The sequence below is a fragment of the Anabrus simplex genome, chromosome 5 (assembly GCF_040414725.1).
Source record: "Anabrus simplex isolate iqAnaSimp1 chromosome 5, ASM4041472v1, whole genome shotgun sequence".
NCBI classification, from domain to species: Eukaryota; Metazoa; Arthropoda; class Insecta; order Orthoptera; family Tettigoniidae; genus Anabrus; species Anabrus simplex.
The window spans coordinates 149093521-149237699 of record NC_090269.1 but is presented as its reverse complement, the minus strand read 5'-3'; positions in this window follow the sequence as shown (position 1 = coordinate 149237699).

The following is a 144179-nucleotide window of genomic DNA, read 5'->3' as shown; positions in this document are numbered from 1 at the left end:
GGCCGTGGCCTTAACTAAGGTACAGCCCCGGCATTTGCCTGGTGTGAAAATGGGAAACCACGGAAAACCATCTTCAGGGCTGCCGACAGTGGGGCTCGAACCCACTATCTCCCGATTATTGGATACTGGCCGCACTTAAGCGACTGCAGCTATCGAGCTCGGTAAAAGTTGGTTTAATAGTAGGTCTAAGGAAATATGACCAGCATAGTGAACGAATTATATTGTTGTCTAGATAGACACCAAGCCAATGCCCACCACAATAGAGCAGATCTATATGCCTACTGGCGGCCCCCGTTGAGTAGGGGTAGCGTGCCTGCCTCTCACCCGTAGGCCCCGGGTTCGATTCTCGCCAGGTCAGGAGTTTTTCTCTCGACCTGAGGGCTAGTTCGAGGTCCACTCAGCCTACGTGATTAGAATTGAGGAGCTATCTGACAGTGAGATGGCGGCCACGGTCTCGAAAGCCCAGAATAACGGCCGAGAGGATGCGTCGTGCTGACCATACGGCCCCTCGTAATCTGCAGCCCTTCGGGCTGAGCAGCGGTCGCTGGGCAGACCAGAGCCCTTTCAAGGGCGTAAAGCGCCGTGGGGTTTGGTTTTATATGTCTACTAGTTCAGCAGATGAGGAAGAAATCGATAACATAAATGAAGAAATAGAGATTTAATACGATATGTAAAAGGAGACGAGAATCGAATTGTGAATGCAGTGGTAGGCCACGGAAGAGAAGGTGATGCAGTAGAAGAAATCTGACTAGGATAAAGGATTGAAAGAGGAAGTCCGCTGGTTGAATTCTCCATCGATCATAATTTAGGTCAAATACTTGGTTCAAACACCGCTATATTCGTGGACAAGATCTGGAGACACAGGAAGATATCAAATAGACTTCTTTTTTATTAGGTAGAGATTCAGAAACCTGGTGTTGGATTGCAAGACCTTCTCAGGAGCAGAAATGGACTCTAACTACAACTTGCTGGTCATGAAATGCCATCTGAAGTGAAGAAATTGAAGAAAGGAAGAAATGCAAGGAGAGTTGAAGCTGAGCTGGGAGAAGATTAGTTTGGCTTCCGAAGAAATGTAGGAACACGTGAAGGGAACCTGATTTCACGTCTGATCTTGGATCGAATTAACAAAAACAAGCACACGTACATGGCATTCGTAGATCTAGGAAAGGCATTTGATAAAGCTGATTGGACCACGCTGTTTGAGATTCTGAAGTGTTACGTATTTTCTGTCTTGATTTATTGTGCCGAGACTTGGACCCTAACAGAGAACAGCAGCAAAAAAGTTCGATCTTCTGAGATGTTTTGCTACCCGACGCCTGCGCAGAATATCATGGAACCGGGCGAGTTGGCCGTGCGGTTAAAAGGTGCGCAGCTGTGAGCTTGCATCCGGGAGATAGTGGGTTCGAGCCAACTGTCGGCAGCCCTGAAGATGATTTTCTGTGGTTACTCATTTTCACACCAGACAAATGCTGGGGTTGTACCTTAATTAAGGCAAATACTTTAATACACCAATACCGGACAGCTTGCTGTTTTCAGCGAGAAAGTCGATAGTGCTGCTACCTACATGGCTTGGTGTGATCAACTTTTCAATAACATATTGCCATCTGTATGATTCTTGGCGCACTGGCGTGTTGTTTATGATGTAAGATTATTCAGTGACAAACATTTATACATTGCAGTTATATTCCAAGGAGAGTGTTATGTTCTGAACAAATTACCCAGCAACATAATGGCATGAGAACTGATAAGGACCGCAAGTTTTAAAAAAAGTAACGACGTCGCATCTGTGTTGAGGTTACATTCTATGCCCCTTATATTAAGAAATCAATCAAATACTCTACTGAAATGTTAGTGGGACGTAAAACCAATAACATTAACAAATATGGAACTCTAGTACACTCTAACTTGAGTGTCCACATTGTTAAATAGTACCATAAAATTCCCCAATGAAAACTTGTGGGCCTGTAGCGTAATGGTTATCGCGCTAGTCTTGAAATTGAAAATTGAAAGCCATGAGTTTCGAATCCGGTCAGCTTTTGTTTACTGTAAGAAAATAATAATAATAAAAATAATAATTTTCTTTACGTCCTACTAACTACTTTCACGGTTTTCGGAGACACCGAGTTGCCGGAATTTTGTCCCGCAGGAATTCTTTTACATGCCAATAGATCTACTTACACGAGGCTGACGTATTTGAGCGCCTTCAAATACCACCGGACTGAGCCAGGATCGAACCTGCCAAATTCGAATCGGAAGGCCGGCGCCTCAACCATCTGAGCCACTCAGCCCGGCGTAAGAAAATTATTTCAGTGTATTATTGGCATAGGCTTGAGCACCAGTCCAACTAATTTAATACGTACCGGTATGCATGGTAATTCTTCATGCATAAATTTGTGAAAGAGACTTTAGGAAATTCTGAACGCTTCTTCCTTGTCAAGAACATCGTAGTTCACTCACGTAACCACAATCTGTATTATATATAATATGAGGTATTTCTGTCTTCAGAGGTAAAAAAGAAAATTCAAAGTTCAGCAAAAGCGAGATAGCAGCGTGAGGTGAGTTCCTCTGTATAGTTCGGGAAGATCGGCTGTACCGAAGAAGTCAAAATAATGGACCAAAACTCCTGTTCCTTAATTACAGCTTCTCTTTCCCGAAATCTTAATAAATCATGAATATTAAATTATCTCTCTCCTCTGCCACTTTGGCTGAATGATTAGCGCTTCGTGGCCCTTCTCTTTCTTTTGATGAAATCTTCATTCTTCGGAGTGTTGGACCTTTCGCATTTTCCTTCTGATTAGTGTTAAATGAGGATGGTTGGCCAGTTGCATTTCCTCTTAAAAACACCATCACGGAATGGCCAGCGTACGGCCCTCGGTTCAGAGGGCCCTGGTACGATTGTCGACGAAGTAGAACATTTTAATCGCGTCTGTTAATTCCAACGGGTTTGTGTCTGTATTCATACGCATCTTCAAATATGTACAACACATCACACGAGACATACGCAATAGTGAGTATATCCCTACACATATGACTGGTGTTAGGAAAGGAATGCGGCCGCAAAACGAGGCTAAGTCCATACAAAGTGTTGCGCCAGGTGATTGGGAAAAGGCTAGAAAGAAGCCGAGAGAGTAGTTTTTAAATATTCCTCTCAGAGGCTGTGTGGATCCTCAAACAAATTCTGCTTTTAATTTTTAAATCATAGCGAAAAGCACGGCTAACATAATGCTCGTTTGGAGTTTTATGAAGGAGGCATTTCATATTTTAAAATTTCATCCTTAATTATTATGACTGTTCAATTATTTTAACAACAATATTTCCAATGAGTGTAGATGCATTCCTCTCAACTGTAGCATAGACAAATATGCAGTTCACACCAACACGCTAGATGTCACCATCGTCCCTGTTCGCACTCTACTCAATGATGTTGAGATAGAGCTGTCCGGTATTGGTGTATTAAAGTATTTGATTAAGGCCATGGCCTATTCTTTCCCACTCTTGACCTTTACTATCCCATCGTCGCCCTAAGACCTTTCTGTGTCGGTGCGACGTAGAGCAAATTGAAAAAAACCCATTTGCCCCATACTGATAAACTAGCAGAATAGCCGAAACTAATCTGGAATGCTTTCTAATGGTGAAAGACAGAGAGAAAAAGTCATGGTCATCAGCAAACAGAACAGTCGCGTAATTGCAATGTTGACACAATTAACACTCTCGCTACCAAGCCCGTAGATTTTGTGGGCCGCCGTTCTTTCGAAAATCGTCAAGCCCTTAGTTTCTACGTGGTCGCTCATTTAAACGAATGCTATTTTCAGTGGTGTATATTGAGGGCTACCAAGGCTATCGGCGAAGCCCAAACCTCAAATGTGAACGATGGAAGTCTAAAGCACATTACATAATGTAAGCATCTGACACATTGTTCCATTTACGAAGCTTGAAAGCAATGAGGAAAAACGTCGCTCGTATTTCTGAGTGCAAGGCTTCGGAGACTGATCTTGCAGCCCAGGCGGTATGTCCCTCGCCCCTCGACTCACCTCGCGCTTTTTTTTTTTTTTTTACGGGGGGGCCCCCGTATCCCTCTCCCCCGCCATGACCATTGACTCAATCTACATGGCTTCCGACATGCTATTAATTTCTAAGAAGAAAAGAGATAGCTGGGTAGAGTGGGAAGTGATACAAGGAGTATCTGCCTGTTTCCATGTCAGACACGTTACCAGGCGAGATTGTGTTAGGTATATGGTGTTGAAGTATGGTATTGAACGGTCAGGGAAAAACCACATAGGCAGAAAGAAGAAAGAGCCTACATGTAAAACCTGACATCTTGTGATAGCACATGCAAGGATGTGGGCTGGAAAAAGACCTGAGGTTGTGTTAGTTAGGAACAGGTAACATGCACAAAACATAAACCCATTCTTCGCCATTCCATCGCCTGGGGATCAGTCCGTCTGGGCACTGCTGTGACTAGCGCGGTCCTTGCTGGCTGCGGAGCCATGCGTCCAGTACCCCTAGGGCCTGCCGCACGGCTCCACCTCTGTGGGGTACCTCGAACCCAGTCTCCGATCCCGGAGAATGAGGCCAAGCCCGCCGAGGCGGGGGCCTCCTGGAAGGGGGTGGGTCATGGCGCCGGGCCTCCTTCCTCTCTGCCCGTGCCGTGGCCTGGTAGACAGGGCAACTGCGATGGGAGGCCGGGTGGTCCCCCGAGCAGTTGGCGCACACCGGCGCCTCCCTAAGTGCTGCGCAGGCCGTGTAGTGGTGATCACCACCACAGCGGTTGCACCTCACCTCGAGCCCACAGCTGACCTGACGGTGGCCCCACCTCAGACAGCGGAAACACTGCAAGAGCTGCTGAGGGGGACGTTTTACTCTCACCTGACTGCCGCTACCCGCTGAGGTCCTCTCCTGGTAGGTTCATCGGTCGGCTGCTGTCCTGGGAGCAGTCCTGGGTTGCGGCTGGGCGGTCCTCTCCTGATGAGTCAGCGTCGCCTTCTGCTTCCTGGTGCGGCGTCGTCTTCTTCTTCTTCCCTGGGGCAGCTTCTCGGCTGGGGAAGAGGCCTCGTTCTGGTGGCCCTCCTCCTGTCCTAGTGACCCCGGGGTGGCTGGTGGTTCCGCTGCGTTGCCATCTGCTTCTTCCTCCTGGCTGGTGGCGGCGGCGTCGGTCAGTGCTAACACTCGACTACGTTCCCTGTCCTGTGGGGCGCACATCGAGGTCTGCATCTCGAACGACATGTTGGCTGGCAGGGACTGGACGGCGGCCTCAGCACGCCAAGGGGCGTCCTTGTCCACTGCCGTGCTGCCATCCACCATCACGGGCGCTCTCCTGGTTTGCGCCCGGGTTACAGGCCCCTCCTGGTAGGCCTGCGTCTGCGACCACTTCGCCTTGGTAGGTGGGCGACGATCCTGGTTGGCGGCCTTGTTGGTCTGCGTGTACTTCGTTAAGTACAGCTTTCCAACTGGGGTCGCGCCGCCGTCGTCCTCCTCGGTCCCCGGCTCCGTCTGCGTGGCTGCCTCCTGGTAGTCCGAGACGTCCAGGTGCTCCCTGAATCCTGGTAGCCGGGCAACCTGGAACTGCTGGGACGCGCGCTCCTCGTAGACCGTGAAGCTAGCTGCGTCATTAGGCCGAACGATGATCGCCCCGCCAGGGACCATATGGCCAATGATCTGCATGAGTGGCTCCCCAATGGACTCCGCCGTCGCATTGAGGTGGTCGAATACTCGAAGCGTCCCCTCGTGGTCGCGCTCACCCCACCGGTTGAACACCACCAGCCCAGGGCGTTCATAGCGGGGGCTTCCATCGTGTAGAGCGCGTCTTATATCTTGTCGAAGGCTCCTTCATAGTCTTGGTCGACCAGTCTCACTGGTAGGGTCGGCTTCTCCATCCTGGTTCTCCTGAAAACAAACTCCTGAAAGAGAGCAAGCGAGCACTTAGAAGTGCTCAGCTAGGACAAAAGCTCTTTCGAAGATATACTAATAAGTACAAGTGCCTGGCTGTTACTTAAAAAGTACAGAGCGCCTGGCAAGGAGAGAGAAAGCGCAGCGAGAGGCACGTACGTCCTTTCACCTCGCGCGGCGTGCTGCTGGATGTCCTTCGCTCCGTCAGTTCGCCATGGTAACCAGGGAGAGAGAGCAACTATGTGTTCCTTATCACATATACTTCCTCACCTCATACTTCTAACTTAATTATATAAAAAACGGACTGCTTGTATTTCACTCCCGTCTACTTCTACATCCTTGTAGGAAGACACTGTAATGCATGCTGTTATAGGAGTAATACAATTTTCTTTTTATACGTAGATCTGCTAAAATGAAATGCAATCTTTCAGGTTTAGTATTACCTTTTGTTGTTTGGAATCGAACCCGTGACCATGGGTTCACCGAACACCATCACTGATGGCGAGGACGTCATTAACACCTAGTTCTAAGCGAGGGGGATAAAGAGTACGAGGGGGTTGATTACGAGAATTGAATCAGGACCATCGGACCAAAGGCAAACATTCTACCCATTTAGCCATAAAGCCGGACTTTAATTTGATAAATCCAAGGCTACCACTTCCAGTGATCAGGTGTTGAGTATTGGCAGTAGGTTGTGAAACAGCATCGACAATACAGCAGGCTACTCCGGTGGCTCAAAACCCTTAAGGCTTGACGTTCACTAAACCAACTATCGAAAGGAGTAACCTAAGTCTAGTGGTAGCCCATGTCTTGATCGCAGCATACGCCACTGGCTGATTTGCTAAGCGGTGTTTCTACGAATCTCTACATCGGGGGTTATGCCTCGTACTGTTATACCTCTAATATCTAAAGTTGTATTCTGACAGTTCTTAGAGGGAGGTCCGATTACTGCCTGCCGGGGCTGGATAAAGGAAGTGGGGGTATGGTTACCATGGAAACGAAGGTGGGGCGACTGCGGTTGCCATGGAGATAAATCTTCTGGCCAGCTCGTCTTGCTTGACGTTGCCAAACCGCCCACTTTTGAGTTAGATCTTGTCGCAAGCAGTTCAGTGTGAGTGACATTCTATTTCTGTTTTGTGGCCGTTAGTAAGTATGTAACGGTATTTTAAATACTAATTACATACAATCATTGTATTACAATATATATTTCGAATACGATGAATACTCCTCGAGGGAGAGGGAGGCCCAGGACACGTCCACCTCGTGAAAAAAACACCGCGGGGCATGGTGTGACAATTTATCACTAAGGAAGAGAAATTGTTTTACGTCCTGTATTTATGCCAATAAGGTGTACAGAGACAAAGGGCATGTTGAGGGCTATAGGTACCAGCCCTGTTAAAGAATGATGTTATCGATTTTACTCCCTGTAGCACTTTCGAATACCACCGGACGGTCCAAATGAACGAGGGAACAAGTGAGCCGGGAGCGAGGGGTGAGAGAAGGGAATGCTGGAATGTGGCAACATCGTGCATAGCTCCTCCCTCCAGCCCTACCTGTCAGATCTCATCTTTAGATATTAGAGCAGTAGTAACGATACTGAGCAAGTTCACATATTTTCGAGGCTACGCCTTTCTCATGACAGTGTTACCGCGCCACTTCTCAGCCCTTCGTGGCCATTGCATTTCTTTGTCCGTTACTTCATTTTTCGAAGTGACGTGTCCCTTCTTTTTTTTCTTTTTTTCTCGTCTCTACCCCCTGTTGGTGGGGTGCAGATGAAGAATATACCCACGGTATCCGCTGTCTGTCGTAAGAGGCGACTAAAAGGGGCGACTAGGGGATGATTGAATTAGACCTATGAAACTACATGTTATTAGTACTGTACCGGGAGGTACACCTCCACTCCGCTCATTCAAAATCAGCGCCTTAATAAACTCCTCTATCGGTCAAAAGGTGAAACTGATACTATATGAAGTTTGTGATAGTACAAACATCACACCCTCGCACTATATGTAGAAGTGAGAGATGTTATTGTCAGTATTCGATTAATATTATTATTATTATTATTATTATTATTATTATTATTATTATTATTATTACTGTCAGTATTTTATTTTTATATTTTGTCATTTATATCTGTAAGCTGGGAGATCTCCATATATGTAGTATGAGTAATTTGTTTTGAACAACGAGTGGGAAAACATTGCTATATTGGACGCTGGTAATTTGTGTGACTCATGCGGGCATCCCAGTGTCTTATGAGATGTACTTGTTGTTGTCGGTAAGTTCTATGAATCATGTGAATAGCCCAGAATCACATGAGCTTGTTGATGTTGTACTAGAAAAGTTCTATGACTCATGTGAAACACCCCCAGAGAGTTTGCTTATGTCTTGGGACCAAGAAGTAGTTCAGGTCTTGACAAGAGGATCACTCATGATTGGCTGGTAAGGATCAATCTCGGCGAATCATGTGAGAGATGCGGTCTTTATATACTTCGACATCACAGCGGAAAGGGACCACAACTGACACACTGTACCTGAAGGAAGTTGTGCTGATAAACGGTACTGGAGTGAGACTGCTGAACTATACTAGACTGGACTTCAAACGTTCGTGGAACGTAGTCTTGTTATGTTCGTGGAAAATGGCTGTTCGACAAATTGTGGAGTGCTTACGCATTAGGTATTGTAGCACTTGTGGCGGCCTGGTATTATATGTTTGGTGAAAGCTGTCTCAGATTTCCTATAATTTATGTTCAGATTCGACAAGCGTGTCTTGCTCAAATGTATATAGGTATCTTTACAACAAGTGTTAAAATCAGTGAACACAGTATTCTGAGGTACAGTATCTGTGTGATATTATAAGTGCCGATATGAGAATTGGCAAGTCGTGTTGATACAGAGACAGTGAAGGGTTCTTTTATACATATACGTACATTGTTCAACGAACTAACTACAAATGATGGCATAGTTCTCGCTTTCGTTTTCCCGCCGTTTTAATTGTTGTTGTTGTAAATATGGAGTCTTCCAGCAATCTTTTGTTTGTGCATTATAAGTGTACTTTGGTGTGTTGATGAGGTGCTCATGCACGGATTTTATTAAGAATATAGTTATATATTTTAGAATCAGTGGAGTTATTGATGCACCTAGGTGCAGTTCCTACCTATTTAGTCGTTTTCGGAAGGTTAGGTAAGGCCTGAAGCAGATGTATCAGTACGCAGCATTATCTACACGCCATGGGATATAAAGAATTATCATGCTCTATCTAAATTTAGAGGGATCCATACTACGGACATTTCGATTAACTGTTTTTATTTTTATTAATGTATATAATTTTCTGTATGGTATTATTTATTGGTAGTCACAAAATATTACAAGTTAGAACTTTAATCAGAAGATGTCACCACTGAAATATTAAGTAATTGTGTTATTGTGAAGTTTTCTAAACTGATTGAATTTCTCCTTGTTTTCTTTTGCTATACATCAAGAAGTTTGGACATTTTTCCACAGATGACACTACCAGAAAACTATGACCATGTACTCTGGTGCAAAGTAAAGGAAGTTGTTATTGAAATAAATTTTGTGTTTATAGGTATTCTCAACTTTCATTTTTTTTGTAACTCTAGCTTTGCAACACTTCTGTCTCATTCCGCCAGTTTTGAATCTGGCCAATGAAAAATTACAGTAATTAATTTTCAACCTATCACAGGCTTCTTGTTCGAGTTTGCGTGTAACTTTTGAGTTTAACCAATAAAAGTGAGAGGGTGTGTACGGCCCAGAATCCTCTCGAAACTTCCCTGAGGCTTTTCATGTTTCCTTGTCAATTGATGGCCGTCTTTCTAAGTGTGTGTGTTAAGGCAGGAGGCGGGGCGCCTCTTTCTTCGGCCAGCAGAACATCTACAAGGTAATAGCCACATAAATTCTCTTTTCTGTAGCTACCTCCGCAGCTTTATCCGAGGGGGAGGTCCGAATCTTTAATTATGTAACAAACTTTTCTAAAATGTCAATCTTCTTTCGGCTAACGTAAAAATTTCATATAATCTTTAACTGTATATCGGGGATAGAGAGTGAGTTACCCTCTCGAGCTCCCCTTCATCTTGGTTTGAGGCGACTCCGTTCTCGCAACCTTTCTTTCCTGTAATGAATTAAAGTTATTTCTATCCGAGCCACCTCAGTAGTTTGGGACTAGCCCCAGTTTCATCGACCAAGAGCCCTGTAGGATTTTATATTTCAGTATCTGGAGCGCAGTGTTCGCCTCCATTCAGTTTGTGTTCGGGCCGTTTATTTTTCCTGTTCTTTTTTCGCAAAGGCCCTGTAGGTTGGGTACTAGATACCTCTGTGTAATACTATTTCTATTTGTAATTCGTGTCTTGAGAGGGCAGAGAGTGTAACATTTTGATGTAATATTGCCTTGAGCGGGCTGTAAGAAACTGAGAGCCTGTTAGCTCTTTTTCAAAGTTTTGTAATAGTAAAGAATGCCTCTGGAAGGCTAGATATTGTAATTTAGGGAGCAAGCGCTCTTAAATTAGGGGATTTCTGCACTTGACTAAATTATTCCTCATTTTGAATTGTAAATTTGAGCTGGGAGCTCAGGAATTGTAAAACTAGGGGCTTGAAGCCCAAAATTATTAAAGTTCTGAATCTTGAATTTGTCCAAGTCTTGTTTCAAGATTGCTAATTGTACCTGCCATTGTTGTTATTTGCTAATTTTTGAAATTCTAAAGAAAAATAACCTTTGTTAAAATGTTGATTCAATTCTTGATGTTGTAGTTAGACCCATTCATGCCCGCACCTTCTTTTACCTCTCTCTGCGTTCCACTAATACCCCGGAACAAGTACCATCACGCGGGGAAAACCATGGGTCGCCTATACCTCCGAGTAGTACCACTATGTTACGTACATAATAGGTTTGTGATTACTAGCAATAGTGGGTGGGCACTACGGGTTTACAGTACCTATAATTAGTATCACTATATGCGGAACACCTAGGGCTTACGTTGCCTGTGATTAGTAGCACTATATGAGCGACACTGTGGGTCTGCGTTGCCTGTAATTACAGTAGAACCCCGCTTAACCGAAACCCGGTTTAACCGAAATGCCCTGGCACAATTGTATTTTAAAATTTTGTTTTTACTCTCTCGTTCTTAGCCGTCGATATTAGTAATTCTCTTGCTGTATACCTGAGAGCTACTAGGCTAACCCTATTTTATATCACGACTTATACCAGAATGCACGTGTAACATAAAACAAAACAGTTTCTTACCCTCTAGTTCGTTCCATGTTACATTTTTTCTTAGACAAGCATGAATAATTACTACTACTACTACATTCTTCTTCTTCTTCTTCTTCTTCTTCTGCTTGCCCCCCCCCCAGGGTTGGTTTTTCCCTCGTTCTCAGTGAGGGATCCCACCTCAATAGCCTCAAGGGCGGTGTCCTGGAGCGTGAGACATTGGGTCGGGGATACAACTGAGGAGTATGACCAGTACCTCGTCCAGGCGGCCTCATCTGCTATGCGGAAGAGGTGCCTTGGTGGGGGATGGGAAGATTGGAAAGTATAGACAGGGAAGAGGGAGCGAAGAGGCCGTGGCCTTAAGTTAGGTACCATCCCAGCATTTGCCTGGAGGTGAAGTGGGGAAACCACTTCCAGGATGTCTGAGGTGGAAATCGAACCCACCTGTACTAATTTGACCTCCCGAGGCTGTGTGGACCCCGTTCCAGCCCTCGTACCACTTTTCAAATTTCGTGGCAGAGACGGAAATAGGGAAGTCCAGCAACCCTTCTCCATTCATATTTTTCTTTCACCAAATGTCGTTCCACTGGCTTTGCGGTTTTATACTGCAGTTCCAATGCTTTTCTTACCCCATAGCAAAATAAATTCTTTCATTATTTTAGATTGTTTTGCGCTTTATTGAACAAAGCAATGAATCTGCACTATAGGTGGGCCGGCGTACAATGTTGGTCACACTGCAATGGCACACGAAGCGAGGTTGCCGCCGCAACAACAACTGATTGCACGACACGTGAGTTTTTAAAAATATGGGGAAAATGCTTTTGAATGCTTTTGACGTCATCGCAATGATACGCAATACAAATGAAATCGGCTGACAAAAATCGAACTTTCAACACACCGATTAAGTTCACAATAAAATATTTCACCACACAAAATGATACGAGATAAATATACTACGAGGTTCTTATTATCGCGATATTAGAAAATACGGAAGACATCGGCCGACAAGAATCTCACTTAATATACACCAATAAATGTTAGAATACTGGCGCTAACACAAAATGTTTCTAGTAAAATCTATAAAATTTACGAACATTCAGAGAATTTATTTTCATACCTGATTCACACAGGCAGAGGCTCGATACCCTCCAGATCACTGTCATCACTACCGTCGCCTTCGTTGTCATTGTTATCGTCGTCTAGGCAGACCATCGTTGCCATTGCCGAGTTAATGAATGTTATGACATGGCTAACTTTCTTCCTTCACAAAGCCGCATCCATTCGAGCAATTCTCTCCCGGAACAGTCCTTCCACTTCAGTAATTGTGAAGGACTTGTGGGTACGTAATGTTTTACTTCACCATATACCGTACCATCTCCATGAGGTTGAAGTGACAGTGGTACGGCGACTGCCTAGTAACCTCGTGCCCTTGTTCCTTCGCTACCTCGTCGACTAATTTAGTCATACACATATGCGCTGGGATATTTCTTTACTGCAGCTATTCCACTAGCAGTTCTTTACGGGCGCTCGAAGTAGGGGTCTTGTCCATTATTACGGAGTGGTAAGGTGCATTGTCCATAACAATGACAGAAGGGACTTTGAGCTGTAATAATTGTACACGTGTTTTCATATTGCATCAGCCTGGAAAGAATTCCTGTTACAGGAGATAGCTTAATTCGTTTCTTTCCCGGAGTGCTGTGAAACAAGTCCCTACTATCAGCCCTGTTTCCGCTCCTGCTATGTTCCCCGGTCTCTTTTCCCTTCTGTTCCTGGAGGCGAACACCTCTCTGAATAACAGAACGCTTTGAAAGCCCTAATGTTTGACATGTGCGTTCCACAAACTGATCTGAAAGAACAGAGAGAAGTCTATACAAGCGTCTGAATTTTCTTTCCCTCTCACGAGTTCTCCGCACTAATTCTAATGCGTGACTATTAAGGGCCACTCCAAAGCTGATAAAACCAGATGAGCTCTATAGGGAAACTGAAGTAATAGATGGTATTAGTGATCATGAAACTGTTTTTGTGGTAGTTAAAAATAAATGTGATAGAAAGGAAGGTCTTAAAAGTAGGACTGTTAGGCAGTACCATATGGCTGATAAAGCAGGCATGAGGCAGTTTCTAAAAAGTAACTATGATCGGTGGAAAACGGTAAATAAAAATGTAAACAGACTCTGGGATGGGTTTAAAGAAATTGTTGAGGAATGCGAAAACAGGTTTGTACCTTTAAGGGTGGTAAGGAATGGTAAAGACCCACCTTATTATAACAGAGAAATAAAGAGACTAAGAAGGAGGTGCAGACTGGAAAGAAATAGAGTTAGAAATGGCTGTGGAAGTAAGGAGAAATTGAAGGAACTTATTAGAAAATTGAATCTAGCAAAGAAGGCAGCTAAGGATAACATGATGGCAAGCATAATTGGCAGATATACAAATTTTAGTGAAAAATGGAAGGGTATGTATAGGTATTTTAAGGCAGAAACAGGTTCCAAGAAGGACATTCCAAGAATAATTAATGAACAAGGGGAGTGTGTATGTGAAGATCTTCAAAAGGCAGAAGTATTCAGTCAGCAGTATGTAAAGAATGTTGGTTACAAGGATAATGTCGAGATAGAGGAGGAGACTAAGGCCAAAGAAGTAATAAAATTTACATATGATAACAATGACATTTACAATAAGATACAAAAGTTGAAAACTAGAAAAGCGGCTGGAATTGATCAGATTTCTGGGGATATACTAAAGATAATGGGTTGGGATATAGTACCATATCTGAAGTACTTATTTGATTATTGTTTGGTCGGAGGAGTATACCAGATGAATGGAGAGTTGCTATAGTAGCCCCTGTGTATAAAGGAAAGGGTGATAGACATAAAGCTGAAAATTACAGGCCAGTAAGTTTGACATGCATTGTATGTAAGCTTTGGGAAAGCATTCTTTCTGATTATATTAGACATGTTTGTGAAATTAATAACTGGTTCGACAGAAGGCAATTCGGTTTTAGGAAAGATTATTCCACTGAAGCTCAACTTGTAGGATTCCAGCAAGATATAGCAGATATCTTGGATTCTGGAGGTCAAATGGACTGTATCGCGATTGACATGTCTAAAGCATTTGATAGGGTGGATCATGGGAGACTACTGGCAAAAATGAGTGCAATTGGACTAGACAAAAGAGTGACTGAATGGGTAGCTATATTTCTAGAAAATAGATCTCAGAGAGTTAGAGTAGGTGAAGTTTTGTCTGACCCTGTAATAGTTGAGAGGGGAGTTCCTCAGGGCAGTGTTATCGGACCTTTATGTTTTCTTATATATATAAAGGAGTGGAATCGGAGGTAAGGCTTTTTGCGGATGATGTTATTCTCTATAGAGTGATAAATAAGTTACAAGATTGTGAGCAACTGCAACGTGACCTCGAAAATGTTGCGAGATGGACAGCAGGCAATGGTATGTTGATAAACGGGGTTAAAAGTCAGGTTGTGAGTTTCACAAATAGGAAAAGTCCTCTCAGTTTTAATTACTGCGTTGATGGGGTGAAAGTTCCTTTTGTGGGTCATTGTAAGTATCTAGGTGTTAATATAAGGAAAGATCTTCATTGGGGTAATCACATAAATGGGATTGTAAATAAAGGGTACCGATCTCTGCACATGGTTATGAGGGTGTTTAGGGGTTGTAGTAAGGATGTAAAGGAGAGGGCATATAAGTCTCTGGTAAGACCCCAACTAGAGTATGGTTCCAGTGTATGGGACCCTCACCAGGATTACCTGATTCAAGAACTGGAAAAAATCCAAAGAAAAGCAGCTCGATTTGTTCTGAGTGATTTCCGACAAAAGAGTAGCGTTACAAAAATGTTGCAATGTTTGGGTTGGGAAGAATTGAGAGAAAGAAGAAGAGCTGCTCGACTAAGTGGTATGTTCCGAGCTGTCAGCGGAGAGATGGCATGGGATGACATTAGTAGACGAATAAGTTTGAATGGCGTTTATAAAAGTAGGCAAGATCACAATATGAAGATAAAGTTGGAATTCAAGAGGACAAACTGGGGCAAATATTCATTTATAGGAAGGGGAGTTAGGGATTGGAATAACTTACCAAGGGAGATGTTCAATAAATTTCCAATTTCTTTGAAATCATTTCGGAAAAGGCTAGGAAAGCAACAGATAGGGAATCTGCCACCTGGGCGACTGCCCTAAATGCAGATCAGTATTGATTGTTTGAGAGTTAAAAGATGGGAGTCTAAATTTATTCAGTGGTTCTATTATGTTAATAGAAATTCCCATAAAATACAGGGACTTTATATTATAACTGTCAGTCAGTCACGAGTGATTTATTTTAGGGTTGTCACTCAGATTACCTATCAGTAGTTTATCTGACTGTTTTATAAATGACTTAAAAGAAGTTGGAAATATATTTTGTTGTTTCCATGTTTGTCCTCATCTCCTATTTCTGCCGCTCCCTCTTCCCACTGACCTGCCATCGTGTTCATCCTGTTTTGTGTGTTCATTTCTTATTTCTGTGTTTATTTGACTAGTCAACTACATGTGTAACTTCCCTGTCCCTGTAAGTAATTTTCTCTGCTACATGGGAAAACATAAAATACTGGATATGTTTTTGGGGATTAAAAGATGAGAAAGCGAGTGCAGATTCTTTGGTTATTCCCCTCTTAGTAGCCTTTACGTTATGCAGGGGGTACAGATAATGCATCCTTTCACTTCTTCAACAGGGGAGACAAAGACTTCGGATAAATCAGAAGGAATAAATAATTTTGACAGACAGACCAACGCTGCTAATACATTAAGATAGACATAGTTACAGCGAATGATATAACCACATTGTTTTCCTCGGTGTTCTACATCTTCTAGAGGGCAGTGGCGTCTCGTGATGATAAAAATGGGTAGGGCACATTCAACATACTATACTCCGCACGGCCTTACTTCTAAATTGAAGTTTTGCAAAACAAATGAGCATCGCCAATCCTCTGTTGCCAGCGCGCTACACCCGCGAGAACAGCTGATGCAATACGACCGCGGTAAACAGCCATATATAGTAAAATGTAATACCGTACTCAGAAAAACGAATACATATGGAATGAAAACAAATTCATAAAATCTACACTTACTAACAACATCTGACACTAATAAGAGAATATATTATTCAGAATAAAAGAGAATTAGGAAATAACACATCACTCACCGCCAATGGCTGACACAGGAAGGAGGTTATGGCCTACAAAGGGAACACTCCACTGATCTCAGAGTCATTGGAACCCTCTAACGATGAATCATTGTCACTATCACCAGGTCCCAAAGATATTATTAAACTTTCGACGGAGTTCTCCAGTACATCTTCATTTTCCCACGCCTCACGTATTAATCTTTGTGTACTGCGCACAACTTTCCTCCAGTCATCGGCACTGACGTTCACAACAGCTTCGGTTAACAGGTTTTCCACCTCGGGTACAGTAAAACGCTTATTTTTTGTTGCAACATAACCCTTAACCTGAGCCCAAATCTTCTCTATTGCATTGAAGTGGCAATGATAAGGTGGAAGTCGAATAACTTTATGTCCATGACGTCTTGCAATTTCGTCCACGACATACACAGGAAATTGTGGCTTGTTTTCTTTCACAAGCTGCAACAGTTCACCTTTCTTCATGTCGTCCCGCACAGGAATGTTGTGCCTCCTTAACCACTCAGCAAGAATCGACTTCTTTGCTGCCATTGTCGGAGCTTTGTCTTGAATTACGGAATGGTAGGGGGCATTGTCCATTATTATTGTACAATTTTCAGACAGGTTATTCATCAATGTGTATTCAAACCAGTTCTGAAAATTGACACTATTCATCTCCTCGTGGTAATCGCCAGTCTTCTTAGACCTCAGAACATATAAACAGTTAGGTACAAATCCGTTTGCGGTACCGGCATGTAGCACAATAATTCTTCCCCCCTTTCCAATGGGCACTGCCATTGTACCTTCCACAGAATCATCTGTCCAGCCTTTTCCTACGGTATGGTTTGCATTAATCCATGTTTCATCTAACCACACAATTGAATCAAAATTTTCCTTCATAACGTCCCTTAAAAACCGGCAGCGCCACATCACAATATCACTTCTCTCCATTAACACTCGGCGACCGTTTAATTTCTTGTAACGGAATCCCAGTTCCTTTACCACAACATTCAGTGAAGTCTTGCTGCCTTTAAATAGTTCGCTTTCCTTCAGAGACTCACGTAGCTTCGCAAGAGTAGGGTGTTCTTTTCTGCGGTAGTAGTCATAAATATGACGACGAATGGCATCTTTCTCGAAACTGTCCAAGTTCGTCACTGGTTTGGCCCGATTCCTTTTCTTACCCGGTGTTTCAAACTTAGAGGATCCAGGAGATTGTTCCTCAGCGTGGTATTTCTCCTTTCCAATTGCCACTACTGTGTATTTACTCACTTTGTTAGCGTCGGCAGTTCTCTGTACAGCTTGTGCTAAAGGAAGCAATGTAGCACCGTTCTCCTTTTCTTTCTCAAAGTACTCGCGCACATTGGACACAATTTCACGAGCCTGGCTTCTCAAGGGCGTGCCTTGTCCCACACGTCTCGATTTCTTGCCACTTGTCTTTCCCGAACTACACTGAGACATGGTAAACACGACGAACTAAGTACACTGATACACGGACGTAAATAAAACTACAGCTATTTAATAATTAAACCTATACTGTACTTATGCTATGCTAAACTGTAAACTACGCTATACTGTACTATACTAGAGAGATAAAACTTATATGATAAAACACTAATTACTGGAGGAAAATGCAAAAGATCGCGAACCGTACCGAATACCATACACGTTGAACGAGATAGGTTAACCACGTGGTGAATGTATATATCAGACTTGGCAACTAGGTTTCGAGATCGTGCTCTGCCGATATAAATCGATATAAATGGCAGGTTGGGATTGGTTGGATGTCTATGCTTCGGTGCACAACCACCAGACAGAGCCAAAATCGGCCTAAACGTCAATTCAGAAGTAGAGCCGTTCGGAGTATAGGGACACTAGGAATCAATTAAATCAATTAAATTAATCTTCCCTTTTTATTGTATATAAAACTGCGATTGTAGGTTCTATTTTTATCTTTGAACGATTTATGCTAAGCTCTGGTCTTGGTCGGCCCATCTCTTTAGCTAATAATCTGTTTTCGTAATTAAGAGATTTTGTTTGTAAGTAGCTCACTTGATTCATTTTAAAAACACTTATGCTTGCACAGGAATACACTCCGATACATCACACTAATCTTCACACACTTTTCAGACTTACAATGAACATCGACACCGATGGACACGATTAATCTAACAGACGTACAAGGTAAGCACAGGATTTTTACAAACACTACTTTCGCGCGCGTTAATAATACATATGCCGACAAGAAAGTGTAGCTGGGTGCTATCTAATAGGCTGTAGGAGAAGTAAGTTCAAAATACGAACTAGCGCTGAAGTGTCACGTCGTAGAAATACTGTGACCGGGTCAATGGAATTTGCCATAACCCCCTTGACCCCTCACAGCTCACAGAATGAGGGAATGATGTTCAGGTATAAGAACGAGTCGGTACCATCCAGGATTAGACCTTTACTATGTTGCCTAGTTTAGTCCAGGGCTGCTAGAACAAGAACAACCATAGAGAATCATAGCCTCTTGAACTCACTGAAGGTGGTCGTGACAGTAATCGTGCATAATGTTGTTCTGATTGTTATAATAGTTTTAATCGGTGGAGGGGCACGTGACCATGTGACCTAAAGGCAGAACCGCGCCTGCTAGAGGGACTACACTTTCATGAGACAGTCAAGCATACCTGTCAAATACTCTGATATACTCGTCTCAAAAGCAGCTTCAACCAGCACATCGTCTTTTTGCATTGGTTATGTTGCGTTAATTTTTGGATCAATCAACTTAATAAGATAATTTAAAACATTTGCCTTTTCACCTGGCCAATATTTTTTAGCTCTGTTCACAAAAAAATAAACAAAATTCAACCTCAAAATTTCAACCATTCTAGTCTATCGAAGATTTGTGTTGACAACTGTCCCAAGCAAGTATATGCTCGAATTTTCTTACGAAGAGAATCCACTTCAGTGTCAGACATGTGCTGTTTTTAGAATTTAATATGACACAAATTTTCTTTTGGACAAAGATTTTAAATTTGTTTACAATGATTTTAACATGTGTTGTATATGTTATGTCTCAACATTATATATTATAACTCCTATTCTTTATAATTTATAAATGTCAGTGTCCTCTAAACAATGCTTGTTTTAAGATTAAATAAGGCTGATGATGCCCAATAAAAGAAGGGCGAAACATGTCCCCTTAAAATTTAGAATTTCTATGTATATTTAACCACATAACGTGGTATTAATTGTATTGAATAGGTAGGGTAATAAATATACTCCTTTTGAAAACCAAGTAAGTGGTCTGTTCCAAACCGTCAGTAGAGAGATGGCATGAAATGACATTAGTAGATGAATAAGTTTGAATGGTGTTTTTAAAAGTAGGAAAGATTACGTTATGAAGACAAAGTTGGAATTCAAGAGGACAAATTGGGGCAAATATTCATTTATAGGAAGGGGAGTTAGGGATTGGAATAACCTACCAAGGGAGATGTTCAATAAATTTCCAATTTCTTTGAAATAATTTAAGAAAAGGCTAGGAAAACAACAGATAGGGAATCTGCCACCTGGGCGACTGCCCTAAATGCAGATCGGTATTGATTAATGATTAATGATTGACAGCGCAAAGGATTATCACTCTGCGATTCATGACTATGTTGTCGTTTCCATAACATCGCACTGCATTCGGTAAAATAAAATTTCACTATTATCTCACAAAGAAACCCAAAATTTCATAAATGTGTGAATCATATCTGACCACGTGCTAGCGGCGCAGACAAAACGGCAACACTTCAATACGGTAGTCAAGCTAGTTATAGATGGCACCACTATACTACCCGTATTGTCAACAACAATCAACTGAAAATAGATCGTATTTATTTTGTGGTTCGCTAAAACCTTATCGTTGCCTACGAGATATACAAGGCCGGGAAGTGTGCGCTAGTTCTGAGCATAAAAAGCGTCCTCAACCAGGTTCGTAGTACCGCCGCCAGATGTCTCGACATCGTGCTATAATTTTCATGTGCTGTGGTGTATTAACATATGGAGAAAAGTGTTTTTAATACGTTTACTTATAGATTTCACTTACTGTTAGTGTTCAAATGAACTCCAAGTAAATTTCATATACTCTATAAAATATGGTATATCGTACTGTAAGTCCAATTCGTAAAAATAAAGGAGAATAATTGGAGTTTTCAATCATTTCCAGCCGATCCAGTTTTAAAGGAGAAGTGGATAATTGCTACATCTGGACGGGGGTAAGGGGGCAAATTAGGTTCGCTTTGGTAGCCTGGGACGTCATCCAGAGTCTGTAATTTACATTTTAAATATTGAGACTTCAGATTAAGGGTTACATATTCATTAGATCACTTCACTGCCTCCGACTTCCGCATCAAAAGACACGAATTAGGCCTATGTTGGCTTTACGAATCGAAAAAAAACTGGAATAACACTCCTCATCAAAGATCCCCCTGTGGCTGGTGGCAGTAGAATAACACCCACGCTATCCCCAGCCTATCGTAAGTGGCGACTAAAAGGGGCCCCAGGGGCTCTGAACTTTGGAGCGTGGGTTAGCGACCACGGAACCTTAGCTGAATCCTGGCATTGCTTCCACTTACTTGTGCTAGGCTCCTCACTTTCATCTATCCTATCCGACTCCTCTTGGTCAACTCTTGTTTTTTCAACCCCCACGGTATTAGGTTCCCCAGGCCTAGGGATCCTTTCATTTTCACGTGGTCCTTGTCTTCCTTTGGTCAATATCTTCACTTTTTGAAGTGTCGGATTCGTTCATTTTTTCCCTCAGATTAATGTTATATAGGACGGTTGCCCAGTTGTACTTCCCCTTAAAACAATAATCACCACCACCACCACCACCTCATTGAAGGAAACCTCCATTACGAAGCCATGAATTTGACATGCGTGGAGGAACCGTTAGGATCCCTTATCACAGATGAAATGGCTATCAAGCCCAGAGTACACTATGATCGTAATCCTGATCAGCAATAGTTCTGGAAATAGGCCTACTTGATGAGACGCTCGAAGGTAAGCTAACTAATCAATTCGCGTTTATTCTATTTTCTTTCAGATGTACTATTTTTAATAGGCCTAAAATATCTGGAAGTTTTTTGCTATTGGTTTTACGTCGCACCGACACAGATAAGTCTTATGGCGACGATGGGATAGGAAAGGGCTAGGAGTGTGAAGGAATCGGCCGTGGCCTTAATTAAGGTACAGCCACAGCATTTGCCTGGTGTGAAAATGGAAAACCACGGAAAACCATCTTCAGGGCTGCCGACAGTAGGATTCGAATCCACTATCTCCCCAATGCAAGCTCACAGCTGCGCGCTCCTAACCGCACGGCCAACTCGCCCGGTAGTTTTATATTATCTTAGATGCTATTGATATTAAGAATGACACCATACCTTTTCAGAAAAACCTGTCACTCTGGAGTTGTCTTCCTTGGCCATGATATGTGGTTATCTCGTTAGAGTTGCGGAAGAAAATTCCATCTGTCAATCATGGTTGGGACAGATATCCTCGGCCACTACTGACAGTCCATTGATGTCCCTCATTAGGATGAAAGATCATGGAGCATTACGCTACCACTCAAAAGAATTTGTTTACTTCCTGAAAAATATGTTGAATTTTACGCGTCACTCATTACGTTATCTGGGGAATACGAATTTAATTTAAAAACTTCACGTTTTTTGTTGTTACAAAGCTCATTGAGGCATTCATATGTGACGAGTGTGATCAGAGAGTACTGACTGCAACTCTCATTACAAAACTTTTAAAACCAATACTCGACAATGAAGCTCATACAATTACAGATGCTCATGACTTGGAAAAGAACTTCAGGACAAAGCCTTTAAGTTAGAAGATCTTAAAAATGTGAGTGATACGAGCAGTGATCATGGTAAGTCATTTTTAATGTATTACTTTTATTAATTATCATTCTTGACTTCGCCTAAAATATTTCCAAATGCCACTTAAATGTGCCTTACTTTACATCCAACCACTCGAAATCACATTTAGGTGGTCCTAACTTCATTATTTGTAGATTTTTACGTCTTTAGAAACCAACATGTACTATTAATTGAATATATTTCGCACGAGCAGCATAGCAAGATGTCGAGACTTCCAGCGGACGTTCGTAAAACTACTTGCTACCCGCATTTCTATCGGTCCACTTCCCGGCCTTGTATATCTCGTAGGCAACGACCTTATATTTTTTTAATGCTCAGATTTGTGTAAGCAAATAAAAGATTATAAGCGCTATACCGAACTAAATACGAATTAACATGAATAAAATGCGTAACTGTATCTAACATAAAAAGTAGTAGGTTGGTGATTCTAATTGACGGGTGAAGTTCTTCATTTCATTTTTGAAGTGATGCCAATATGAATTACAGCTGTCAAGTGCAACCTTGTGCCGGCCCACCTATAGCTGATGTATTGTTGATTAAACGGTGGCGCGACATAGCGCTGAACGAAGAAAATTCAGACGAAAATCACTGATTTTATACAATGAGTGGCATGTAAACATTTTGATGTTACTATACAGTATGCACCTTTGCTTAACAGAATTTATGCATTTTTATTTCGACATTTAACGTCCGAAAATATTTACCATGTGTCGTCCGAAAAAAAACCAAAAAAACAAACAAACAAAAAACGCGTCAACCGAAGTGGTTCCGCCTCCTTTATTTGGGAGGAACGGTGGAACACCGCGAAATAGTACGAGTCCCTCACCTATGTGAGGAACACCATGGGTTTGCGTTGCCTATGAGTGGCGCCATTTAGGTGCGACGTACAACACTTGTGAGTATTACCATAACGTTTGGAACACTGTGAGTCTACGCTACTCGTGATTAGTACTGCAACTTGAGAAATACCATGGTTCTACCACTGCCTTCGTAATGCAACAGGCCATACTGTAGGAAGCGCGCGAAGGCAATCAGCTGATCGATTAGGGCGAATGTTACGAGTTGCATCTCCGAGTGTAATACAAAGTGTTTGAAAGCTTTCTGTGAATAATAGGGCTTATTTAAAGTCAATTATTGATTTTTAAGTACGTTAAATGCCTTTTCTTCTAAATTATCGTAATTCATCAAAGCGAGATCCACATAAGTAGCTGTAATTGAAATAGTGAGACAAGGTTGTTTAGGTTAGGTATGCTATCTCCTCGTGGGGAGCTGAGTTAATTCAGAGGATTTATTGCTCCTTGTTAAATACATTAATTGAATATTTTCTGTTCTGTGTTAATACAATGTGTTGTGAGTTGAAGTGTGTGTGAAAAGCGATTGCCACTATGCCAAAAAGTTGTTGTGTGCCAGGATGCAAATCCAACTACTCAGGTGAATATACACTAGTATTTTCATTTCCTTCGGATGAGGAAAGAATTCATTTATGGAAGAGAAAAATACCGAGGGAAAATTTAACAATTACAAAGAATACGGGAGTACCTATGCATAATTCATTTTCCTGAAGACCAGATTGTGAAAGAAATCAGAGCAACCCGTGCTGATGGTGAGTCCTGCTTTTGTCTTTCTTCTTGTGGTACAGATTTATAGTAGTGAGTTTTGCAGAATAAGCCTACAAGTAATTAAATGGGCAATAACTGAGCCTGAATTTGTGATGTTTCTTGGGTAGGGAATATTCAGAATTAGCTGCCTTTTTTCCTCTGATGCTAAGTAAGATTAAAACACAGTTTAAAATGTAGAAATGAATGCAGTTTATAAATCCTAATCTTTGTTAAATGATTTTAGCATTATTATAACACTGAAAAATTAAACTATTGCTAGTATGAATGATGTTTATCTTGTAGACAACAACAAATGGGCCAATTTTTTTGCTTAGGTACTGAATTGGTGGTACCACGCAAGAAATTGGAACTGACAAGTGATGCCGTACCATCAATATTTCAAAATTTACCAAAGTATCTTACTTCAGACAATCGCGTTTATCGTAAAGATCCAGAGGAAAGAAGAAAAACTTATATCGAGAATGAAAACAGGAAATATACTCAGTGGTTGTCAGAAGATGAAATTTCAAATTTAGATCAGGTTTTAAATAATGAATCAAAATATAATCATTTAGATTGGATAGTCAAAGGTAAAAATGAGAAATTGTATTTTATGAATGTAGATTTCAGTGATTGTGCATCCCTTAAAAGAACTGTGACCATTGATAAAGAGTTAAAAGTAAACATTTTTGTTGATAGTATAAATATTGAGGTAGGGCAGTTTTCATATATTTTAGGCCCAGAGCTATTATGCAACTCTTATTCTAAACTGGTTAATTTGTTAACGGCAGTAAACAACCTTGAAAGTAAAGATGTTACAATTAAGGATAAAATTAGACATATACAGGTTGTTCTTAAAGAGTGTAATGATGTTTGTGAGGAAAGCAGAATAAAAGCTGCTCTGGATTTCATTAGTCAACAGCTTGCACTTTTATTGTCCAGTCAGATGAGGTATTCTGTTGATACTTTAGTATTTGCCTGTAGCTTTTTTTATTCATTTCCTGCTGCTTACAGATTTCTTAGGAATTTGGAAATTCTTGTGTTGCCACATCCCTCTTATCTCAAAACATTCACTTTATCTAGCATTAGTTCTGATGTTAATGATTCACTTAAGAAGTATCTGAAAGTAAAATGTGATGCCCTGGAAGCGCATGAAAAACTGGTATGTCTGTTGTTAGATGAGATATATGTTAAACCAAAAATTACATACAAAGGCAACAAAATTGTTGGCATGGCAAGGAATTCATTGGATCTTACATCAGCAACTACTGTTCAGACTTTTATGATTAAATCTATTTTGTCAAAACAGAAAGATGTAGTAGCTTTACTGCCAGTAAAAAATATGGATGCTGATTTTCTCTATCAGTGAGTAATGAATGTCTTTCGCACACTTCATGAAGCAGGCTATGAGGTTGTTGCTGTTATTGCAGACAATGCTAAGGTTAATGTTAAATGTTACAAACTGTTAAGTAATGATAGTGTGATCCACCCATTTATCTTTAACCCCCTGTGACAGTCAGAAGAAGTGCTTTTTACTATTTGATACAGTTCATCTGTTGAAGAATTTAAGAAACAATTGGTTAAACGAGAGGGACAGTACTTTCATCTACCCATCAATGAACGATGTTAACACCATTCAGTTGTGTAAATTTCAGGATGTCAGAAGAATTTATCAGGACCAGAAACTTCATCTTGTAAAGCATGCCCCAGGTCTTTCCTATCGAGTGTGCTATCCAAACAGTTTTGAACGACAAAATGTTAATTATGCCGTAGCGCTTTTTGATGATAAAACAATTGCTGCAATGTCTACTATCCAGGATACAGAGGGTACAAAAGAGTGGTTGCAAATTATCAGGAAGTGGTGGATGATTGTTAATGTGAAGCATCCCGAGAAGGGGATTCGTTTGAGAGAGAAGTATGCTGAGCCTATTAGAAACATGGGTCAGGAAAGTGTTCAGTATTTGTATTCCTTTTGCTCCTGGCTCAAAAGCTGGAATGATATTCTTATCATTGACTCTCCCAAAAGTTGTGGAAAGCTCAGTAAGGAGGCATTTTCAGCTTTGTTACATTCCACTGAGACCTTGCTCGAACTATGTGCACTGACTGACAGAGCAAATGCAACACCAAGAAGGAGTGGTTCGAAAGGGATGAAAGTTGGGGTAAAAACAGAGACGGCACGGACGAATAATTGATGTTTATTTCAAACCGATATGCAGGTTACACAATGCGCACGGCATCGACTCAGTAGGATGTAGGACCACCGCGAGCGGCGATGCACGCAGAAACACGTCGAGGTACAGAGTCAATAAAAGTGCGGATGGTGTCCTGAGGGATGGTTCTCCATTCTCTGTCAACCATTTGCCACAGTTGGTCGTCCGTACGAGGCTGGGGCAGAGTTTGCAAACGGCGTCCAATGAGATCCCACACGTGTTCGATTGGTGAGAGATCCGGAGAGTACGCTGGCCACGGAAGCATCTGTACACCTCGTAGAGCCTGTTGGGAGATGCGAGCAGTGTGTGGGCGGGCATTATCCTGCTGAAACAGAGCATTGGGCAGTCCCTGAAGGTACGGGAGCGCCACCGGCCGCAGCACATGCTGCACGTAGCGGTGGGCATTTAACGTGCCTTGAATACGCACTAGAGGTGACGTGGAATCATACGCAATAGCGCCCCAAACCATGATGCCGCGTTGTCTAGCGGTAGGGCGCTCCACAGTTACTGCCGGATTTGACCTTTCTCCGACGCCATACTCGTCTGCGGTGACTATCACTGACAGAACAGAAGCGTGACTCATCGGAGAACACGACGTTCCGCCATTCCCTCATCCAAGTCGCTCTAGCCCGGCACCATGCCAGGCGTGCACGTCTATGCTGTGGAGTCAATGGTAGTCTTCTGAGCGGACGCCGGGAGTGCAGGCCTCCTTCAACCAATCGACGGGAAATTGTTCTGGTCGATATTGGAACAGCCAGGGTGTCTTGCACATGCTGAAGAATGGCGGTTGACGTGGCGTGCGGGGCTGCCACCGCTTGGCGGCGTATGCGCCGATCCTCGCGTGCTGACGTCACTCGGGCTGGACCCCTCGCACGTGCCACATGTCCCTGCGCCAACCATCTTCGCCACAGGCGCTGCACCGTGGACACATCCCTATGGGTATCGGCTGCGATTTGACGAAGCGACCAACCTGCCCTTCTCAGGCCGATCACCATACCCCTCGTAAAGTCATCTGTCTGCTGGAAATGCCTCCGTTGACGGCGGCCTGGCATTCTTAGCTATACACGTGTCCTGTGGCACACGACAACACGTTCTACAATGACTGTCGGCTGAGAAATCACGGTACGAAGTGGGCCATTCGCCAACGCCGTGTCCCATTTATCCTTTGCTACGTGCGCAGCACAGCGGCGAATTTCACATCATGAGCATACCTCAGTGACGTCAGTCTACCCTGCAATTGGCATAAAGTTCTGACCACTCCTTCTTGGTGTTGCATTTGCTCTGTCAGTCAGTATAAATACCTTCTGAATGATCTGAAGTTGCATTATGTAATGTTAGGCATTTTTCAAATTGATGACGTGGAGCAAAGATTTGGAAAGTATAGGCAGATGAGTGGGTGCAACTACAATGTTTCAGTTCAGCAGATAATAGAATCTGAGAGAAAAATAAAAGTTACAAATTTACTGAAGTTAAAGTCTAGGCAAGCAATTTTCAATGTTTCTGAGATGATCAAAGATATTAATGCAGCTTCAGACCAGGACATATCCAATGAATTCCTTTTGCCTGCTGAATATGACCATGTCATAAATGAAAGTGAGGAAATTGAGATGGAATCCTCTACTTTAGAAATAATAATATTTCTTGCTGGCTATGTTATCTTTAAAGTCTCTCTCAGATGTGAATGCTTGTTGTGTAAGACAACTCTAATTACAGCTTCAGACTTAATTTGTGATTTACCTCCTGAAGTGAGTTATTTAAACCATTTAAATCGTGGAGGGTTAAAGTATCCATCTAGTTTCTCACTTGAAATTGGAATTCCGATGTATACAATTTTTGAAGTTCTTGTTTCTGATAGTTACAAAATGTTATTTTTGTATTCTGAGGACCCAAAATCTGTGCTTAATCATCTGGTACTAGAAGCAATGCAACTTAGTTCCTCTACAATTGTATGTGAATGTGGGAAAACATTAGTTTATCTTGCTGGCCGGTGTGTTACCATTTGGGCGAATGTATTGCTAAATAACTACAGTAAAATTCAAACAAATGTTTGTGTGGAAGAAAGTGCCTCCAAACGATCTTGGAAGGATAGTGCCGGAAGTTCCAAGAAGAAAACCAGGAAAGCTGCAGTATTTATGGACATCTAAAGTTATGGAGGTAATGCCTTTTATTATTACACATTTTATTTTTGTACGTTCGTTGTCTCCATGCTTTTATCAATGAAAAATATGATTTGTTGAGTGCGTTGACAAGTAAGACAATCGTTAGGTCTATGCTTTGACTGTTTTTATCACGTTCTAAACCAAATTTTCCTAAAATTCTGTCGGCCTTATTTACTGTATTTCGAAAGATCACAGTGTTATTGTTTTCATCTGTTATATTAATGCAACCAATCGTTAATATTTCGTAACTAAAAGACAAATTATATCGCATTACAACGATATGTGCATGCATTGCGCGGGTCGGACGGACCTAGCCGACCGCCTCTTTGCGTGACGTCACAGAAGTTACACTACGGCCTGATCATTACGAAGGCAGTGGTTCTACTTTACTGGCGATAAGTACCGTTATGAGCGGCCGTTGACCTTTGGACAACAAGAATCATCGATTCAGAATTGTGCTTTGTATGCAGTCTCTTGGCCAGTAATACTATAGTTTCAGGGAAGGTGAGGGGCATTGCTGGTCGGGTCGGATCCACTGATTGTTTTAAGTTCATAATCATTGTTCATCGTCATCTTTTTTTAATTCTGGCCAGTGGATCAATTTTGGAATTATTTTTAACTTCCAGTATTGTGTGTTTATCCGCGGCAAGCAGGTGAATCATAGCTGTGTCCATGACCTTGGCAAAAATATATTCCCCTGCTACCCTTCCTCACAGCACATGCAAAGTTTCTGCTACGTGTTGTGGTGCTATACAAATCGGTTAGGCGCCACGAAAGAGATTTTGTGCGTATTTGGCATAATCACACAAGTCACTTTTCACCTCAAGTATAATTATTTATAAATATTCTGACATTCATCAGACTCCATTTCGTTATCTCTTATCTGTTATGACCTGAGTCAGCCTTCCTTTCACAGAGGAAGTAAATAAAGTAAATATCTACGTCAAATGTACTCAACTCTGTATTGAATAATGTGTTTATATTTGTACTGGTAGCAGCCGACAGGCACTATCTGATGTTAGCATATCGACCCTAGTGGTTAGTTCACTTATCATAGTGACCATTGTGGTCCTTCCTTTCTAAAAGGAACTTTACAAAATACTGTAAAGGTATCTAAAATAAACAGATCATTAGGGTAGGCCAGAGGCCAGTAATTCTCCTTTGAAAGAGTATTTAAGCTTAAGAAAATGTATATGATTTGTCAGTGCACCATCATAAGATCTGCTATGTACTTGTAGCTGTGCACTGGAGGACTTCACATCTATATATATAAAATAGCTTGTCCTGACTGACTGACTGACTGACTGATTCATCATCGCCGAGCCAAAACTACTGGACATAATGAAATGAAATTTTGGGGATACATTCATATTAAGATGTAGGTGCTCGCTAAGAGAGGATTTTTGGATATTCCGTCGCTAAGGGGGTGATTAGGGGGGTGAAAATTTAAAATGAGTGAATCTATATCTCAAAACTTTAAAGGTTTACAAATGTAAAAATTGGTATTTAGAATCTTCTTTATAAATAAGGAAATACGTATTTTTTTGTTTTCAGAAAATCCCAATAGGAGGGGTGAAAAAGGGTAAAAAAGGGGTTGAATGCCTTTAATCAGGATACCGATACTTATATCTCAGAAACTGAAGGTATTACAGACCTGAAAATTGGTGCTTTTGATCTCTTTTAAAAATAAAGAAACACGAATTTTTTTGTTTTTGGAAAATCCAATTAATGGGAGTGTGAAAAGGGGGGGTGAAATTTTAAAGTCAGTGTATCTATATCTTAAAACTTTGAAAGTTTACAGATGTAAAAATTGGTATTTGGAATCTTCATTAAAAATTAAGAAACACGTATTTTTTTGTTTTCGGAAAATCCCAATAGGAAAGGTGGAAAGGGGTGAAAAATGGGTTGAATGCATTTAATGAGGATACTTATATCTCAGAAACTGAATATATTACAGACCTGAAAATTGGTATTTGGCATCTACTTTAAAAATAAAGAAACAGGTATTTTTTCGTTTTTGGAAAATCCAAATATGGAGGGTGAAAAGGGGGGTGAATTTTTAAAATGAGTGTATCTACATCTTAAAACTTGAAAAGTTTACAGATGTAAAAAATGGTATTCAATATCTCCTTTAAAAATAAAGAAACATGTATTTTTTGTTTTCGGAAAATCCCAATAGGAGGGGTGTAAAAGGGTGAATAAGGGTTGAATGCCATTATTTTAATTAAGCTACTGATATCTCAAAAATGAAGATGTTACAAACGTGAAATTTGATATTTGGATTCTGCTTTAAAGTAAAGAAACACGTATTCTCGAAAAATCCAATGAAGAGGGGGGGGGGTGAATGAATTGAAAAATTAATTGACTTAATTGTATGAGAATACTTACGTCTAATAAAAACTAAAGTTGTTACAGACGTGAAAATTGGTATTTGGATCTCCTTTAAAAACAAAGAAAACGCGTTTTCTTTAGGGGGGGGGGTGTAGGAGTGTGAAAGGAAGTGAAAAAAGTGAATTATTTTTATGGGGAAACTTATATCTCAAAACTGAAGGTAACAGACGTGAACATTGGTATTTGGAATCCCCTTTAAACATAAAGAAACATGCCTTTCTGTTATTTTTGTGGGGGGGGGGGGGGAGTAAATATACTTAACGGCGGTGGGGTGTAAAAGGAGGTGAGAATAGTTGATTTTACTGTTCATAATGTACTTATAAGGAGCCCCCGTTGCTCAGGTGGCAGCGCGCCTGCCTCTCACAGCTGGGTTATGTGGTTCAAATCCCGGTCACTCCATGAGACATTCGTGTTGGACAAAACGGAGGCGGGACAGGGTTTTCTCCGGATACTCCGGTTTTCCCTGTCATCATTCATTCCAGCAACACTGTCCAATATCATTTCATTTCATTTATCATTCATTATCCATTGCCCCAGAGGAGTGCGACAGGGTTCGGCAACCGGCACAGTTCCTATTGCCGCTGCCAGATGGGGGCTTTATTCATTCCATTCCTGACCCTGTCGAATGACTGGAAACAGGCTGTAGATTTCTGATGTACTTATACTGATCATAAACCGATCATTTTTTATCTTTCCTGGGTTCGTTTTCAAGAGCCATCTTATTCTACGGAGAACGTTCTTAGATTACAGTACATTCTCATGGCATATAAATAAAAATTTAAACACCTTTGAAACAAACGACAGGAATGAGATTGACCGTCCAATTGTTCACCTTTATAATAAGGTCTTAATGCACGGAATATGTCATTCGTATCACCAGAAATCCCGCACACTTGGCTACGCGTGACAATGGTGCTGGTCACAACAATGACAGTGGCAGCAGATGTAATTTACCGCCAAGTAGCGGTCTTGCATCTTGCTGTGGGGTCCAGAACATCTCTAATAATAATAATAATAATAATAATAATAATAATAATAATAATAATAATAATAATAATAATGTTCTGGACCGTCGTCAAATGTGCAGACCGCGCTGGAAACGGGTCCTGGACGGATAATGACTAAGAATGCAGTCCAGCCGCGGGTTCAGTACCGCCAAGGCACCCAAGAGGACACCACGCCGGATCTCCTCAAGGATTTGATCCATATTAAAAATTCTTATAGGAAAAGATGGCAAAGATTTAGGGACCCAACTGACCGGGTGGAATACCTGGACCTAGCCCGGGAAATACGAAATCGATTGCTGGAAAGAAAGATTGTAAAATGGGAGGGAACTTGCCGTAATCTATTAGAAAACGAGTCAGATCGCGAATTTTGACGGATTCTCTCAGATAACCAGTCAGATCGCGAATTTCGGCGGATTATATATGAAACAATAAGCATTCAATTATAAATTTCAGTATAATACCGTAGCGAAGCACGGGTATCTTGCTAGTCTTTAATAAATCTATCTACTTTGAAACTTCAACTCTTCGACTTATTTAAAGCTTCTCCATGTCTCTGAAGAACTGCGACTACGTTAGGTAGCCTACACTTGGCAGCCTTAAATAATCTATCTTCCGTAAGACTTCGAATTTAACATCTTCTTTGGACTCGAGTTAAGGCTCAGGTCCGAAACCAAGTAACCATTTCCGGAAACGGTATTAAAATTGATTAACATGTCACGGCTTGCTACGCGACACGCATTTCCGCGAATGACTTGTTAATAATTAAAGGAAATGATTAACTGATAAGACAACAGGGCTTGAACAAATTCCTTTCTTAAAGAATTCATATAATGCTTAGATTCAGTCACTGAAATGGAATAAAAATGTAACCCCCCCCCCCCAATCACCGCTACTGGTTTGTAGCATAATTGCAACACAAAAAATATTTATATATCGTAGTATATGCTTGGTTTCCAGGGACATGTACATAAACATGATCTGCTAGTGTGAATGTTAATTAGCACAAGACTAGGATCCGGTCGTAGAAATAAAAACGGGAATCGACTCGTAAACTTCGTCTTCATAAGTATAGTGGATGAGTCGAGATCGTTATCCAGTCTGATGGTCGATGGCACGAATAGTTTTTGTTCTTGTAATAGAAGATCCGTAAGTATCATCTCCAGGTGGAATTGTCCTGGGAACATGCACAAGGCTAGGATGATTGTCCACAGTCACGATAAGGTTGGTTGTTTTTATGAGAGGCTTCAAGTCCACATGGTTCCTGTTGATTGCTACCAGAAAACCGCTCATAACAGGGTTCGTATTAGCTCCTACCTGCTCTGTCAGCATCTTTAAAGAACCTATGTGATAATAATGTATTTTTTAAAATTTTTAGGTCTTTCGGTTATATTTCTAAGTAGGAAACAATATCCTAACTATTTAATGAATGCATTAATAACAGAGTAGAACAAAATGGTTGTATTTTACTGGACCATCCTTTCTTTTTACAATTTGCTTCACGTGACAGCGCCACAGACAGTAAGTAATGTTTTATTTTACCTGGAAAGACTAAGGCCTTCAGGCCTTCTCTTCCATCTAATCAGGCATTAAGAAGGGAATTCCTCAAGGCAGTATTATTAGACCTTTATGTTTTCTTATACCGGTATATATATAATCCAATGGCGTATACTGAGGGTTACCAAGGCTATCGGTGAAGCTCAAACCTCAAATGAGAACGACGGAAATTTAAAGCACATTATAATGTAAGCATCTGACACGTTGTTCTATTTACAAAACTTCAAAGCGATTAGAAAAAAAAAAAAAAAAAAACAAAATCGTCGCACATATTTCTGAGAGCAAGGCATCGGAGACATACCTTGGAGCCCAGGCTGTACGTCTTTTTCCCCTCGACCCACCCCTCGCGTAGCTAGCTCATGTATGCCCGATAGGTGAAGGGACCGGGGGAATATATGTGTGTAGGCTTCGGTCGATCAGATCGCCACTGCTTACTAACATCATATATCCTTCTTCACCTCATAGATAACAGAGTGCTGATATTTCACTCCCGTTGCTTCTACATCTTTGTAGGAAGACACTGCAGGGCTGCTGTTATAGGAGTAATACCAATAGTTTTCTTTTTATAGGTAGATCTGCTAAAATGAAATGCAATCTTTCAGGTTTAGTGTTCTCTTTTGTGAGATGGAATCGAACCCGTGATCATGGGTCGGACACCACCACCGATCTCCCAAGGAAGGTAATAAACCAGTGAACGATGCGTACGACCTCTGGTAATGCTGTAAAATTCAGCATTTGTATTTAATAATAATAATAATAATAATAATAATAATAATAATAATAATAATAATAATAATAATAATAATAATAATAATAATAATAATAATAATAATAATAATTGTTACCGTGTTTTTGCGGTAGTTATGCGTGAAAGAAGGTGCGGGCGTGAACGGGTCTCAAACTACGGAATCAAAGTTAATGTAAAATTTAACAAGGTTATATTTTCTTTTTAAAATGACGAAATAACAAGCATTGCAGGTACAGAGTAGCAAGTCAACAAAATGTATGTACAATATTTACTAGATTTGGGCTCAGCGCCCTTGCTTCACAATTCGTGGGCAATCAGCCCAACCTTACTTCAAAATAAGTTTTACCAGAGGGGCAGAAAACCCCATTCATGTTCAGGAACATTTGCTCCAAATTACACTGAAAAGCCTCCACGAGGCATACAACACTCAATTTTCGAAAAAAGAGCCACTCGCTCTCAACTCTAAGCCTCTCAAAGGCCACGCCAAACTCCACCTTCAAGTTGTCCTCACTGGACATAGACACAGGGGTAAAATACCCAACCTACTGAGGTCTATTAAATGAAAAGGGGTAATTACATGACCTCCAAAATAACAATTTGAGAGGAGGCGATCTGCACTCCTAATACACTTTGTTTCAAAACCTAATTTGGCTCTAGGCCACTGATGCAAGGGCTAATCCCATACTACGGAGGTGACTTTAGAAAAGAACAATTTATTTTATGTTAACTAAGAATAGGTTGAGAAAAATAAGTTCACCTCAAAACAATGTGATTGGGAACTCGAGAGGGTTAAGCACTCTCTATCCCGATATGCAGTTTAAAAGATGGAATAGATACAAGTTTCTTTACATTTTTAAGGAAGGTTACATAATGGAAAAACTTCGGACCCGCCCCGAGAGTTAGACTGCTGAGCAAGTAAGAAAAGAAGTAATTAATCGGCCATTACCTGGTTGTTGACTGTCGCCGAAGAAAGAGGCGCTTCCCGCCCCCCTGCTATGTACTTTACACACTGAAAGATGGAACAGAAGTGGCCGGGAGACCCTAAAATCAGCAGTTTATATCCTCTCGCGGAAGGTTCGAGGCGTTAGGGGAATGAAAACACCCTCCCACAAACTCTTTATTGGGTAGGATACAGCAACATATTCAAGTTGGGGGAAGATACCTCGGATTGGTCAGAAATTAATAAAAGAAATTCGGGATTGGTTAAGTACAAAACAAGGGGAAGGAGAGGGGTATACAGCCAACTTAAACAGTAACAGAAAGAAATTTAACAAGAAACAAACTTTTGAAATAAAAATTTCTCCAAAAAAAAAAAAAAAAAAACAGTTCTTTCACTCCGCACTAGGGTGCACTATAGTTGATCTTCAGTAGTGTCCTCTAGAAGAGAAAGTTCACACTTCTTACTACAAGCAAAACAAAATACGTCGAAAATGACACAGTTCAAAAACTCTAAAATTTCCAGGTAGTGACATCTTCTGAGAAACTTGAAAATTAATACCGTCAATAAAGTTCAGACTTCCTCCAGCAGAGGAGTTTCAACTGGCGCAACTTTTAAATTAGCGGCGTGGAGGTGTACCGCCCGGTACAGACCTCCCCCCCCAAAAGTTCCTCCAGGGGTGACACATGAAATTTGTTTGAAAACAAGGTCCAAGTTTTGATGTAGATATGGAGATTAATTGCCGAAAAATTTATAAGATTCTCTTAATGTGGTTTGATTCAGTTTCAAAATTTTGTTGTTGCAGGTGAAGTAAAGTCTTTATGGTTGAAGAAGTTGAATTCAGAAGATAAACTTTTAATACTTGAAAGTGAAGAATAATTTTGCAAGGTCCACCAAATATTGCTGTTGAATTCCCAAGTGTAGTCATCGCTTATAGTAACTGTTCATGTAGTTGATGTTGATTAAGTTGGATGGTCAGACCGGCCGTTGCAGCTTGCGTCCAAAGGAGGCCGCTCGGACCCCTCAAGTACCCTGAGATACCGCTCGCCCGCACTATGAGGGGAGCAGTGGTGTTGAAGCACGCCGCGCCCGCGGTGAACATATACAGGCTGCGGGCAAGTAGCAGGTCGTGCGCCGCACATCAGCCTTGGCCGGGAGGAGAGCTCCGGCTCGCCGTGCACATGTCTTCCTCGCTGGGGTCGAGGGGGCCCTTCCTCTAGCCCAGTCGCGGCACGGCGCCACGCGGCTGCGGGGGCACTGAAACATTAAAACTAGGCGGCAGAATTGTTGGACCATAATCATTTTTTTTGAGGGCACAGGCTTGGTGGAGAGGTTGAGGGGCCAGCGGCGTGCAGATATCCATGGCATTTAATATAAGCAAGCCACAGTGTGTATAGCAGGAGACGGGAGCGTGGTAATGGCCGTGGTAAGGACAGAATGGCAGTTTAACGGTGCGGGGAGGGTTTACAAAAATACATACATATGAAACTAAATATTATAGAAGGGGCAGAAAGCCTTAAAAGTGAAACTCAAAAAAAAATATAACCTTCATATTCCTTTCAAATTATATGAAGCAAATTGACACAAAATTTACACTGGTTTCACCTGTGACAGGTGAACCCTAAATATCCTCTCGGTGGCTGGATTACTTAATAACAACGTAACCGGCGTAAGAAAATCGAGAATGATACAAGGCCCATGAAATCTGGGGGCAAGCTTGCCCGCGGGAACAAAGTTCTTGACCATAACTTGGTCACCTACCTTCAAAGGGGTGGGTCTCCGTCCACGATCATACCTTTCCCTAACCTTTTCATGAGACACTTTAAGATTGGCTTTAGCCTTCTTCCAAAGATCTTTAATGTTGTCCGGATCTATTGTCTCGGGTAGAATGTCACTCAGAGACCAGAGGTTAGAGAGCGGCGTGTTGGGAACAAACTTGAACATCAAAGAGGCTGGAGTAAATTTATGTGATTCATGAACCGCCGAATTCAAAGCAAAAGCTAACCAATGCAGGGACGTATCCCACCTGGAATGATCTTCATGATGATAGGCAATAAGCGCGGATCTGAGATTACGGTTAACCCGTTCAGCCAGAGATGGTTGAGGGTAATAAGCAGAAGTAGTTACATGAGAGATGGACAAGTCGAAACAGAATTTACGAAAAAGATTAGATGTGAACGCCTTAGCATTATCAGACACAATATATTGGCACGGACCAAAAGAGGCAAAAATAGAATTTAAGCAAGTAATGGTAGACTGAGCGGTAGCCAGCTTAGTCGGAAATAACCAGGAAAATCTAGTAAAGCCATCTACGCATACAAAGATAAACTTGTTAGCATTTCCCTTAGACTGGGGGAAGGGTCCTACATAATCAATATACAGGCGTTCCATGGGGCGCGACGCTTGATGAGAAGACAAAAGGCCTACCTTGGTGGACATGGTTGGTTTACTAAGCAAACAGGGTTTGCAAGCCTTCACTAGTTCACGGATTTCACCGTCCATACCTTTCCAGATGAACATTTCACGAATCTTCTCACGAGTTTTAAAGATTCCAAGATGCCCTCCTAATGGGGTCTCATGATAATACTTGAAGATCATAGGTACAAGAACAGCTGGAACGACAACTTTCATCATCTTATCATGCCTCGAGGGGCAACATAGAACACCATTCCTCAGAACATAAGGGACGACATGTTCCCCAGAAGAAAGGGTTTCCATTATCGGAGCCAGCGTCGGATCTTCACGTTGGTATTTCTCGATATCCCTAAAGAGCATGGGAGCATCTGTTAAGATGGCATTGACATCAGATAGCATGGACTCGGGAGGAGATGAACTATCGACCGGTTCATGGTTCTCAACGTCGTTGGAAAACATACGGCTGAGTCCATCAGCAACAATATTTTCGGTACCTCTGATATGCCGGACATCGAATTGGAAGGCAGAAATACGGATGGCCCAACGGGCAATACGACCAGTACGACGCGGCCTACCTAAGACCCAGCTTAAGGCTTGATTATCTGTCTCCAGGTCAAATTTGACGTGTTCCAGATAGAGACGGAACTTCTCTAAGGCGAATAAGACTGCCAAACCTTCGAGCTCATAGATGGAATACTTGGCTTCTTGAGCCGATAGAGTCCTGGATGCATAGGCGATGGGTCGCCTCCCTAGTTCAGTCTCTTGAAGAAGGACTGCCGCTACTGCTGACGACGACGCGTCGGTTTGGACGATGAATTTCTTCGAGAAATCAGGCATAGCAAGTACGCATTACAGAGAGCTAATTTAAGATCTTCAAAAGCGGCTTGTTGAGAAGGTCCCCACCCGAATTTGATGCCTTTCCTACGAAGAAGGTTTAAGGGCGCCGCTCTATTAGCGAAGTTAGGAATAAACTTCCTGAAGAAATTCACCATACCAATGAACCTGGCGATACCTTTAATGTCCTTGGGAGGTTTAAAATCACGGATGGCCTGTGTTCTAGAATGATCGACTGCTACACCATCAGGTGACACAATATGCCCTAGGAATGACATAGAGGGCTTAGCAAAGACAACCTTGGACAACTTGACAGTTAACCCAGCCTTACGAAGGCGATCGAGGACTTCTCGCAGATGATCTAGATGTTCTTCAAAAGTCTCTGAAAATACGACGACATCATCCAAGTAGTGATATAAGTACTCAAATTTGATGTCGGAGAAGACTCTATCTAGCAGCCTAGTGAGTACAGCTGCTCCCGTGGGGAGCCCGAAAGGCACGCGGTTGTATTCGTATAAGTTCCAGTCCGTGGCAAACGCTGTGAGGTGTTTAGACTCTTCGGCAAGGGGAATTTGATTATAGGCCTGATTCAGGTCCAAGATAGTAAAGAACTTGGCCTTACGGAACCATGAAAAACAAGAATGAAGGTCGGGAAGGGGCACAGATTGTAACACCACCTTCCGATTGAGAGCCCTGTAATCAATGACAGGCCTGAAGCCTCCTTGGGGTTTCGGGACTAGAAAAATAGGCGAAGAATACGCCGACTTAGAGGGCCTAATAATACCATCCTTCAACATTTGATCGATGATTTCTTTCAATGCCTTCATTTTAGGTGGAGATAGCCTATATGGTGGAAAACGGACAGGAATCGAATCCGTGACCTCAATTTTGTATTCAATAAGGTCAGTAACACCAAGAGTATCAGAGAACACCTCTGGAAATGACTGACATAATTTACGAATACTATCAGCCTGCTCCTCAGGTAGATGTCTAAGGTCTAACAACATCTCATCCTGGGTAGGCGAAATAGATGAACATGATTCAGAATTACACTTTAACATGGGAATTTTACAATTGGACGCAAACTTGAATGTGCACGACCTACTCTGGAGATCGAGCACAAGACCAGTGTGAGAAATGAAGTCCGCTCCCAGTATGATGGGGCAAGACAACAGTTTGATTTTCCATGTAAATTTAAAAATACGAATTTTGGCATTTACAGAACCTAGAATTTCTAATGGGGATGAATTAGCCGAAACATATTGAACAGGAGAGCTTGTTTGAAAGTGCGAGTTGCACTTAACCCTCTGATACTTTTAGGAAGGAGCCTCCACTCACGGTAGACAAGTACTGTGAATGGCAGTTCTATGGGTAAGTAAAGCAAGATCTAGTGTTAAGACTGTCTTACGGTGACGATGGAATAGGAAAGGGTGGGAAGGAAGCGGTGGTGGCTTTAATTGAGGCACAGCCGCGGCATTTGCCTGGTTTGGAAATGGGAAACCACGGAAAACGGCGGAGCCACTTGCTGGGTTTTGGGGTTTTGGTTGTTCTGTACGGGGTCAGTACGGGAGAAGCTGTTTTCGAACATTGCTGAAAAGCGAAGTTATCATGCTAAAAGATAGTTAAAAATAAAATTATGAAGATTAGGATGAAGAATGTGAAAATATAAACTCGCTAATAATATTAATAAATAATAGTAAAAATAATAATACTCCCTCTCTTACTATATATAGTACTAGCAGAAGTACCCGTTCTTCGTACGGGTTATCAGAAAACTCATAATATCGGCGTGACTGACTTCATTAGATATTTATATCACTGGTGTATTTACTTAAGTATGTAGAAATTATTTGTCATGTTTGGAATTATAGTGTATCTTCTTCTTCTTTTCTTCATGGGGGCTTCTAAATATTAGTTCCTAATTATCGTCGACCTCTAAGATCTTTTGCTACCATGTTTTCCCTCATTCCCACCTAGATATACCTGCTCCCTTCACAAAGGTGCAGGTTTAGTGTAAGTATACTTCCGCTAGATAGTACCACAAACATAAATATTATTGAATGTATTTGTTTGATCTGACATTTCGTAACTATTACAAATGATCAAGGAAATATGCGATGCATAAAAGAAACTACTATAATTATCGAGAATTATAAATCTCAGGGCTTGTCACTAATGTCGCACATCATATAATGAATCTGAGTATGAATGTTGAGAAACTTTTTCAAGTCATGGGCAATTGTGTACAGTATATAGGTTGTTTTCATGATTACAATGACCGTAAAAGTGGACTAAAATATCGGCACTAATAACATCAGTGATCCTACTACTCCATGATTTGATAGAAAATAGTTTAAACTATAGGTGACAGACTCCGCAAAATGCTAAAACCTAAGCCAGTACGTAAAAACGGAGGCCCGTCGGCAACCGCTGGTCGCTGTACTACGGAGATCTTCGGGGCTATTATTTTTATACTTCACTCCCTTTCCATCCCCGCCGAAAGGAGTGCTATGAGCGTCTTACACAACAGTTTATTTTTTCCAGATAGTTAGTCATATGTGTATCAATTTTGTTTGACAGCTATGCCCAAACGTACATGCATAATCTAGCTGCTGTAGAATCCTGGAGCTGACGTTGCCATGGTTACTGCCGTTCGTTTCTTTACCCGATTCCTAGAGCAGGGGTAGTGTGCTTGCAATATCTCCATAACGGTTGGTTGTAGGGCCTTAAAACATGGTTTTCGGGCTCGAAGGGTTTACCGAGTTTTGTTCTTTGCGGCAAAGTGGTTAAAATGAGCTTTGTCTCGTCCTTGTACGAAAAATTAGATTTCGCCTATATTAGCCTATTATTTCAATGTTTTTATATAACCCCCGTCGCCCTCCCGCCCTCATCGAATTGTTTTCAAAATAAAATACAGCCCATGTTACTCACTGGCAATGTAGCTTTCTATAGGTGAAGTCATTTTTAAAATCGGTTCAGAGTTTTTGAGTCTATCCGTTACAAACAAATATACACATTTTTCCACTTTATAATATTAGTATAGATTACATCCCTACACATACGGTTGCCGTGAGGAAGGGTATCCAGCCGTAAAACACGGTCAAATCCACATGTGCGACACAGTTCGCACCCGCTACCCCACAAGTGTGGGTAAAGCGATAGAAGAAGAAGATACTCATTTTAAAAATTCACCCGCTTTTTTATTATTTTCACCCCCCTTAACAGGATTTTCCAAAAAGAGTGTGTTCATTTTTAAAGGAGATTCCAAGTACCAATTTTAAAGTCTGTAACATCTTCATTTTTTGAGTTATATGTATTCTCGTGTAAATAATTCAACTCCTTCCTCACTTCTTTTCACAACCCCCTCCCTTAAGTGGATTTTCTGAAAACGAATTTGTGTGTTCTTTTATTTTTAAAGTGGATTCCAAATATCAATTTTCATGTCTGTAACATGTTAGGTTTTTGTGAATTATTGTAGATAATTTCGCAGCTCTAGAATCCTGGAGCTGACGTTGCCATGGTTACGGCAGTTCATTACTTTATCCGATTCCTGGAGCAGGGGTAGTGTGGTGCCAATATCTCTGTAACTGTTGGTTTTAGGGCCTTAAAACATGGTTTTCGGGCCCGTAGGGCTTACCGAGTTTTGTTCTTTGCGTCAAGAGGATTAAATTGAGCTTTATCTCGTCCTTATACGACAGATTCGATATTTTGCCTATATCAGCCTATTATTTTTATATATCCCCCGTGCCCCCCACCTCGAATTGTTTTGAAAATAAAATATAGCCCATGTTACTCACTGGCAATGTAGCTTTCTATAGGTGAAGTAATATTTAAAATCGTTTCAGTAGTTTTTGAGCCTATTCGTTACAAACAAACAAATTTTTCCTCTTTATAATATTAGTATACGTATATATAAGAATTTTGTCTGTACAGTGCTCAGAATTTAAAAGAGATTGGTATTTATGTATCGGTCGAGCCTACAGTAACAAGGAAATGCACCTTTTAATTTTTCGTCATGTCTGTCTGTATGTATGTACAGGGATCACGAGAAGGTGGCTGAAAGGAATTTAATGAAAATCGGTATGTAAATTCGGGGTAGAAGTTGCTACAATCTAGGCTGTAAATAATTGTGTTCATGCTGAGTGAAATGGTAGTATAGGGGAAGGCTTATAATTTAATTCTGAAATATTTATGTTATTAGTGGTTCCATTGATAAATACTACATAACTAAATTTATATAGGAGTTCCGATCATTTATGTCTTGTACATTTTTACCGCATCGATTATGATAATAGATTTTATAAATTTAGACTTTTGTTGCTTAGTCCATACCAACACCGAGCGTTGTTAACATGGACGTAGTGTTTAATCGTGTTAACTGGCGATGGTTTTTGTTATGATTGTGTGAAGTTGAAAACCGCGTGGTCTATATCGACAAGGAAATGTGTGAAGATGGTTATAGAAATGAGAACAACTCGTGAAGGAACGATCGCGTGAAGAATATATATATATTTTTTTTTTTGCTAGGGGCTTTACGTCGCACCGACACAGATAGGTCTTATGGCGACGATGGGATAGGAAAGGCCTAGGAGTTGGAAGGAAGCGGCCGTGGCCTTAATTAAGGTACAGCCCCAGCATTTGCCTGGTGTGAAAGTGGAAACCACGGAAAACCATCTTCAGGGCTGCCGATAGTGGGATTCGAACCTACTATCTCCCGGATGCAAGCTCACAGCCGCGCGCCTCTACGCGCACGGCCAACTCGCCCGGTGCTTGAAGAATAAGGCAGTCATAAAAGAAGAAAGGACTCACTTTACATCAGATCCCCTAATATCACAGAGTCGGAAGAAAATTAAATGTATATGTTGGGTATTCAGCGCAAAGGCTGGTCTAATTCTCCACAGTTCCGCCAACAGCTGTCATCGATAATCTAGGCGTCACTGAAAAAGCATACCAGGGAAAAGAGGAGTGAGGTAGTTTCCCGTTGCTTTCCTACAATATCGAAAGCTCATAAAAGTGATCAACAATAACATTACATTGACCACTGGTGTGATATGCTTTGTCTCGTCTGCTGCCACTCGTCGCCGATAGGTGGGATTACTGCTGCGTCCCGAGTGGTGAAGGGAATATCGAATGTTTTCAACTATCGGTAGACCAACATTCGATAGTTTTCATTCGGTTTGAAATCGGTTATAAAGTAGTAATATACGTTTTTTTTTTTTACCGCGGTAGTACTAGTAATACAGTATTGTCATTTGCTAGTAACTACTGAAATCTGGATTGTTGTAATATACTACCGATTTTTATAGGCGTTTCTTTTGTTGATATTGATATAAGTGGAAATACTGAGACTATAACAAACGTTACACAATGTTCGAGTGAACTGATTGTAAACTGAAATACGTTGGTCTATAAAATAAGATAAAATGTCCCGATTAAAGTAATTGTGGTCATTATGTTTCATTTTAAATAAAATTGATTTTTGTGTCCCTAATCACAAGTCAATCAATGTCAGATCGTCTGTTCATAGAATAACAAATGTTAGGTCATTTCAGACGAAGGTTAGGTTTACACCTTTTTGTAATCACACCACATATTAAAGTTCTGTAACGTGAACACTGCAAACTAAAATAAAAAAAACAACATATTTTCCTAGGGCCAAGTAATAGTGCGTATATTAATTTAAAATAACTCTTAACCCTTCGAGTCATGAATTTTATTGCTTTGAGGAAAAAAAATATTTTTTGATTCCTTATCAATACTGGATCCATAAATAGCCTCCAGACCAAATTTCATGGTCACAGACCTTCAGGTATGCCAGATCCTCAATGTCCATTTTTATGGACAAAATTAATCAATGGTTGTTTTAGCAGGTTAGGGATATATGATAGTGTTACAATTATTGTTCCACTTGAGACTTATATTTCCATGGAAATGAACAAATTTTACATGGTAATACCTCATAAATGTTACTTTCATACAACTGTTTATTTACTGTGGTACTTCTTGAAGCAATTTCTTTCTTTGGTTAGACAGAGGACATGTGTCTTCCCTTTACATCGTTTAAACTTGCATCTTGATGCCTCCTTTAGTCCATCCATGTCTGGCAGATGATTGATCCCATCACATCGGGCATCTGGGAGGGAGTTCCTGAATCACGTCTGGGCTGTTTAGGACTTGTGACTTCGTCTGTTGCTGCTGTGCAACCTCTCTTTCTTTGGGTTTGTCTCTGTGACTTTATGAGAGAATCTGCTACAGCTTGCCGGAAATGGAGCAAGTCAAGTGTTTTTATGTGTTGTAAACCTAGATCATTAGCATCACACTTGTACTCCAGCCAAGAATAACTGCATGTGTTATAAGGCGAAGTGTCCATTTGCGTGACCTTATGAATATCCTGTACAGTGTAATCAGGAAGTCCAATTTGTCCACCCCTTCCATGCACATATTATACTTTGAGACAATCTCTGGCCTACGCACTTCTATGTATTCCTTTTTCTTTCTCCCCTATCGTTTGGATTCATCTTGTGTCCCCTTCCCCAAAAATTTTTGACGCCATCAGCACTGGCTTGTTATACAACCATTTGGTGAGTATCACATCACCATCTCCACTACACAACTCCTCTGAATGTCCTCTGTCTTTCTTCCTCATTTCAGTATCAGATACCAAAGGAGGATTTGAGAATCGCTTTACTCTTGCAGTGCCGGCAGCAAGGATGTTTTTTCTTTTGCACAACTGAAGAAGATGGTACGAATTGAAGAAGTTGTCAAAATACAGCTCGTGATTATTACCTGTGATCCTCTTAGCTAACTGAAGCTCCATGACCCAACTATTGTTGCATCTATCTCCGTAGTCGTGACTTGATAGAGAAGGAAGTCGTAAGTTATTGCACTTCTCCCGCACAAATGAAACACTTTCACTCCCCAGCTTTCCTTTGAAAGGAATAATTTGTTCGTCAACACATAACTGATGTTCCAGAGTAAGTTTTAAACAACGCGCCCTGACAGTGTCGTAAATTGGACGGACCTTGTAAAACCTATCAGTGTTACTCGTATCATGGTCAAGTATATTCACCAAGTGAAGATTATTTCGTAAACGGAAAAACCTATTTACATCCATATTTTCTCGGAAAATTGGTAGACCTGTTGAAATATCCCAATACATTTTTACTCTGGGATAGTTTAGGTTGCCCATTATTATGTGCAGTCCCAGCAATATTTAAATTTCACTTGACGTTGTGGGTGCAAAATGTGAGACACCCTTCTGTGCAGCATACATATTGGTCATCACTACAAATGTTTCTAATGTACCCAGACAGCAGTTGATGAAGTTCTTCCCATTCTTGCTCGGGAGGAGAAAACAGCGCTGATCGCCGCCACTCAACCTTCTTTTTCTCAGTGAGCTCATAAAATAGCAATAGGTCCCTTTCTTGTGTTTGATCTTCATCTTTGAGGTCTGCAGTTTCATCACAAGAAGCATCTGAAACAAGAATAGGAAATGAAAGACCATATTTCACATAGACATATCGGAATAAAAACATGGAAACTTACAAGGTTAGAAAAACCCATCTTGATCAGATTTGTCTAAATAGCGTAAGCAGTCCTCATGCATTGATTCATCATCACTGTGTAATATTAGAGTGATGTATATATGTCAGGAGCCTGTAGGTAGCACCACTTCCCTTTGGTGTGATGCACTTCTCTCTGGCGCTACCAGATGGCCTTCGGATGTCCCCTGGCAGCTCGGTGTGTGAGAGAGAGGGAGAGTGAGTGGAGGTTGCCCTGGACATAATGGACGGAGATATTATGTTTACTTGAGTGTTAGTGGCAGCGTAGCCCTGCATTGTGCAGCTTAGTCCTGCACCAGTGTATTAACTACCTATAGGCCTACAGCATGTATTGATTGTTCACATTACAATGTTTAATATAGTTACTGAAGTTTACCGTTATTTATATTATCCCTTCTTGCATCCTGTGAGAGAACCAGCCTCATGGCAATACAGTCCACTTCACAATACTAAAATAATTATTTCAAGTTTATTCATGGCCATCACGGGCCGGATGCATAGAAGGTGTACTTTAAAATTAACGGATTGTGCATACTGTGAACTAAATGTAGTTTCGAGAGTGTTGTGACTGTGATATACGCTTGTGCATATCGGCCAGTCGTTCGAACGTGTGTTCGAAGCAGCCATCTTGCGGCGTGACGTCACATTCATTGCGCTAACACTGGATCCAGCACCATTGCGAGTTCGTCAGCAGAATCAACAATTGGTAAGCTCAGTTCATATACTTCCTTTCATTTGTCAAATCGTTTCATACAATGGATCCCGATATTAGAAAGTCATTAATAAAGAAGCGTGGAATCGCGAAATCGAAGGTAACCAACATAAAGAAATATACCGATTCTTTAACTGGTCATATTGATAAATTCAGTGTTAAGGTTAGACTTGATGCTTTACAACAAGCGTGGCAGGACTATACTGTCGTGCAAGATCAACTAGAAATAGAAGATGACGACTCCCAACATCATGAGAGGGATAGGGAACAATTCTCAGAGGTGTATTATGATCTGCAGGCTCATATGACGAGATTAATCGAAGATCAAGAGGGCAGTAATTTTCCACCAAGTTTACATTCTGTGGGCTCAGGCAGGGCTAATGTAAAACTGCCGCCTATAAAGGTGCCTGTGTTTAATAACAATATTATTGACTTCAGACATTTTTATGACACATTCAATTCCTTGGTGATCAATAATGACACTATAGATAAGATTCAGAAATATTATTATTTATTGTCAGCAGTATCAGGTGAAGCACATAAATTAATTGAGAACTTGCCGGTCACTGCTGACAATTTCGATATTGCCTGGAATCTGATCTGTGAGAGATATGACAATCCACGCTTAGTAGCCAGTACACATATAAAGGCATTGTTATCTCCGCCAGCAACAAATAAGGATTGCCCACATTCCCTACGCATTGAAGCACTAAAATTGTCAACTCCACTACATGAACTAATCATTTCACAGCTGTATTTAGATAAGGTTGATGCCAATACTAGGAAGGACTGCGAACTCATGTTATCAGCAAAACAATGTCCATCACTCGACGAATTTCTACAATTCTTAGAGAAAAGGTGTCATGCCTTAGAATTAATTAAATCTAACATGCCTAGCATTATCCAACAAGAGAAAACAAAACCTAAATTAAACAGAGATACTAAACACAGCTACGTTTCAACTAACAATGCACGTGTAGCCTGTAAGCTCTCTCATCCTATCTATAAATGTGGAAGATTTAGGGACATTAGTGTTCAAGAAAGGTTAGACATTGTTAAGGAACATCAACCGTGTTTCAATTGCTTGGCTAGTGGGCACAATGCTGTTAATTGTCCATCAGGTAATGTGTGCCGTCAGTGTGGCAAGGCACATCATACACTTGTCCATCAGCACCATACACAGTCTGCCATGCCAGTAAGTGCCGAGAATAGTACGGAGTCGGATTCGTCACAAGACTCACACGAAGGATTCGGTTCCTAATGTTCCTTTAAACCTAAGGCTTCTGCTCATGTATTGCTTGCTACAGCCGTTGTCATGGTCCGTAATCAGTTGGGACAACTTCAAAAATGCAGAGCTCTTCTAGACTCTGCATCACAAACTAATTTCATCACAGAATCCTTAGTTCAAAAGCTCCGGTTGAAGAAGTCTCGCATATCTTTTCCAATCCAAGGGATTAATGAGGTAATGTCCGAGTCGAAACACTCAGTATCTCTGCATTTACAGTCTACTGCAAGCAATTACAAGGCAACAGTCACTTGCGCTGTACTACCACGTATTACGGGAGACATGCCATCTGTGAAGTTTTGCTATGATGATTGGAATCTCCCAGATGACATCCAACTCGCGGATCCTAACTTCCATCAGCCAGGAGGAATAGATTTACTTCTAGGTGCTGAAATCTTTTTCGAAATTTTGCGTCGTGGGAAGATGACCAAACCAGGGAACTATCCAGTGTTGCAAGAAACAGAGCTTGGATGGATACTGTCCGGAACAATAAATGCATCGAGCACACCGTCTTCAACTGTACAGCCGCAAAGCTCATTCTTCATCCGTGGAGAAACCTCATTGGATGACCAGCTTCAACGGTTCTGGGAACTAGAAGACCTCCCAAACAAACCTCGAACGATTGAAGAGATGAGATGTGAAGAACACTTCACTCACAACACAACGAGAGATTCTACAGGTCGCTACATTGTCCGCCTTCCTCGTCGCTCAGAAGTGGGTCCGGTGGGAGACTCATACTCACACGCAAAACAGAGGTTGCTACAGTTAGAACGTCGTTTGCATAGACAACCAGATGTTCGGCGTGCCTACAATGAATTCATGTCGGAATATGAGCAACTAGGTCACATGACAGAAGTTCCAGACAATGACAGTTCCGAAAGAGAAGTGTTCTACTTGCCGCACCACCCCGTCTTCAAGGATACAAGTAGCACCACGAAAACCCGAGTAGTGTTCGATGGTTCTGCGCGATCTAGCAATGGACTTTCACTGAACGACACATTAATGGTGGGCCCCAACATACAACAGGATCTTTACTCCATTATTTTGCGTTTCAGGATGCAGCCTGTAGCATTTTCTGCTGACATTTGCAAAATGTACAGACAGGTTTACGTGCACCAGCTAGACTCTCCACTCCAGCGCATCCTCTGGAGATCACGCCCAGATCAGAATATTAAAATCTATGAATTGACAACGGTAACGTACGGTACAAGTTGTGCACCATTTCTTGCAACACGTGTTCTACAACAACTAGCCGATGACGAATGAAACAATTTCCATTAGCATCTCAACTCCTGAAGGGGGACTTCTATGTCGATGACTTAATCACCGCGACTGGAACGGTTGAAGAAACTGTACAACTACAAGATGATTTAATCGCCTTGCTCGAAAGGGGAGGGTTTGAGCTTCGAAAGTTTTCAGCCAACCGTAGCGAGCTTCTGGAAAGAATTCCACCCACCTGTAAGGAAGCTCAAGATTTGATTTCACTCGATACACATGATAGTGTCAACACCCTCGGCTAACTTTGGAACCCGTCAAGAGACCATTTCCTGATAAGAAGCATTTCAAGAACGATGGATAACAAGATCCCTTCAAGACACTTTATTACTAAGCGTGAGGTCGCGTCCATAGTTGCTTCTACATTTGATCCGTTGGGACTTATAAGCCCAGTTGTTATTACATATAAGGTGTTCTTGCAAGACTTATGGAGCTCTGGTTTGGGCTGGGATGATCCTTTCTCAGACGAATTGCAGGATAAGTGGCTCAGCCTAGTCAACCTTCTACAACACTTGAACTACATTAGAATTGAGCGGCTTGTGGTTCCTCACCTCGCTTCCAATATACAACTTCATGGATTTTGTGACGCTACTGAAAGAGCATATGGAGCTTGCCTCTACATTCGTGCCATAGATGTTCACGGCACAATCACAAGCAAACTATTATGCGCCAAATCAAGAGTGGCTCCAGTGAAACGGATCACTCTGCCCAGACTGGAACTCTGTGGAGCAGCATTACTCGCAAGATTAATTGACAGGGTGGTTCCTGTTGTTGGACTCGACATCCATAGCATTCATTTATACACTGATTCTATGATTGTGCTCGCCTGGATAATGGGCACACCCACCCGCTGGAAGACCTTTTTAGCTAACAGAGTGTCTCAGATTCAGCAGCAGACCAACATGGAATCCTGGAGACATGTATCCACGCACGAAAATCCAGCAGATCTAATCTCTAGGGGCACAGATCCCGCAGCACTTCAGTCAACGCCATTGTGGTGGAAGGGCCCGAAGTGGGTCGAAGAACAGAATGAATTCTGGTTAAATTCAACTCCCAGAGACCTTCCTCAAGACTTGCCCGAAGTACGACCAGTCACCTCACTGCTAACTACTGCAGGAGCCTCCGAAGATGTAATCGAAAGATATTCCTCTTACAGTAAACTAGTCCGAATAGTTGCTTATTGCAAACGCTTCGTCCTAAACTGCCGCAACCCTCAACACAAACACATCACACCACTCTCTTCAACGGAGCTTGAGGAGGCAAGCCTGACCTGTATTAGACTGATTCAGCAGGTCAACTACCCACGTGAGATCGCAGCCTTAAGCAAGGGGCAGCCTATTTCCCATAAGAGCAAGATTTTATGTCTAAGTCCTTTTCTGGATGAAATACAAATTCTGAGAGTTGGAGGAAGACTTGTCAACTCAGACCTAGACTACGATAGGAAGCATCAAATAATCCTCCCTCCTAATCACCATTTCACTCGTCTACTCATTCAATATGAGCACCACAGACTTCTCTACGCTGAGATTCAGCTACTGCTCACATCCTTACGATCTAGGTACTGGATTCCTAGAGCAAGACAAACCATTCGATCAGTCATCCACAAATGTATGCAGTGCTTTAGGCTTAAGGCAAAGAATACAAGCCAACTCATGGGCCAACTGCCAAAGGCTCGCATCCAGATGTCTCGTCCATTCCTGTCCTCAGGTGTTGACTTTGCAGGGCCAGTTGATGTTAAAATAGGATCCAGGAAGGGTAAATCGATCTACAAATGCTATGTTGCGATATTCGTTTGCTTCAGCACGAGAACTGTACATATCGAACCTGTCACAGGTTTGACATCTCAGGCATTCATCGCAGCCATCAGAAGATTCGTTTCCCGTCGTGGACATATTCAAGATCTCTACAGTGATAATTCTACAACATTCGTTGGGGCTAATAAGGAACTGCAGCAAATGCTGAAGGACAAACAATTCAACAAGGAAATGAGCAATCATGCTGCAGCATCAAAATTCAAATGGCACTTCATTCCGGCACGTTCACCACACTTTGGCGGAATATGGGAGTCCGCAGTGAAAGCGATGAAGTTCCACATCCGTCGGGTTGTGGGTCACACAGTTTTAACCTACGAAGAGTTGGTTACCTTACTCACGCAAATTGAAGCGTGCCTCAATTCTAGACCATTGTGTGCATTATCCGATGACCCTAGCGATCCTTCTATTCTCACACCTGGTCACTTTCTCATTGGAGCTCCACTCATGTCCAGTCCTGACCCTGATATGACTGAGTCTCATCCAAACAGACTGTCACGCTGGCAACACCTTCAGCAGATGCAGCAGCACTGGTGGCGTCGATGGTCCAAGGATTATCTTCACACTCTGCAACAGAGGAAGAAATAGTCCACGTCGCATCCGAATCTTCAAGCAGGCACTTTTGTTCTGCTGAAGGAAGATCATCTGCCACCTTTGCAGTGGAAGCTGGGCATTATTGAGCAGGTGTTTCCAGGAAGGGACAATTTAATAAGAGTTGCCGACGTCAGATGCAATTCCAATATCTTAAGGCGTGCTATCACGAAGCTGGTGCCTCTGCCTCCTCCTTAACTCTCTGTGCATATTGTCATATAATTATGTTTTGAACAGGTTCAACGGGGCGGAGGATGTGTAATATTAGAGTAATGTATATATGTCAGGAGCCTGTAGGTAGCACCACTTCCCTTTGGTGTGATGCACTTCTCTCTGGCGCTACCAGATGGCCTTCGGATGTCCCCTGGCAGCTCGGTGTGTGAGGGAGAGGGAGAGTGAGTGGAGGTTGCCCTGGACATAATGGACGGAGATATTATGTTTACTTGAGTGTTAGTGGCAGCGTAGCCCTGCATTGTGCAGCTTAGCCCTGCACCAGTGTATTAACTACCTATAGGCCTACAGCATGTATTGATTGTTCACATGACAATGTTTAATATAGTTACTGAAGTTTACCGTTGTTTATATTATCCCTTCTTGCATCCTGTGAGAGAACCAGCCTCATGGCAATACAGTCCACTTCAAAATACTAAAATAATTATTTCAAGTTTATTCAATCACTATCATTTAAACTATCAATTTTGGACGCATTTCCATCCATTATTTGATCTAGAATCTTTTCAGCGTTCAACTTTCTGCTCTTACTGTTTCCTGAAAGACAGATTCAATTAGGTTATGTATGGCTATAAATGCCACCCCTGAGTAATAATGTCCAGAAAGTGGACATATTTCAGAAGGATTATTTTATGGATAATACATTTAGTATTAAAAAATTAAAATAAGTATGTCATTTTTAAGGCCGTAGTATTTTTATTTTTACCACCAAAATACCACAAACCATAGTGTTAATACCGAATGAAATAAAGTAACACTTACCAGCCACATATGTACAAGAAGCCTCCATCTTGTCTTCTACAACGTAAAGTTCAGAGTTTCCCAATAAAGAGCAAGATCACCTATGTGTTTTTGCTTAGAAGGTATCATGGCAGCCAACAAAAGCTATAAAGTAGAAATTTAACTTCCTGGGTGTGCAATATACAAACAGAAAATCCATGTCCATAAAAATAGACACTATGACTCAAAAGGTTAAGGTTAATGTTCAGTCATTAGAGGTGCAAGATTAGTATATGGAAAGTATTTACAAAACTATAACATGACATAACATGAAAACCTACAACCTGTTTTCCAGTTATTGACCGTGTCAGGGATGGAATGAATGAACCCCCATCTAGCAGCGAGGATGGGAATTGTGCCGGCTGCCGAAGCCTATCGCACTCTGGGGCAATAATGAATTACTGACAGATGAAACGAAATTATATTGGAGAGTGTTGCTGGAATGAAAGATGACAGGGAAAACCGGAGTACCCGGAGGAAAAGCTGTCACGCCTCCGCTTTGTCCAGCACAAATCTTACATTGAGTGACCGGGATTTGAAGAATGGAAGCCAGCGATGTGAGGCCGACGCCCTGCCGCCTCAGCCACGGAGGCTACTAGAATAGAATAGAATATATTTATTTATCATCAACAGGTTATTTCCCCAATTAAAGATGATTCAATAAAAGATAATATACAGCAAATCCACCTTAAGTAAATAACACTAATTTCCTAAAATAAAAACCAAATTCAAACTAAATCTAGAGACTACAACATAATTATGAGTTACGTTCAAAGGGAGGCTGATCAAGGCAGGCACGATACTCAGCAAAGTAAAGAAATGAAAAGGGTGTATCAGCAAGTCTTGTATAGTGAGGTAGGTCGCGAGCAGCCTTGTCGAGAGGACTCAGGTTAAGAGCAGCTGTGCTCGTAAACGTGGAGCGGAATGTACGGTAAATAGATCAAGACTTGCTAAGTCTTCCTGGATAGGAGAGGTAGATTTTAAAAAAATCTTTTTTCATTCTTTGTTTTGCCGTGTTGCCAGTATTGTGTATAGGTTTTCTTTTATTCTTTGTTCATTCTTTTTATTGGCGTGTTGCCAATATGATGTATTGTACATCCTCTCTTCGTATAGGAGAATGGTCTTTGTATTTGGTCTGATTGTGTTTATTGTTTTAGTTTTTATGTAGCTTGAAATATTCCCTAGTTTTGCTTGGGTTTGGAGATGTTATTTTTCTCCGTTGTGATCGAATAGGTTTGAATACTGTAAGATCTGGAGAAAACTAAATATATGAATACTATTATATCATGCTTATCTATTGAAAGATGCACAATAAGAAAAATGCATTTATCACAAATGATTGACTTCGCTCCATAACGAAAGAGGAGGCCGATTTTAGCGCTGACTAGTGGAAACAATTGGAATTTGTGATCCGAATGAAAAACCGAATGCAAACGGAAACATTCGATTGTAACGGTAGTTCACGACTATCGAAACTCCATGGCTAAATGGTTAGCGTGCTGGCCTTTGGTCACAGGGGTCCTAAGTTCAATTCCCGGCAGGGTCGCGAATTTTAATCGTAATTGGTTAATTTTGCTGGCACGGGAACTAGATCTATGTATCGACTTCATCATCATTTTATCCTCATCACGACGCGCAGGTCGCCTACGGGTGTAAAATCAAAAGACCTGCGTCTGGCAAGCCGAACTTCTCCTCGGACACCCCCGCCACTAAAAGCCATACGCCATTTTATTTCATCAGGATGGACATACAGAGTATGGGGGATAAGGGGTAGGAGGAGAGGAAAGACTGGAACTAAGTGGGTTGTCTGGACTGGGATGGAATCAGGGTGTGTGGGACAGAGAACTGGAGAAGTAAATATACACCAACCAATATGCCAGACTTCAATGACAGAGAAGCACCAGTGGGGGGAGACAAGAGAAGAGGGTACTGAAAATATCAGCAGAAGACCGGGAGAGAAGAAGGGAGAACCACGACAAAGCTGCCCGCGATCGTAGTACAGAGGCCGTAACGAAAGAATAATAATAATAATAATAATAATAATAATAATAATAATAATAATAATAATAATAATAATAATAATAATAAGAAGAAGAAGAAGAAGAAGACGTGGACAATTTTAAAAAAATTCTAATTCTTGTTTCTTTTAAATGTTGGACGATAAGTAACACAGGTATGTATTGTACTCATTAAACTCATTCACGGTCAAGACAAGAAATTCGAATAAACGTTGATTTTCCACGCCTTGGTTTATAGCTGTATTAAAAAACAAGCGCCTCAAAGCGTGCTCACAAACTGCACCATACTGCCACGGCCTTCTAGATTGTCACTGATCGTGACTCTTGTGAGAGTTAACACCGTGTTAGCTAACAGTTCACAGGAAATGTTTGGAGAAACGCAAGAACCTTAACATACTGCTAACTTCATGTAATTCGAGGCGGCCTCAGCCGCAATTAGGTTGAATTACCGGGGCTCTACTGATGAAAGAGTTTTATGCAATTGATCCAAAAAATTAGTACAAAGTTCATTGGGGATGATTGTAACGAGTGTACCGGGCGAGTTGGCCGTGCGCGTAGAGGCGCGCGGCTGTGTGCTTGCATCCGGGAGATAGTAGGTTCGAATCCCACTATCGGCAGCCCTGAAGATGGTTTTCCGTGGTTTCCCATTTTCACACCAGGCAAATGATGGGGCTGTACCTTAATTAAGGCCACGGCCGCTTCCTTCCAACTCCTAGGCCTTTCCCATCCCATCGTCGCCATAAGACCTATCTGTGTCGGTGCGACGTAAAGCCCCTAGCAAAAAAAAAAAAAAAAAAAAAAAAAATTGTAACGAGTGTTGGGGAGTAATTGAGTAAACGTAATGAATTACTCGTAACCATTACATTCTTAGTAATTGTTACTTCTAATCGTTACTTTCTAGTAATCATTACTTCTCATTGTTACTTTCTAGTAACTGTCACTTCTAATCGTTACTTTCTAGTAACTGTTACTTCTAATCGTTACCTTTTAGTAATTGTTACTTCTGATCGTTACTTTCTAGTAATTGATAAACACCGCATGGAGTCAAAAGTGTGAACATATAAATGTTGACGAAGAGAACTTTTTCAGTTCTACTACAATTGAACCAGTAGCTCTACTAATTCTGGATAACGTACTTCTTACATCTCCAGTACTTTCAAAGACATTCCAAATAACAGGAGGTATTCCTTCAAATCCTCCAGTAGGGCGTCTTTTCGGTTAAAATGTAAATATGTACGTACCCCCTTAAGACATCTAGGATTAGTGATGCGAATTTTAAGAACGAATTAATATATTTACAAAGTAAGTGAAAAATAATTTCAAACGTTGTCCGCCTCTGTGGTGTAGTCGTTAGTGTGATTAGCTCCCACCCCCGGAGGTCCGGGTTGGATTCCCGGCTCTGCCATGAAATTTCATACGTGGTACGAGGTCTGGAACGGGGTCCACTCAGCCTCGGGAGGTCAGCTGAGTAGAGGGGGTTCGATTCCCACCTCAGCCACCCTCGAAATGGTTTTCCGTGCACTTCATCTCTAGGCAAATGCAGGGATGGTATCTAATGTAAGGGTGGAGCCGCTTCCTTCCCTCTTCCTTGTCTATCCATTCCAGACTTACCACCCCCCTACATGGCCTCTGTGAGGTCACCTGGGCGAGGTACTGGTACCCTTCCCAGTTGTATCCCCGACCCAAAGTATCACGCTCCAGGACACTGCTCTTGAGGCGGTACAGGTGGGATCCCTCACTGAGTCTGAGGGAAAACCAACCCTGGAAGGTAAACGGATTGAGAAAGAAAGAAATAAATAAAGAAAGAAAGAAGGTTTCAAACGGCGAAATTCATTACCCAAGATAAAAAATATGGAAAAATATAATTTCAAAAATTCCAGGCTACTATGTTTAGTCTCACCTAGAAGTAATAGATACTTGATGTCCCTATGCTAAAACAAACACACACACGAAATGAAGTAATACATTCCTTTTCCTTGGAAGTTCTTGTATTATTTGTAATATTATTATATTAATAATAAGAATTAATAACCATTGCAATACGATTAAAATAATCAAAGATGAATAAAACAAAATACTTAATCGCCTCACGCTTGGGTGTCAGTTGTAATCTAATTCAAAATATATGAATAAATAACTGAATAAATTACTATCATAAATTAAATTAATAACAATAATTAATCGAAACGTCCGTAGTATGAGCGCAAGAGTTCACCACAAAGGATCCCTCGAATTTTGATAAAGCATGATAATTCTCTGTCCCAGGGCGTGTACATAATGCTGCGTACTGGCACATCTGCTTCACGCCTTACCTAACCTTCTGAAAACGACTACATAGGCAGGAACTGCACCTAGGTTCATCGATAACTCCACTAATTCTAAGATAACCAACTATATTCTGAATAATATCCGTGCATGAGCACCTCATCAACACACCAACATATACATAAAATACACTGCCAAAATACTGCTGGAAAACTCCATATTTACAACGACAACAACAACAACAACAACGACAAAAAACAAAAACAGTGGGAAACCAAAAGCGAGGACATAGCTTTCACCAATATATAAGACACCAAACCGCTACAAGTGATTCAATATCAAGCGCCTAAGCACTCCACAGTTTATAGATTAGCCACGTTCCACAAACGTAATAAGACGACTTTCCACAAAAGTTACATCTCCTCTCTTCCGCTGTTTTAAGTCAAGTCTCTCCGCCCTTTTCTCACATGCCTTAGTAGACCTCAGCTTCCCACTACTTTTACATGATACGTCGGGATTGATCCTGGCCATTCAGTCACGAGTAAAAGTTCCTACTGCCGTACCAATACCACGCCTTCAACCTCTTCCGTGTCCCATGACAATAACATCAACGGACTCTGGGCAGTTCCATGACTCACGCAAAGTTCCCGAGTTGTAAATAGCACTGTTTCCCATTCCTTTTTACAAACACAAATGGAGAACTTCCAGCTTAAAATATTAATAAATATACAAATGAAATAATAATGATGATAATAATACGAATAATGGCAGTAATATCTCTTACTTCTGAATACAGTGCGAGGGTGTGTTCCTCAAGCGAAGAACAGCAGTAACTTTCTTAAGACTAACATTATGTACAGTAAATGTAAATTTATTGATTACTTGTTAAAAAAGTAATTTGTAATTGTATTTAAGCAAAATATTTCTCAAGTACCTGTAATTATTTTTTATTGCACTCTTCACGTCACTGATTGTAACATATGAGGGTGTTTAACATTAGTAACTGTCTGTTGTAGCCGATGCCTGCTCGGCGCACCAGCTACGACATGTGGCAAGACCAGTGGGCGGGGAGGTGAGTTCAGGAAGTGGCATTCATCTTGTTCACGTACTTGGAATAGGTATGATCCCTTAATAATCTTGTTATTTCCGAAATTACGTCTTCAGTAAGCCCAGGATATCGATGGCTGTCCAGGAAACGAATAAAACCACAGAGAAAAACCCATGCACTCGGATATGAGACTACATGATGGATTACTGTAACCGCAGCACGATTCACGGCCTGGTCTACATCGGCGAATCGCGGCGACCAGCGGCCGAAAGGTAGGTTGTGACTGCATACTTTACAATCTATGGTAATTATAATGCGATAATTTATGTTGCAGGATAGCAAAAGCTGATCTGCGGGCTGTTGTTTTCATGCACTGGCCACAATTCCAACATATTTTCTTCTTTCTTCCTCTTTCTCCAATTCTCTTGTGGTAGGGTCTCCTTGTACTGCAGCGGCACGCTCCTCCGAGCGAGCTGACCGCGCGGTTGGGGCCCTGAAGCTGTGAGCATACGTTCGGGAGATGGTGGATTCCACTCCCACCGGCGGCAGCTTACTTTCACACCAGGCTGTACCTTAATTAAGGTCACGGCCGCTTCCTTCCCACTCCCACGAACCTAGTACGCTGGCGTAGCGGGGGGAGAGGTGATACTCCCACATGGCGCGTCCCAGGTGACGGATAGGTAGTCCTAACCAGCTTGCTGGCCGACTTGAGGGAAATAAAATACCTCTCGCGGACCAAACACACAACCCCCTGTGGGTGGGGGACGCAGATGAAGAATACACCTACGGTATTCCCTGCCTGTCGTAAGAGGCGACTAAAAGGGGTGACCAAGGGATGATCAAATTAGAACCATGAGACTACTTGTTATTAGTACCACCACGCGGGGAACACATGGACCGCATTTACTTGCACGTAGTACCACTATGTTAGCTACAAAATAGGTTTGTGATTAGTAGCGACAGTGTATGGCTCAGGATGCATTTTCCAGTACCTGTGATTCGTACCACTATATGAGCAACACCATGGGATGAGCGACACCATGGTTCTGCCTTACCTATGCTTAGTATTCACTAGGTGAGGAACCCCACGAGATAGTGCGGGTCTCTGTGGTTAGTCCACTTATGTGAGGAACGGCATAGGTTTGCGTTGCCTGTAAGTAGCGCCGCAGTGTGCGAAACACCAAAGGTCTGTGTTTCATGTGTGAATTTCATTACCTGTGAGTAGTGCCATAATGTGCGGAATACCGCGAGTCTACGCTACTTTTGATTAGTACCGCCATGGTTCTATCTCTCTAGCGATAAGTAACATTATGAGGGGCCGATGACCTGGATTTTGGATCCGTTTCGACCACAAGCATCATCGATTCAGTATTGTGCTTTAGCAGCAGTCCCTTGGTCAGTAATACTATTGTTTAACACTAGTTTCTGAGAATGTGGTGCATTGCGAGTAGGATCCACTGATTGTTTTAACTTCATATCCATCCATTCATTCTTCGTCGTCACGTTTTCGAATTCTGGTCAGTGGAGGATAATGGATTTTTAAATTGTCATAACATTTCGTCCAATTTCGTACCATTAGGGGCCGGTGGCCTAGATGTTAGGCCCCTTTATACAACAACAATCATCATCATCATCATCATCATCATCCGTAATTTATATTTCGCTCCCTCGATCTTTCAGTATTTATGAGCGGTTAGCTAATAATAATAAAGTTCATATATCCCAGTAATTGCAGTTCAAGTCCCTGGAGTAGTAGTAGTAGTAGTTTTGACAGAAATATTTGAGAAATTATTGTAGACAACCTCGTATTTTTCAGTAGGCCTAATTAAGGACACTTTTTTTCTCCGTCCCGTGGAGTAGGGAAAATAATAGTAATCCACCAGCTGTAATAATCACATAACCACATTTCAGTAGAATTGTAGTGAAGATAAGGTATAATATATTAGATAGTATCTTGCCAGTTATATTCGTGTTTTTCTTTGATACTTAAGCATTTAACCAAACGCAGTATAGTGTAGTGTAGATACATTGTAGTATAGATACAGTACATTTAGATAGTGCCGTATCTTGCCTGCTATATTCGTGTGTTATCTTTCGTGTGCATCTATTAGACCCTAATACTAATAATAATTTGTCTAAGGATTTAGCTTCGTTGGTAATCTTTGAGTACAGTAGTTCTTGCAAATTTCATTTCTGTTGTGCTTAGTAGTGACGTACGGTACGGTACCGGTATCGTAATTAGGATACGTCTGAAAGTAGTTTAAAAATTGCTGTAGTGCACTGTACAGTAGTATACGAGTAATATCCTATTAGAATTTAGTGTGCTTATTTTATTATTGTAAAATATTTGTGTAGTACTGGTGTAGTAGAGGTATCCGTAGAAACTCTTACTAAAATATTGTTGAAATTAGGATAGGCTTAATTGCAGTTTGGAATTGTGTAGTTCTTGTGTATTACTTTCGATATTCAGTAATTAACAGCAGTTTTTATCCTGTTAGGGGTTGTAGGATAAAAAAATAGAGCACGACTTAAGTAGTATTGTAGTGTAGTCGTATATTAATTACCTTATTGTTGTGTACTATCCCAGACAATATATCCTTCCGTTCATTAATTTTTTTGCAAATAAGTTACTTTATTTTTTAATTTAAAATCCCCCCCCCCCTTAAAGAATGGCTAAGGAGCGCGAGTGTACTTATTGTGGGTGTGGTGAGGCATTGAGGGATATGAGGGAGGAGTTGGAAAGTTTGAGGGAGATAATTAGGATTATCACAGAAGACAGGAAGGAAGATAGGACACCCTCAAACAATGTACAGGTTACAGTAGGTGTACAAGAGGGAGGGGAAGGAAAGGGAGGAGTTGTAGAAGACAGGTGGTCTAATGTTCTAAGGGGAAGGAGATTGCAGGCCAAGGGCTCTATTCAGGATCAGAATTCAGGACAGGTGTCTGTGCGAAATCGGTACGAGTCACTCCAGGTAGAACAACAGAGGGAAGATGAGGGACAGGGAACTGTTGCTGAGATGCATGGAAGTAGGAGGAAGGGAAAAGGTAGGAAAGGGAAATGTAGAGTAGAGGATAGGAAAAGACAGGTGGAACAGGGTCATGGGAAGGAGAAAAGGGAGGAGGAAGTAGCTTCTGCAGCTATCAGGAAAGATAGGGCTGACCAGGAGGGGAGGGGATCAAATGAGGTGGGTAGGGTTGAGGCTCTGGTCATGGGAGATTCCATCGTTAGACACGTGGGGAAAGTGTGTGGAGGAAAGGGAACCAGGGTAGAATGTTATCCAGGAATTAGGTTGAGGCAGATGTTGAGGAAAGTAGAAGAGAGGGAGGAGGGGAAGGAGAAGGTGGTAGTGTTTCACGTTGGTACCAACAACGTAAGGCAAGCTGATATAAGTACCAACATAGTTGGGGATGTGTGGGATCTGGTAAATGCAGCACGGGTGAAGTTTAAGAAAGCGGAGATTGTTATTAGTGGAATACCGTGTAGGAGGGATACTGACTGGAGGGTGATTGGGGATTTAAATGAGACTATGGAGTGGGTATGTGGGAAACTGGGAGTGAAATTTCTAGATCCTAATGGGTGGGTAGGAGATAGGGATCTGCGCTCGGATGGCCTTCATTTAAACAGCAGTGGTACGTATAAGTTAGGAAATTTGTTTGGAAGGGTAATAGGGAGGTACATTCAGGGAAACGGGATGGCCTAGGGAGCGGTGATAAGGGAACAGGGAACTGGAAATCAAGTAGGGATGACATAAAATTGTTAGTGTTGAACTGTAGAAGTATTGTAAAGAAAGGAATAGAATTAAGTAATTTAATAGATATATATTTACCAGATATTGTAATAGGAGTTGAATCATGGCTGAGAAATGATATAATGGATGCAGAAATTTTCTCACGGCACTGGAGTGTGTATCGTAGAGATAGGATAGGAAAGGTGGGAGGGGGAGTTTTCATTCTGGTGAAAGAAGAATTTGTAAGCTACGAAAAAGTTAAAGATGAGACACATGAAATTCTAGGTGTAAGGCTCATTTCTAAAGATAATAGGCAACTTGATATTTGGAGTGTACAGATCGGGAAAGGGTAGCACTGATGCGGATTCGGAATTATTTGATAGGATAGTCAGCTATGTGAGAAACGACATGGAAAGAAATGTGATTGTAGCGGGAGATCTGAATTTGCCAGATGTAAATTGGGAAGGAAATGCGAACGACAGGAAGCATGACCAACAAATGGCAAATAAGTTAATATGGGAAGGACAGCTGATTCAGAAAGTGATGGAACCAACCAGAGGGAAAATATCCTGGATGTGGTGCTAATAATAATAATAATAATAATAATTGTATGGCCTCAGCTACCGTTTGCAGACATTTCGATTTGACGCCATCTGGCTGTCTGCTCGTCAATTTCGACGTTCCGGTTTACTCTGTCTGCCATCTAGCGGACCTAGAGTAAACCGGATCTCTCTTGGGCGTCTATGGCTGAGATTTAATTAATTTTGTCGGGTAAATACCAAATGTATCACCAGAGATCTTTTACATGCCGACATCGTACGACATGGAGTGTCGATTGGACTTTTTTCCGCCCTTCAAAAATCCGACTACCTCTGCCGGGTTTGAACCCGCTATCGAAGACACCGCGAGCAAACAGGAAAAGGAAGAAGAAGGAAAAAACCCTCAAGATTGATGAAATTTTTTTAAATAACCAAAGACAAAAGATACATCTCATAATACAAACATAAATTAGTAAAATTATCAATAGACTCAGGTCTAGAGCATACCACCAAACTAAATTACACAAGAACACAAATTAGGTAAACTAGACTGGCCTCTTAACCTATCTAAAATTGATATCTCCAAGATTGGTGAGTTTTTGCATTTAATTAATTATTCTTTAAATGAAATTTCCATAATTCTTAAAGAATTTACTGAAACGCCACCTACGAAGTCTCAAGTTAGTAGACTCAAGGCTAGAGTGTACTACCTCTCGGGGCGTATCCAAGATCTCCTTACTTTGAAACCTGAGGGGGAATTCATTAGCGAATGCACCCGACTTTTGACTTTAGCGTCCAGTATTTCTACTGAACTTGATTTAATAATTGCAAGTAGAGAAATGGAGAACTTGTCGGTTACGGATAGGACTAATCCTCTTAGTAATAATGAAAGTGTAAGTCAAAATTTATCTCCTCCTATTCAAGGTGCATGCTGCGTAACTTCTCCTGTCCTTGAGTCTATTTTATCACGATTAAGTGGTACATCGCATAATTCCTTGAAAGAGCTGTTTCACGGTGTAAAGAATTTCTCCGTAAACTCAATCGAGGAGTGCCTTAGAATTTTAAGGTTCCTTGTAGAATTGCAGGAATCCGCTAGTGTATACTCTGTTGATGAACTAGGTGTGTATAGGGCTTTACTTTCCCATTGCGAGGGTATTCTAAAAAAGGAAATTTCCGAGGCTATCTCTCAGAAGTGTAAAATTGATGAATTTCATGAACTAATTCTTAACAAATTTATCCCCTCCTTAGCCCATCTGAGTCTCATCCCTCAGTATTGCTTCCGAACTCAGTACCCTCACGAAAATTTGCTAACATACATTGTTGATGTAAAGTTCTATTGTAAAGTGTTTCGAATTTTGGTTCCTGAGGAAGAAATGGTAACTCGTATATTAAAAGGTATATCTCCTGCTTATCGATCTTACCTTTCTCTTGTGAAGTGTGCTACTAATTTCATTGAACTCGAGACTGCGTGTACCTTCGCGGAGGATGTAAAGCACGGAGACGCGTCCAGACCTGTACACCTTCCCCTCCTATTACCAATTCTAAGTGTACTGGTTATGCTAATGTACCCTGTAACACGAAAACAAAAAAATGTTTTGTGTGTGGTTCTACGGAACATCTAAGGAATTCGTGCCCGTCTAAGAGTAATGGACGTGATGTTTGTTGTTATCTTTGTGGCTCTAAGCAGAACACTAAATTTTTTTGCCCAAATTCATTTCGAAGACGCCATAAATGACTAAAACCTAAAAACCGGTCTCGTAAGTTTCAACCTTTTAAGAATGTAGGGGACTCTGATGAGGTTATTTGTCCTCGTAACTGTAACAAAATTTGTGGAAATGTTGTCTCTGAAGGAACTTTCACCAGTGTTGAAGTGAATAATGAACCATTGATGGCTTTGATTGACTCTGGAAGCGTTGTAAATTTAGTCAATTCTGATTGGTATTCCAAAATGAAATATGCTTGTAAGTTACCGACCTTACAACCTTCTGATGTAAAGTGTGTTACTGCTAATGGTAATGATGTAGACATTCTAGGGACTGCTAGGGTGAAATTGAGAATTGGAAATTTCACCTGGAAAGTGTCCTGCCTGGTGGTTCCTAACCTTTCGTGTAATTTGATTCTAGGGACTGGGTTTTTGTCCAAAACTGGACTTGTGCTCGACCTTCAAGACAGGAAATTTTTCTTTAAGTTTTCCCCTGCTTATAAATTTAATTTGACTGATGGTCCTAAGGGTAATTTAAATGCGAATTTTGTTTCTGAGTCAGTCCCTGATGAAATTAGCAATGTTAAGGAATTAAAACTTAATCATTTGAGTAAGGAACAAGCTGATGAAATTCGTGCTCTTTGCAGCGAATTCCCTGAAGTATTCACTAGCAAACTACGGGTAACTGATGTTATGGAATATGATATCGAACTAACTGATACCAAACCTGTGAGGTCCCCTCCATATAGACTCTCTCCTCCACGTATGCTGGAATTGAAGAAGATTATTGAAAAACTTCTAGCGGAAGGGGTTATACAACCTTCTAGCTCCCCATATGCCTCTCCTGTTTTCCTTGTACCCAAGTCCACTGGGGGCTTTCGGGCTGTTCTGGACTATAGAAAATTAAACCAGAAGGTGGTCCTTCAGTCAATCCCGTTACCTGATCTGCACACATGCTTTGGGTGGTTTTCTGGGGCAAAGTTTTTACAGTACTGGACCTTAACCAGGCCTATTATCAAATTCCTTTATCCAAGAGGTCCATTCCACTAACTACCTTTATCACTGACTGGAATTTGTATGAATTTGTCAGGTTACCTTTCGGTTTGAACTTTGGTGCTGGAATTTTGACACGTTTGGTGGATACTATCTTCTCTGACATTAAATTTAAATGTGTTTTTCACTATCTCGATGATTGCGTTGTGTATTCTAAAACCTTTGAAGAACATGTGATTCATGTACGGGAAGTCCTTGAACGTTTGAGGAAAGCTGGCTTGACTGTTAAGCTTTCTAAGGTAGCCTTCGCCCAGCCAAGTATGTCTTTTCTTGGACACATTGTGTCTTCGAGTGGAATCTCGATTGATCAATCTAGGACCCAGGCCATTCGTGATTTTCAACCTCCTAAAGATGTCAAAGGCATTGCCCGTTTTGTGGGAATGGTTAACTTTTTCAGAAAATTTATTCCTAACTTCGCTGAGGTTGCTGGTCCTCTCAACCATTTAAGGCGAAAAGATGTTAAGTTTGTCTGGGGTCCTCTCCAACAAGAAGCTTTCGAGAAATTGAAGTTCGCTCTGTCGAACGCCCCTGTTTTGGCAATACCTGACTTTTCTAAACGCTTCATTGTTCAGACCGACGCATCTGGAAGAGCTATTGCCGGAGTACTCCTGCAAGAGTACGAGGATGATCGAAGACCTGTTGCGTATGCCTCCCGAACCCTCAATGATCTTGAGAGCAAATACTCGATTTACGAGTTGGAATGCCTTGCTGTCCTATTCGCCCTCGAAAAGTTTCGGCCCTTTGTTGAGCATGTAAATTTTGACCTGGAGACGGATAATCAGGCGTTGTCGTGGGTTTTGAACCGACCCAAAACAACTGGGAGAATCACCCGTTGGGCACTTAGGATTTCCGCCTTCAATTTTCAAGTCAAACATATTAGGGGTACAGATAATGTCATCGCTGATAGTCTCAGCAGAATGTTTGATGGGGAACCTTGTCCTGAGGTAAAATCTATTGTTGAAAATTTTTATGATGGTAATGTGGTTAAAGTCAATGCCATTCTTTCTGATCTACCTTTGCTTTACCATGAAATCGAAGATCTCCAGAAATCTGACCCTGAAGTGAATGAAATCATAAACAAAATTTGTAATGGGACTCTTGTAAAACCTTATTCTCTTGTCAAAGGTGTTCTATGTTGTAAGGGACGAGGAGACCATTGTTTCAAAATTGTTGTTCCCAAGGTACTGGTACCTGTCATCTTCAAGTATTACCACCACTCCCCATTGGAGGTCATTTAGGAATGTTCAAACCTAGGCAGACAATTAGGGAATTTTTCATCTGGAAAAGAATGGACAGTGACATCAGAAGCATGATTAAGTCTTGCAAGGTTTGTGCCATATGTAAACCCAGTCTAAACAATCGTGTGGGTTTGTTGTCGTCCTCACAAGCTTCACGCCCCATGGAACGTCTGTTCATCGACTACGTGGGACCTATGGTTCGATCTTCTTTGGGGAACACGCACATTTTCGTGTGTGTCGATGCGTTCTCACGGTTCACTTGGCTTATTCCAACTAGGTCTACCACTTCTCGGTCCACTATTAACTGTCTAAATTATATCTTTGCTTCTTTTGGTCCTCCCAAGTTCCTTGTCTCTGATAACGCTAGTGGGTTTACTAGTCATCTGTTCAAAAAATACCTTTTCGAGTTGTGCATCTCTCATGTCACTACTACCCCATATTATCCTAATCCATCCTATGCTGAGAGGGTAAATAGAAATTTGAAGTCTGCATTGATAGCCTACCATCACCATAACCAGCCTAAGTGGGACTCCTGTTTACACTGGCTAGCTCATGCATTTAACTCTGCGATCCATGAGTCTCATGGGAAAACGCCCATGTCCCTTATGTTTTCATACACTCCATACTCCCCAATGTCAAATGTACTAGGCATCGATGACCTTTTGCCTGATCTATCTAAACCTCATGATGTCCGGAAGATTTGGGACGAAGCAAAGAAAAATCTGTCTGTTTCATATGAGAAGACCAAGAAAAGGTACAATTTGGGTAGGAAAACAACTAAGGTAAAGGTTGGTGATACCGTCTTCATAAAATGTTACCCAGTCAGTAAAGCTGTTAATAAGTTTTCCGCCAAATTGGCACCCAGGTATCAAGGTCCTTGCACCGTATTGCAATTTCTGTCCCCGGTATCAATGTTAGTGAGTGATCCGGTTGCTAAAAGGATTAGGAGAGTCCATCTGTCACAAGTTAAACCTGGTTAATGTACAGTACTGGTTCCTATTTCCCTTCCTTTGGGTTACTGCTTTGTGAAGTTCTGGTGTACTGAAAGAGACATACAGCTGAGAACTACATTTCGGTGAGCTAATTAAAAGTAAAATATCATCTTACTGTTTAAGTGTAATTTAATTATACCTGGAATTTTCATTGTGGTACATGTTTCTGTGATTTTAAAAGCTAGGTTTGATATGTTTCTATTTGTCTTAGTACTGGTATTGTTTCTGGTGTGAACATTGTGGTTTGGTGGTGTGTGGAATTTGTCACATTACTGTTTCTTGGGGGCCTGTTACCAATTATATTTCTGACCTCTACCCCTTATATCTTACCTTCTCTGGGTTTTAAATTTTTAAATATCATACCAATTCTGCTTTGGGTGTGGGTAGGATTGGATAACAGATACTTCGAGACTTCCTTCGGTCTTCTTGCTGCTCACACTTTGGGATAGCAAAAATTTTATGATCGTGTCCTGTTGATATGTATTTATCCTCTTGTCCAGAGTGTCCATTTGGTAGCCTTCTGGACTATTGGTTGCTCGTTTTAATCTCGTCACCTGGGTGATTGTTATAAAATATAGTTTAAAAATATATTGGTTGAGTTTTAACTATCTGGTGGTTGATTTAATCATGGAATAGTTTCTGTTCATATCTTTGTCTTGTTTCTGGTTTTGGTGATCTTATCCTTATTTATATCTTGGAAATTAGTATTACTCTGTTTCTTCATCCACCCCTTGTAGCTAGGTTTATTTGGAAATTAGCTTTAAAATCTTATTCTGAATTTTATTTATGGCCTATTATCGATTTTCAATAATAACTATCCCTGATTACCCTTTCATTAAGCTTCGAAAATTAACCCTTCTACTTGCTGCTGATCAGTTGCTGCAATAAGTTAGTTCTGGTTAGGGGGTTGTTAGTCGTGGGGCGATCTGTTAACCTGTGTCGGGGTTGGTAGACCGTTTGCTTCGTGCATGGATCTTGGATCTTTATGGTTTCTCCATCTCTAGCAATTGGTTTCTGGGCCTCTTCATGTCTAATACTGCGTTGCCCTCTGGTAATTATTCTAAGAACTGACAGTAGTACCTCTATTCTAAGTAATCTCAATTTATTCCTTACTTAGCTTATGGTTTTCCTTATGTTGAAAATATTATCCCATTGTTTTTTGAAATTTTGTTCTGTTTTAAAACTTCCTTGTTACTATTGGTGGTATAAGGTTGTCCTCTATGATATTCACGGGTCTTGTGGCATTTTATTCCGCGCATTGCTATCATCACTATGGTACTGAAGTATTTTCTTGAATCTAGTATCTTCTTGTTGATCTTATCGTTCTGGGCGAGTTGTAGAGTGTATGTTGGGCTGTTGACAGTAACCATCTTCCATCTATTGATATTATGTTGAGTAGTGAAGTCAAGGCATGGACTTGAAACCTGAGAAGTTATCTTCTTTTTCCTGGGTGCTAGGTTTGCTAGTTCTGAATTTGGCGGTGGGGTGGTATTGCACCATGTTTGGTTAAGATGCTGTGTGGCATGTTGTTGTAGAGGGACCCTGTTGTATTGACTCTTGGTGCTGGTTACCATTGCTTCTGTGGGATTTCTGTGAGGCAATATTTGTTGTATTATTACGCTTTGGTGGGTGTTTAGACACCTCTGATTGTACCATCGTGTTCTGGGGAAGATGGAAATTAATTATGTAGTTCTTTCCTGCAACTTGTGTAGTATGTTCTGGTCTTGGTCAGTGAAAATTGAGATTGCCCGCATAACCTATTGCTCTGATGTCATCCTTGTTTCCAGCTATGATATTTGTGAAGGTCTATTTTCTTAAACCTACCTTCTATGGTTATTTTCCCTTCAGTTAATTTGCTAACATTAGTAGATATTGTTGATTTACCTGCTTTCCGTTCTGCGTTCAGGATAGCTGAGCGTGTTATAGCCTACCTGTGAGCTATCGCTTGTGGAGTCATCTTGCCTATTTATTTTCTGGCCCCTTTTGAGACTATTTGGTGTGTAAGAGGTTGGTTTATTACTTCGTCATATCTCCCGTAGTCATCTAATTGAGGTATTTTAATACCTTTTCTGTTTGATTGGGTGTACTATTGTGGAAGGAGTTTTAGTTTTTCCTCTTGCTATGTGGGTTGGTTATGTGACCCCAAGTTATGTCCTCCTGAAACCTTATACATCAATCCTTGAACAGTGATTCCCTTTGTATTAGTTTGTTCCTTGTTTAGTATGCCTCTGTGGAATGATTGTCGATGACAAACTGTAGCGCTCCCTACACCTAATAGTACTAGAGGTCTCCAACTCATTCTACCTATGGTTTCCCTTGCTTGGAAAGACAGTTACCATTAACTCATTTGTGGCTTCACAATGCTCGTGCTCTGGCCGGTAGTTGCTCTGATTGGTGTGTCCCTTTCTTTTGAAAAGTCTCTTCTTGCGGGGTTATGCGAGGCCAATTAACTGTGATTTAAAATCTGCATTCCTTAATGGTCTAATTAGTTATTTGGGTTGAATTATGGTGGGTTCTTAAAAATTAATGAACCATTGGCTCACTGATCTGTAGATCTCAGTCTGTTGGTTTTTAAAATTGTTCTTTCTTACCTTGCCCGTCTCGTGTATGTTTATTTAAATATGTTTTTTGGGGGATTGAATCTTGGTGTATTGTTTGTTTTGAGGATTTACCTTATTGTTGGTAACGGTTCTCCGGTGGAGCACGTGAATTGATTATCCTTCTGGTGGGTCCCTGTTTAGGTGGGAACCTTGGTGACGTTACGTCTTTTCTTCTTATCCATTTTCAACGTTTTAGTTTAGCGTTTTGAACCATTAGTATATTGAGGTAAGTACTGTATTCTTGACATTTGAGATCCACCTTTGGAGTGTGGTGGGTTAAGCTTACCTTTGCCTGTGTCTATCTAATATGTATGGTGATCTGGTGATTTTTGGTGCTGATAGTTTATTTGGTTCGAGGCCACTCTAGTTTGCCTAATTTGTGTTCTTGTGTAATTTAGTTTGGTGGTATGCTCTAGACCTGAGTCTATTGATAATTTTACTAATTTATGTTTGTATTATGAGATTTATCTTTTGTCTTTGGTTATTTAAAAAAATCACCAATCTTGAGGGTTTTTCCCTCTTCTTCCTTTTCCTGTTTGCTCGCGGTGTCTTCGAATTGTCGGGCATTTTAATCTAGTTTTCGAAAGGATGCAAGATGCTGCATTTCTTAAAACCTGGAACCCGAAAACTAGTACTCACTTTGATATGGTAATTTCAAGGTTTAATGTAAAATGTACAGCCGAGAGAGATTTCTAAATTAAGTTAATTGTTGGAAGGAAACCCTATGTATGCCTTGTGTATAACCTTTCATGAACTCTAAGGGTGAACTTTTCTTCGTGGTGTAATCATCACCGTGTAAGCAGTTGTAATCAAAACCTAAAACTATTGGGAGTCTACTAAGTTGAAGATGTAATTCGAATCAGACTGTGTTCTACCAACTTCTTCAAACTAATTGTGGTTGTGATGGACCGTTTCCTAAGAGAAACTGTGGCGTGTAAACTATTGAAACCTTGTGCATGGAAAGCTGAAAATATTGTGAAAAAGGTTGAACTCAGTGTTGATTGTAACTAATGCTGTTGAACGTGATTCTAAAGCGCTACCGCCTTACTGGATATTTATTATGTTGAACGTGGTACTTGTGGTCGCTTTAATTTTGGACTATAATGAAAATTTAGTTTACTTCTGACCTCAGTGCCGAAGATATGTACTGGATAAGCAAAGCTTCGGAGGGGGTGGCTGACACCGAGGTGTCACATTTAATCGTCTTCTCCCTCCCCCTAATGTTTTTGGACCTGGGCTAATCCCTGTGGAAATTAGTATCTTACTACCTCAATTTTCTGTGTATTATGTTCGCTGACTTTCTTATCTACTTCTAGTTTTATGATTCACTACCACTTTATGGTAGCGCTCTGGTCTGAGTGACGATCTGATCTAAAGGCTCCTTGTACGTACTGACATCTGTGCAGAGAGCTGGTACTACGATGCTCAGCTCCTTGACCAATGGGAGCTCGTCTCGGACAGAACGTTGGCTTGTTGAAGCTCGCTCGAAGCGAGAGACTCATTCTTGTGCTGGCGTCTGGTTGATGATGGACGCGTGTAGTATGTGCCTCGTGAAGGTGAAGATTTTACTCGGAACAATGGAGAACGGCTGAATACTACGTGAGTGAGGGCTCTCCTCCTAGCCCTCAACATCGGGTGATACCTTATTCATCGTGAAAACGTCCACAGACTGTATGTATTTGTCTATCTATCTGCGTTTGGGAACCAGAGTATTAAATGGCGACGCGCCGTGGCTTCAAGCTTCTGTTCTATTTTCGATATTGGTGAACAAAAAAAAACTGTACGGATGTGTGTGATGCGTCTAACACCCTAATGCTTTAAATTTGTTCACTCTCGGCTAAATTTTAATGATATGTTTAAAAAAAACTTGGGTAGTATGTCATTAAAGGGCATATTCATTTAATCACGTGCTATAATGGTCATGTAAACTTGTAACGTTGTTCTGGACGTATGGTATATTACATTCTAAATTGTTCAAGAAGAAAAAGGAATACGATAGAATATTAATTCTTACGCTGCTGTTAAGCTCATCACAATTTGGTCTAGCTTGAACTACTTAGCCCTAACCAACAGCCGGTTTGTTTATTTAATTTTTGCGGTCTGGTTTTATATTTTCTTCAGTCTTGGTCCGTACTACCTAAATATGTTGCCTTTTTTCCTTGTTTCTGGTTTCCTTTCGGTGTGTATCTTTGATTTTGCGCTGTTTTTGAGCGTGGGCCTGTTTCCATGACAACGTATGTTGTGCTGTGATTGTGAAAGAAAACATTTCCGTTGACGAATGATTTTGGTTCCTAGTTTCCCTTTCTGGGCTTGATGACCTGTGTTACCTTTCTATTTTATTGAATGTTTTGTGCTTTCCCTTTTCTTGTACCTTTGTTTTGAATTTTCCTAATTCAATTTATATTTTTAACTTCTCCTTGCGCGTAGTGTTTATGGTGAATTTACTTTCTGAGCTCCCGGTATAACCTGTCCTTGAGTAGGACTAGGTGGTTCATGTGGTTATTGGTAGTTTAAAGGCTGATTGTTTATTTTAAATAGATACTATTTTCGTTATCACATTACTTCTAGTATAGTGGGGCCCCTAATATCTTTAGATTATGATTTGTTTATTTTCTTGGTAACAATTCAATTTCATGTTAATTACTAGTCTTTCTATTTTACTACGTGGGCGTTTTCTTATTACTAATTGGAAGTTTTAACTTTTCTCTAATAAATTCTACTTACCTTTGCATGAAAACACTGGTGTTGTTCTTTTAAATGAATTACTTATCTGATACTGGGTTTTAATTTTACATGGTTTGATGTGTCACCCACTTCTTCTTGTGGTAAGTAATTTACTGATTTAATGGTTACGTTTTGTGGGTGCCTAGTTACGTTTCCTGACTTACCTCTGTCTATTCTGACCCTCGGTGTGTTCTGTTTTATTTCTTGTTGATTTATACCTTGCTGGCCTTACCGTAGTGTGGTGCTGATAAAATAAGATGAGCTCTATAGGGAAACTGAAGAAATAGATGGTATTAGTGATCATGAAGCTGTTTTTGTGGTAGTCAAAAATAAATGCGATAGAAAGGAAGGTCTTTAAAGTAGGACTGTTAGGCAGTACCATATGGCTGATAAAGCAGGTATGAGGCAGTTTCTAAAAAGTAACTATGATCGGTGGAAAACGGTAAATAAAAATGTAAACAGACTCTGGGATTGGTTTAAAGAAATTGTTGAGGAATGCGAAAACAGATTTGTACCTTTAAGGGTGGTAAGGATTGGTAAAGACCCACCTTATTATAATAGAGAAATAAAGAGACTAAGAAGGAGGTGCAGACTGGAAAGAAATAGAGTTAGAAATGGCTGTGGAAGTAAGGAGAAATTGAAGGAACTTACTAGAAAATTGAATCTAGCAAAGAAGGCAGCTAAGGATAACATGATGGCAAGCATAATTGGCAGTCGTAAAAATTTTAGTGAAAAATGGAAGGGTATGTATAGGTATTTTAAGGCAGAAACAGGTTCAAAGAAGGACATTCCAGGAATAATTAATGAACAAGGGGAGTGTGTATGTGAGGATCTTCAAAAGGCAGAAGTATTCAGTCAGCAGTATGTAAAGATTGTTGGTTACAAGGATAATGTCGAGATAGAGGAAGAGACTAAGGCCAAAGAAGTAATAAAATTTACATATGATAACAATGACATTTACAATAAGATACAAAAGTTGAAAACTAGAAAAGCGGCTGGAATTGATCAGATTTCTGGGGATATACTAAAGACAATGGGTTGGAATATAGTACCATATCTGAAGTACTTATTTGATTATTGTTTGGTCGAAGGAGCTGTACCAGATGAATGGAGAGTTGCTATAGTAGCCCCTGAGTATAAAGGAAAGGGTGATAGACATAAAGCTGAAAATTACAGGCCAGTAAGTTTGACATGCATTGTATGTAAGCTTTGGGAAGGCATTCTTTCTGATTATATTAGACATGTTTGTGAAATTAATAACTGGTTCGATAGAAGGCAATTCGGTTTTAGGAAAGGTTATTCCACTGAAGCTCAACTTGTAGGATTCCAGCAAGATATAGCAGATATCTTGGATTCTGGAGGTCAAATGGACTGTATCGCGATTGACATGTCTAAAGCATTTGATAGGGTGGATCATGGGAGACTACTGGCAAAAATGAGTGCAATTGGACTAGACAAAAGAGTGACTGAATGGGTTGCTATATTTCTAGAAAATAGCTCTCAGAGAGTTAGAGTAGGTGAAGCTTTGTCTGACCCTGTAATAGTTGAGAGGGGAGTTCCTCAGGGCAGTGTTATCGGACCTTTATGTTTACTTATATATATAAAGGAGTGGAATCGGAGGTAAGGCTTTATGCGGATGTTGTTATTCTCTATAGAGTGATAAATAAGTTACAAGATTGTGAGCAACTGCAACGTGACCTCGAAAATGTTGTGAGATGGACAGCAGGCAATGGTGTGTTGATAAACGGGTCTAAAAGTCAGGTTGTGAGTTTCACAAATAGGAAAAGTCCTCTCAGTTTTAATTACTGCGTTGATGGGGTGAAAGTTCCTTTTGGGGATCATTGTAAGTATCTAGGTGTTAATATAAGGAAAGATTTTCACTGGGGTAATCACATAAATGGGATTGTAAATAAAGGGTACAGATCTCTGCACATGGTTATGAGGGTGTTTAGGGGTTGTAGTAAGGATGTAAAGGAGAGTGCATATAAGTCTTTGGTAAGACCCCAACTAGAGTATGGTTCCAGTGTATAGACCTCACCAGGATTACCTGATTCAAGAACTGGAAAAAATCCAAAGAAAAGCAGCTCGATTTGTTCTGGGTGATTTCCGACAAAAGAGTAGCGTTACAAACATGTTGCAATGTTTGGGTTGGGAAGAATTGAGAGAAAGAAGAAGAGCTGCTCGACTAAGTGGTATGTTCCGAGCTGTCAGCGGAGAGATGGCGTGGAATGACATTAGTAGACGAATAAGTTTGAATGGCGTTTATAAAAGTAGGAAAGATCACAATATGAAGATAAAGTTGGAATTCAAGAGGATAAACTGGGGCAAATATTCATTTATAGGAAGGGGAGTTAGGGATTGGAATAACTTACCAAGGGTGATGTTTAATAAATTTCCAATTTCTTTGAAATCATTTCGGAAAAGGCTAGGAAAGCAACAGATAGGGAATCTGCCACCTGGACGACTGCCCTAAATGCAGATCAGTATTGATTGATTGATTGATTGATTGATCATCATCATCATCATCATCATCATCATCATCATCACCTTCCCACTCCTAGCCCTTTCCCATCCTTGAGTTGCCGGAAAACTTCGGTGTGTTAGTGCAACGTTAAGCCATTAGAAATAAATAAACAAATAAATAAATAAATAAATAAATAAATAAATAAATAAATAAATAAATAAATAAATAAATAAATAAATACATAAATAAAAAAATAAAATAAATAAATAAATAAATAAATAAATAAATAAATAAATAAATAAATAAATAAATAAATAACCAAGACTTACTGTGGTATTCTGACAATGCCAGAACGCACTGTGGTCACTTCTTTAAACAGTCACGACAAGAAATTCTCATCATGAAATTTTTGAACACACCACACGCAGTTGGCTTCCTCAGTTCAAGCTTCACGTAATATTCTTTTTACAGGTTAGGTTACACCAGAGGTCCGTCCCGCGGGTGGCCAGCACTGAGAATCAGTTGGCCGCAGAGCAGGACAGCGCGAAGTGCACGTGAGCGCACATTGCCACGCAGGATCTCGTCGGTTTTCAGAAAGAACATGTTTTCTTTAGACTCTGTGAAATTGGGGCATCCGGTATAAAGAGACCTTTTTTTCTTTTTCTTCAAGCATTCGCGATTTTTCTCATGTTGATAGTCACCAGTAGTAGGGCAAAGCAGTTCTAAATACGCAGAGTCAGCACTTTTTCTGCTGAGTCAGCACTCGAGGTCTAGTAGTGTAGCTATGCCGGTTCCATTGCAAGGTCATTGACCCCTAGTATAGTAGGTGGGCAATGACGATTTGCGAATTTTGCATAAGAGAGCAAGCCTAACCTCACAGTCGCTATCTTGGGGCCCAAGTACACTTTAACGGCTAGTTTCCCTTCCCGACGCCTAAGAGGGCAAGCCTAACCTAATGGAGGGGCCTAACCTTAGTTTTACGGCTAGATGTCCTTCTTGACGTGGACAGTCGTTATCTTGGAGGGCTTAACCGTACATGACGTAGTTTTACGGCGAGATGCCATTCCCGGCGCTATGTGGAGTAGTAGGATAATGATGATTCTTCGGAAGTTGTTTTAAGTAGTAGGGCAGTGGGGATTGACATAAGTAAGCACATGTAACCACATGGGGGAGTCTAACTGCACAGGGCCGTAGTTTTATGTCGAGATGTCCTTCTCGACGCTAAATTGCACAAGACGGCGGCTATACACAGCTCCTTATGAGTCGGCTTAGGGGCGCTTGCGCAAGATGGCGGCTACTCTTATGAGACGGCCTAGAGGCGCTTGCGCAAGATTGCGGCTATACAAGGACAGCATAGGGGCGCTTGCGCAAGTTGGAGGCTATACATAGGCTCTTATGAGACGGCCTAGGTGCGCATGCGCAAGAAGGTGGCTGCTTTTATGAGGCAGCCAAGGGGCGCTTGCGCAAGATGACGGCTATACATAGGCTCGTATGAGACGGCTTAGGGGCGCTTGCGCACGATGGCGGCTATACATAGGCTCGTATGAGACGGCCTAGGTGCGCATGCGCAAGAAGGCGGCTGCTTTTATGAGGCAGCCAAGGGGCGCTTGCGCAAGATGGCGGCCATACATAGGCTCGTATGAGACGGCTTAGGGGCGCTTGCGCACGATGGCGGCTATACATAGGCTCTTATGAGACGGCATAGGGGCGCTTGCGCAAGTGTAATAAAAATAACGACAACAATAAAAATGTGGAGATAATATTTCAAAATATAGATGATATTTCGTCTGCGGCCTTTATAAAAAAGTGATCTATTACAGGTGGCGATAAATCAACACAAGCACTGTCCACCATCTTGACTAATGTTCCTTCCTTACACCACGAAGCACAAAGTTCTGCTGGCTGTAAATCAGCTTGAAGTTCAAATGTAAGAGATAAGATGACACCACAGCAGGTATGATGATACACCCTATTTCCACTAAAATCTCACTTTTCAAACATTTGTCGGTTTCATCCTAATTTAGGGGCGATCTCCAATAAATTGTTGTCCCGTTGATCCCACAACGGTTTGTTAATTTTGACCAGTTAAATTCACTTTTCTCCATTACGAAAGCAATTAAAATATTAGACATTATAAACATTAGTGGATATTATCCGGTGTTGACATCCCTGGCCAGACACTGAGGAGCAGGGCTGATGTCACTGAACGATCGCGACGGTGTGTTCGTGTAACCCAGAGGTGCTCAGCTGGGTGCACGTTGAGATTAGCCCAGTGTGGCCGGGACTTAAATGCGGGCAGCCTACGCAGCAAGAATACGCAGCAAGAAGCGACAGATCGAACACACTTGGTAGGGAAGATAACTGTTCACGGCCTTATTTCTCTTGAAATCTCCTCGTACGCTGCCGTTTTATTCATTTTATTGTTGTACTCTACAGAGTCCGCCGAATATAGTGTGCCCTTTTGAAGGCAGAAGTTGCGGTATTCTTCTTGCTTGATTGATGCGCCGGGTGCTCCTGTAAATAAAGAAATCAAATAATACCTACCGCTCGCATAGACTCTTATCTTCTTGGGTGTGGTTACGTCCTTCATCTTCCCTCGGAGTTTTCGGGCCACACATGATTGGGGGTTGAGGGAGTGAAAGACGGAGGGTCAACTAACTGCCAAAATAACGGTACCCACAAGACTGAATTAAACTGAAATAAGCAAAATAATTTATTAACAAAATCGGCAAAAATAAGTAAATAAAATGAAATTTAAATGAAATGAAGTTAAAATAAAATGAAATAAAATTATTGGAAATAAAACAATTCGAGTTTTCTTAACACAATCAAACATCTGCCTTAGTGAACCTGACTTAAGGTCGACACAATTTAATAAATGATCATCATTATCGAACCAGTGTCTTCAACGTCAATGACACCACAACCACAGACCAGAGATCAACTAAGATTCAGTCTTCATGAATAACACCTCTTGAATTACATTCAAACCGACATTTAAATTAAGCTGGACTTGCATAAATTATTAATTAATTGATTAATTACACTGATTTCATTTATGGGTATCCCAAGATTTTTGATTCCAAGTACTTGTTAATTTGACAACTACCCGCATGTAAAACCATAACTATGTAAAATAAACATGGATAACAATAAAGAAATTCCATGAACACGGTATCTCATTTATTATTTGTATAACTTTGCCATCACATAACTAACTGGTGGTTGAGCAAAGAAAATTTACCAAACCAAACCTTGATTATGAACACTCAGTTATTTTGACAATTTATTCATTATTAGCTGTGATGGTCTGGACACTTAAAGCTTGCTTGCCGCCATCTGCATTTGAACTGAGAATAACCAAAATTGCATGATATCATTGTTGATGGAGGCAGATTCCATCTTATTTACTCAGTTTGCGGCATTTATCACATAACTTCTTATTAAAGGTCGGTTCATTTCCCTAATTAAATTGTAGTGGGGTCCAACAGCTTAGTGATTACGATGCCTTTGAGCATAAATATTTAATTTGATTCTGACTAATGAATAATCCATGGTCTTACTAACCTAACACTTGAAATTAGTATATACAAAATATACACGCCACTGGAGAAGCAACTGTGCTCCCAAAGAAATAAATCAAACATGACCCAACTACACCTATATTATTAAAATCATGTAACCACAAACAAAATTCACGTACCTTCAGTCACACTATTTTAACACACGGTGACAAAAATATCCCCCCAAAAAAGAACAGTGAAGAAAATCTCAAAATAAAAGTGATCACTGCCTATCATCAATTACATAAAACACGCGAAATCAAAAATGCAAAACATCGCTATTGAACTGAGATTCAAGTAACAACTGAGGTGGATTTGGCGGCAATCTCCTGACAACAGACGTAAATGTCTGGACATGATATTTCCCAACTTTAAGGAATAATGACTAAGAAAATTACACATCATCATGATCACAAATGACTTTCAAAATTACACATTGCTAGCTCGCCCTGTTCCATGTCTCAACTCGGCCTCTGATTTACATATTTCCGAGTATTACGTCGTCCCTGGAAAATATTTGAATATATAAGCCTTCCGCCTACAATTATCACATATGTCGTCGTAGATTTAACTCTATTAGTTAAACAGTTTACCTTTCAATTCTCGTATTCATCTCGTTACTCTTAACGTAGCCTCGCTCATTTTCACACGGACCAATAACTTTATTAATTCGTTGTGTCGTTCACATATTCATAGATACGACACTATTATACAACATTGTCCTCTAGCCTCTATTCTCCATTTCATTTATTATTATCATCAGGGACATTACTACCTCTTTGTTCACAAACTTTGATCTTTCATCTCACATTCACATGCTGCCATGAATTATCAGAGCTGACCGGCAACGTTTTCCTCTTTAGTTATGACGGTAACAACAAGATTGCCTGTCAAATACACGACTACTGAAAACACGATTTCGCGTACTCCCAAAGAAAATGAAATCGCGTATTAAACGCTACACCACCAAAAATAAGGATATGAAATCCCAAAGAAAACGGTCGTCTAAATGTGATCACACAAATGAATAAATAAAAATTGGATGTGCCATAATCGTGTCTAGTTAAAAATAACCCGCCAACATCCATGAGAGTCAAAATATCACTGTACCGGGCGGTACACCTCCACGCCGCTAATTTAAAAGTTGCACCTGTTGAAACTCCTCTGCTGGAGGAAGTCTGAACTTTATTGACGGTATTAATTTTCAAGTTTCTCAGAAGATGTCACTACCTGGAAATTTTGGAGTTTTTGAACTGTGTCATTTTCGACGTATTTTTGTTTTGCTTGTAGTAAGAAGTGTGAACTTTCTCTTCTAGAGGACACTACTGAAGATCAACAATAGTGCACCCTAGTGCGGAGTGAAAGAACTGTTTTTTGGAGAAATTTTTATTTCAAAAGTTTGTTTCTTGTTAAATTTCTTTCTGTTATTGTTTAAGTTGGCTGTATACCCCTCTCTTTCCCCTTGTTTTGTATTTACCCAATCCCGAATTTCTTTTATTAATTGCTGACCAATCCGAGGTATCTTCCCCCAACTTGAATATGTTGCTGTATCCTACCCAATAAAGACTTTGTGGGAGGGTGTTTTCATTCCCCTAACGCCTCGAACCTTCCGCGAGAGGATATAAACTGCTGATTTTAGGGTCCCCGGGCCACTTCTGTTCCATCTTTCAGTGTGTATAGTACATAGCAGGGGGCGGGAAGCGCCTCTTTCTCCGGCTGCGGTCAACAACCAGGTAATGGCCAATTAATAACTTCTTTCTTTGCTAGCTCAGCAGTTTAACTCTCGGGGCGGGTCCGAAGTTTTTCCGTTATGTAACCTTCCTTAAAAATGTAAAGAATCTGGTATCTATTTTATCTTTTAAACTACGTATTGGGATAGAGAGTGCTTAACCCTCTCGATCTCCCACTCATATTGTTTTGAGGTGAACTTTTTTTTTCTCAACCTATTCTTCCTTAACATTATGTAAATTTGTTTCTTTTCTAAAGTCACCTCCGTAGTATGGGATTAGCCCTTGCATCAGTGGCCTAAGAGCCAAATTAGGTTTTAAAAACAAAGTGTATTAGGAGTGCAGATCGCCTCCTCTCAAATTGTTATTTTGGAGGTCATGTAATCAACCTTCTTTTCATTTAATAGACCTCAGTAGGTTGGGTATTTTACCCCTGTGTCTATGTCCAGTGAGGACAACTCGAAGGTGGAGTTTGGTGTGGCCTTTGAGAGGCTTAAAGTTGAGAGCGAGTGGCTCTTTTTGAAAATTGAGTGTTGTATGCCTCGTGGAGGCTTTTCAGTGTAATTTGGAGCAAGGGCTCCTAGGCATGAATGGGGTTTTCTGCCCCTCTGTTGAAACTTGTGTTTGAGGTAAAACTGAGCTGATTGCCCAAGCATTGTGAAGTCAGGGCGCGAAGCCAAAATCCTGTAAATATTGTAACTACCCTTTTGACTTGCTACTTTGTACCTGCCATGCTTGTTATTTCCTTATTTTGAAAAGAAAATATAACCTTGTTAAATTTTAAATTAATTTTACTTTCGTAGCTTGAGACCCGTTCACACCCGCACCTTCTTTCACCTCTACCTACCGCTAAAACACGGTAACAAGTGGTAGCAGAGCGTGGTTGAATGGGTCTCAATTTAGCCCCTTTTGACGGCTAAACATTGTTTTGTTCCGAACTCTAACAATTTTCTCAGTTGCTGGAATTTTTTTGATTTTTTTTATTGTTCTGTCATCATGCCCGGCCCTCGCGATGTTCTCCATCTTAACTATTTGCGCAAGGAGGAGTTAATCTACGAATTGACTATTAGAAATGTGCAATCTGGAGGCACGGTTGCGATAGACACAAACAAGCTTAGAGAGTCCCTTGAGTTGCCTATTTCCATCCCCACCTTGGGAGAGAAAGAAATTGACGACTCTCTTTCCACGATCGTCGAGAATATTACTGGGCTAGCTTCTGTAGTTAGTTTTTTTGATGAAAATGATCCTTCTCCTAATCAAATTAAGCGTGTGCAAGCCAGGCTATATCATTTCTCAAATAGAGTTAACGATCTGTTGTCTCTAAAGCTGAATGACGTTCAGAAGAAGGAAGCTAGTACGCTGCTTGAAAATACTTCGGAATTGTCTAGCAAGGTCACTCAATTGTTAACGGGGGAGGTTCCTCCCAAAAGCGATCTACCCACCACAGTGAATGTAGGTAGTGAGGAAGAGCCTCCTAAGGGAGAAGCAAATAGGAAAACCATTGCTGCACAAACAACCTCTGCCCCATTGGACGAGTCTGAACGCCGTAACTCATTAAATAATGTACGTTCTGAATTAACTTCCTTGCCATTGAAACCTTTACCTACTATGTCACCAGGGTTTAGCAGCTTGCCTCATCCATTGGCAATGTTGCTCAGAGGTATCTCTAAGTTTTCCGTTAATACCACCAGTGACGTAATTTCATTTTTAAGATTTCTAGTTGAATTTCAGGATCATGCCCTTGTGTTTTCTCTTTCTCCATGTCAAATTTTGCAAATTATCTATCCTTATGCAATTGGTATTCTCTCTGACAAAATAGTAAGAGCCATAGCTGAACAGTCATCTATTGAAGATTTTCATGCACACTTGCTTGCAAATTTTATTCCCGCCCGCGCGAGGTCATCTCTGATTCAGAAGTACTATTATCGTGTACAGCGCTTGGATGAAAACTTGGCTGATTTCATACAGGACATTAAGTTTTATACTAGGGTGTTTGCCCTTCATTTTCCTGAAGATCAGATTGTACAGGCTATTGTAGAGGGAATTTCACCTCCCTATAGGTCATATTTGTGTTTCGCGGCGTGCCCGCAAACTTTCTCTGAACTTGAAGCATTGGCCGTCTCAGCAGAAGGAGTTAGATACGCCGATTCTTTGCGTGTAGCGAAAGAACCCCCGCCTTCCTTTAGTAATACTCGGCCTCCACCTCGCCGATCAGTCACCCCTCGTAAATGTTATGCTTGTGGGTCGCCTGACCACCTGCGCAATAAGTGTCCACTGATCAAGTCGAGTGGGACAAGGAATGGGGCTGGTTCATCACAAGGCTGTTTTAAATGTGGGGCTTTCTCACATATCGCCAACAATTGCCCAAACTCAAATAGCACCCCCTCCTGCTCAACTTCTGGTGCAAATTCCACCTATGCCAATAATAAAAAGTGACTAGTGGCTTCGGCTGAGTCGACTAATCCATCTTCCCGAGACTCAGCCCCTGGTAAACAGGTTGTAAATTCAGGGAACGAGCAGTCTTCAAATTTATCTTTTGAATGCCCTAAAGAATGTCTTAGGATTGCGGCGGATACCCCCGCACCTATTCCTTTTCTTAAGATTGAGTTAAATAACGAGCCCATAACCGCTCTATTAGATTCAGGTAGTGTTTGTTCAATTATTTCGGACCAATGGTATTCAAAATTTAAGTCTGTTTGTAAACTACCTGACTATGTCTCCTCTCCTGTTCAATATGTTTCGGCTAATTCATCCCCATTAGAAATTCTAGGTTCCTTACCGGTCAAAATTCGTATTTTTAAATTTACATGGAAAACCAAACTGTTTGTGGCTAAGCACTTGTCTTGCCCCATCATACTTGGGAGCGGACTTCATTTCTCACACTGGTCTTGTGCTCGATCTTCAGAGTAAGTCGTGCACATTCAAATTTGCGTCCAAATGTAAAATTCCCTTGTTAAAGTGTAATTCTGTGTCATGTTCACCTATTTCGCCTACCCAGGATGAGATGTTGTTAGACCTTAGACATCTACCTGAGGAGCAGGCTGATAGTATTCGTAAATTATGTCAGTCATTTCCAGAGGTGTTCTCTGATACTCTTGGTGTTACTGACCTTATTGAATACAAAATTGAGGTCACGGATTCGATTCCTGTCCGTTTTCCACCATATAGGCTATCTCCACCTAAAATGAAGGCATTGAAAGAAATCATCGATCAAATGTTGAAGGATGGTATTATTAGGCCCTCTAAGTCGGCGTATTCTTCGCCTATTTTTCTAGTCCCGAAACCCCAAGGAGGCTTCAGGCCTGTCATTGATTATAGGGCTCTCAATCGGAAGGTGGTGTTACAACCTGTGCCCCTTCCCGACCTTCATTCTCGTTTTTCATGGTTCCGTAAGGCCAAGTTCTTTACTATCTTGGACCTGAATCAGGCCTATAATCAAATTCCCCTTGCCGAAGAGTCTAAACACCTCACAGCGTTTGCCACGGACTGGAACTTATACGAATACAACCGCGTGCCTTTCGGGCTCCACACGGGAGCAGCTGTACTCACTAGGCTACTAGATAGGGTCTTCTCCGACATCAAATTTGAGTACTTATATCACTACTTGGATGATGTCGTCGTATTTTCAGAGACTTTTGAAGAACATCTAGATCATCTGCGAGAAGTTCTCAATCGCCTTCGTAAGGCTGGGTTAACTGTTAAGTTGTCCAAGGTTGCCTTTGCTAAGCCCTCTATGTCATTCCTAGGGCATATTGTATCACCTGATGGTGTAGCAGTCGATCATTCTAGAACACAGGCCATCCGTGATTTTAAACCTCCCAAGGACATTAAAGGTATCGCCAGGTTCATTGGTATGGTGAATTTCTTCAGGAAGTTTATTCCTAACTTCGCTAATAGAGCGGCGCCCTTAAACCTTCTTCGTAGGAAAGGCATCAAATTCGAGTGGGGACCTTCTCAACAAGCCGCTTTTGAAGATCTTAAATTAGCTCTCTGTAATGCCCCTGTACTTGCTATGCCTGATTTCTCGGAGAAATTCATCGTCCAAACCGACGCGTCGTCGTCAGCAGTAGCTGCAGTCCTTCTTCAAGAGACTGAACTAGGGAGGCGACCAATCGCCTATGCATCTAGGACTCTATCGGCTCAAGAAGCCAAGTATTCCATCTATGAGCTCGAAGGTTTGGCAGTCTTATTCGCCTTAGAGAAGTTCCGTCTCTATCTGGAACACGTCAAATTTGACCTGGAGACAGATAATCAAGCCTTAAGCTGGGTCTTAGGTAGGCCGCGTCGTACTGGTCGTATAGCCCGTTGGGCCATCCGTATTTCTGCCTTCCAATTCGATGTCCGGCATATCAGAGGTACCGAAAATATTGTTGCTGATGGACTCAGCCGTATGTTTTCCAACGACGTCGAGACCCATGAACCGGTCGATAGTTCATCACCTTCCGAGTCCATACTATCTGATGTTAATGCCATCTTAACAGATGTTCCCATGCTCTTTAGGGATATCGAGAAATACCAACGTGAAGATCCGACGCTGGCTCCGATAATGGAAACCCTTTCTTCTGGGGAACATGTCGTCTCTTATGTTCTGAGGAATGGTGTTCTATGTTGCCCCTCGAGGCATGATAAGATGATGAAAGTTGTCGTTCCAGCTGTTCTTGTACCTATGATCTTCAAGTATTATCATGAGACCCCATTAGGAGGGCATCTTGGAATCTTTAAAACTCGTGAGAAGATTCGTGAAATGTTCATCTGGAAAGGTATGGACGGTGAAATCCGTGAACTAGTAAAAGCTTGTAAATCTTGTTTGCTCAGTAAACCCACCATGTCCACCAAGGTAGGCCTTTTGTCTTCGCATCAAGCGTCGCGTCCCATGGAACGCTTGTATATTGATTATGTAGGACCCTTCCCCCAGTCTAAGGGAAATGCTAACAAGTTTATCTTTGTATGCGTAGACGGCTTTACTAGATTTTCCTGGTTATTTCCGACTAAGCTGGCTACCGCTCAGTCTACCATTACTTGCTTAAATTCTATTTTTGCCTCTTTTGGTCCGTGCCAATATATTGTGTCTGATAATGCTAAGGCGTTCACATCAAATCTTTTTCGTAAATTCTGTTTCGACTTGTCCATCTCTCATGTAACTACTTCTGCTTATTACCCTCAACCATCTCTGGCTGAACGGGTTAACCGTAATCTCAGGTCCGCGCTTATTGCCTATCATCATGAAGATCATTCCAGGTGGGATACGTCCCTGCATTGGTTAGCTTTTGCTTTGAATTCGGCGGTTCATGAATCACATAAATTTACTCCAGCCTCTTTGATATTCAAGTTTGTTCCCAACACGCCGCTCTCTAACCTCTGGTCTCTGAGTGACATTCTGCCCGAGACAATAGATCCGGACAACATTAAAGATCTTTGGAAGAAGGCTAAAGCCAGTCTTAAAGTGTCTCATGATAAGGTTAGGGAAAGGTATGATCGTGGACGGAGACCCACCCCTTTGAAGGTAGGTGACCAAGTTATGGTCAAGAACTTTGTTCCCGCGGGCAAGCTTTCCCCCAGATTTCATGGGCCTTGTATCATTCTCGATTTTCTTACGCCGGTTACGTTGTTATTAAGTAATCCAACCACCGAGAGGATATTTAGGGTTCACCTGTCACAGGTGAAACCAGTGTAAATTTTGTGTCAACTTGCTTCATATAATCGTGAAAGGAATATGAAGGTTATATTTTTTTGAGTTTCACCTTTAAGGCTTTCTGCCCCTTCTATAAAATTTAGTTTCATATGTAAGTATTTTTGTAAACCCTCCCCGCACCGTTAAACTGCCATTCTGTCCTTACCACGGCCATTACCACGCTCCCGTCTCCTGCTATACACACTGTGGCTTGCTTATATTAAATGCCATGGATATCTGCACGCCGCTGGCCCCTCAACCTCTCCACCAAGCCTGTGCCCTCAAAAAATGATGATGGTCCAACAATTCTGCCGCCTAGTTTTAATGTTTCAGTGCCCCCGCAGCCGCGTAGCGCCGTGCCGCGACTGGGCTTGAGGAAGGGCCCCCTCGACCCCAGCGAGGACGACATGTGCACGGCGAGCCGGAGCTCTCCTCCCGGCCAAGGCTGATGTGCGGCGCACGACCTGCTACTTGCCCGCAGCCTGTATATGTTCACCGCGGGCGCGGCGTGTTTCAACACCACTGCTCCCCTCATAGTGCGGGCGAGCGGTATCTCAGGGTACTTGAGGGGTCCGAGCGGCCTCCTCTGGACGCAAGCTGCAACGGCCGGTCTGACCATCCAACTTAATCAACATCAACTACATGGGCAGTTACTATAAGAGATGACTACACTTGGGAATTCAACAACAAAATCTGGTGGACTTAGAAAATTTTTCCTCGATGTTAAAACTAAAGTTTTCCTTCTCAATTCAACTTCTACAACCATAAAAACTTTACTTCTCCAGTTACAACAAAATTTTGAAACTGAATCAAACCACATTAAGAAAATCTTATAAATTTTTCGGCAATTAATCTCCATATCTACATCAAAACTTGGACCTTGTTTTCAAACAAATTTCATGTGTCACCCCTGGAGGAACGTTTGGGGGGGGGGGGGGGAGGTCTGTACCGGGCGGTACACCTCCACGCCGCTAATTTAAAAGTTGCACCTGTTGAAACTCCTCTGCTGGAGGAAGTCTGAACTTTATTGACGGTATTAATTTTCAAGTTTCTCAGAAGATGTCACTACCTGGAAATTTTGGAGTTTTTGAACTGTGTCATTTTCGACGTATTTTTGTTTTGCTTGTAGTAAGAAGTGTGAACTTTCTCTTCTAGAGGACACTACTGAAGATCAACAATAGTGCACCCTAGTGCGGAGTGAAAGAACTGTTTTTTGGAGAAATTTTTATTTCAAAAGTTTGTTTCTTGTTAAATTTCTTTCTGTTATTGTTTAAGTTGGCTGTATACCCCTCTCTTTCCCCTTGTTTTGTATTTACCCAATCCCGAATTTCTTTTATTAATTGCTGACCAATCCGAGGTATCTTCCCCAACTTGAATATGTTGCTGTATCCTACCCAATAAAGACTTTGTGGGAGGGTGTTTTCATTCCCCTAACGCCTCGAACCTTCCGCGAGAGGATATAAACTGCTGATTTTAGGGTCCCCGGGCCACTTCTGTTCCATCTTTCAGTGTGTATAGTACATAGCAGGGGGCGGGAAGCGCCTCTTTCTCCGGCTGCGGTCAACAACCAGGTAATGGCCAATTAATAACTTCTTTCTTTGCTAGCTCAGCAGTTTAACTCTCGGGGCGGGTCCGAAGTTTTTCCGTTATGTAACCTTCCTTAAAAATGTAAAGAATCTGGTATCTATTTTATCTTTTAAACTACGTATTGGGATAGAGAGTGCTTAACCCTCTCGATCTCCCACTCATATTGTTTTGAGGTGAACTTTTTTTCTCAACCTATTCTTCCTTAACATTATGTAAATTTGTTTCTTTTCTAAAGTCACCTCCGTAGTATGGGATTAGCCCTTGCATCAGTGGCCTAAGAGCCAAATTAGGTTTTAAAAACAAAGTGTATTAGGAGTGCAGATCGCCTCCTCTCAAATTGTTATTTTGGAGGTCATGTAATCAACCTTCTTTTCATTTAATAGACCTCAGTAGGTTGGGTATTTTACCCCTGTGTCTATGTCCAGTGAGGACAACTCGAAGGTGGAGTTTGGTGTGGCCTTTGAGAGGCTTAAAGTTGAGAGCGAGTGGCTCTTTTTGAACATTGAGTGTTGTATGCCTCGTGGAGGCTTTTCAATGTAATTTGGAGCAAGGGCTCCTAGGCATGAATGGGGTTTTCTGCCCCTCTGTTGAAACTTGTGTTTGAGGTAAAACTGAGCTGATTGCCCAAGCATTGTGAAGTCAGGGCGCGAAGCCCAAATCCTGTAAATATTGTAACTACCCTTTTGACTTGCTACTTTGTACCTGCCATGCTTGTTATTTCCTTATTTTGAAAAGAAAATATAACCTTGTTAAATTTTAAATTAATTTTACTTTCGTAGCTTGAGACCCGTTCACACCCGCACCTTCTTTCACCTCTACCTACCGCTAAAACACGGTAACAAGTGGTAGCAGAGCGTGGTTGAATGGGTCTCAATTTAGCCCCTTTTGACGGCTAAACATTGTTTTGTTCCGAACTCTAACAATTTTCTCAGTTGCTGGAATTTTTTTGATTTTTTTTATTGTTCTGTCATCATGCCCGGCCCTCGCGATGTTCTCCATCTTAACTATTTGCGCAAGGAGGAGTTAATCTACGAATTGACTATTAGAAATGTGCAATCTGGAGGCACGGTTGCGATAGACACAAACAAGCTTAGAGAGTCCCTTGAGTTGCCTATTTCCATCCCCACCTTGGGAGAGAAAGAAATTGACGACTCTCTTTCCACGATCGTCGAGAATATTACTGGGCTAGCTTCTGTAGTTAGTTTTTTTGATGAAAATGATCCTTCTCCTAATCAAATTAAGCGTGTGCAAGCCAGGCTATATCATTTCTCAAATAGAGTTAACGATCTGTTGTCTCTAAAGCTGAATGACGTTCAGAAGAAGGAAGCTAGTACGCTGCTTGAAAATACTTCGGAATTGTCTAGCAAGGTCACTCAATTGTTAACGGGGGAGGTTCCTCCCAAAAGCGATCTACCCACCACAGTGAATGTAGGTAGTGAGGAAGAGCCTCCTAAGGGAGAAGCAAATAGGAAAACCATTGCTGCACAAACAACCTCTGCCCCATTGGACGAGTCTGAACGCCGTAACTCATTAAATAATGTACGTTCTGAATTAACTTCCTTGCCATTGAAACCTTTACCTACTATGTCACCAGGGTTTAGCAGCTTGCCTCATCCATTGGCAATGTTGCTCAGAGGTATCTCTAAGTTTTCCGTTAATACCACCAGTGACGTAATTTCATTTTTAAGATTTCTAGTTGAATTTCAGGATCATGCCCTTGTGTTTTCTCTTTCTCCATGTCAAATTTTGCAAATTATCTATCCTTATGCAATTGGTATTCTCTCTGACAAAATAGTAAGAGCCATAGCTGAACAGTCATCTATTGAAGATTTTCATGCACACTTGCTTGCAAATTTTATTCCCGCCCGCGCGAGGTCATCTCTGATTCAGAAGTACTATTATCGTGTACAGCGCTTGGATGAAAACTTGGCTGATTTCATACAGGACATTAAGTTTTATACTAGGGTGTTTGCCCTTCATTTTCCTGAAGATCAGATTGTACAGGCTATTGTAGAGGGAATTTCACCTCCCTATAGGTCATATTTGTGTTTCGCGGCGTGCCCGCAAACTTTCTCTGAACTTGAAGCATTGGCCGTCTCAGCAGAAGGAGTTAGATACGCCGATTCTTTGCGTGTAGCGAAAGAACCCCCGCCTTCCTTTAGTAATACTCGGCCTCCACCTCGCCGATCAGTCACCCCTCGTAAATGTTATGCTTGTGGGTCGCCTGACCACCTGCGCAATAAGTGTCCACTGATCAAGTCGAGTGGGACAAGGAATGGGGATGGTTCATCACAAGGCTGTTTTAAATGTGGGGCTTTCTCACATATCGCCAACAATTGCCCAAACTCAAATAGCACCCCCTCCTGCTCAACTTCTGGTGCAAATTCCACCTATGCCAATAATAAAAAGTGACTAGTGGCTTCGGCTGAGTCGACTAATCCATCTTCCCGAGACTCAGCCCCTGGTAAACAGGTTGTAAATTCAGGGAACGAGCAGTCTTCAAATTTATCTTTTGAATGCCCTAAAGAATGTCTTAGGATTGCGGCGGATACCCCCGCACCTATTCCTTTTCTTAAGATTGAGTTAAATAACGAGCCCATAACCGCTCTATTAGATTCAGGTAGTGTTTGTTCAATTATTTCGGACCAATGGTATTCAAAATTTAAGTCTGTTTGTAAACTACCTGACTATGTCTCCTCTCCTGTTCAATATGTTTCGGCTAATTCATCCCCATTAGAAATTCTAGGTTCCTTACTGGTCAAAATTCGTATTTTTAAATTTACATGGAAAACCAAACTGTTTGTGGCTAAGCACTTGTCTTGCCCCATCATACTTGGGAGCGGACTTCATTTCTCACACTGGTCTTGTGCTCGATCTTCAGAGTAAGTCGTGCACATTCAAATTTGCGTCCAAATGTAAAATTCCCTTGTTAAAGTGTAATTCTGTGTCATGTTCACCTATTTCGCCTACCCAGGATGAGATGTTGTTAGACCTTAGACATCTACCTGAGGAGCAGGCTGATAGTATTCGTAAATTATGTCAGTCATTTCCAGAGGTGTTCTCTGATACTCTTGGTGTTACTGACCTTATTGAATACAAAATTGAGGTCACGGATTCGATTCCTGTCCGTTTTCCACCATATAGGCTATCTCCACCTAAAATGAAGGCATTGAAAGAAATCATCGATCAAATGTTGAAGGATGGTATTATTAGGCCCTCTAAGTCGGCGTATTCTTCGCCTATTTTTCTAGTCCCGAAACCCCAAGGAGGCTTCAGGCCTGTCATTGATTATAGGGCTCTCAATCGGAAGGTGGTGTTACAACCTGTGCCCCTTCCCGACCTTCATTCTTGTTTTTCATGGTTCCGTAAGGCCAAGTTCTTTACTATCTTGGACCTGAATCAGGCCTATAATCAAATTCCCCTTGCCGAAGAGTCTAAACACCTCACAGCGTTTGCCACGGACTGGAACTTATACGAATACAACCGCGTGCCTTTCGGGCTCCACACGGGAGCAGCTGTACTCACTAGGCTACTAGATAGGGTCTTCTCCGACATCAAATTTGAGTACTTATATCACTACTTGGATGATGTCGTCGTATTTTCAGAGACTTTTGAAGAACATCTAGATCATCTGCGAGAAGTTCTCAATCGCCTTCGTAAGGCTGGGTTAACTGTTAAGTTGTCCAAGGTTGCCTTTGCTAAGCCCTCTATGTCATTCCTAGGGCATATTGTATCACCTGATGGTGTAGCAGTCGATCATTCTAGAACACAGGCCATCCGTGATTTTAAACCTCCCAAGGACATTAAAGGTATCGCCAGGTTCATTGGTATGGTGAATTTCTTCAGGAAGTTTATTCCTAACTTCGCTAATAGAGCGGCGCCCTTAAACCTTCTTCGTAGGAAAGGCATCAAATTCGAGTGGGGACCTTCTCAACAAGCCGCTTTTGAAGATCTTAAATTAGCTCTCTGTAATGCCCCTGTACTTGCTATGCCTGATTTCTCGGAGAAATTCATCGTCCAAACCGACGCGTCGTCGTCAGCAGTAGCTGCAGTCCTTCTTCAAGAGACTGAACTAGGGAGGCGACCAATCGCCTATGCATCTAGGACTCTATCGGCTCAAGAAGCCAAGTATTCCATCTATGAGCTCGAAGGTTTGGCAGTCTTATTCGCCTTAGAGAAGTTCCGTCTCTATCTGGAACACGTCAAATTTGACCTGGAGACAGATAATCAAGCCTTAAGCTGGGTCTTAGGTAGGCCGCGTCGTACTGGTCGTATAGCCCGTTGGGCCATCCGTATTTCTGCCTTCCAATTCGATGTCCGGCATATCAGAGGTACCGAAAATATTGTTGCTGATGGACTCAGCCGTATGTTTTCCAACGACGTCGAGACCCATGAACCGGTCGATAGTTCATCACCTTCCGAGTCCATACTATCTGATGTTAATGCCATCTTAACAGATGTTCCCATGCTCTTTAGGGATATCGAGAAATACCAACGTGAAGATCCGACGCTGGCTCCGATAATGGAAACCCTTTCTTCTGGGGAACATGTCGTCTCTTATGTTCTGAGGAATGGTGTTCTATGTTGCCCCTCGAGGCATGATAAGATGATGAAAGTTGTCGTTCCAGCTGTTCTTGTACCTATGATCTTCAAGTATTATCATGAGACCCCATTAGGAGGGCATCTTGGAATCTTTAAAACTCGTGAGAAGATTCGTGAAATGTTCATCTGGAAAGGTATGGACGGTGAAATCCGTGAACTAGTAAAAGCTTGTAAATCTTGTTTGCTCAGTAAACCCACCATGTCCACCAAGGTAGGCCTTTTGTCTTCGCATCAAGCGTCGCGTCCCATGGAACGCTTGTATATTGATTATGTAGGACCCTTCCCCCAGTCTAAGGGAAATGCTAACAAGTTTATCTTTGTATGCGTAGACGGCTTTACTAGATTTTCCTGGTTATTTCCGACTAAGCTGGCTACCGCTCAGTCTACCATTACTTGCTTAAATTCTATTTTTGCCTCTTTTGGTCCGTGCCAATATATTGTGTCTGATAATGCTAAGGCGTTCACATCAAATCTTTTTCGTAAATTCTGTTTCGACTTGTCCATCTCTCATGTAACTACTTCTGCTTATTACCCTCAACCATCTCTGGCTGAACGGGTTAACCGTAATCTCAGGTCCGCGCTTATTGCCTATCATCATGAAGATCATTCCAGGTGGGATACGTCCCTTCATTGGTTAGCTTTTGCTTTGAATTCGGCGGTTCATGAATCACATAAATTTACTCCAGCCTCTTTGATATTCAAGTTTGTTCCCAACACGCCGCTCTCTAACCTCTGGTCTCTGAGTGACATTCTGCCCGAGACAGTAGATCCGGACAACATTAAAGATCTTTGGAAGAAGGCTAAAGCCAGTCTTAAAGTGTCTCATGATAAGGTTAGGGAAAGGTATGATCGTGGACGGAGACCCACCCCTTTGAAGGTAGGTGACCAAGTTATGGTCAAGAACTTTGTTCCCGCGGGCAAGCTTTCCCCCAGATTTCATGGGCCTTGTATCATTCTCGATTTTCTTACGCCGGTTACGTTGTTATTAAGTAATCCAACCACCGAGAGGATATTTAGGGTTCACCTGTCACAGGTGAAACCAGTGTAAATTTTGTGTCAACTTGCTTCATATAATCGTGAAAGGAATATGAAGGTTATATTTTTTTGAGTTTCACCTTTAAGGCTTTCTGCCCCTTCTATAAAATTTAGTTTCATATGTAAGTATTTTTGTAAACCCTCCCCGCACCGTTAAACTGCCATTCTGTCCTTACCACGGCCATTACCACGCTCCCGTCTCCTGCTATACACACTGTGGCTTGCTTATATTAAATGCCATGGATATCTGCACGCCGCTGGCCCCTCAACCTCTCCACCAAGCCTGTGCCCTCAAAAAATGATGATGGTCCAACAATTCTGCCGCCTAGTTTTAATGTTTCAGTGCCCCCGCAGCCGCGTAGCGCCGTGCCGCGACTGGGCTTGAGGAAGGGCCCCCTCGACCCCAGCGAGGACGACATGTGCACGGCGAGCCGGAGCTCTCCTCCCGGCCAAGGCTGATGTGCGGCGCACGACCTGCTACTTGCCCGCAGCCTGTATATGTTCACCGCGGGCGCGGCGTGTTTCAACACCACTGCTCCCCTCATAGTGCGGGCGAGCGGTATCTCAGGGTACTTGAGGGGTCCGAGCGGCCTCCTCTGGACGCAAGCTGCAACGGCCGGTCTGACCATCCAACTTAATCAACATCAACTACATGGGCAGTTACTATAAGAGATGACTACACTTGGGAATTCAACAACAAAATCTGGTGGACTTAGAAAATTTTTCCTCGATGTTAAAACTAAAGTTTTCCTTCTCAATTCAACTTCTACAACCATAAAAACTTTACTTCTCCAGTTACAACAAAATTTTGAAACTGAATCAAACCACATTAAGAAAATCTTATAAATTTTTCGGCAATTAATCTCCATATCTACATCAAAACTTGGACCTTGTTTTCAAACAAATTTCATGTGTCACCCCTGGAGGAACGTTTGGGGGGGGGGGGGAGGTCTGTACCGGGCGGTACACCTCCACGCCGCTAATTTAAAAGTTGCACCTGTTGAAACTCCTCTGCTGGAGGAAGTCTGAACTTTATTGACGGTATTAATTTTCAAGTTTCTCAGAAGATGTCACTACCTGGAAATTTTGGAGTTTTTGAACTGTGTCATTTTCGACGTATTTTTGTTTTGCTTGTAGTAAGAAGTGTGAACTTTCTCTTCTAGAGGACACTACTGAAGATCAACAATAGTGCACCCTAGTGCGGAGTGAAAGAACTGTTTTTTGGAGAAATTTTTATTTCAAAAGTTTGTTTCTTGTTAAATTTCTTTCTGTTATTGTTTAAGTTGGCTGTATACCCCTCTCTTTCCCCTTGTTTTGTATTTACCCAATCCCGAATTTCTTTTATTAATTGCTGACCAATCCGAGGTATCTTCCCCAACTTGAATATGTTGCTGTATCCTACCCAATAAAGACTTTGTGGGAGGGTGTTTTCATTCCCCTAACGCCTCGAACCTTCCGCGAGAGGATATAAACTGCTGATTTTAGGGTCCCCGGGCCACTTCTGTTTCATCTTTCAGTGTGTATAGTACATAGCAGGGGGCGGGAAGCGCCTCTTTCTCCGGCTGCGGTCAACAACCAGGTAATGGCCAATTAATAACTTCTTTCTTTGCTAGCTCAGCAGTTTAACTCTCGGGGCGGGTCCGAAGTTTTTCCGTTATGTAACCTTCCTTAAAAATGTAAAGAATCTGGTATCTATTTTATCTTTTAAACTACGTATTGGGATAGAGAGTGCTTAACCCTCTCGATCTCCCACTCATATTGTTTTGAGGTGAACTTTTTTTCTCAACCTATTCTTCCTTAACATTATGTAAATTTGTTTCTTTTCTAAAGTCACCTCCGTAGTATGGGATTAGCCCTTGCATCAGTGGCCTAAGAGCCAAATTAGGTTTTAAAAACAAAGTGTATTAGGAGTGCAGATCGCCTCCTCTCAAATTGTTATTTTGGAGGTCATGTAATCAACCTTCTTTTCATTTAATAGACCTCAGTAGGTTGGGTATTTTACCCCTGTGTCTATGTCCAGTGAGGACAACTCGAAGGTGGAGTTTGGTGTGGCCTTTGAGAGGCTTAAAGTTGAGAGCGAGTGGCTCTTTTTGAACATTGAGTGTTGTATGCCTCGTGGAGGCTTTTCAATGTAATTTGGAGCAAGGGCTCCTAGGCATGAATGGGGTTTTCTGCCCCTCTGTTGAAACTTGTGTTTGAGGTAAAACTGAGCTGATTGCCCAAGCATTGTGAAGTCAGGGCGCGAAGCCCAAATCCTGTAAATATTGTAACTACCCTTTTGACTTGCTACTTTGTACCTGCCATGCTTGTTATTTCCTTATTTTGAAAAGAAAATATAACCTTGTTAAATTTTAAATTAATTTTACTTTCGTAGCTTGAGACCCGTTCACACCCGCACCTTCTTTCACCTCTACCTACCGCTAAAACACGGTAACAATCACCATAACACTTATTATTATTTTTTTATACATCGAGTTGAGCCTCTATGGACTGCGTGGTAACAACCAACTTCATTTCAGTGTCTAGGTCTTGTTCTTGTTCCGTATTTGACTTCCTGCCAGTATCTTCTGAGCCCAGCGACGAGTGCCTGTTTATGCTCATCCGACAAAGGTCCTTTCCGTCTTCTGGAAGTTGATGCCATTTGGAAACCTTGATAGTTGTTCACCAATCTTCTGAATGTGCTCCTGTCATGAATTTCTTGGTCTGAAAAACCAATCTGCATCAGATCTTTTTCGCATTCCTGGAACCATCTCGGCCTTGTTGCCTTAGATTGAATAAAATTCCATATTCTTTTTGTTAGCCGACCATCAGTCATCCTCAAGAGATGACCGTAAAATAATAGCCGTCTCTTCTTAATTGACGCTGTGAGAGGTTCTGTCTTGCTGTACAAATCCTCATTTGGTCTCATTCGCCACTGTCCATCAACCCACCTATTACCTAGGATTTTTCTTAGTATCCTGCGCTCTCTTTTTTCCAGCCGATCAGCTTGACCTTTACAACTTAAGGTCAAAGTTTCAGATGCATATAATCCCTCAGGTTTTACAACTGTGTTATAGTGTCGGAACTTGGCCCCTATACTCATAGACTTGTTATTATAGATATTCTTTGTCATTTGGTATGCCTGGTCTAACTTCCTCATCCTGACATTGATTGCTTCCTCTTCTAATCCATTCTGCTGGATGACTTCACCAAGATATCTGAAATTCTTGACTCGACCGATTTTTCCAAGATTAGTGATCATCCGTTCTGGTCCATCACAGATGTTTGTCATATATTTTGTCTTTGGAATAGAAATCTGGAGTCCTACCTTTTCAGCAACTTCTGACAGCCTATTGATCTTGTTGACTGCTGAATCTATGTTGTTAGCAAAAATGGCCAGATCATCCGCAAAGGCCAGGCAGTCAACGTACACCCCTTTGTGCTTAGGACCAAGTCTGAACTGATCTTCCTTTGTTTCTTCTTGGTCTAACAACTTCCTCCACTCTCGAATGACTTTTTCCAAAACACAGTTGAAGAGGAGTGGGGATAGTCCATATCCCTGTCTGACACCCGTTCTGATTGTAAACGGTTCTGAGATCTCACCCATAAATTTTACTTTCGGCACTGTGTTGGTTAGAGTTTGTTTGATCAAATTTCTTGACGTATCGTCCACTCCAAACTCTTCCAAAATATTCATTAATGACTCGCGGTCAATGGAGTCATATGCTTTCTGAAAGTCACCAAACACAACCACGTAACTGTGTCCTCCTGTCTTCTTGTACCTTATGATGCTCTTCAGGTTAAATATCTGTTCTGGGCACGAACGGCTTTTTCTGAAGCCAGCCTGATATTCCCCAATCTGTTGGTCAAGGTGAGCTTCAATTCGGTTCTGAACTGCTTTGGAGAAAATCTTATAGGGAACAGATACTAATGAGATGCCCCTGTAGTTGTTGACATTCTTTTTATCACCTTTCTTGTGCAAAGGGTGGATTAGTGCTGACAGCCATTCAGTTGGTATCACCCCAGTTCTCCAGATATCTTCAAAAAGCTTGACTAGTACATCTAGAGTTTCATCATTTGCCAGCTTCAGTAGTTCTGCCACTATCGAATCTTCACCAGCTGCCTTATTATTCTTTAAGCTGTTTATAATCTGTTTGATCTCCTCTTTACAAGGAGGGGTTGAGTTGGGTAATTTGTGGATCGGGTCGCACACAGGGAATCTTTCTTTTGGTTCATCACAGTTAAGAAGGTTTTCAAAGTACCAAGATATGATCGTACAGTTTTCTTTGTTGGTCAAGCCTAGCTTTCCATTTTCATCTCTTAAACAAAGGCTGGGGGCTTGGTACCCTCTCAAATTAGTCTTGAATGTTTGATAGAAGTCTCTGGAATTGTTTTTCCGGAAATCCTTATCGATCTGTTCTAACTGCTGTTTCTCATATAGTCGCTTGACCCTTCAGAAGGTCTGGCTGCTGCTTTTCGAGCTTCACGGAACACATCGAAATCTTCAGATCTTCGGGTCGAGTTCCACTTTTTCCAGGCATTTGTTCTTTGGGTCAGCACTTCATCACACACCTCATTCCACCACCTATGCTTTCTCTTCTTAGCTGTCAGGATTGCAGTATTAGCTGCTTGTTGGATCTTGGAGGCGATGTTCGTCCATTCATGAGATTCAAATGTCAGTTGCTGGTGGTATTGTTCTAAGACATTTTGATTGATTTTTAACTTTCCAATGTCGTATTTATAAATTCTGTTTCTTGGTTTCAGGGCCTTATTGAGAGGATTGAAGTTAATTTTGATCTTGGAGAGGTAATGATCTGAATCAAACTGGGCACCTCTCTGCACTTTAAGGTTCATTATTTCCTTAATCGCTCTCCTGGATATTGTTACATGATCAATCTGTTTCTCTCCAAACACATTTCCTGGTGATCGCCAAGTTTTTTGTTTGCTTGGCTTGTGTTTGTAGAATGTTGACATTATCTGAAGATTGAAGGCACGACATAGATTGACAAGTCTTATACCATTTCTACTAGTCATTTTGTGAGCAGGATATTTTCCAATTGTTGACCTGAATTGTGGTTCTATTCCCAGCTGAGCATTAAAGTCGCCTAATAAGATCTTGACGTTCTTAGATGGTATTTTCTCCAACTGTTCTTCAAGAAGGTCCCAAAACTGTTCGACTTTCTCAGGATTACGTCTGTTGTCCTCATTGATCGGTGCATGCACATTGATCAGTGTGTATCCTTTGTTACCGCAGCTGAGAGTTAGAATGGAAAGTCTCTCAGAGGGGCTGAAGAAGTCCACGATTGAACTAACAACCTTCTTATGAACAACAAAAGCTGTGCCAAGTAAAGGCATGTTCTTTCCTATTTTCATAACCCTTTTGCCTTTATTAATCCTTGTCCATCATCATCGTCAATTCTTTGTGTTTTCCCACTTTCAGTAGTGAATTGACATTCAGCGTCCCAAAGTAGTATTTCTGTTTCGTCTTGAATTTTGTACGTGTAGTAATGTCCTCAAAGCATCTTGGTTCAGGCTCCCCAGAATCCACAGGCCTGATTGCGCTCTTAGGAGCGGTAGATTCCCTCAACGAGGTACTACCTGGGGTAGTGTCCTTTTTGTGACGACATTCCATGATGCTTGGTTGTTCAAACCAGTATGGGTCGGAAAACTCCTTCCCGGTAGTAGAACCAAGGTTGTAAGCCCTGGGGCTCAACAATAGGCCGCTCCTCTGGTGTCAGACGCCTTTTGCAGCCGCTTCACTGAAGAACAGACGCTGCTGAATGAGGATAGTTCATCCGCTTTATCCGCCGTTGGGACTTGATTGTCGTCTTCCGCCGTCTAAACCGTTGACTATCTTCACCGTAACTCTGGAAGGGACCCTCACAAGGTACTACCAGCCGGGCCAGCTGGACCAAGCAAACACTTATTATTATTATTATTATTATTACATTAAAATCAGAAATTACACTGGGCATGAAATATCTACTGAAAAATAGGATTCAATATTACGTCAAAAACAAATGAACTCATGTCAAAATGATTCAGATAAATATGCGAGAAAAACTGAGGAGAAAACACGAATATTATCTGATTATTATTATTATTTTTATTATTATTATTATTATTATTATTATTACACCATGACATTTACATCCCGAGTCGTCAGATGTAATTGTCCTGCTCTCTCTCCTAACTCTTACTGCAAATGACGGCTAAAAGAAAATAACTACACCATCCAGTACGTGAAATTTTTATATACAAGAATACATGAATTTACTGACCTAAAATTGACCACGAATTGTTCATGTCGTCCTCAATTACATATTACAAAATTATAACATGCTCATTACCTTAGTGCTGGACGGCAGGCTGGGTCCTCCTTAGCCCCCGTTTACATGGATCTATTCCATCTTCCACATCTTGTTGAGAATATTTAACGCTTCGTGCACACGATTAGGATCCATTTTAACATCTGCGTAGCACACGTAAGATTTATCGCAACACACGCACCCTTAGCAATTATAGTAAAAAAATATAAATTACACAGCACATGAATTAGCACCCATTGAGTTGTTGTTCATTGTCAGGAAAAAGCTACCTGGCCTGGTGTCCTTCACGAGGTGTCTCCCAAGCTCGCCCCTTACAGTTTGTTTATACAAGGGATTTACCAGTCATTCACCTCACTCGGACGTAGAAAGTGGACGTGCGGACCTTGTCCGTTATATCACAATAGTAAACAAGTCTCTCCCTGTAATTAGTACAACTAATGCTCGATCCCAATGTCTCCAGTGAAACAGTAATTTTCATAGACTGCGGAAATTGATTGCAATGCTTCTATGTAGTCACAGAGAAATTTTATGAAAATATAGTCCTCCAGGAAATAATAATTTCTTCACCCAAATTCTAGTGCGTAAGCTACGTGTGAGCTAAGGAAATGTTGTACAACTATATGTTCTGAAGGGTCCCATTGTTCATCTGCGTTCTCCGCCGTGCTCACCACGTTAAGTGTTCATTTAGGAAGTATTTTATAAAAATAAACATCATCGTCATTTCTACTGTAATAAGTGTTTGAATGTTTCCTATGACCGGATGTTATTATAAAAGTTCTCCCCAACTGTTCATTGTCTGATCAAAGACTTTACTCACTCAAAGCTACGGCCGTCACTTAGCGCTGCACCTTCTGAAGAGTCGCCTGTATACACTAAAATTTCAACCAAGACTGGGGTATCGGCACACTGTCGTTGCCGGTTTTGTAAATTCACACACCCCCGCCTCAAAGTAGTCCCACTGGAGGGGATGTGGCGTAGTGATATTGCACCTTGGATCACTTTTCCACTTGTCCGTTCAGAAAATGCACTCCAGATATTCCAAAATTTGGTTTGATTCATATGTTGCATGGCACTATCAGAAATGATCGTAGATTATTTTACGAATTGAAATGCGTCATAGGACCTATTTACACTCGAAGCACGGCACTTTCCTGCCATGACAGTTAACTTCCCGGGCGAAACCACTCTTCCACACAACGCTGAAAACTTATTATTTATGGAATTGCTAATCACGTATTCGCGTAAATAATTCCTCAAATATTATTTGCAGATCAGGACACAGTATTTCTCTACTTCTTCCGACACCAAATCACGAACTACTGGATAAATATTCCCACTGTTGTAGGGCAGTTTAATTTCGGAATTTCTGATTGGCTAGAATTTTGCCGCCGAACATTGGCGTGGGCAAGACCATTTTTGCCAAGGGGTTGCAGGCATTATTTCTGTTTCTGTCACTCGAACTGGGAGTGGTGCATTCCAATATGTCTTCTCTCGTGAGAATATTTTTGTAGAAAGTTTCGCATAAGGCGGTGTCATAAACTATATTAGATTAAGCTCTTAGCCAAACCTATTTCCTGTACGTGACTTTAAGTGGTTTCAAGGGATGTATTTCAGCCAGTGTGTGGTCCCTGGGTAGTGCTTTGTGAAACTGCCAGCTCTTCCCTGCTTTCTGCAGTATTCACGTATATGAATTTCAATAATTTAATTAATGCGTCCATTATGTCAATGAGCTTATGGGTGCAATAGGCAGGGATTGCCTCATACACACACAACATCCCTCCGTTATGAAGACGAAGCCATTTTTGTTGTTTTGATTCCCAGCAATGTCTAGTGGCTTAGCGCTGATTCCATTGGTCAATTCTGTCAAAGACTTGGCAATTCTTTGATCGATTAGAACATGTTCTAATTCACTTTCAAGACTTTTGAAGACTTCTGAAGACTTGTTAAGCAATGCAAGCGATTCGACAAGTAGACTTGTGAAGTCTTGAATTTGACAAAAATTGATCGTGTCCAACAGGCTTAAGAGTCGCCAGCCGCATTTTCTCTGGTGTCATCAGGTACGTCACGCGGAGGCCAGTGTTAGCAGAAAAAGTCGTTTTGTTTCTCACTGAAAATAGATTTTTTTAAAGTATAATTTTATGTGCCCAATCGATAGAGCGGTCTTATATTAGTCTAGTGCGATATTCCATTCAAGAATATTTATTGACGGTGATAGAACAACAAGAGAAATAGTTAGTACTTCCAGTAGCGGTAGCGGCTGATCCTTTACAAACATTATTTCCTTAACGAATGAATGAACAGTAATTAACTGCATTAACAGAAATGTACTTAATATACACATAATCAATAATCATACTTTTATTTATTTATGTATTTGTTTATTTGTTTATTGGGAATGGAATATCATATCGCCGAATTACAAAGATCTTCAAGACAATAACACTGTCTGGCATAAGGTCATTGTTCATGGCGTGACAGTGAAAATCTAGCACAACATATACGTAACAAAATGCAGGAGAACAATGTGCGCTCTTTATAAACGAGAAGTTGATACAAATGTTTCCAGCACACTTCTTATCATTTAAATTGAAACAAATGCAAATGATGTGCTCTGGGTTATTTCCAACAAAGGAGTAGTGTTACGAAAATTTTGCAAACTTTGGGCTGAGAAGATTTGGGAGTAAAGAGATGAGCTGCTACACTACGCGGTATGTTTTGAGCTGTCAGCGGAGAGATGAAATGACATTAGTAGACGAAAACACGTGAGAGGAATTTAAAAAGCAGGAGAGATCATAATATGAAGATAAATTTGGATTTCAAGAACCAGGTATAATTGGACAGTTCTGGTACCACCTCCACCTCCGGCTCCTTGAAAAATAGGGCGGTTCGCTATGAGGGCGCTCTTAACCTCACATGACCTTACGCTGGCTACGTGTCCAGCCCTACCCTCACAGATCCCGGGTTCGACCCCAGGCCTAAGGGCGTTAACCATACCGACCTAAGTTCGAATCCGAGGCTAATCGCATAACAGTGCAGGCTTAACCTTACATGATGTTAATGGCTAAGAGTGTACGCTTAACCTCTGCTGAACAGGCGTTAACCTAACCGGGTTCCCTTCCCTACTTTAGCTTAGCGGCTACACGTTGTACTAATAGGACTAGGGAGATGGTGCAAGACTTAATACATATACTTTATTGATAGGGACGTAACATTGGAAGGCAACCTCAGGGCCTTGGAGCTGAACTTTGAAAAAGATGGCGGCTACACATATTGTATTAATGGGACTAGCGAGCTGGTGTTAGGCGCAATACACATGCTTTATTCATAGGGGTGTAACATTGGGAAGCATCTTTGGAGGTCAAAGCTGAGTGACTGCAGAGTCGTTCCTCCTCCTCATCCTCCTCCTCTTCGTAGACTTAGACTTCCCCCTTTTCATCCTTCTCCTCCTCCTCATAGATTTAGTAGCGTATAACTATCTCCTCCTCCTGAGTGCAAGCTTAACCTAACAGGGACGGATTCGATTCCAAGCTTAACCTAACAGGCACGGATTTGACCTCAGGCTTAACCTTGCAAGGGCGTTACAGACTCAAGTTTGAGATTCAATCCCAGGCTTAACCTAACTAGACAAGATAAGACATTGACCAGGGTAACTTTAGGGGGATTTGAAGCTGAACTTGAAACAAGAGAAGGGCAAAAGGACAAATGGACAAAAGGACTAAAGAGCAGAAGGGCTAAAGGGATTATGCTATAGTCTAGGGATCACAACTGAACTTGGAAGGGCCGAAGTGCTAAAGGATAAAAGGGCAAAGGGGCTAAAGGGAATGAGCAAGTGCCATTACTTAACTCGGATTAGATAATAACAATTAAATCCATATCTCAAAAAGTTTTATGCACGCCGTGTGCGCTGCGGAGCGTTGACCTTGAAGTGCCCAAGCAGCGGCCTGTCCCTGTTGGTGCAATGCAGGTCGATTACTGCTTGGATTTAGGCCTAAGTCATGCCACAAATGGGGTACTATTTTACAAGTTGCTTTACCAACATAGACAAGTCTTACGGCGACGATGAGATAGGATAGGGCTAGGAGTGGGAAGAAAGCGGCTGTGGGCTTAATGAAGCTTGATGTGAAAAGGAGTACTTATTGCACTGCACCAAATACATTGTAGAGAATACGCGTCACTTTGCGAGATATCGCAAGACCTTTATTGCCAGCGCACCTAGCGGGGCAGCCTTGAAACTGGGTATAGTAGTCTACTACACACTGTTAATTATGCCGAAAGTGTCAGATTCTAAGTCGTCTTTAATTAAAAAGTGGTTACAGGAGTTTTCTCATTTCACATTGGATGGTAAAATTCTATTCTGTGACCTTCGCCGCAAAGAAGTGAGTTAAACTTGTTTTATATTTCCACCTAACAAGTTATTATCAGTTTAGCAAAAGAAATATGGTTTTTAATTGATGCCTATTAAGATACGTAAAAGTGAAGCTGCCTAAAAATGTTTTAGAACCTATTGTATTTGAGGGTCTATTTTAGGGAGCTAAAATAACAACTAACCACCTAAAAGTACGAGGGATGTAATCACTATTGCATGTTGTCTCAACAAACACAAACACCCTCAACGCTGACCATTCAGCCAAGGATTCGGACGAAAGAAAATCATTATTTAGTTTCATTATTTGTATCAGTTTTAACCCGCAAGCTTTGTAGTTTCAATCTTGGTGCCTGTTGTTTAAGGTCGGACCGCCAGGTGCGCCACTGTCAACATGTCTGTCACAGTTTACTACGGGAGAATACGGAAGTGTCCAGTGTTGTCTATAGTATAGTGTATTTGACTGCACTAAATTTAAAAAGAAAATGCAACTTAAAACCTTTCAAACGATATATAACACATTAATTCAATTCTTTAACTGATTAAAATATTTAACTTCACAAAACTTCACAGCTCTTTTGTGGTTACCGTGTATCAGTGGCGGTTTGTGAACTTTCATATCTGAGGGTCGCGTTGTGGCTTAAAAGACACGACACGGTTAATAAAAGTGTAAACTGCTCACATATATTTACACATGCAAGTATTAACATTAAAACACAATACAGTGTGTCAAAATACACATAAGCTTACCTTATCACTAACACTTATCATACCGGGCGAGTTGGCCGTGCGCTTAGGGGCGCGCAGCTGTGAGCTTGCATCCGCGAGATAGTAGGTTCGAATTCCACTGTCGGCAGCACTGAATATGGTTTTCCGTAATTTCCCATTTCCACACCTTAATTAAGGCCACGGCCGCTTCGTTCCAACTCCTAGCCCTTCCCTATCCCATCGTCGCCATAAGACCAGTCTGTGTCGGTGCGACGTAAAGCAAATAGTAAAAAGAAAACACTTGTCACAGATCCACTCTTCTTTCTTTCTTTCTTTCTTTCTTTCCTTCTTTCTTTACCTGTAGGCTACCTTTCAGTTGCAGCTGAACTTCTCAGGAATGTCTTTATTCTATTTGACGTAGAGAAACACATTTCTCTTTCCACAGTAGTCATTGGTTTGGTAAAAGTAAAAACTAAACTCATGTTCTCATCCCGAAGTGGTGCAGCTTTTTTCAGGCACACCCCCATTGTAGGTGAGCTGCACGTACCATTTCAACCACACAATAGCCCAACTGCTATTCTTAAATCTACGGCAGTACCGGAATCGAACCCAGGCCTCCAAGGACGCCAGCTAACCGTTACGCTACGGAGGCGGACATTGGTTTGGACGAAAATGAAAATCCACAACCTGTTTCCAGTCGTCCGACCGGGTCAGGAATGGAATGAATGTAACCCCATCTAGTGGCGAGGATAGGAACTGTGCCGGCTGCCGAAGCCTGTCGCACTTTTCTGAGGCAATGATAAATGTCTGACAGTAAAATGAAATGTTAATGGAGAGTATTGCTGGAATGTTATATGACAGGGAAAACCGGAGTACCCGGAGAAAACCTGTCCCACCTCCACTTTGTCCAGCACAAATCTCACATGGAATGACCGGGATTTGAACCACGGTATCCAGCAGTGAGAGGCCGGGGCACTGCCTGTTGAGCCACGGAGGCTTCATTGGTTTGGATATGGTATCATTTTCAACAATAGTACATTCGGAAATACAAGTCAATGAACTGTGTAGCTCCTTTTTATTTACAGAGAACGACCTGCAACTAATGAAGGAATAATCGAATACTTTTAATGATCGAATAACCTCCATCCGATTATTTAAATAATCGAATAAATATTCGAATAAAATAATCGAATTCGGTTCAAATATTATTCAGTTCAATAATCGAATACTTTTATGACTATAATAACTTCCATCTGATTAATTAAATATTCGAATAAATAATCGAATGGAAAATTTACTATTCGATTGCTTCATTGATTCGAATGCAGTTCCGGAGGAACAATCGAAAAATAAGCGAATAGAAAAAATAATTTTTTCTTTACTTCATTCATTCGAATGAATTATCGAAAAAAAATCGAATGATACAAATATTCTCTATTCGATTGCCTAATTTATTTCAATGAATAATCGTAAAGTAATCGAATGGAAAAATACTCGAATAATCGAATAAATGATTATGTTGTATTCGATTATTCCACCACTACCTTCTACCCTTCTCGATCACTGTTTACTTGTGACCGAGGCTCTCTCGTTACAACAGGCCTCTTAGCCAGCGGAAACGTTTGTACACTATGTACTTTAAACCTGCCAGGTTCTGCCGTCTGTCTTTGTCGTCGTCACCATCCACGACACTGAGTCGTTCATTCTCCATGGTTTCCTCAGGGGAGGGAGATGTGGTGACTAGGCACTCCGTGGACGGTGGTCTCACTGACCGGGAACAGTGGGCCTTCTTCCTGGGAGAACTAGTTTCCCCAGAATGTGATCGAACAAGAAGGCGTCGGGTCCTCACGCTCTTGCATACCGTTTCTGTCTTTCTTTGGAGGAGAGCCGGCAGATGGCTTGCCGGTCTTCTTTTGGGATATCCTGCAAGCCCCGATTGAGTTGGAGAAGGCCTCTTCTCCAATTTCTTGGGGGAGCTCCGGGGCTTTCCCTTCTCATCCTTTCTGGTCTGGGCATTGGAAGGAGGGCTGGACTTCCCAGCCGTATTTGGAGAAGTCTTTCCCCCCACCCTGTTCGGGGAAGACTTCCCAGCAAAACGTTCGTGGAAAGGGCAACAACGTACGTTTTTACTCTCATGAGGTTCCAAAACCTTCCCAGAATCTCCAGTTTCCTTCAGTACTTGTTGTTGGTGGTGGTAGTGATTATTGTTTTAAGAGGAAGTACAGCTAGGCAACCATCCTCTATATAACACTAATCAGAGGGAAAAAATGGAAGGGATCCGACACATCGAAAAAAGAAGATATCGACCGAAGTAAGACAAGGGCCACGAAGGGCGTGAAAATGAAAGCCCTCGCAAACCTAATAGCGTCGGGGTCGGAAAAGAACAAGAGTTGACCAAGAGAGGTCGGATAGGATAGATTAAAGTGAGGAGCCTGGCACAAATAAGTGGAAGCAATGCCAAGACTCAGCTAAGGGCCCCATGGTCGCCAACCCACGCTCCAAAGTTCAGAGCCCCTGAGGCCCCTTTTAGTCGCCTCTTACGATAGGCAGGTGATACCGTGGGTGTTATTCTACCACCCCCACCCACGGGGGGTCAGCACTTGTTGCTCTTGACTATTCGATGCCAGCTCTCTAGAGATAAATGGTATAAAACTCTGTGGGGTGATACGCACGTTCAAGACCTTTTCAGCAAAGGAGAAGGAGAACTCCGGAGCAGCCATTGATTTGAATTTTCTCGGGGCGTCTGGATAAGGAAGCTTATCCAGAGATTTTATCTCCTGAATCTTCTTCTCCTACTAAGATGTGAGACACTCCTTGGAGCTAGGAGCATGCACACCTGGACAGTTGACGCACATAGGTGGTGATGTGCAGTCAACCCCATCATGTTCGCATTTCCCACACATTTTGCAGGTCATTGAACCTTGACATCTCAATGAGGTGTGGCCACAATTTTGGCAGTTATAGCACCTCATTGGTGCTGGAATATACGGACGAACACTCAGTCGGAACAGAGCTACTTTTATTATTTCAGGTACGGTATCGGAGTCTAAGGTATGGGTGAAAGCGCCCGTATCGAGCAGCTACTCATCCACACGCCTCTTCAAACTTTTCACGCCAGTTACACCCCAGCCTGATAGGTATCTGATCATGGTATGATCGGAAGTCTTAACCAAATTCCTGTGGAATGTAACTCCCGTGCAGGAGTTCAGGGTTTGGTGCTTCTCGATTCTGATCTCTGCCTTTCCGTACAATTTGTCTTTCTGTAACTGTATGGACTGTTCAGCCGATGATATCTTGTTAAGTACGGATCCATCGCGAAGCTTACGCATCTCGTCGACTTTAACACCAACAATTATTTCGATTGAATTACTCATCATTAAAGGGCAATCGTCTAAAAATCTTTTACTATCGACCCTGGAAGCAACAATTACTGGAGTATATCGGTTTCTTTTCGTTCTTTTAAAGAAGGGTACTACCCTTTGAAGATCGAGAAGTAGAAGAAGGAGATTCCTTTTCTGGCCCTACGAGTACTCGAGAAATACGAGGTCGACCTTCGGCAGAGCCCAGGAGTAATGCCAAAGACAAGGCTAATACTCCAGAGGGCGCCCGGTATCTGGAAGGGGTCGCTAAGAACTACTCTCCCAGTATCCATGCATCACCTCGCCACGGCCAGGAACTTGTGACTGGGGGAGGATAAAGCCTCCGTGCCAACCTGTTCTACCCGAGACAGGAAGAGGAATGACATTTGAGAAGATGAGAATAGAGGGGTAGAAATAAAAATGAAGGCAACTCAGGGGACATCTTGTTAGTTAGTCTGGCCCTACACCAAGGCCAATCCATCATGGGTAACCCTGAGCTGGCACAGTCCTCGGGATCAAGAAGCATACAAGCCCCCACACCGACGTCAAGGTCATAGTGTCCCTAGACGGGCTTACCAATTACATCTTAGGAATCTAAAACGTGTTCCACCATGCGCTCTGCACAGCTGAATACGCCACCATGTTTTGTTGCTCATATTAAGCAACATCCTTGGTGTCACTGTATAGAAAGCCTCGCGCACAGCATTTTTTCAGATCATCAAGTCCAGCATGCCTCTGTTTCTTCACCTGTTCCTTGATGCAACCCCAGAGCGTGGTATAAGGCGTTGTTAGATCAGGACTCCTCGGTGGACCTGGAAGAGGAGGTGGATCATTGTCCGATCCTCGACCGATCCAGCGATTGTCGAGCAGCCACTGGCAAACGAGATGGCGCCCCATCGTGTTGAAACCAAACAACGTCTAAGATTGATGATGATGATAATGGTTGTTGTTTAAAGGGGCCTAACATCTAGGTCATCGGCCCCTAATGGCATGAAATGAGACGAAATGTAAGGAGAATTAAAAATCCATAATCCTCCACTGACCAGAATTCAAAACGGGAGGACGAAGAATGAATGGATGGATATGAAGTTAAACAATCAGTGGATCCGACCCGCAATGCCCCACATTCCCAGAAACTAGCGTTAAACAATAGTAGTACTGACCAAGGGACTACTTCTAAAGCACAATACTGAATCGATGATTCTTGTAGTCGAAACGGGTCCAAAATCCAGGTCATTGGCCCCTCATATAATGGTACTTATCGCTAGGGAAGTAGGACCATGGTATTTGTCAGGTTGCGGTACTAATCAAACGTAGCGTAGACTCGCGGCATTCCACACCTTATGGTGCCATTCACAGATAATGTTATGCGCACATGTAACACAGACCTATGGTGTTTCGAATAATTTGTCGCTATTTACAGGCAACGCAAACCTATGGTGTTCTTCACATAAGTGGACTAACCACAGGGACTCGCACTATCCGATGGTGTTGCGCACACAGTGGGTACTAAGCATAGACAAGGCAGAACCATGGTGTTACCCATATAGCGGTACAGATCACAGGTACTTTAAAATGCATCCCGAACACACATTGTCGCTACTAATGACAAAACCTACTGTGTGCCTAACATAGTGGTACTACGCGCAAGTAAAAACGACCCATAGTGTTCCCTGCGTGGTGGTACTATCAGTAGTACTATCAGTGGTAGTATCATGGTTCTAATTTGATCATCCCTTGGTCGTCCCGTTTAGTCGCCTCTTACGACAGGCAGGGGATACCATGGGTGTATTATTCATCTGCGTCCCCAACCCACAGGGGGTACGTGTAAGGTTCCCGCATTTTTTAGTTGCGGGATGAACCAGTCATTAATCACCTGGAGGTAACCGTTCTGATTAACAGAACGATCAAACAAATATGGGCCAAACAGATACTTCTGTGTCATTCTGGCCCAGATCATGATGTGAGGTGGGTTTCGCTCGATTTCTTGAAAAAATGTAGATTTTTCCCTCAAAAGTAAACGTTGCGACTACGGGAGTTGCGATAGATCGCACATGAATTCTGCCTCCTGAGCTATTGTTTGGAATTGTTGCTGCGTTCGACCACAAGCATCAAAACCTCTCTGCAAACCATCATCTGATAATTCCTTGACACTCAATGTACGTCAACACTTCTTTTTCAGATCTACTTTGATACGTTTCCTCATGGTTGATTCCGGTATCCCCAACTCTGACGCACGTTTCCGTATGGATTTGATCGGAGATTGTTCGATAGATTTTTCCACGTCAGCACAAAGTTTAAGTCTGGTGGATGGTCTTCCACTTCTCGGCGCGTCGCGAACACTGTCCGTTAAAATGGCTTTCTTTTCCTACGCTAACGACGTCTTCTCTCTGCTGCTTTCACAAACCGTGCAACGAAATCGTCTCTCACATTTTTAATTGATTTCCCACTAATTTTACGCTCATGAATCCACACAGCGGCCAGTAAACGTTCCTCATTCGTATAATTACTTGTATAATCCATTCTTTCACTATCTTTGCACCAACTACTGTCAACAATTGAAGTCGATAACAATGGATATCTGACAATAGAAATAAATATTGGGTAGGGGTTTACGGACTTCGCGCGCATTCTGTATTATTGCGAGAAATGCTTCAATATCGGGGTCCATTTTAGTACTGACGTGTGGTTGGGAGTGGCAGCTCGTGCTGAATTCTGTTGGTGGTTCTACTCTGTGACGCCCATTCCATGGCAGTAAGTGTAACAGACAAATCTATATTCGTATTGCATATGGGAAGTGTCAGCTGAGCTCGTGTGCATCCGTCCTCCAACCCCGCAGATTCGCCTTACACCATGTTCTATCAGATTTGAAATTCCCTAACGTGTACAGAAAAAAATACAGGTTAACATACAGTATATCTCAATTTGTAAGACCCCGACTTCGGCGATATATACGACTGACTTGTACAAAAATAAACAACAGTTAAAAAGTTTTAAAAATAAGGCCTTTCTTCGTTTATAGAAAAATATTTATCTAGTGTCGACACACTCATATTAACAGATGTTCCGAGACCTGCATACAACTTTGGGAGCCGACTTTCTTAATGGAGTTCGATCATCATCTGATAATACTAGCGTTCCTGGTTTAATTTTCATGAGTACCTAACTTCGAAGAAGTCTCTACCATTACGGAGCCACATCTTCAGCATTACTTGTAGAATGTTCATTAAGGTAGTGATGTCTCATCTTGCCAGTCGTATTGCGAAGAGTGAAAGACTGCCTATAAAAACTTTTGTCCAAAGGAGTTCAGTTTAAACCCTTTAAAAAATTCTCTGGCAGTGCACGATCTAATAGCACGATGCCAACTTGGAGCAAACACATTTGAACACAAATCCTCGAGCCACGTCTAAAGGACTTCCTTCCCTTTCACATGCAGCAAGACAGGGTCGTCCCAAAGAGGGTGATAACGTGGTGATAGTCCAAGGGAGGAGAGTGTGTGATTTACACCCGCGCTCGGGGAGGAAGTGTCAACGATAACAAGAATTGGAGCGTCGCAGAGACACAGCTCCTCCAATACTAACGAATAGGCCAACCGTGCTGCAAGGTGTGCAGATCACACAGAACCTTATGGACGTCTATTAGCCACCTATCGGAGAAAGCTGTAGTTACATGTGCTCTCGTACTTTCAACTTAATGTTCTGTCATTCAAAGATCAAAGCAAGGTTGCCAGATCACTAGTATCTAGATGGGTATTGATCTCTGGCACGATAACAACACACTGTATGAAGGATGGGATCGCCCATCGCTATACATTATATCCTTCATTCTGGTGCAGCTCTGCAGATCGTATTGTGAAACCGCGCCTTGCATTTTGAGAAAATATCTGCATAATGGGGACCGCTTGTGGACATAGTGTTCCAGGGTACTATGGCTTGCAGCGTTTCTGGCATCTCTGCTGACTTGTGCTCTTCTCATACACCAGACGTGGAGACTCCTGTGATCGTCACTCTGGAGGAGCGACTCCGTCCGACGTGGCAAGTGCCCTTCCCCGCCGTCACCATCTGCCCCACCATTAAAGTACCAGTAAACTCCTTTATGAGAGAAAACAGTCTACTAACATCACGGCCAGGGAGTAAGTTTCGTCATCATCATTTTGATTTAAAGTACGTTAATAATATGTTGATAATAATAATAACAACATCAACAAGAACAATAATAATTGTTACCTTGTTTTCAGTGGACCGCAGAGGGAAAGAAGCGTTGACAAAGTGCGAACCAAAAATTAAATCACTGTCTTGCAAATTTTAATCTTTGTGCCTTTGGGCATCTTTTTGTCACAGAGGACATCAGTTACCTGTCTTCACTTGGACCATGCTGCGCTGAATCTCATCCGTGTGTCAGAGGTAGCATCATTATCTGATGTGACCAAAGATCCAAGATATTTAAAATGGTTGAATTCTTGTAAGGTAATGGTGGTAATGGTGCCCTTAGTTTGGGGGCCTCATTCTACATTGTGCAGTTTGAGGACAGAGTTGACATATCAGACACGTTTGAACAAACAAATTTAATTCTAGCCGGCGGATGCAGTGAGTCCTGATATTATAGACATCCTCCAGAGTATAAAGGATACAAAACATATCTTATACGCTGATCACGTGTGGGTCTGGGGTCTTCCAATAAAAATGACCTACAAGGAGCTCTGATAGAGCTGGAGAATTGGGTAAAGAAAAACCGCCTCGCCATCAATTTGGAAAAGACAGTCCACATGACAATTCAGAAAGGAAGAAAAATCTCATGTAGAGATTCCCTCACTCTTAATGTAAAACCTCTAAAAATTCTCAATCATTTTAGGTACCTTGGAATTACCCCACAAACTACTACAAAGTCATTCAGATATCATATTCAAGAAAGAACTGAAGCCACCAGCAAGAGCAATCTCAGCCATAAAGAATCTTTCCACTCTGTCCCTAGATACGGCAACGAGATTTTTAACACCACTGTATCTCCAATACTAACATGTGGATTAGAACTGATCCTGGATTGTCTAAACCTCAGAGACTTTGCAAAAATAGAGAGGGTCAAAGCCCGCTTTATAAAAAATGCACTGAGAGTGGGGAAATCAGCACCAATAAGAATGGTTTATGTACTAGCCAAGGAGACATTTTACGCAGAGGACCTGAGGAACAAACTGTTACTACCAGCTACGGAACAATATACACAACATCTGGAGAGAAGAGAGGCTAAGAGTAAAGAGATAGACCTAGACTTCTACGCTACAGGCACAGTAATGGAGAGAAACTGGATCACACAAGTTTGTAGAAACATGGATTAAAAAATGTGGGTACTCAAGCTTAATTAGAAGCACGCATTTTTAAACTTACACCAATCATTCCTCTCTGTACGTACACGTATATTACTTCTTGTAACACAGTTCTATCCCGCGATTTTTGGCAGCAAAATTGTTTGTAACAGAATCACGGAAACCCGAATTCTTCGTACAGCTTTTTAGGAGGTTCTTTTCACTTGAAATTATTGACAATTTTTATTATTTTTCTTGTGTTTGCGTATTTCTTAAATAAGTTTTATCCGTTTCATTGCCAGAAAGGTCGTTCGACAGAGGCGCTAGGAGCAGAAATAGTCAAAATTTAAAAAACAAAGTTTTGTTACTTAAAGTAAAGCTAAATATGTTATGTATTTATAAAGTTCTTAAACTCTGTTGATGGCCGACAACCAGCACTTTGAAGTAGCTACCATATGATTTAACTTGAGACTCGTAGGAAAAGAGTCAATGTATGTATCAAACAAGTCAACATCCAAAAGAGAAAGAAATTCTAGGTTATTCAGTTTGGGAAAAACGGTAGGTTATATGTCGAACCAATGTATCACGTAATTCACAATACATTCTGCAGTATGATTCCTGTTTGTCAATTTCCACACCACCGCTTCGCAGTATTTCAACTTCATGTTCGTCTGTGCATTGCTTCCAAAACAAATAAAATTTATCACGTTCGTCATTCAGAAATCTCTTTAACTAATGGACCTTGAGAACACAATATCTTATACCGTAAATGTTAGTTTGCAAAATGCCGAATTAGATTTTTTGCTTGACCCCTAAAAGGCAGCTCTTGCTCCAGCAGGAAATAAACAACTGACTACGATATACCCGTTTGCTTTTGTTTTCTTCAATATGTTTTTCCAGATTAATTTTGAAGGCACAGGGATTCCTCTATTGTAGTGCTACTGAACTTCAGTAAAGCTATTTTGGAATTAACATGGTCTACAGACTATTCATGTCGTTTCTTTAGTACCCACATAATGACCGTTAACATTACTAACTCCTTTCTTGTTCAAACATTCGTATCTGTTGTAAATAAAAGGCAAGACCAGCAATGCAAGGAACACGATTTCCTTCAGCCACATAGCGATGTATCATTTCTGTACCAGGAATCATTAAAACGACGCACTTTGGCTATTCTTTCTCTTACCATTGCTCATATACTAGGAGTGAAACTCCCATTGTCTATGATTTGTATCTTAGCAGCAACAGTTCGGTTAGAGAATGAATGTTTTAATAAGTCCTCAGCATTCGTCCTCCATCATAACTAAATCTCCCTTTAGCAACAATCAAGCTGTTGCAGGCAGAAGCCACAATCATTACAATCACCACTGAACACACTGCAAGCGATTGCTGTTAAGTTAGCCTCTCGACTGGGGCAAACACGGGAGCCTATTCCGTTTTTATGATTTTCGACTTGACAGTTAGCCGGAAGTCAGACGATGGTGGTAAATTGCTACGAATACAAACAGCTGATTGACGATACACAACACGAACAGAAATGTAACTACTGGAATATAAGTCCATAATCAGTTATTCTTTGTAGCAACATACATGATTCACACAAGATGAACAATAATACACAACACATTTAAGGCTACAATATAAAAATATGTCAATGCTCGAACAGATAAAACGTGAGAAATTTAAATTAAATTTCTACACACGATGTAGAAGATCTCGCGTTGCTGTTAGATTCAGTTTCCCGTAACGAAGGAAATAATCCTACAAAGCGAATATACGACTCATTTCTGAGTCACTATCGGCATTGTCATCGTCTGTCGAGGTTTCACTCTCGCTTGACCCTAAAGAGATAATAAAGTATCCAACATAATCGTCTGTGAGGCTTTCTTTCTCCCAAGCTTTAATCATCTGGGATTTCGTATGTCTCACAACGTTGCTCCAGTCCTCCGCACTTATATGGCCTACGGCTTCGAAAATAAGTCTTTCAACTTCCGAAACTGTGAAGAGTCGGTTATTCTCAGGTACATAATCCTTCACTTGGGCCCAAATCAGTTCTATGGCGTTAAAATGGCAATGGTATAGTGGGAGGTGAACTACTTTATGCCCGTTCCTTCTGGCTACTTCATCCACCACATAAACTGGGCACTGGAGCTTGTTTTGTTTCAAGAGATGCTTAAGATCCCCCTTCCCCATGTCATTGCGAACTGAAATATTGTGCTCCTTCAACCACTTAATCAACTCATTCTTTCTAGCCGCCATTGTTGGTGCTTTGTCAAGAATGACTCCCTAACATTACAAACAATTTCCCGGGCCTGGCTTCTTAGTGGAGTACCGGGTCCGAAGGGCTTTCTTCTCTTGGGAGCTTCATCCTTAGACGTAGGCGTCAACATGACAGAATATCAAATTCACACACGGGCCTAAAATTAACCTACTATATAACTACCGAACTAAATATTAAACTAAGCTACTGTATAAACTAGATCACCTGTTACACACTATTCACTACAATATAACGCGCTATACTATTAAAAATACTAAAGAATTCATCTATAAACTCTACACTACGAAATATAAACGAACAACAACCTAGCACAAAGACACACAAAGACCACGAAAAGAAGTGATCACAATACAACACACAGCTAATAGCACGTGGTTACAGTAAACAGCAGATCGACAACACCGCAAACCTGAACTGGAGTCTAACGCGCTCTATCGGAGCGATCGGCTGCCTATGATTGGCTGTTAATTAATTCACTTACCCTACGCCAAAAGGCAGCGCTCAAACGTCAAGTCGAAACTCATAATAACTATAGTAGCTGTGCAGTTTTACCGAGTGCATCGAATGAGCAAGCGCGCCCCGACTGAAATGAAACTCCTCATGTTGGCCTCTGCGAAACGGCAAACGGAGCGTACTGTGGGCATATTTTAATCATTCGACAGATTCGAAGCTTTCGTCACATACTGTGATGTTTATGCGCAAGAGAATTAGGAATTTTTGTTGTTATATTATACGGTACTAGCTAAACTCGGTCACGCTTCACTGTGTGAGTCTGATATGAAATTAATGGGCAAGTAAATAAATTTATTCCAGCGAACACGAGATCAACCGCACTTTTGAACATCCGAAAATCCGAATTAATTACTTTGTCATGTAATATTTTTTGCAACGACTCGACAATATGCCTTCTGATCCAGCAGAGATTTGGCAGCGTGCATTCAATTGGTCATTTTCATCTCCGATGAAAGAGATTTTGAGAAATTTATGGTTATTCCTGGGAAAAAGAAGCAAACACTAATGATCTGTGGTAAATTTGTCCCTGAATTTTAAATGTCGTCATAAATGCTCTGCTATAACGCGAATGAAGTCACCTTATGTTTTTGAGGAAATGTTTTAAATCATCAGTAATTCCTTTTAAGAAACTTTTTAGTGGTCCTGTTTGCTGGTCAAGTTCAGGCAGTTTCACCTTTCAGCTCGCGCAATACATTCCCGGGGTTTCTCCTTTAAACTTTGTTCATTTTTCCAATTTGAACGAATTTACATGAGGTATTGTAATGAATATCCGGTTGGTATGAAAAAGCAGTTCGGTGATATGAAGCTCAATCATTCAGATATTGCAGCTGCATATGTCTTCGCCGTTGACCTAATTGCCCTTGCCGTTGTTGAGACGATTGTGCTGCTCTACTTCTTCTCGATTCAACTCATAAAACTCGTACTATGGCTGGCGAAAACACAAACGACGATCGATTACTTTTCGAGTTTTGCGATCACAAACATACGCAGGCTGAATTTTTATATGCCGAAATATCATGTAGCCATATTCTTCGAACTTTCGTTTGAAATGCTCTTAGCCCGGCTAAAAGAGCAAACATAGATCCTCCGCGCCTGAACTGGATAAACGAAAATCAAGAACTGATGATGATGCTTGTTGTTTTAACGTACCTAACATCGAAGGTCATCGGCCCAAAATCAAGAACTACGATACGTCGTGACTATATACGCCGTTCGTGGTTTTCATCTCAAAATGTGTGCGACCAAATCGCACTACAATCCCAGCGAAAACTGTGCAAGTAAGCTGTGTTACCGAGAATGTGACAAATACCACCTAACAAAGTGCACTAAAAGAACAATGTCATTAACTGAATAGAGTAGGATGTAACTATTTTGTTTGGCGTTTCGGCTGCAATAAATTCTGAAGCTATACAGTGTGATTCAGCAACCCCTTCCAATATCGTTTGCTGCAGCCCAACTAACGTGCACATGGTTATAGGGGTGCTATTCCTCTGCAGGCGTACTGTGTGGTACTAATGTTTAGTGAGCACATTTTTCACACGATTCTGAAGCGTAGCGAAATGTTATATCATCCGTTCGCAAAACATGACGCCTTGAAATCATGTAGCACCGTCCTAACACCATGTTACTATGTTAATGTGTCGTGCCTCGTGGCCGGGTGTAACGAAGAGGGGAATCAATGCATAAAACTATGTAACAGTGCAGCAATTAATGTCAACACCGAACCGGATGGCGTTTGTACTCTGCTCTCGTCGTACTACCAGCATGTTTCCAGCAGTGTAGCGTAGCAGATGTGGTTAGGCGTTCGTCTAGGAATCGACGGAATGTGGCAGCGGGGGTTCGAATCCTGCATCGTTCAAATATTGTTGCATCGGTATGATGTTTGAATACGGGAACACAAGCCAATGTTTGCCACATTCAAACAGTAGAATGACGCCCTTATTCATCTTGTGCCCTGTGCATACTCCACCGGCTAGGGCCTGATTGTACTGTAATCTCTGCTGTCACTCGGCATGTTTTCCACAGAGGAATACGTTGACATGCTCTTCATTTATGGGGAAGCAAGACAAAACGCGTGCGAGGCACTACGTCTGTACCAGGAACGGTATTCCGACATGCGACGCCCGGCTGCTACGATATTCCGCCGTGCTGAATGACGTCTAAGTACAACGGGTGTGACTTCCAACGAGCCACCAGTCCGCAATAGGCCCGTTACATCGGGTGAAACAGAAGAGGCCATTCTGGAGGCAGCTCATAATAATCCACATATCGGTACAAGGACGACTGCACGACAGGTGAACACCAGCCAGCCGTCCGTCTGGCGAATGCTGCATGAACATAAATTTCACCCATACCATCTTCAGCTACACCAAGAGCTCCATGGGCGGGATTTCGAAGTTCGAATGGAGTTCTGTTGGTGGCTATTAGGCAGCCTGGACAATGATGCAGCATTCGTAATGTATATCTTGTTCTCGGACGAATCGCGCTTCCACAATAATGGGAACGTCAATCGCCACAGCATGCACTATTGGCGTCCGGACATTCCTCACTGGGTGCGACAGGCGGCGCATCAAGTACGATGGGGAGTGAATGTTTGGTGTGAAATCTTGGGGGACCGCCTGACTGGACTTTATTTATTTGAGGGCCATTGGATGGGCCTACGCTACCTTCACTTTCTGCGTCAGGAACTCCCACTGCTGCTGCAGGATGTGCCCTTGCACGATCGTTTGACGATGTGGTTGCAACAGTACACTGCCCTTGAGGCGGTAGAGGTGGGATCCTCGCTAATTATGTAATAGACAACGGGGTTTACATACAATTGCTTTTTTATCAATCCTTGTTTTAGGTGGCTAAAATGGAATAAAATGTAATTTTTCTCCACAAAGTGGGGGGGGGGGGGGGGAGGGGCGACTGCCCTCCATCGTCCCTCTTTATAACCGCTACTGATATTGTGGGTTGCATAAAACTACATCGGAAGGGGCGGCTGAATCACGCTGTATAATATTACAGAGTTGGTTTAAACTTTTTCACGCAGGTGTACATGTAGACCTAGTTGATAACTGTGTAATATGTATAATTATTGTGCGTGTACCTGAGTGATATTACTTGATAGCCATATTGGTTAATATACAGTATATACTATTTAAATTATTTTATGCATGCGAGAGTGTGAGGGTTGGTATAATACAACTCTGTTAGATTATAAGTTGATGTACAGTTGTAATATTTGGTTAAGTGTAGGAGAGGGACACTTGAAAAAGCCATAATAAATAAATAAATAAATAAATAAATAAATAAATAAATAAATAAATAAATAAATAAATAAATAAATAAATAAATAAATAAATAAATAAATAAAACGAAAACAAGTTTTCACATATGGTAGTGAAGTATGAGTCCCGTTACTCCACTACGTGTTTCACTTGGCCCAGTTTTATCAACGAATATTAAGTGTTAACAGTGCTGTTAAAGAGACTTAATACATAATTTAACAATATGGCCGTCTCATCAAAAATTGTTAGGTCTAAGAAATAGTTAATACTTGTGTTAAATTAACATGGTAGCAGCCCTGTGTTAAATCTCTTAACAGCTGTTGAAATGTCGTAATGGTAGCTTGTAGAAGACGCAAGTTTGAAGCTTTATTCTGTATGAAGACTTTGCCCGTTTGTAACCATCTAAACGAGGAACTGCCAGGGTAATTGATGTGGCGAGGAGGCGCTGTTTCTAGGCCCGCCAGATCACCGGATTTAACGCCGTTAGACTTCTTTTTGTGGGGACATTTGAAGAAAGTCGTTTACACTCAAGAGCCGGAAAACCCCGACCAGCTCCGGCAACTCATCACGGACGCCTGCCGAGCAATTACACCTGAAATGCTTCAGCGCGCAAGAGGGTCTATTGGACACCTGACCCGAATCTGCATAAACCAAAACGTTGATCACATCGAGCGTTTGCTGCGATAAAACATTGTCAGGGCAGTTGTGTTCCTATTATTTCCTCTGTATGTGTCTCGGCCTGCTAACCAATCTACCCTTCTTAGGGCCACAAACACATTCATTCACACACAATTTGCATGAAAGTGGGTATTGAATTTACATTGCGTGTGGTACGTACTAAACAAATATTTCAAAATTTTGTAATCTTCGCCCCGGACTCGAACCTCCCACCTGACATGCAAGCCCGCTCCGCCACACCTTTACCAACTACACTACGGTTCCGTACGGCGCGCTGGGCAGCTCACAGCAAGTATCAGGTTTACTGCGGTCACAATATCAATTTAGTGTTTCGCCGACGTGCCAGATTCATATGATCAAGAAGGCACACGCATATCTTGCAGTGTTTAATACGAGTATAACTCTTCGGCGTCCTATCATGGTGAGCGGTGTTGTTGTTGTTTGAGTCATCAGTCTATAGACTGGTTTGATGCAGCTCTCCATGCCACCCTATCCTGTGCTAACCTTTTCATTCCTACGTAACTATTGCATCCTACATCTGCTCTAATCTGCTTGTCATATTCATACCTTGGTCTACCCCTACCGTTCTTACCACCTACACTTCCTTCAAAAACCAGCTGAACAAGACCTGGGTGTCTTAAGACGTGTCCTATCATTCTATCTCTTCTTCTCGTCAAATTTAGCCAAATCGATCTCCTCTCACCAATTCGATTCAGTATCTCTTCATTCGTGATTCGATCTATCCATCTCACCTTCAGCATTCTTCTGTAACACCACATTTCAAAAGCTTCTATTCTCTTTCTTTCTGAGCTCGTTATCGTCCATATTTCACTTCCATACAATACCACGCTCCACACGAAAGTTTTCAAAAACATCTTTCTAATTCCGATATCAATGTTTGAAATGAGCAAATTTCTTTTCTTAAGAAAGCTCTTCCTTGCTTGTGCTAGTCTGCATTTTATGTCCTCCTTACTTCTGCCATCATTAGTTATTTTACTACCCAAGTAACAATATTCATCTACTTCCTTTAAGAATTCATTTCCTAATCTAATATTTCCTACATCACCTGCCTTCGTTCGACTGCACCCCATTACTTTTGTTTTGGGCTTATTTATTTTCATCTTGTACTCCTTACCCAAGACTTCATCCATACCCTTCAGCAACTTCTCTAGATCTTCTGCAGTCTCAGATAAAATAACAATATCAACGGCAAATCTCAAGGTTTTGATTTCCTCTCCTTGGACTGTGATTCCCTTTCCAAATTTCTCTTTGATTTCCTTTACTGCCTGTTCTATGTAAACATTGAAAAGGAGAGGGGACAAACTGCAGCCTTGCCTCACTCCTTTCAGAATTGCTGCTTCTTTTTCAAAGCCCTCGATTCTTATAACTGCAGACTGATTTTTATACAGATTGTAGATAATTCTTCGTTCTCGGTATCTGATCTCTATCATCTTCAGAATCATAAATAGCTTGGTCCAATCAACATTATCGAATGCCTTTTTTAGATCTACGAATGCCATGTACGTGGGCTTGTCCTTCTTGATTCGATCCTCTAAGATCAGACGTAAAGTCAGGATTGCTTCACGTGTTCCTACATTTCTTCTGAAGCCAAATTGATCTTCTCCCAACTCAGCTACAACTTGTTTTTCCATTCTTCTGTAAATAATACGTGTTAAAATTTTGCAGGCATGAGATACTAAACTAATGGTGCGGTAGTTTTCACACCTGTCAGCACTGGCTTTCTTGGGAATAGGTATAACAACATTCTGCCGAAAATCGGATGGGACTTCTCCTGTCTCATACATCTTGCACACTAAATGAAATAACCTTGCCATGCTGGTTTCTCCTAAGGCAGTCAGTAATTCAGAGGGAATGCCATCAATTCCAGGTGCCTTGTTCCTATTTAGGTCACTCACAGCTCTGTCAGCTCTGTGAGCGGTAAATACCAAGATATCCGGTTGTGTTGTCTGAGCACAATGGCAGGGCAGAAGAAAATAGCTACGAAATGGTAAGTTTTGGTGCTCTCCGAGCATATTTTGACAGAGAGTAAAGTTTGACAGTTTAGCATCTTAACTGTGATAATAATAGTTTTGTGACATTTCGATTCAATTTTATACAATAAAACTTTCACCGAAGGAACAATTACAAATGTGCGCATCTAAGGTTCTGTGCCATCAGATAGTGATCACGCTTCTACACGCTGCTGTGCGAGTCTCCACTACTTGCGGTGACGCTGAAAAATCCGTTAGCAGCGTCGAATGGCATTTTAATTTTATTTATTCAGGATCAGCAACAGCATAACGCCGAATTACAAACATCCGAGCTATGTACAATAGATATTAATCTAAAATGAAAGATATATAGTATATATTTACAAAGTACACGAATATGCACAATAAAAGCTGTACAATCCTATATAATACATACTGTATTTACATAAACGACATAAACAAAGGAAAATACATTGAAATACAAGAACAGAAACAGGAAAGAACAAGTAGGAAAATTAAGTTATATGAGAAATATATTGACAGAAGGAAGGAAACGATACGATGATACCTAGGTTCTGCGTATTCCTACTAATTTTTTAAATTGGGTTCGATTCCGACTTCAGCCATCCTCGAAGTGGTTTTCCGTGGTTTCCCATTTCTCCCCCAGGCAAATGCCGGGAAGATACTTAATTTAAGGTCACGGCCCCTTTCTTTCATTTTCCCCTTCTATCCGTTCCAATCTTCTCATTCCCTCACAAGGTCCCTGTTCAGCATCATAGCAGGTGAGGCCGCCCACTTGTATACCCCTAACGCAAAGTCTCACGCTCCAGGACACTGCCCTTGAGGCGGTAGAGGTGGGATCCCTCGCTGAGTCCAAGGGGGAAAACCAACACTGGAGGTTAAACGGATTAAGAAAGAAGAAAGAAAGAAAAAAAGAAAGAAAGAAAGAAAGAAAGAAAGAAAGAAAGAAAGAAAGAAAGAAGGAAAGAAAGGTGTTTTTAAATTTAAAGAAATTTAAAAATAATTATGTAACAGACAACGGGGTTTACATACAATTGCTTTTTTAATCAATCCTTGTTTTAGGTGGCTAAAATGGAATAAAATGTAATTTTTCTCCACAAAATGGGGGGGGGGGGGCGACTGCCCTCCATCATCCCTTTTTATAACCGCTACTGATATTGTGGGTTGCATAAAACTACATTGGAAGGGGCGGCTGAATCACGCTGTATAATATTACAGAGTTGGTTTAAACTTTTTCACGCAGGTATACATGTAGACCTAGTTGATAACTGTGTAATATGTATAATTATTGTGCGTGTACCTGAGTGATATTACTTGATAGCCATATTGGTTAATATACAGTATATGAATCGTGTAGTTTCAAAAACCCCTATCTCCAATTTTCACAAAAATGGAGATAAAGATTGATTTGATTTTGCTCTGGGCATGTCCACCGCTGTATACTATTAGTACGCATCAAAACCCGCTCTAACAGTTCGAAATTCAGTGTCAAAGTACGGGGTTATTTTCATATTCCGCCATCTCCAACGCCTTGCGCTCGGCGATAGATAACATAACCCGCCATCTCCGCAGGCCAATAGGAAGGCAATACGTAACCATGTGTTAGGCGCGTGAGGAGCTCTTGGCGCGACAGTGAGGAAGCATTTGTGTTGACACAGTGTTGTGTATTGTCTATTACTAATGGATTCACCTCATAAATGTACTGAGAAGTGTAGCCCTGGCAAGGGTAGGAAGAAATTACGTAACGAACAGCAGTGGAAATGCAAGGAAGCAAAAATATCAAGGCATGTTTTCTTATAGTAACATTATGTTATTACGTTCCTCTCTTGTGAGCATAATTGTAGAACTGTATCAGAAACTGCACTTTTAGAATAAGCTTTAGAATACATGTATTGCTGCATGAAGTCGGCGCGCAGTGTTGTGCCGGATCGGTCGTTCTCCTGTCACAAAAATGGCCGCAGTTCGAATCTCGGCCAGTGCACGTTCGATTCCTGAAAGCCCGTACCATTGTGGCTTTGTGCAGCTTCTGATATTACATTCTATGGTCACGTTGAGAAGCGAACTTCCCTTTCATTTTCGATGCAGGCCATTCATAAATACCTATGATATTTTAGTAAACATACATATTCTCGTAAGTGAAAAGGGTGTTTATTACACAGGTACTCGTCGGCTGGACCTCTTGTCACACCAATGTGCGGCCATAAATCCAAGGCCTACCAGTGCGGAGATATTTCTTTGTTGGATGTGAAGAAGTTTCATTCGGTATTCTACCCTACAGCATCAAAACTGCAGCAGGATAGTTTCATTATCAAGCATGTTTCTTGCAAACCAGTGGCGAGACGCAAGCCGGGTAACAGTATCAGGTCCGGAAAAGCTCACACATTCAAGTACACTATTCGGAAACGGGATGGAACGATGGCACCAGTTTGCCGAGAAGCATTTATGGGAGCTCTCCTATTGAAGAAGGACAGAATTCAAGGGGTACTAAAGCGTCATTTTGAATCTGGGGGAATGCCTGTGGAGAGAAGAGGGGGAGACAGAAGAAACTATGCCAGTAAACCAAAACGTGAGCCCATCTGTAAATTTATTGAATCGTTTCGTGCTAAAGAGCCGCACTACTGCCGTACCAAGTCAGCGGCACGTATGTACCTGCCATGTGAACTAAATATCAAAGAAATGTGGAGACAATACAACACCACTGTTGAACCTGAATTGCAGGCAAAGCACGCCTTCTTCAGGAAGATCTTGAATCGTAACTTTAATATTGGTTTCGGAAGTCCGAAGACTGATGATTGCTCAACTTGCTCACAACTAGACGAGGAACTAAAAAATTGCACATCAGAACATGCAAAAGTGAAGGATGTGTGCAGATTGGTTGAGAAACATTATGGGGCTAGATGGAGGGAGCTTGCAGATCTCCAGTTTTATGTTTCGCTGGAAACACGACAGGCTGAACATCGTTGCAGTATGACAGAAGAGCAAGAGGAAGAAGAATACTGTGAACCAAGAGATGATTCCGTATCCTTGTTGTATTAGATTGCAATAATATGATTATGTTTTTATTCTTCAGAGACAAAACCATTCCATCTCAATGAACATTTAAACATTTAAACATTTTATACTGTATTTCATGTTTTCAATTCGTTTTCCATCTCAGTGTGCTACATAGATGTTAGTAAGTGAAGTAAACAAAGTTTCTTTGAGCATTAGACAGTAAGGGTATGTTTGCAATATCCATGTTTACTTTCAAACCCCGCCATGTCCACCTGTGACTTTCAAAACCCCCTATGTTCTAGATAAATATTGCCCTAGTACAAAAATGTAGAGATGAAATTGCATACATTTTGTGTATTTTGTTCAATATGAGCTAATTAAAGCAAAAGTAAAGAAAATGTTAAAAAGGAGTGTAAAATGCAGTCATGGCAGTTTTTTGCCCTTCCTGAAAAATTTATTTTCTTGGAGATAGGGGTTTTTGAAACTACACGACTCATATATACTATTTAAATTATTTTATGCATGCGAGAGTGTGAGGGTTGGTATAATACAACTCTGTTAGATTATAAGTTGATGTCATCATCATCATCATCATCTGTTTACCCTCCAGGTTCGGTTTTTCCCTCGGACTCAGCGAGGGATCCCACCTCTACCGCCTCAAGGGCAGTGTCCTGGAGCTTCAGACTCTTGGTCGGGGATACAACTGGGGAGTATGACTAGTACCTCGCCCAGGCGGCCTCACCTGCTAAGCTGAACAGGGGCCTTGTAGAGGGATGGGAAGATTGGAAGGGATAGGCAAGGAAGAGGGAAGGAAGCGGCTGTGGCCTGAAGTTAGGTACCATCCCGGCATTCGCCTGGAGGAGAAGTGGGAAACCACGGAAAACCACTTCCAGGATGGCTGAGGTGGGAATCGAACCCACCTCTACTCAGTTGACCACCCGAGGCTGAGTGGACCCCGTTCCAGCCCTCGTACCACTTCTCAAATTTCGTGGCAGAGCCGGGAATCGAACCCGGGCCTCCGGGGGTGGCAGCTAATCACGCTAACCACTACACCACAGAGGCGGACATAAGTTGATGTACAGTTGTAATATTTGGTTAAGTGTAGGAGAGGGACACTTGAAAAAGCCATAATAAATAAATAAATAAATAAATAAATAAATAAATAAATAAATAAATAAATAAATAAATAAATAAATAAAACGAAAACAAGTTTTCACATATGGTAGTGAAGTATGAGTCCCGTTACTCCACTACGTGTTTCACTTGGCCCAGTTTTATCAACGAATGTTAAGTGTTAACAGTGCTGTTAAAGAGACTTAATACATAATTTAACAATATGGTCGTCTCATCAAAAATTGTTAGGTCTAAGAAATAGTTAATACTTGTGTTAAATTAACATGGTAGCAGCCCTATGTTAAATCTCTTAACAGCTGTTAAACTGTCATAATGGTAGCTTGTAGAAGACGCAAGTTTGAAGCTTTACTCTGAATGAAGACTATTATTATAAACTAAAAAGAGGCAAAGGACGACTCATACTAAATAAAACCGACTTTTTAGATTTATCAGAAGAAAGTTTTCTACAAAGCCATAATGTACAAGATACTAGAAGAAATTGAAAATAGTTTCCCACAGATTGAAACTTATCGTTGTCTCCAGTGCAACAGTTGCTTATAGTGCTTAGCTTCAGACTCTTTTCATGTAATTGTAGGCGACTATGTTCACGAGTGCAACACAAGAGTGTGTAGAATTCTGCAAAGAATTCCTGCTCCCTTTGCAGCATTCACAAGGCATTACATCATTTTCCCCACAGTAAAATAATGCCCGAAAATTATTTAAGACAAATCAATTATCACATTTTCCCGATGATGTAGGAGCCTTTGATTGCACTCATATAAGAATATATTGAATTCTGTGATCTAACAGTCAGTTCTTTCATTTTTGAAGCACAGTGGCGTACTTTCAAATCAAACCTATAACAACATTTGTGTCGTCTTCATCATAATAACACTTTTGATGCCTCTTACTTGAGATGTTTAGGCCTACGCCTTGGCGGTCTCCGTTAACCATTACCTATAATAATATCAACCATGTGTGACAGAATACTATTCCAACATACCGCTAGGAGCGCTTTATGTAAAGAAAGAAAAGATGCTCATGGCCAAACGCGTTCAGAAATCTCACGGAAACATGTTAATTTGTCTTTTAACTATTGTTTAGTAACAAGTTTTGTAAATGTTTCCACGAAACACCCGAAGTGTTAAATTAATAACAACTGTTAGTTAACATTTGTTAAGTACAATTTAACACAGATTTGAAGAAACCGGGTCTTAAAGGAGTCACAGTTTTATTCGAGCTGTGGACACTGAGTGCTGAAAGAAAGGGGGAGGAATTCACCTGGACAGGGGTTTCTAAGTCTGAACCAATAATTGAAACGAAACTAAACACCAAGGAAACTTCTGGTACTCAGTATCGGCCTAGCTAAATCCTATTCTTCCATTTTCCTTCTCATTAGTGTTAACAGACGATAGTTACACGATTGCACTTCTTAAAACAATGATCACCACCACCACTCCAGCTTCTGTGAAGTGAAGTAATCATCTGTTTCTTTGCGTTATTATCCAAACACTCATATTTTACTTATTTAAGTAATTCCCTACAATAATCCTCCCCTGTTGTGGTGGCAAGCTTTCCAGGATTAGATAATACCATTTTGTTCCTTTGCTTCGATCTGGTGCGAAATGGATGTGATCAGTGGAAATAATTTTCTCTGTTTCAGACAAGACATCATGGATGTCTGGACAATGATGTGTGATAAACAGTGGGGAGTCAGCAGAATAGACAGCAGGACCATCGAAGTTCTGGAAGAGGTGAGACAATAAGAATTTATTGTTCTTGTTATATCCTAGTTAGATGTATAAACTTACGTACCAGTCCGCCGGGCCGACTGGCTAAGTCCCGTCGTAACGTCGGCTTCGTATCGGTAGATTTGCTGCGACAAAAAGGAACTCTTGCGGGAGATAATTCCGGTCCATCGGCTTCTCTGAAGACCATACAAGTAAAGTAGCAGGATGTAAAACAAGTAACATTATTACGTACCTTCCATGCAGTCAAACGACATTGCCCACATAAGAGACTGTGTACTATTTTCAGTTTTAACAAAATATTAAAGCTTTACGAAAAATGAACACAATAATATATTTTCGGTTTCTTTTTTACCTACTAGAGACACGGGGTTCTTCTTAACTCCTAACTATGGTCTTCTGCTTTTTCTCGGCCCAGTATGCTTTCATTTTCTGGCTGTATGCCTGCTTCCTTCTATCCGTCCACTTAGGTCTGGTGGTCCCTGAACTGTTTTTGCTTTTGAGGGACAGTGGAAAGACACCCTGTAGAATGACCTGTTCGTACTGAGATCTGTTCTCTGTGGTCTCTAAAGGGATCTGCAGTTCCTGTAGGTCTGATTTTAGTGAGGTGATCCACTAGATCTTGGAAGCCTTTTGCCTACTTGTCAATGTGTGGATTCTGTTGGTGAGCCTGCAGAGTTTCAGTCGGGTCATATGCCCGTAGAAGGTCAGTCGCCTTTTCCTCATACACGTGACTATGTCTTCCTGATGTTCATAGAGCTCGTTGTTGTATCTGTTCCTGTAGGTGCCATCCTCCTCTCTTATGGGTCCTAGTGTCCTTCTCAAGATATTCTTCTCTTGAAGTTGGTTCTAGTTTCCTGAGTGGGCCCTATAAATTCATCAAGAAGCACTTAGAGGCGTGCTAGTGAGTTATAGTGCTTCACATTTAGCTTCTTGGAGAGGTATCAGGAAGTGTAGATGCTTCTACAGGAATAATGTCCCTCTCTAACTTGGTGCACCTGGTGTCTATGGCCAAAGTTTCGCTCTCGCTTGCTGGGACCCATTCTCCTAAGTACTTGACTGCGGGAACTTTAATTATGGCGTTGTTTCCTGTTGGGATTGCACAAGGAGCCTGCTTTATATTAGTGATAAACTTCGTGTTCTATAGGTTGACCCTCAAGCCGGTTTTTGCTGTAATGAAGTGCTTGCTTCTAGGATGAAGAGATTTGAGAAGCTCCGACACATTCCCGCATTTATGTTCTCGGGCCCCCAGAATCCGATAACTGAGACATCCTACTATCTATACCAAGGCCTGGGGTAGTCATTGTTAGTTAATTCCATCATGTTACTAAGTTAAAGATACGGGAGAGATCGATTTTAATCTCTCTCAGTAGTACAGCTAAGATATTCAGCCTTAGAGGTTGCCTCAAGGTATCTTCTGTCTTCTCTTTTACCCTCCTCCTTTATCCGGGCTTGAGACCGGCAATAGCAGCTGTTGAACTACTCAATTCACCCTACAGCTACTGCAGCAAATACTTAGGGGAAATCATCCAATCATCCGGATTAAATCGTGAAGCAGAGATAGAATTTCTAAATTACAAAAAGCCTATAGAATCACATGGAACAGGTACAACAAAAACCAATATCTCTGAACATTAAATTAAAACACTATAACATTGCAATTAAGCCTGAACCACTATACGCATCAGAAACCTTGATCAGTGGAGGCAGAGCACTAGCTAAACATTTTGAAAACAAGAAAGGAAAATCCTTAAGAAAATCTTTGGAGCAGAATAAATAGGAGTATGGATGAAAAGGCCGTCACCTGAATTATACCAGAATTCTGAGAAAATATCATACACTATTAATAAATGACGACTGAATATTTCCGGCCATATTCAAAGAATGGATAATGAAATAATTACTTAAAAAATGTAATTATGACACCACACTCAAAGTCAAAAATATTAAAACTGAACAAGACCTTCAAGAAATCATCATAACAGGTGAAATTATATGGAACAGAGCTAGCTTTAGAACGGTAGTGATGAAACGTTATGGAAACCACCACTGCATAATAACATTAGGGAAGTAAATTAAAAACTATATAAAATATATACCGTACCGGTATGTACTATTTTTAAGCTTCTGTTCTACATACTACCGCTCCATCTCCCGCGTCCAGGATGCTTGGCGTCGAAGAAATCCATGACTAGGTTCGGAAGGCATCTCAGGGTAAACTTTAAATATAAATTTATATATTTTTACGTGGATCCATATATGAGAGAAATACGATTACTCACGCCTTAGTTCAAAACGCGTTTGATGGACGTCTCCATCAATATCCGAATGTAACGACGATTATTCAATATGTAATTGCCTTAATCTAAACTTACATACTATACCAACTATCTATAATAATAATAATGTCAAGGTTTATCTTACAAACTAATATTTATTCAAGAGAAAAATAAATTAATATGGTGGATAAAGTGGTTTGTTAAAGTCTCATTTGAAAATCCCAAATTAATTAATTCTGAACACCATTCTTGAATTATTCATATGTAACCCTTTTTAAATCGTAAAACTTTAAATAGTCATCATTGAGCATTTGCATGCGTAGGAATAATTTAAATTAATCATATGGTCTTGTAGATGATAATGTCTTTCATTATAATCATAATCTACTTTCGTTATCACGATAACGAAAATCTTCGCATTTTCTTCAAGTTTTCTTAAGTTGGACATATGCAGATTAAGAATAGTTTCTCCCTATGTAGTTTTCGATGGCTGCAGTTTATTTATAATTAACTGATTATTATCTAACAGTATTGCATTAATATCAATGCTACGTGGAAAATGAATAATCGTGTCATAAATGACTGGGGTAGCTTCTCAATTGAATAATTATATCAACATGTAACTTCGTGTAATTCAATTAATATAAAGTATAGGGAGTACTATAGATGAAAATCCTAAGTTATTCAGCCATACATTGTTTCTGAAAGCATATTAGTGACTATATATATATGTGTCAATAACTATCTGATCTACTTGTTATAACCAATTACTACAAGGTATCAGCAAGAATCTGTTATTGAAATGTACCTTTGAGGACTTATTTTTTGAGATAATGTCCTATCAATGTTTCTCAAGTATCGTATTTATGCTGCAGTTTATCATAATATGGATAATTCACCACATAAGTATCGTTTTTGCCTCAGTAACATACTGTATTATAGATTCGTGTCTGCGTCAATAAATTCTCCTTTATTTATCACCATTTCCTTCATTTTATCTATATCATCGAATATTCCTATTCACTTATTTCACTTAATGTATCCGACGAAACACATTTAAATATTCATCTTATTTAACTCCTACTGATGCACAATCCATCCCATCTTTCGATAAATTCAACCTGTGGATCAATATCTATTCTTTCAATATCAAACACGTCTTCCGTATTTATATATTTTTATCCGTTTAACCTAAACTGCTTCAATTATGGCGATAAACAATCTACCTCCATATAAACAATACTCTAGCATACCGTACGTAACATTACCTACATCAGCCTATTCTCAAAATATCTCGTCTTGGTTATGGGATGATTTGTAATAACGTACTGTTGTTATACAAAGTTCACTATAATATCATACAGGCACTTCCCTACTTTGATATAGCTTTAACTCTTATGAAGACCATCTAGTAACTTTTATAAATACGTTATACTGTAAGATTACTCGCGAGAAAATATCATATATTGAACATATTTCGAAGATATTACGGCACATCACATTCTAATCCAAGAATACACAATCTATATTGCCTGAAAAAGCTACAAAAATGAACTTATTATACTGTCAAATTTATCTCATTCTGCATTTTGCCTGACGGGATTTGGGTTGGTTGGTCTCACTAATCAGCTGCATCAGTCCTCTATGGTGTACACGGATCGGTCATCTGGAATCTGTTTCTCGGCAGTCAAGCCCTCACCTGCCGGTGAATGTTGGCTGGGTTCCTCCGGTAGACATCTCCATCTCGCAGTTTACAGGTCCATCATGACGTTCTCTTGAGTATTACAGGAATATAAATTCAAAGAATAAGAAATTAGTGCATACATATTTCCAGATGCAAAGCCTTCTTATATTACCAGTGCTGTCTATACATATATATCGGCTTAGATAAATGTTTCTATTTGACAGCTGAACAGACTACAAAAATGTTGGTTTTGGTTTTATATAGCTTTTGTCAATATACTCTGCTATATGAATACTTTCTTTAAGATCTGTCTGCCGCCTTCCTCTTTCTTCTCTGCGAAGTTCAACGCCGTACTTCGTATTTTACGACATTCGCTGGGTTTTATAATAAAATTATACATGTTTATGCGTATTAACGTATAATATCGCCTTTTGAATTATTTAAACTTACTATCTGGATGTGTCTTCTTCTCAGTGTCCAACTCGTTGGCTGAACGGTCAGCGTACTGGCCGTCGGTTCAGAGGGTCCCGGGTTCGATTCCCAGCCAGGTCGGGGATGTTAACCTTAATTGGTTAATTCCAGTGGCACGGGGGCTGGGTGTATGTGTTGTCTTCATCATCATTTCATCCTCATCGCGACGCGCAGGTCGCCTATGGGAGTCAAATAGAAAGACCTGCACCTGGCGAGCCGAACCCGTCCTGGGATATCCCGGCACTAAAAGCCATACGACATTTCATTTCATTTTCTTCTCCGTAGGCCTACTTCTTTTCTTGAAGTAGTGTGTGCTGAATTGCTTGCGAGTTTGCAGTTTCTAAGTGTTGTCTTTTAACAATTTGAATGTTACATTTGTCTCGATCACGGCCACTATGATTCAGATTGTACATGTATCGCAGAACTTGTATTTTTTTAACGTTATTGGCTTCTGGTGCGTACTGATTAATTTCGTTCGCTGAAGTCGTGTGTAGAGGCGGCAAACTATCGATAGTAATCGCCATCGATATTTTCCGATAGTATGAGCTCTACTATCGATAGTAATCGATAGTTTTCAAAAAGTGGAACGAATCTTATCATTATTCCTGAAAATACAGTAGAACAGTTACTGAACATCCACAAAAAATCAGTAGAAAGCACAACTATTTCATGCTGTGTAATTTCTGAAATTCATATGGGATCCACTCATAAATCTCTTCAGTGGCACGCCCGAGACAATCTCGGGCTGCACGCACTTGTCCATAGCGTGACCGCCCGAGAAATTCTTGTTCAGCTGTAGTGTCATTTTGCGATCGCCCGACATATTCTCGGGTATTGTAATATCTTTGGAAAAATGTTTTACAGCATTCTCAACAGATGGCACGAGAGTTTTCAGTTGCTTTCATGTAGTATTTGACCTAAAATATGCCTTATCTTCTCTCGCCTACATACAATCGTTGACAACTTATAAATCTCATTTTTTGTCCCGTATTGGCATCAACTCAACTAAGGTTAGTCAAGTCGTAGATACACAGTGATTCTTAAATGCACACCTGTGAATTGGAACACACTCCTCAACAGTTAACTGCAAACAACTGTACAATTTCTGTTAACGCGGAAAATAAGCCAGAACCGGGGAGGGGAATTATCGATAATAGGCAACTGACTATCGATGTCAGGCGATAGTGGTCGCTATCGATAACTATCGATAGCACTATCGATAGTTTTCCGCCTGTAATCGTGTGTATTTTAACTCCGTATATTCGCAAACAGATCAATGGAACGGCACACTACTTAACATTATGTTTGCAATGTATTATGTATTACAGAGAAATCGGTATTGACATTTTGAGTTTAGGTAACATTCTCAAGATTTTTTTAGAATGGTAGCTTAATTACGTATATAACAGTCTAAAAAGCAGGCTGTGTCATCACTGGTCCATAATGTAGATGTATGTATGTATGTATTTAAGCTGACCGGACAAAAAATTAGTCACACCTGAAAAAATCATTGAAAGCATCATTTAATACAGTGTAACCCCGCCTCTGGACTTGACAACCGCCTGGATTCGGTTAGGAAGTGAGTCCACAAAGTTGTGCAGATACATCGCATCCAGGTTGAGCCACTCTCTGAGGATATGATCGCGTAATTCCATCAAATTGCGGGGATACTGATGTCGGCGTTTTACCCGCTGTTCCAATATGTCCCATAGAATTTCAACGGGGTTCAAGTCAAGTAATTTTTCAGGCCACTTGAGATGTAATTGGGTGGGTGAGTGTTCATGAAACCAGTCATATATGCGACCAACTTTTCTGTTGTAATCTTGAAAATTCGGGGTATCAGTAGCATACTCATCATCCAGAATGTTTACATAAACATGCTGCTTCATGTTAGTGGTCACCTCAGTGAGTGGGCTCAATCCACGATATGAAAATCATCCCCAAAACATCACAGACCCACCTCCGGCTTGAACCTCACTTTGCACACATACATGATGAAATGCTTCATTTGGACCTGGTGCCCTCGACGACGTGCGTCATTGGAATACAGGCAAACACGTGATTCGTCAGACCACATTACGTTCCTCCAGTCAGCTGCTGTCCACGTTCGATGATTGCTAGACCATTGAAGACGCGCAGCTTTATGGTGCCTGTGTGAGCAGTGGCCGCTTGCGAGGTGACCGACTCCAAATGTTCATTGCATGCAGTTCCCGTCGCAATGTTCTCTCGCTAAAAGGTAGGGATGGACCTCCATTCACTGACTGCAGCAATTCCTGTCGGGTTAGGAAGCGATTTTTGATTCACAAGCCGTGAAACGTGTCTCCGGTCCCTCTCAGTCAGGATTTTTCCTGAGTACAATTCTGATGTCGTGTTTCGTGGCCACGTGTAGTACACCACTGCTTGTAGACACGTTGATCCCTCCCCTGGAAACACCAACAAATGCGGCAACTTCACGCACTGCACGGCCAAACACGATTACCCTTTTTGCCACTGTCTTATCCTTACACTACCCATGTTGACATACACTGTCCGCTTGAAACATCAATGTCTCGCTGATCGCTACTGCGTTATGCCCACGTAGAGGCAGTGCGCGTGCCTTCGCTGCGCCATGATCCACCTGTGCGTGCGCACAAGGGTGACTCATTTTTTGTCCGTTGAGCTTATGTATGTATGTAAGTATGCATTTATTTATTTAACAGTCAATTTGAGCTCAGGATTCTCTCAGAAAGTGTCTAAACAGTTTCAATCTTTCTTCACGAACAGATTGCGCTCAATAACGAAACAGTGAACGCGTACTTTGAGGAAAATGGAGATAATTTCACTGAGATCATTTTCAAGCGGCTGCTGACAGAAGAGGGCCTGTGCTTCTCAGCCAACATACTTCCGGCGTCCAAGTTTTTTCCTGAAGACACGTGAGTCTCACTCTACACCACACATTATTATCAACATATACTAAATATTATAAATGGGTCACGTGTTGAAATGTATTGCCCGTTTGTGGAATCGTAGGTGGGGGTTGGGAGCACCTCCAGACTTGTGACACTTGCCTGGAATAACGTGTGGCATGTTTAAAGGAGGAGAGTCATGAAATGGTTCTGTAGTTGTAAGTGGCAGGAAGTCAGCTATCTATCCTGTGCTTTGAACCACGAATTCTTACGTAGAATCTTTTCAGTTTACGTTAGTTAGCTTAGAGAAAAGACAGCAAACAATAACATTAAGTGAAAGTAATGTCTACCCTGTCCTACAACTATATTATATCCTCTTCACTCATGACATGGTTTCAAGATTTTGATAATAACCTGGAAATGCTAGGTCAAACAGCAGGGAAACCTTTCTGGACAGTAATAAAGAATCTTAGGAAGGGAGGGAAAAAGGAAATGGACAGTGTTTTGAGTAATTCAGGTAATAATAATAATCGTATGGCCTCAGCTACCGTGTGCAGACATTTCAATTTGACGCCATCTGGCTGTCTGCTCGTCAATTTCGACGTTCCGTTTTACTCTAGGCCCCCAATAGATGGCAGACCGAGTAAACCGAAACTCTCTTGGGTGTCTATGGCTGAGATTTAATTAATTTTGTCGGGTAAACACCAAATGTGTCACCATAGATCTTTTACATGCCGACATCGTACGACATGGAGTGTCGAATGGACTTTTTTCCGCCCTTCAAAAATCCGACTACCTCTGCCGGGTTTGAACCCGCTATCTTGGGATCCGGAGGCCGACACTCTACCGCTGATCCACAGTGGCAGCTAGTAATTCAGGTGAACTCGTAATACACTGACTGACAGAGCAAATGCAACACCAAGAAGGAGTGGTCAGAACTTTATGCCAATTGCAGGGTAGACTGACGTCACTGAGGTATGCACATGATGTGAAATGCGCCGCTGTGCTGCGCACGTAGCGAACGATAAATGGGACACGGCGTTGGCGAATGGCCCACTTCGTACCGTGATTTCTCAGCCGACAGTCATTGTAGAACGTGTTGTCGTGTGCCACAGGACACGTGTATAGCTAAGAATGCCAGGCCGCCGTCAACGGAGGCATTTCCAGCAGACAGACGACTTTACGAGGGGTATGGTGATCAGCCTGAGAAGGGCAGGTTGGTCGCTTCGTCAAATCGCAGCCGATACCCATAGGGATGTGTCCACGGTGCAGCGCCTGTGGCGAAGATGGTTGGCGCAGGGACATGTGGCACGTGCGAGGGGTCCAGGCGCAGCCCGAGTGACGTCAGCACGCGAGGATCGGCGCATCCGCCGCCAAGCGGTGGCAGCCCCGCACGCCACGTCAACCGCCATTCTTCAGCATGTGCAAGACACCCTGGCTGTTCCAATATCGACCAGAACAATTTCCCGTCGATTGGTTGAAGGAGGCCTGCACTCCCGGCGCCCGCTCAGAAGACTACCATTGACTCCACAGCATAGACGTGCACGCCTGGCATGGTGCCGGGCTAGAGCGACTTGGATGAGGGAATGGCGGAACGTCGTGTTCTCCGATGAGTTACGCTTCTGTTCTGTCAGTGATAGTCACCGCAGACGAGTGTGGCGTCGGCGTGGAGAAAGGTCAAATCCGGCAGTAACTGTGGAGTGCCCTACCGCTAGACAACGCGGCATCATGGTTTGGGGCGCTATTGCGTATGATTCCACGTCACCTCTAATGCGTATTCAAGGCACGTTAAATGCCCACCGCTACGTGCAGCATGTGCTGCGGCCGGTGGCACTCCCGTACCTTCAGGGGCTGCCCAATGCTCTGTTTCAGCAGGATAATGCCCGCCCACACACTGCTCGCATCTCCCAACAGGCTCTACGAGGTGTACAGATGCTTCCGTGGCCAGCGTACTCTCCGGATCTCTCACCAATCGAACACGTGTGGGATCTCATTGGACGCCGTTTGCAAACTCTGCCCCAGCCTCGTACGGACGACCAACTGTGGCAAATGGTTGACAGAGAATGGAGAACCATCCCTCAGGACACCATCCGCACTTTTATTGACTCTGTACCTCGACGTGTTTCTGCGTGCATCGCCGCTCGCGGTGGTCCTACATCCTACTGAGTCGATGCCGTGCGCATTGTGTAACATGCATATCGGTTTGAAATAAACATCAATTATTCGTCCGTGCCGTCTCTGTTTTTTCCCCAACTTTCATCCCTTTCGAACCACTCCTTCTTGGTGTTGCATTTGCTCTGTCAGTCAGTGTATATCCCAGGGAATCACTGGAGAGGTGGAGGGAATATTTTGAACATCTTCTCAATGTAAAAGAAAATCATCCTGGTGGTGTTGCAAACAGCCAAGCTCATGGGGAGGAGGAAAATGATGTTGGTGAAATTATTCTTGAGAAAATGGAAAGGATGGTGAGAAAAGTCCATTGTGATAAGGCAGCAGGAATAGATGAAATTAGACCTGAAACGGTGAAGTATAGTATATATACTACTTCATAGAGTAGTAAAATTAGCATGGAGTGTTGGTAAGGTACCTTCAGATTGGACAAAAGCAGTAATTGCACCTATCTATAAGCAAGGGAACAGGAAGGATTGCAATAATTATCGAGGTATCTCATTGATTAGTATACCAGGCAAAGTATTCACTGGCATCTTGGAAGGGAGGGTGCGATCAGTCGTTGAGAGGAAGATGGATGAAAACCAGTGTGGTTTCAGACCACAGAGAGGCTGTCAGGATCAGATTTTCAGTATGCGCCAGGTAATTGAAAAATGCTACGAGAGGAATAGGCAGTTGTGTTTATGTTTCGTAGATCTAGAGAGAGCATACGACTGGGTACCGAGGGAAAAGATGTTCACTATACTGGGGGACTATGGAATTAAAGGTAGATTATTAAAATCAATCAAAGGCATTTATGTTGACAATTGGGCTTCAGTGAGAATTAATGATAGAATGAGTTCTTGGTTCAGGGTACTTACAGGGGTTAGACAAGGCTGTAATATTTCACCTTTGCTGTTCGTAGTTTACATGGATCATCTGCTGAAAGGTATAAAATGGCAGGGAGGGATTCAGTTAGGTGGAAATGTAGTAAGCAGTTTGGCCTATGCTGACGACTTGGTCTTAATGGCAGATTGTGCCGAAAGCCTGCAGTCTAATATCTTGGAACTAGAAAATAGGTGCAATGAGTATGGTATGAAAATTAGCCTCTCGAAGACTAAATTGATGTCAGTAGGTAAGAAATTCAACAGAATTGAATGTCAGATTGGTGATACAAAGCTAGAACAGGTCGATAATTTTAAGTATTTAGGTTGTGTGTTCTCCCAGGATGGTAATATAGTAAGTGAGATTGAATCAAGGTGTAGTAAAGCTAATGCAGTGAGCTCGCAGTTGCGATCAGCAGTATTCTGTAAGAAGGAAGTCAGCTCCCAGACGAAACTATCTTTACATCGGTCTGTTTTCAGACCAACATTGCTTTACGGGAGTGGAAGCTGGGTGGACTTAGGATATCTTATTCATAAGTTAGAAGTAACAGACATGAAAGTAGCAAGAATGATTGCTGGTCCAAACAGGTGGGAACAATGGCAGGAGGGTACTCGGAATGAGGAGATAAAGGCTAAATAGAAATGAACTCTATGGATGAAACTGTACGCATAAACCGGCTTCGGTGGTGGGGTCATGTGAGGCGAATGGAGGAGGATAGGTTACCTAGGAGAATAATGGACTCTGCTATGGAGGGTAAGAGAAGTAGAGGTAGACCAAGACGACGATGGTTAGATTCGGTTTCTAACGATTTAAAGATAAGAGGTATGGAACTAAATGAGGCCACGACACTAGTTGCAAATCGAGGATTGTGGCGACGTATAGTATACTCTCAGAGGCTTGCAGACTGAACGCTGAAAGGCATAACAGTCTATAACGATAATGTATGTATGTATGTATGTATGTATGTATGTATGTATGTATGTATGTATGTATGTATGTATGTATGTATGTATGGATGTATGTATGTATGTATGTATGTATGTATGTATGTATGTATGTATGTTAAATCTGCTAACTATCTGATTTAGTGTAGCACGTTCTTTTTCAAACCCACCGTATTTCTGAGCCATATAACACCCTAATTACTACCACTGCTTTAAACACCATTCTCTGAATATTACAGTCAATACCCTGGAATTTATTTCCCAATGTTCTTATACCTGAGAGTGCCGCTAATCCGCTCCACTTTGCTTGCTTAATTTGTTCGGACCATTTACCATTCCTACTTATAAAAACACCTAAGTACTCTAATTTATCAGTCTCCTTTATTTTCTCTCCTTTCATCACCCATTTCTTCCTTGTGTTAATTTTCCTAGTTTTCCTGCATACCATCACCTTTATCTTATTGCTATTTATTCTCAACTCTGTTAACTCATTTATACCTTTTTGTAAACCCTTTTCTGTCAGCGTTTTCAATACGGCATCGTCTGTAAATATCACACCTGGGATTTCTTGTTCTCCTAATAGAGGACCCTGTTTCAAACATATATTTGACTCAATTAAACCACTTACAACCCCTTTCTCTATTCTAATGCTACAGTACACTTCCTCATATATCGCCTCAATCGCACGTCTCGTGTTTTTTAAAATTCCCACCCTCCCCAATCCCTCAAACAGCGCCCTCCTACTCACTGTATCAAAGGCCTTTTCAAAATTTACCGCTGCTATATACACATTTCTTCCTTCCTTCCTCACATACTTACCTATTATTGTTTAAGAGGAAGTACAACTACATCTCTCTGTTAGAGATCTCTACACTGAGGTTGGTAAGAGGAAGTAAAAATATGTCTCTTTATTAGAGATCTCTTCACTCAGGTTGGTAAGAGGAAGTACAACTACATTCCTTTGTTATAGGTATCTTACGCTCTACGGGGTCAGGTATGAAGTGAGATATTCTTTGTAGCAAGTTTTATGACCGGATGCCCTTCCTGACGTCAGCCTCATCAGACGAGTTAATGATAGGATAGGAAAAGTGGGAGGGGGAGTATTCATTCTGGTGAAAGAAGAATTTGTAAGCTACGAAAAAGTTAAAGATGAAAAACATGAAATTTTAGGTGTAAGGCTCATTTCTAAAGATAATAGGCAACTTGATATCTTTGGAGTGTACAGACAGGGAAAGGGTAACGCTTACACGGATTCAGAATTATTTGATAAGATAATCAGCTATGTGGGAAACGACATGGAAAGGAATGTGATTGTAGCAGGAGATCTGAATTTACCAAATGTCAATTGGGACGGAAATGCAAACGACAGGAAGCATAACCAACAAATGGCAAATAAGTTAATATGGGAAGGACAGCTAATTAAGAAAGTGATGGAACCAACTAGAGGGAAAATATCCTGGATGTGGGGCTGGTAAAACCAGATGAGCTCTATAGGGAAACAGAAGTAATAGATGGTATTAGTAATCATGAAGCTGTTTTTGTGGTAATTAAAAATAAATGTGAAAGAAAGGAAGGTCTTAAAAGTAGGACTATTAGGCAGCACCATATGGCTGATAACGCAGGCATGAGGCAGTTTCTAAAAAGTAACTATGATCGATGGATAACGGTAAATAAAAATGTAAACAGACTCTGGGATTGGTTTAAAGAAATTGTTGAGGAATGTGCAAACAGTTTTGTACCTTAAAAGGGTGGTAAGAAATGGTAAATACCCACTATTAACATGGAAATAAAGAGACTAGGAAAGAGGTGCAAACTGGAAAGAAATAGAGTTAGAAATGGCTGTGGAAGAAAGGAGAAATTGAAGGAACTTACTGGGAAATTGAATCTAGCAAAGAAGGCAGCTAAGGATAACATGATGGCAAGCATAATTGGCAGTCATAAAAATTTTAGTGAGAAATGGAAGGGTATGTATAGGTACTTTAAGGCAGAAACAGCTTCCAAGAAGGACATTCCAAGAATAATTAATAAAAAAGGGGAGTGTGCATATGAGGATCTTCAAAAGGCAAAAGTATTCAGTCACCATTATATAAGGATTGTTGGTTACAAGGATAATGTTCAGATAGAGGAGGTGACTAATGCCAAAGAAGTATTACAATTTACATATGATAACAATGACATTTACAATAAGATACAAAAGTTGAAACCTAGAAAAGCGGCTGGAATTGATCAGATTTCTGGGGATATACTAAAGATGGGTTGGGATATAGTACCATGTCTGAAGTACTTATCCGATTATCGTTTGGTTGAAGGAGCTATACCAAATTAATTGAGAGTTGCTATAGTAGCCCCTGTGTATAAATGAAAGGGTGATAGACATAAAAATGAAAATTACAGGCCAGTCAGTTTGACATTCATTGCTTGTAAGCTTTGGGAAGGCATTCTTTCTGATTATATTAAACATGGTTGCGAAATTAATAAGTAGTTCCACAGAAGGCAGTTCGTGTTTAGGAAAGGTTATTCGACTGAAGCTCAACTTGTAGGATTCCAGCAAGGTATATGAGATATCATGATTCAGGAGGTCAAATGGACTGTCCCGTGATTGACCTACCTAAAGCATTTGATAGGGTAGATCATGCGAGACTACTGGCAAAAATGAGTGCAATTGGACTTGACAAAAGAGTGACTGAATGCGTGGCTCGGTTTCTAGAAAATAGATCTCAGAGAATTAGAGTAGCCGAAGCTTTATCTGACCCTGTAATCATTAAGAGGGGAATTCCTCAAGGCAGTATTATTGGACCTTTATGTTTTCTTATATATATATAAATGATATGAGTAAAGGAGTGGAATCAGAGGTAAGGCTTTTTGCGGATGATGTTATTCTGTACAGAGTAATAAATAAGTTACAAGATTGTGAGCAACTGCAGTATGACCTCGACAATGTTGAAAGATGGACAGCAGGCAATGGTATGATGATAAACGGGGTTAAAAGTCAGGCTGTGAGTTTCACAAATAGGAAAAGTCCTTTCACTTTTAATTACCGCGTTGATGGGGTGAACGTTCCTTTTGGGGAGCATTGTAAGTACGGTATCTAGGTGTTAATATAAGGAAAGATCTTCATTGGGGTACTCACATAAATGGAATTGTAAATAAAGGGTACATATCTCTGCACATAGTTATGAGGGTGTTTAGGGGTTGTAGTAAGGATGTAAAGGAGAGGGCATATAAGACTCTGGTAAGACCCCAACTAGAGTATGGTTCCAGTGTGTAGGACCCTCAACAGGATTACTTGATTCAAGAACTGCATAAAATCCGAAGAAAAACAGCTCGATTTGTTGTAGATGAATTCCGACAAAAGAGTAGCGTTACAAATATGTTGCAATGTTTGGGCTGGGAAGAATTGAAAGAAAGAAGACAAGCTGCTCGACTAAGTGGTATGTTCCGAGTTGTCAGCGGAGAGATGGTGTGGAATGACATTAGTTTACGAATAAGCCTGGGTGGCTTCTTTAAAAGTAGGAAAGATCACAATATGAAGATAAAGTTGGAATTCAATAGGACAAATTGGGGCAAATATTCATTTATAGGAAGGGGAGTTAGGGATTGGAATAACTTACCTAGGGAGATGTTCAATGAATTTCCAATTTCTTTGAAATCGTTGAAGAAAAGGCTAGGAAAACAATAGATAGGGAATCTGTCACCTGGGCGACTGCCCTAAATGCAGATCAGTATTGATTGTTTGTTTGATTGATTGATTGATTGATTGATTGATTGATTGATTGATTGATTGATTGATTGATTGATTGATTGATTGATTGATTGATTGAAAATAAATATGACGTTATATATATATATAGTGTGACAGTAGAAAGTGGGAGATCAGCGGTTCAGGTGGCAGTGCGCCGGCCTCTCCCAGTTGGGTTCCATGGTTCAAATCCCAGATACTCCATGTGAGTTTTGTGCTGGAAAATGTAGGGGCGGGACAGGAGAAAACTCCGGGTACTCCGGTTTTCCCTGTCATCTTTCTTTCCAGCAACACTCTCCAATATCATTTTATTTATTTTGTCTGTCAATTAATCATTGCCCCAGAGGAATGCGACAGGCTTCGACAACTGGCACAGTTCATATCCTCGCCGCTAGATGGGGCTTCATTCATTCCATTCCCGACCCGGTCGAATGACTGGAAACAGGTTGTAGGAAGGGAGTTTTTTTGTTGTTGTTGCTATTTGCTTTACGTCGCATCGACACCGATAGGTCTTATGGCGATGATGGGCTGGGAAAGGCCTAGGAATTGGAAGGAAGCGGCCGTGGCCTTAATTAAGGTACAGCCCCGGCATTTTCCTGGTGTGAAAATGGGAAACCACGGAAAACCACCTTCAGAACTGCCGACAGTTGGGCTCGAACCCACTATCTCCCGATTACTGGATATTGGCCGCACTTAAGCGACTGCAGCTATCGAGCTCGCCGGTGCCGGTATATAGCGAATAATACAAAGGGGCCCTCCGGCGGACGAGTCACCATCAACAGCGTTATATGCCCTCACGCCATATGCATACTGCAGAAAGTTTTCGAATTGAATCTAGTCATTCAGCACGCAGTTTAGGGATTAGAAATTGTGTACAACGACCTCTCCTACCCTACTGACCAACATTCTGTTGGTAGAAGTTTTTCGACCAACGACACTCGAGCCGGTTAAAAACAGATAGAGATACGACGGCATAAAAAAATTCAGTTACGAGTAGTGACGGTGCGCGGTAAAATTTCTGGGAGGTTCACAGCTTTGGAAAATAACGTGTTCAGATTTATTGTTACTTGATGTTTATATAGGTGTAGATATTGTTCGATTTCTAACGCGATTTCCCTTTCAAGGCACACACCTGCAGCTCGAAGAAGTTACCAAAACAATGAGGAGTGACAGAGAGAGAATATGAGGTCCAATTACTTTAAGCTGATCCACTTTCCTCTAATTTTTAGTATTTTTCTTGCGTAGGAATAATTGCTTCCAGAACGTGCTAGGCTGACTACTGATATTTGTGTCTGGACGTATTTTGCCGTCTACTTTTCATTAAATATGTATTAACAATTGAGAGTTTCATTACTTACATAAATTTAGGTCACGTACACCAAATCGTAGTTTCCAAAATATTCTGCTTCATTGCCGTTAATTACATCAGAAGCACAAAATTGTGAAATTAAAATCCCCTTCAAAACTTACCACATACGGTAAATTTTAACAGCGCTTCGCCTAAATTGGGGGCGCTCGTGTCTATCGCTTGTCCAGTTGTCGGTGATTCCTGAGCTATATTTTCCCTGCTCCGCGCCTTGTGCACCCTCCTTACGTCACACTGCCTCGCGCTCTCTGTCCTATTCGCTGGTTCTGGAGAGCGACCGAGTGCGATAATTTTGACATCAA